This window comes from Sinohyriopsis cumingii, chromosome 19, assembly GCF_028554795.1.
Source record: "Sinohyriopsis cumingii isolate HCF-2022 chromosome 19, ASM2855479v2, whole genome shotgun sequence".
NCBI lineage: Eukaryota > Metazoa > Mollusca > Bivalvia > Unionida > Unionidae > Sinohyriopsis > Sinohyriopsis cumingii.
In genome coordinates, this window is record NC_142979.1 from 17,201,556 (window position 1) to 17,345,734 (window position 144,179).

General features: G+C 35.9%; 3 protein-coding genes across 4 annotated transcripts; 2 read left to right on the forward strand and 1 right to left on the reverse strand.

Moving 5' to 3' along the window:
- Nucleotides 1-771: 771 nt before the first annotated feature.
- LOC149775200 (protein unc-13 homolog D-like) lies at nt 772-86,260 on the forward strand. Of its 2 annotated transcripts, none has more exons than XM_089943937.1 (27): nt 772-1,021; nt 16,090-16,197; nt 20,008-20,067; nt 22,333-22,402; nt 25,568-25,805; nt 27,223-27,324; nt 28,101-28,182; nt 29,962-30,078; nt 30,705-30,794; nt 32,069-32,178; nt 32,641-32,803; nt 36,039-36,160; nt 38,435-38,525; nt 42,603-42,812; nt 51,312-51,472; nt 52,541-52,667; nt 53,114-53,182; nt 57,619-57,693; nt 59,525-59,629; nt 62,628-62,909; nt 64,080-64,220; nt 71,086-71,118; nt 71,578-71,736; nt 72,204-72,291; nt 77,439-77,601; nt 78,021-78,237; nt 80,687-86,260. In XM_089943937.1, the coding sequence occupies exons 1-27, from the start codon at nt 773-775 to the stop codon at nt 80,819-80,821; spliced, it is 3,567 nt and encodes a 1,188-aa protein (XP_089800063.1). In that variant the 5' UTR covers nt 772; the 3' UTR covers nt 80,822-86,260. The 2 variants fall into 2 exon arrangements, with proteins under 2 accessions (XP_089800063.1, XP_089800062.1); XM_089943936.1 differs by lacking the exon at nt 772-1,021 and adding an exon at nt 12,543-13,447.
- Nucleotides 86,261-89,595: 3,335 nt separating this feature from the next.
- LOC149775201 (glutamyl-tRNA(Gln) amidotransferase subunit C, mitochondrial-like) lies at nt 89,596-108,315 on the reverse strand. Its single transcript, XM_089943938.1, has 5 exons — nt 108,187-108,315; nt 105,437-105,487; nt 104,745-104,914; nt 98,675-98,778; nt 89,596-89,697 (listed from the first exon to the last, which is right to left on the reverse strand). The coding sequence occupies exons 1-5, from the start codon at nt 108,268-108,270 to the stop codon at nt 89,654-89,656; spliced, it is 453 nt and encodes a 150-aa protein (XP_089800064.1). The 5' UTR covers nt 108,271-108,315; the 3' UTR covers nt 89,596-89,653.
- A 424-nt stretch (nt 108,316-108,739) lies between these two features.
- On the forward strand, nt 108,740-113,464 carry LOC149775202 (TP53-regulated inhibitor of apoptosis 1-A-like). Its single transcript, XM_089943939.1, has 2 exons — nt 108,740-109,323; nt 112,333-113,464. Exons 1-2 carry the CDS (start codon nt 109,180-109,182, stop codon nt 112,426-112,428), a joined length of 240 nt encoding a protein of 79 aa, XP_089800065.1. The 5' UTR covers nt 108,740-109,179; the 3' UTR covers nt 112,429-113,464.
- The last annotated feature ends 30,715 nt before the right edge of the window (nt 113,465-144,179 follow it).

A 144,179-nucleotide genomic window follows, 5' to 3' on the forward strand; every position in this document is an offset into this window, starting at 1 on the left:
AAAAACCAAAAACCAAAATCATGGTACTGTCATTTTCCATTTCATTGCAGCAGTTTGGTATGTAACTCTATGATTAATACCAAATTATAAAATTTACAAAATTACATTTGAGACTGATAGTTTAGGACATGACTGAAATCCAGATTGAAAGAAAATTTAATTGAAGTAGCCATAACCATCAACTACAGTGATAGTACTTAAGAAAGAAAATAAGATATGTGCAGCTTATTTGTGAATTCAGACACACTCATCCTACGCAACTGTCAGATTTTAGCAACACCCTTTACATTACTTCTGTATCCATGCCACTGGTCACGTCAATAAGTCTTGGAGAATCTCCCTCCACCTGCGTATGTTTGCTTGAGTCATGGCAACCTCAGTGTCATTACAGAATTTATCTCACCCAAAGTGTCTGTTAAGAGGAGTTGATATCAAACTGGGAATATCTTAGTTTACTCAGTAATTGACTCAGAATTATGATGGTACAACCAGGGTATTATACAGGCTGTCAACATAACTGATTCCGTGGTGACAGGAGTGTAGAAACATGTTCTGTCACAGTTATTGTTGGCACTATAATTTTTCATGTAAAAGTACACTTTAGGAAGTCGGCTAAGTTGAGAACAGATGTATAGAAATACAAATTTTCATGATGAAATTAGAACTAATCTTAGCAAATTGGAGTCTTTGCACACCACTGATAGTGTGACATCACAAGCTTAAAAATACATTTTATGGTTTATTAGTACAGTGTTTTGTACAAGTTTATGATATGGCACGCTCGAAATCTGTACCAGGATTATCTTCAGTTTCTCTAAACAGTAATTCAAAGAAATTGTTGAAGTCCCCGTCAGATAGTGTTTTCACAAAGCTTGTTAGAAAGTTTAGCATCAGGAAAAGATTGTCTATTTTTCAAAGTCTGCATCGGAGAAAATCAGATCCAAACTTGCTACAGCCCAGTGACTCATCTGCCGAGTTCGACAGTTCTAATTCATCAAGGGAAAGTTTGCTTGGATTTAAGGTATGTGATCTCTGATGTGAAATGTTGTATGCATTAGCAGTCCCTTCATGTTTTCAAAACATACATACCATATGTACTCAGGGGGCAGTGGCCAGTTTTAGTGTACAAATTTAATGCCGCAATCAGTGGCCTAGTATAAAAAAATTATAAAAAAATCAAATACAGTTGAGGTCAAAAAGGTCCATAATTCTGGATACCTATATTAAAACAAAGCATAAGAATATTATCCACTTGACCAAAGAAGTCAATGGCAGTTCACAACAGAAGACGTGTATGCACCCCAACCCCAATTTTCTACCTGGAATTTTTGGCAGCATGTGATGATCACAGTGCAAACAGAAGCCCTTTTCCTAGGTGACAGTTCTGCAAAACAGTGTGTACTAAACAGGCTGATGCAATTGAAAATAGTTGTCAACCAAGCCGTTTTTGAGATATTCTACTTGCCTCAAACTCATGTGTTTACTGCTATGGAAGGAAAGATCTTCTTCTTAGCTGACTATTGGTATTTCACTATCATCATACTGCAGAGTAACTATGGAAGGTGTACATGCCTGACATCAGTTTCAAGAACAACACAAGCCTGAAACACCTAGTTCACAAATATATCCATATCTTTAAATAGTAAACAATAATAGCTGAAAAAGTCCCACCATAGCCTTAAGTTACGAAATTTGCTGGGGGCCAATTTATGAAACTGTACCCTGTCACCTCAGTTATAAGACGAATCCAACTGCAAACTGCACAAACCCACATCTGCCATTGCATAATCCACTAGTAGATCTAGGTCTGTGCAGTTTGTTCAGAGTAATCAGTAGAATAAACAACAGAGACCCTGATCTGCAGGCACATTTAATACCTCAACACATTTAATGTCTCAACACATTTAATGCCTCGATACATTTAATGCCTCAACACATTTAATGTCTCGATACATTTAATGTCTCGATACATTTAATGTCTCAATACATTTAATGCCTCGATACATTTAATATCTCGATACATTTAATGCCTCGATACATTGAATGCCTCAACACATTTAATGCATCGATACATTTAATGTCTCAATACATTTAATGCCTCGACACATCAGGATCTTTGTTGTTGCAGTTTGACTCGACTTATAAGCAAGTACAGATGGTACGTGTAATTGCTTTTTATAATTCTGGCTTCTCCTTTGCTTATTTACTTAATACTTTTCATACACCTATTTGTAATACAAGTAGTGTTACATTAATTCCCCCTGAATCAGTTCAGCAGCTCTCCATGATTCATGACATAGGAATACCTAAAGCTTTGATACACGTTTGACACAATTTGAAAAAACAACCTGTCCTTACAATAACAGTAGTCTTTATAAATGTGAGAAGTTAAGGAATGAATGGTCATAGGGTTTAATACTTTTACACCTGCTTCATTGATGAAATGCTTTGTCCTCTGGCATTTATTCATTCAGCCACCTTTCTAATAAACTGTAGCCAACGGTGTATGAAAGGCAAAGAACCATCTGACCATTTAATTTTCAGAAGGTGGGGGGGGGTGTTGTTTTGAGCCATATTTTCTCTTTTTGTTTATCTCTAGATAGAGTTTCTGTTCTTAACTAATTGATATTAATTTAGTGTTTTTCTGAGCTAAAATATTTTTTAAAGCAATATGGGGCTGGATTTTTTTCTTTCTTCAAAATCACAGACCTCCTGCAAACAATTTAGTAGGTCAGTCCCAACATGAGCCTCAGGTATAGCCCTTTACACCAGAAATATAGGATGTGTAATTTTGTACTGATAAATTGTCATTTGGGTAATATAACATCTTTCGAAAACACACATCTCAGGCATTTTTGTTTGAATTCATTCATGTACATCGGCCTTCTTTGGGTACAAAGAGCTAGGTCCTATTTCATGGTCAATTATTTTTCTGCCTGGCATAACATTGTAAGAGGTAATATTCTTGTGGTACACTGGCAGGTATTATTTAGAGCATGGAGTTGACAAGTTGGGTGAGTAGATCATTCAGCTAGTGTCAGTTTGGTGTACAGTATTTATGGCACAGCAACACAAATGGGTTATTTAGTGCAGAGGCAGTTGATGTAAAGCGCCTTGCTTAAGAAAACAGCACTATAGCTGAACCAGGATTATCCAGTGGTAGGATGTGAACCTTCACTCTTTTGTTTACAACTCTGACATGCTACCCACTGATCCATTATGGCTTTTCTTGGCAGTGTTTCAAGGGTAGTCTTAGCAGTTGTAGTGAGATAAATGGTTGGCTGAAATCTGATTTTTAAAAACAGAAGTTTCGTAAAAGTTTTGAAAAGTACAATCTGAGTAAAATAAAAATATCTTCTTCAAACTATTCCAATTTGTTGTGCTGTATCAACAGTGGTACAAGAAATAGAAAGAGCGGGATTTGATTTAATCCAGTAGTGAAGACTGGTTTTTCAAATTGAAATTAAGAAAATGAAAATAAAAAAGAGATTGATGAATTATATAATTGGCTGTCACCAGAGATTCAGAGAGGAATTTATGTGAGAAGCATCTTTCATATTTATATGCATAAACATGCACACCTTTATGTGCTCACCTAAAGAGATGATGGTAAAGGGATGATAGAATTGAAAGTGAAGATTGTTTAACACGTTAATCTTATAAAGACAACTTAGCCAATCATGGCAAGACATGCTGACCTTTGAAATTGAATGTTTTCTTTTTTCCATGCCCTATTAACGTCAAGAACATGGTTGCCACTTTACCAATATTGTATTATTTTCTTTTGAATCAGTACTTCTGTAATTGAATCTACAAAAAGTCCTTTGTCCAGCTACACAGTTTAACAAAAACTGACCATATTGGTCATGTTCAGTGTTTGTTCATTGTTAATGTAATGAGATTTAAAATATACTATTATGATTGTTGTATGTCTTTAAGCATTTTTCTCTTTAAAATTGGGGAAAGATTTTGGTCTTCTATGATTGAGAATAATGGGTCTTGTTTTTGAAATTATGGTAATCATACCACCACTTTTCTTGTTCTAGTGATTTATGATTTTGGGGGTTTTACGCCATTGTTAGCACATGATAGGCCACATATGGCAGCCAGTACATTTGTGGAAGAACACCCTGGGAAGAACCACCTACCTTTGGGAAACTACTGTCAAGCTTTCTCACACAGGTCGAGTCAAAACCCTCACAGACAGAGGTGAGATGTGAGTTATCTCAGACCGCTTTGTCACCTGGAACCCCATCTTGTACCTGTGACAGTTTCTGATCCCTCTGTCATAAATATGTACTGATCTCCAAAGCTTATTTGGAATTTTCTGTCAAATCAAAAGACAATGTCAATGTCTATTAATATTTCCAAGTCTGGAATAACAATTGTTCTTTGTAATGTTAAATAAATTTTTATGATGGAGGGTCATGACTTAGTAGTGAACTCTGTATTTTGTTATGCCATCAATCAAAATACCACCCTGATGAATACAATTTCTCGACAGTTGACCTTTTATAGATGTCCCCAACATTGTTCACTTGGAATTTTTTTTATTTTTCCACAGCCTAATTAGTGCTTCATACCAGGGATAGAAAATAAACTCGCACAACTTGAAATAGCAAATTAACATTTTGTGTGTTATGGTTAATTTTCCTGGCACTTGCTCAGTCAGGTGAGTGTTGATTCAGAGCTGACTGGTGTTCCTTTTTAATGAAAAGGATGTTCTGTCAAGAATATTGCCAACTTTTCTTCATTAAAATTTCATATTTTCTACTAAGCTCTATAAATAGTATAGAACAGGGTCCATCTTCATGCATACATGTGTCATGCTGGGTGAAGAAATCTACCCACTGCACTGCATTACCATTATAAGGAAATCATCAACATCATATATATATATATACATCATGTATATTATTCAAAACTCTTAGTCTGAATTTTTCAATTTAAAACTTTATTTAAACCTGTTATTAACAGCTACCTATGGGATAAGGTGAAACTGACCATTGCACACAAGTGACCATTGTAGATAGGTTTACCTTTTAAAATTGGGTTTTGAACAAATACCATGCACCAAATATCATTATTATTATTATTATTATTATTATTATTATTATTATTAAGACAGGGAGAAACCATTGTTTGGTTAGGAAACTCTTGGCCAAAAACCATGGAAAGCAGGTGATTGTTACATACAGGACATTTATATAAAATATTTGCCAGGGAAACTTAGGTTGACCATTGTAAACGGGTTACCTCTGAGCATGGGCCTACGTGTGACAGAAGCAGGACAGCAAACCAGTAGATTTACAAATTTTGATCAGTAGATTGGCTTCTAAACCAGTATAATTTTTTCTCAGCATACATTTTAGGTTCTTTAAATAAATTGCAAACAAGATAGATGAATTATTTTACTGTAATATGTATTCTCTTCATAGTAGAATAAAACAACAAATTTTGAACCTAAATTTGACTTAGATTCTGATGTTACAATAATTATTATGAGTACATGTATATTGTCAATTAAATGAAAAGGAGAAGTTTTGTTTATATTTTTCTTCACTGTAAAGATTTTTAATAGCATCCAATAGCATGTTTAGTTTCCTTCACAAGATTACTGTCTGGTGACCATATTATTCCTTTATTGCACCTCAGAAGAACCCTCGCATTTGACCTTATACTCACTGAACTTTGGTAGTAAGGTAGTCAATTAACAGCTTGTTCTGTACACATGTCAATTATTCTTAAAACAATGGATCCACTATATATCATCACACTGGTAATGTTGTACTGGTGGAACATTTCCTGTCCCCAGTAGACTCATTCTGGCTGGCTTTTCTAATATGATGATGGAAGACGTAAATATATAACATTTTTAATTTTTAAAAAATTTGTAATTTTCAACAGTAGTAGATGCAACTATAAAACGATATGTGTGTCCTTTAAAATGGTATTTTTGACCGAACCACTAGTAAAATCACATGTATATAAAGGCGATGGCTAGGACAGGTCTGACGGTATATATCTGTGACAATGCTCAGTTGTGGAATTTAAATTTTGTCAAAAGTTTTACATCATTTTGTGCTGTTTTTTTATTTTTACTTTACAATGTGTTAAAGAAATGATGTAATATTTACTGACTGGGCTTGGATTTTTCATCCATTTACTTTCAGAAACTGAATTAAAAAATTTGTTTTGGGACAGAAAAAAAGTAATTACTTCTTTGCGATACAAAAAACCCCAGGCAGAATAAACTGCAGAAATTGTAGTGGTGCATGTTATTTATTGCAAACTGTCTGTGTGTCTAACCGTTAGGGTGGCAGTGGATCCTCTTACTAAGACTTACACAAGCTCAGCACAACAGGTATTGATTATGCTACATTTCACACTTTGCTTTTGAGTCATTGGAATTTCAGATAAACCACATGATTGATAGCTGTTACACTAGGTAGGTGGCATTAGGGATTCGTTAATTAGGACCACATTAACAAAGTGCCATTTAAGCAAAAAAGTCCACAAAAGTTGCAAAAATTCATCCTTCTGCAGTCTGTGACAGAAATGACAAATACTAGAAAATCTGTACAAATTGAACTACTCAGTACATTTTACTAGATAAGTGTTTTTTTGAAAATCAAAATGTTTTTTTTCTGTAAATTTTTATAATTACTGGTATATAATTGCTGACAAAGATTTCTCTTTAGGCTGTTCTATATTAGGATACTGTGTGCTTAAAATAAAGCACAAATTAGCCACTTGTAGTTTCACCTCAGGCTCAATATACCATTGTGCATATGAAATGAGGTATTTTAGGTAGTTGATTATATCCCCTCTGCAAAGCATAAGGGTAAAACCTGTAAAAGTTCAAATCCTTTAAAACATTCTACAAAGAAAATTATTGAGAACAATAATTTAATTTTCCTACATAAATTCAAAGCATTATTTTACGAGATTAGAATTTTGAAAAATTCAAACATTAATGCCAGTATTCAGTATTCATGATTATTATGTTTTCTGTTAAAATATCAGTGACATCATATATATATATATATATATATATATATATATATATATATATATATATATATATATATATATATATATATATATATATATTCAGTTATTTAGGATAGATTGCGTTTATCAAATGTGCCTTCCCCTGTGCTAGGAAAGAGTCAAAGTTGACAAGAAATGGCGAGTACCATTCACCAAAAAATCTACAGTTCAGTAGTCTGGTGGTACTGAACAAATTGTTGGATATTTGTTTTCAGAACTGAAATTATTTGCCTTAAAAACTTGTTCTTGTCATCATTACATGTATATGGAAAAAAAATTATTCAAAAGAAAATTGTGCAAGTCCAATAGGTTCTGACCTTGATTGTAAACCGGGGGTCTCAAACATGTGGCCCACAGGCCACATGTGGCCCACCAAGCCGTATCCTGTGGCCTACAAAATGATTGGTGTCACAAGGTGTCATGGAAAAAACAAAGGTTTTGCAGCCCTTGGTCCAGCGAAAATGCCCTTATGTGACCCTCAGGGTGGCTTGAGTATGAGACACCTATTGTCGACCCAGAGTTTGAAAGAAAATTATTACTGTACCCAGTCATGAGATAGTTGCAGACAAGTGAAACCAGTTCATTGGGGATAATTTCATTTCTTAATTTACAAAGCATAAAAAATATACATTGATTCGTTATTATTTTATATTATCTAAACCATAAATGTGCCAATTTTGGTATGCTTTAGTGCTTTACGGTACAGCAACACAGGTTATTTAGTACTGAGGCAATTGGAGTAAATTGCCTTGCCCAATGACACACCATGTTATCTTGCTTAAACCCGCACACATTTGGTCATCAGTCTGGCACACTAACCACTGAGCCAATGTAGCTCCTCATAAATATATTGAAATATGAATATTAAACAGGGTTAGAAGCAAACTTTAAAATCCTCAAGAAAACTAAAATTTCATTTTGACCTTAGATACCTTAATAAAAAAAAATTCAAAAACTGAAGGAAGCTTAAATAAATAAAAATGAAAATCTGATTTTTTTTTATAAAGGTCTGTACCCTGACCCTACAAAGAATGCTATTTTGCACATTGTTTTTTGTTAGGCTGGTCTAGGGGTCAAGAAAGTCTGCAAATTATGTAAATTAAAGACATCCGGTCATTTTATTCTATCATTGATACTTTATCAAATTTTTAATAAATGTTGTGCTCACTTTGTCTTGAACTTAATAAAGAAATTTTTCAGGCGTTGAAAAAACTTCTTGAAAAAGCCCTCAGATTTTAAAATTTTATTTCACTTTTAACCCTGATTAAAGTTTTCTGATTAATGTAATTCAGTCTATTCTGAAGATGCAATACACATCTGTTGTCTGTTTGTGTAGGGAAAGTAAATACCTTTAGTTACGAACAAACTGATCTGAATTACCATTAAGGTAAAAGGTTGGATAATATTTTGCTGGAGTATATACATGTACTATGGTTATGGAAGTAGTCATTGTTGGGGACATTAGTTAACTCATTTCTCAAGCCTTTGTAAATAACGATTTTTGTACAGTAAAACCTGTCTTGAAAGACCACTGCTATGTGAAACTACCTGTCTTGAGAGACCATAGTCTCAATGCAAATAATTATTGATTATATATCATTGTGACCTGTTATGAGAGACCACCTGTCTTGAGAGATCATACTTTTTTTTAGCAAAATTCATGGTCTTTCAGGATAGGTTCTTCTGTATAACTTGTTTATATATTGAGAATTACTAGGGGCAGATAAAAATTGAGATCACGTATTGTAATGTTTTGATCTTTCAAGAATTTTGGTTTTCCTGTTGCAATCATTTCCTGTAAATTTAAAAATGTAAACACTAAAGTTATTTAGAAAGGGCAATTTATAAAAACTTAAAGAATGAAAACAGTAATATTTCTAAGGGCCCAAAATTGATTTGGTGTTATAGTATTATCCCAGAAGAAATAGTTCTCATCCTTCAAGTATTGTAAGGTTTACCAACCTCTGAAGATGAAAAATGGTAGATTTCAGATGTTTACTTAGGTGTTACATTTATATATTCATTTAATAGATTTCTTAAAATGATTTTCAAAATGTGATCTGAAATGTGAATATGTCATGATTTGAGATTGGAAATTTTTGTTTTCTGTTCCAAGTCAGCACTTAAATTAAATTTTGTCCCCATGTTTAATTTCACAGGTGCTCCTGTGACATCAAAATTGGGTACACAATTAAGGTTTCAGATACACTTGAGAGTCTTACAGGGTTACATAATGGCTTCCAATTGTTCACATTGAATTTAGTTGAAATTTGTGCAGTGTAGTCTGTTTTGTTTTGATGAAATTGTATTCACTGGGTTATAATATTAGGAAAAAAATATTTTTGGGCTATTCATTGATATGACTGTGATCATAAACCCTAAAAGATGCCCCATTTTGTTATTGCACTTGAAACTCCAGATTTACTGACTTGTAGTACTTTGTGTGAATCAATGTATACAGGCTCACCTTGTTTATGCAGTTTTGCTTATCTAGAAATGGGTGATACCTTAATTGACACAAGGCTGTATTTACATAGACGATTTATAAGGGGTGATTTCAAATTGTAACCTGTTAGTTGGGATACGGATAGTATCCCAAGAGGGATACTCTTTATTAATTGCAACATGACATCAGATTGTTGCAGATCAAAATTTGTTAGACCAAGAAAAAATGTGTTTCCTGTTTTACTGGTTTTAATAATTGGGTTGGCAGGTGTTCTTTTTAACATTATATATATTTAATGTGATTTTTTGTGATTTTTTTTTTTTATACCATGGGTGCAAAAAATGCTATGGTTTGCAGTGAGAAACAGGGATGGTCAGCCAACCGGAAACACACGTTTTGCTTGTTTGACCGTATCATGAAATTATTGTGAAGCCTGATCTTAATTACAATAAATATTTTCAATTACAGTACATCCAAGGCAAAATAGATTTTATATTATATGGATTTATTATATATATAAAAATTTATCTATAGTTGAAATGTACTAAATGTTATGCTAGTAAACGTTTGATTCACAAGTCTTAACTGTATTTCCATAATTTCTTCAGGGGATAAAATGCACACTCCTGGTTACTTAAACATCAGTATTTTATGCTTTCATTTTATTTTTGGGGTTCTTAACAACCTCCATATGATAAGCACAGCAAAGATCCAAAGACAGCTCACTGACAAGTAACAGTGTTAAATCGATAATGTTGATAATATGATTTGCTAGTAACCTGACAGTTGTTGTTGTTGTTGTAGTGTTTAACACCATTTTTCAGCACAAGATAGGCTATACATGGCGGCCAGCATAACTGGTGGAGGAAGAACCCTGGAAAACCCTGGGAAGAACCACTGACCCACGAGAAGCTACTGGCAGGCTTTCTCACATACCCATGTTAGCCGGGCCTGAGCCTCGAACCCATGCAGAGTAACCTGACAGTATGGTGGACATATAACTGGCATAAACTTTGTTTTCTGTACAATTTGCTGGTCAGTTTTAATGACCATGATGACAATACATGTCCATTTGTGATTAATGGATTGTATGTGTACTCCTTAATTCAATAGATTTTGTAGGTCAAATATGAGATATTAGCTGTGCAGGCAATGAGAAATGAAAACAATGGACCCCCAAATTCTAATTTCTATCTCACTGAAGAAATTCTTTGCAATATTCATAGAAAAATACAGGTTTGTTTTCAAACTCAAATTTATTTTTAAATAATTAGCCCTAATTATAATCTGTTTTAAATGAACTCCAAAATTTTCAGGCCCCCCAGCTTACGGGCCCGGTGTGAGTCACATCTCACTAATGCCGTTACTGGATATAGTGCATACCAGTTTGGTGGGGATGGAGTTGGTGGCCACAGTTGTTGGTCATAATAGGAGTCCTCCATCACAGGGAAATTGGGGAGTCATGGAAATGGAATGTCAGGACATTATTTTAATCAAAGGTAATAATAGGAGTCCTCCATCACAGGGAAATTGGGGAGTCACGGAAATGGAATGTCAGGACATTATATTAATCAAAGGTAATAATAGGAGTCCTCCATCACAGGGAAATTGGGGAGTCACGGAAATGGAATGTCAGGACATTATATTAATCAAAGGTAATAATAGGAGTCCTCCATCACAGGGAAATTGGGGAGTCATGGAAATGGAATGTCAGGACATTATATTAATCAAAGGTCATAATAGGAGTCCTCCATCACAGGGAAATTGGGGAGTCATGGAAATGGAATGTCAGGACATTATATTAATCAAAGGTCATAATAGGAGTCCTCCATCACAGGGAAATTGGGGAGTCATGGAAATGGAATGTCAGGACATTATATTAATCAAAGGTTATATAAGGAGTCCTCCATCACAGGGAAATTGGGGAGTCATGGAAATGGAATGTCAGGACATTATATTAATCAAAGGTGTACCCATATATATTTACAAGTACAGTTGTATTTTTATCATTAATAGCTGAAGTTAAAGTACAATTAAGCTTTTTACAAAACATTGTTATTTTTCTATGGTTTTTTGTTTGCTCCTTTAACCATTTATATCTCTAGGAACAAATCAAAATGAAAGGGGATAAAAGGATGTCCGTCTTTTCATGGCTATTTATGTCATTGTTGTCAATAGATTTCAGTGATAAATTTGTTAAATATAAATTGTCATAGGCAAGGAAAATATTTAGTTTCATAACCAAAAGCTTAAAATCACAAAAGGCATGCACACATGACAAAATATAAACTTGTTAAGTATAGAAAGTCTGTCAGCCCCTATTCTAGTTTGCACTAGAAAAACCCTTGTTAGATGTTTAAAAGCAGATAGGGTTGGGGATGTTAACATTTTGCACTCTTCTTCAAAAGTTTCAATGCAAACTATTGAAAGATTTTTCTAAAGTTGATAGATTTTTAAAGTGATAGATAGGGACTTAAGATATTTATCATGATCAGATAATCAAACCATGTTAAAAACAATAGTCACAAATGAATGCTTGAAATATTTGTAATATGATACAGTGATGTCATTACAAAGGAAAAAAATTGGGCACTGTCATTTTACATCAGTTACTTAGTCTTGGTGGAACAGTCATCATGAGTACCAGTAGACAAGAAGGATAAGTTCAGTTACACAGTACAAATGTTGATAGTGTCACAGTTGGTGAAAATGTTGACATGATATTTACATTAGGGACATTTCTTAATTCATTTACCTTTGTAGCATCTAGTGGATGACATTATATTCCACTGGCCATACCAGAGTGAATTTGACTTTTGTGCTTAATGAGGAAGTGACGTGGACTTTTTTCTTAAATTGTGATTATGGATTCCATATGTGTTTAGTTCTTCTGTGGATACATGCTTCACTCTTGGTAAAAATAAAGGACATGCAGATTGAACTTAAATTTTATTTTCCACTAAGTGGCTAAATGGTTTATTTTATTTATATATTGTTATACTGCAGCAATGAAATTATAATAGGCTACACAAACAAATTTTTTTTTCCTCATTGAGAATAACATCATCAAATAGTGTTAGGAAGAACTTCAAAAAATGTTCAGTCTGTTCATATTGAAGACTGTTTAGTGGAAATTGAATTTAAACTGCCTTCCTAGCTGAGGAATTTTATTTTTACAGATGTCCTTGCCATTGCATCTATGCTTTATATTTATACTTGTCATAATGAGCAATATGAATTTGATATGACTGACATCGTTGTTTGAGTTGTAACTGATTTGCACATTGAGCTCTACATGTTCCTGCAAAAACAGTGAGAAACTTAAGCTTTATTCGCCTTAAGAAATTGAATATGTCTTCGACGAGCTCATTTTCTGTACACACAGATACAGAGCAAGGCTCTGATGCTGAAATGAAACAAGAGAGACCAGTGGCCACAGAGCCAGTGAGGAGGCTTTCTGTCACTCAGAAAAAGAGATCATCTGTCACTAAGCAAGATGACATGCCATATGTCAAGGATCAAGAAATGGGACTATCTTTTTATGAGCAAGAGGGTAAACCATCTGTCAAGGAGCAAGAAAAGAGAATTTCCATAACACAAGAGTGGAGACAATCACTATCTGATACCGACCAAGAAAAGAGACTATCTGTCCCTGAGCTAGACAGATTTTCTGTATCAGCACAAGAGAGGAGACAGTTTCTTTCTAAGCAAGAAAGGATGTCGTCTCTCACTGATTGGGCAAGGACACCATCTCTTACTGAGCAAGCAAGGAATCTATCTGTCAATGTACAGGAGGAAAGTGTATTCATCTTCACAGATCTTCAACCCAAGGAGTCATTGGGTGATCATGACGATGTAATGACTTTCACTCCTCCCTTACACTGGTATTTGGAACTGGATTCAGATACCGAGACACAGGTAGAGAGGAAGCATTACTGTACACGCAAGGTATATATTGATTAATTTTTGTTGGTCTCCAGCATCATTCATGAACAGATCTTTTTTGTAAACATCAGATTTGTTAAGAATATAGGAGTAACTTTTTACCACCTATAACTTTACAAAATATGCAGAATGCAATGGTTAGTGTTTGGCAGTGTTCATTTTGTGTCTCCAGTAACCACAAACCTTGTCAACTTGAATGCACACTTAAATATTGCTTCTATGCATGATTAAAATTAAGTTTACATGTATGCTGTCTTCATAAACAAACTATTTAACAACCTTCTCTAATTACTGTATAATTAGAAATGTCTATACCATTTCAAAATCTTAAGATTGTTCATCAACAGGAATGGAATTTTGGTAAAAACTAGTTAATTTCTGTGGGCCATGTCATTCACTTTTACATGAGATGGTCATTATCCTTTAACTACATGTATTTATATCTAGTAATTTCTGTAACCAGTTGATCACCATTAAAAAGTGGTAGTACAAACTCCAACAGCAACATTAAATTCCTGGTTCAAAGGGCATCTATGAATTCAAGTTTTAGATTGTATCACAGGGATATGGAATGCTAGAGCAGGGGTGGGCAAACTATGGCCCGCAAGCCACATGCGGCCAGCCAAGGGCTTTCATGCGGCCTAGGAACAAGTCATCATTCACACTGACTCTGTTTATGTTACTCTGTTTATCAAATAAATGTGCTTCTTTTGAAGTTTAAGTTTAAGTTTTCAAATATTAACAACATATTAACAACTGAAAATTAATTAGATGTTATTTAAAAAAACTTTTTGTTTTTGCTATTTCAAATATTAATTATTTTACTTAATGAACTATGTGGCCCGCGACAAGGTGTAAATTTGTGTATGCGGCACTTGCACTGGAAAGTTTGCCCACCCCTGTACTAGAGTGTGGCAGTAGTGCTGGTCATTGGTCCATCAGCATGTTTTGGGGCTTGACTGACATATTGATACATTAATTATACCATTTTCTGTTAATACAAATCTAACAAAGAAAAATGCAGAGTTGTGAAATATAATTCCTTAGTACATAAACATGCAAATTCAGCTTGCATATGACAGTAATGGATATCTCATTAAGATGTCTGAACACTGGGGGTGGGGTATCATTCTAAGGTGCATTATATTGGATTTGTTTTAGGTAAAATGTCACCTTTTAATGGGCATGCAAATTATTACAGTGATTATAATTAATTAATTATAAATTATAAATGCAAATTATTGTAGTGATTAGCAAACAGTTATATTTTAGTTATATTTGTTTATATTTTGTGATTTCTGACTATACAAGATACCAATGGAGACTTGTTTGTATTGTCTTCACAGCCTATGTCATTTATCACTTTCCTGAAAGCTGAAAAATCATCCACATTTTCTTTCTTTTCTTTTCCACGTGTTTAAAAGATTCTCCACATTTTTTAGTTTCAAAATTTTGTTGTAGGGTTATCTCAATATGTCGTTAAAAAATCACTTGCGTTGGAAACAAAAATTTCCTGCATTTGCACCATCATCTTATCACATATATGAAAAATTATTTTCCCTTATTGATCTGCTATTTTGCGAGCACTACTATACTGGGGCATTATGGTTTTGAGGTTAATTTGATGTTGGATAGTGTAAAGTCATCATATTTTTCCATATCTGGCAATATATTCTGCAATATAATGATCTGCCCTTTTGAGAAGTTAATATTATATCTTGGTGGATTTGAAGTTCATTTGATGTTGGATAGTGTATTGTCACTGTAAAACCAGATCTGATACGTTTTATAACAGGGGTATCAAACACGAGGGCTGCATGCAGCCTGCCAAGCCATTTCCTGTGGCCCACAAAATGATTGGCATCATGAGGTGTCATGAGAGATAACAAAGGTGGCACTGTCATTGTGCCACAAAATGCCCTCATGTGGCCCTCAGGGTGGTTTGAGTTTGAGACCCCTTTTTTTACAATATGTATGTTGATCACCCCTTTTGAAAGCATAATACCAGGGTTTGGGGGGTTTGAAGTTATTGTTAGATAATGTACTACCATTGCATTACTAGAAAATGTGTTTAACAATATCGTTGCGCTTATTATGGGAAGTATTTCCTTACTTTATAGGATAAGAATCCAGCATGAAAGCAAAATATAGTGTTCTGTTTATACCTAGTTCTTCTCAAAGGTAAATGTACCATAAAATTTGGAGAGCTGGTTCTGATAAAACAGTATTGTACTATAATGATACAGGCATGTTTTGAAACACTTTCAGTTTTCTACACATAGTTACTTCAGCAAATGGTAGCAGTGTAAACAGACAATATTGGACCCTTTTAATTGCAACACCAGTTTGTTGAGAAAAGCTGCAGTAATGTGTTGATAATATTTAGTTATATTTGTATCTATTACAGCTGTTAACTGTACTGTTGACCTCTTACACTGTTTCACTGGGTTGTGTATAATGAACTTGTCAGACCTGTGTGAATGTACTGGTTTATGTTACTGTCTTGAACAGAATTTCCTTGTAAACAAGGTAGAACATGAACAGCAAAACATCATTGGTTCATTATTTTGACAATGATGTAGTCACAACTGTTTTAGGCAGTTGTGTCATTGTGATTTATATTTATTTCCTGGTTATCTTTTTAGCATGAGAATATTTATCGAGGGTTACTACGGTGTCTGCTACATCCCTTGGGATCAACCAAAACCACCCTTGGGCTCCGACCTGGAGACTTGATTGATTATCTAAAGGAGGTAAGCCCATACATCCACATATTGGTTACATTGTATTATGATACATTTTCACTGCCCCGGTGATCTAGCAGAGTGTCTGCCTCGGATGCCCGAGGTCGTAGGTTCAAACCCAGACCAAGTCACACCAAAGACTTATAAAAATAGTGCTAACAGCTGCCTCACTAGGCACTCAGCATTAAGAGGTTAATGTTTAGGACTGGTTGGCTTGGTGTAAGGATAATGCGACTGGGTGGGACATCATATTACATGTCTGCGGCATGATGCCCCAGTGCTAGACATCGCTGTAAACTGCCAAATGCAGACACACACACAAGATACATTTTCATGACCATAGTTTTCTTTTAAAATAGCAGAATTATATAGATTAGGCAAAAAGAGAGAAACATGTACAAACTGTTTTGATTTTGGGGTCAAAAGCTTAAGAGGGAGGGTCACTGTGACTGAAGGAAACAACATTAATGTGTTCTCCTCCATTTACAGTTAACAAACTTTATGGATTGGCTTACATGCAGTGTTAGGAAGAACTCTATGGATTTGGCAGTCAAAAAGGTCAGCGGTCAATGGTAATGACTAAAGGAAGAAAAATAGTATCTGTATTTTAACTCTAGTTCTCCATTGTTTGCTTCAAACAAATTCCAATATTAAATGTGCTGATGCACCAGTAGCCTTGAATAGGTTGATGTACCATCAGTCAAGCTGTATCACCGGGAAATAATTCAGAAAGTCTTTGAATGAATTCACAATAATCCCAAAATAGTGATTTAGTCCAAAAAGACAATGATTAAATAAATGATTCCTATCAAATTTATAATAGCACAACTGAAAATGATTCCACAGACTGATCTTAAGATAGGAATGAATAATTTTGCTTACCACAGCCTTGTATAAAAACAATGGACACAATAAAATGACCAGGATGTGGGACACAAATTTGCTTCCATAACATTCTAGCCTTGTAAATAAGGCTAGACCTTGAACTCAGATATGAGTAAACAACTTATTTATAAATTTCAAACATGAAATGAAAAATGAAAATGATCAGGTGGGTCAAACCTTTACCCTCAGTTATGGACAATGGTCAAACACATGATGCAAATTAAATATACATAACATTCCACAGAATGATGCAAGTTCTCCACCATCTATATTTACTAAACTTTGTGGATGACTTGCACCAGGGGAAGGATATATCCAATTGATTTGGGTGTCAAAAGCTAAAATGTCATAGTCACTGCCTAAAAAAATTGAAAAATGGTTTCTGCATAGTGCCTCGAGTTCTCTGCTACAGTTGACAGACTTTGGGGATGGCTTGTACGATAAGGAAGAACCTTATCTCTTTTGAACTAAAAAGTCAAAGATCAAGATCAATGACAGAAAATTGAATGAAGAACAAGTTTTTGCACAATAGCTTGAGTTTGCCAAGAGCTACAGTAACCACAACTTCCCACATTAACATTAGTTTTACATCAGATATCAAACTTTGTAGATGGTTTGTACCTATTGATTTTGTTAGGTCAAAGTTCAGAGTCACTATGACTGACAGGAAGAGAAATGGTTTCTGCACAATAATATTAGTTTTGCATCACGATCTGGACCAAACTTTGTGGATGTTTTAGATTTGAAGTAAGAAAGAAGCCAATTGATTTTGAGGTCATAAGGCCAAAAGTATTGGTCATTGTGACCAAAAGAAGACGGTTGAACATATGATGGGTATATAAGGTCTACAAAGAGGACTGTTAAACATATGATGGGTATATAATGTACTGTTCACAGTATTAAACATGAAATTATATTACATTCATTCATTGACGATACTTTTAGGGGTTCAGATATTGGAATTGGATGGTTATATGAGGTAGATAAACTAAAGGTTGCAGAACCCGTCAACCAAATCTGGGTAAACTAATGTCCTTGCACATGCCAGGACCTGGGACCCAACACTGTCATGATTGCAGAGACATGAATCAAGCATGGATCACTGTACTATTCTTATGTCCCAGTCGGTGTCATTGTAGGTCAGTCTTTGGGACTACATGCATTTAATGATTAATTTTTAGCAGAATTGTTTAATGGTCTGGCTTTTAGCTCACATGGCTATAAGTACAAGTTAGTATATGGCATGTCATTGTTCCCATTGTGCATCATATATGTGTCAACACCAAACTTCATAAAAAAGATTGACCAATTTTAGCAAGTTTATCTATATCTTGGTGCTAAGGTTTTTCAGATTTTTATGTTGACTCTGGTATCAACATCAGTCATGTATATATAGTTTATAATAATAATAATAATAATAATAATAATAATAACAATAATGCCTTTACTTAAAGAGGGTGACACAGTTACATGGAACTGTTCTTGGCCCACATTTATTTGCATATTTACACATATTACATAGCTGTACATGCAGTGACTACACTATGTTCTTTAATCAAGTACTATCTACACTTGTAAGTTGAGGCCAACTGCGGAAAACAATGATGCCATGGCAAAATGTGCCTGAAGATCAGGGTCTGTGTTGTCTGTTCTACTGATTACTCCTAACAAACTGCACAGACCCAGACCAGCTGGCGCACTCTGCAGTAGTAGATCTGGGTCCATGCAGTTTGTAGTTGGGTTTGACTTATAAGCGAGTATGTACGGTATTGCCCCCATTACTAAGTTAATCAATGCTTTACATAAAAAACCTTTGTCCAAAGCCACTCTATTCTTTCAAACTCGATTGGGGTGGGGTGGGGGTGGGGTCATTGAAGAGCAGCATGTAAAATGTCCTGAGTTGGTTTCACTGATATGACCAATATACAGTTAGTTCTTCTGTGATAGTTTTATTATCAATAATAATTCCCTGTTGCTTCAGAATTTGGGGAATTGAAAATACCCATTGTTAAGGCAAGACATCAAGTGGACAAATCAATAGATTATTAATCAACCATTTATTGGGAAGCAGAAAGTTTTGAATACTAATCAGGAGACTATAGCCAATCGTTAACTTTAAGCAAATCAATACAATGTTAACTTTAAGCAAATCAATACACTGTTAACTTTAAGCAAATCAATACACTGTTAACTTTAAGCAAATCAATACAATGTTAACTTTAAGCAAATCAATACACTGTTAACTTTAAGCAAATCAATACACTGTTAACTTTAAGCAAATCAATACACTGTTAACTTTAAGCAAATCAATACACTGTTAACTTTAAGCAAATCAATACACTGTTAACTTTAAGCAAATCAATACACTGTTAACTTTAAGCAAATCAATACACTGTTAACTTTAAGCAAATCAATACACTGTTACAGAAAATAGGAAAACTGTTCAAATGACTTCTGAAAAACAGTTGCAGCCAAATTTTAAAGAGAGCACTCCAGATCCTTTACATCTATGCAAATAACACTACTATCAAATATGGCCATTATGACAAATGTAAGCAGAAAACCTATGAAGAAAACACTGTACCATTTTGCATTTTGTGCCATTTAACAGGTGATCAGGATGTTTCAGTCTGTGGTAATGAATCTGACCTGCCGTCAAATATGGCCACTATACCTAAATTTAGCGAACATGGCGACTGTACCTAAATTTAGCATAAATTTTTTAATGACCTCTAAAAACTGTTGATCTGTTATGAATCATATTCAGTAGGAAGCATTTCTTGTATTATTGTCTTCCAGCCTGTACTTTAGCCAACTTCATTTATAATACTGCATCATTTATGCTAATATTAGGGGGTTAGTGAAATAGGCCCATTTGTACTTTCTTGTTTCATTTATTAATCATACATATAGTACACATTGTCTGTTTCATAGGTGTTTGATGTAGACAGAGATGATCATGAATATTTCATCAGAGAAGAAGTGCTGAGCAAGGTAAATTCAATATACAGCATGTGAGATCATCCTTGCTCTTTTCCATGCCATACAGTATGTTAATCTTGTGCAGTTTTCACATACTTATCTCAGGATGGAAACTGAATGAATTCAAAACATAATTCAGAGTGATTTTTATGGGGTGAGTATTGCCAGAAGTTTGTATTGTGATATATCAGTACATGTATTGTGATACAGGACAGTATATATCGATACACATTGTAATGTATTGGAAAAATGGGTGGAAAGTGCCCCAAAAAAAACATAGTGAGCAGAAGTCAAAGTTTCATATAACTTTACTTTTTCCAAAAAATTTTTTAAGTGAATAGTGACTGGGAAGCAGTTTTACAGGATGAGTGAAAGCTGCAAAAGATGGGTTACAGTTTAGTTTGCATCCTCTTAGTACTGACCACACTGGGGGCCATGATGAGATATTGTCAACAAACATGGGCAGTCAGGTTTAGTTCATCCGCCTAAGTATGTCCCCATGGTATTATATTCATGATGAATTGCAATGTTATCTGTTAATTTTACATCTATCTTGAACAATTTCTGCTAAAAATGATGAGTGATTATGCCATTTTATTTGACACTGCTCACAGATTGTTGACCATGATGAGATGATGTCAGCAAATGTGGGCAATTAGGTTTAGGTCATCCCACCCAAGAAGTTCCCCTCTGTATTATATTTCTAATCCATTAAATTTACATCATTCTTGGAGAATTTCTGTTAAAAATGCTGCTAGATGAGTGATTGGGCTATTTTATTAGCAACAGCTCATACAAAACTAAAGGTGTGATGGTTAGTATGTTTTGTATGTATCCAGTAGTGAACATATTATGTGTAATTCAATTGTTTTCTCTGCCGATACATCTTTTAGAAATATTTGTCTAGTTTTAAAACTGTTGGAAGAGGCAAAATAATTCAGAAAAATAAATTAAGGCCAAAGTAGACATTTTACTTACATTCAGTAGGAATACTGCAAAATCAAGTTCATTGGCAGTGTACCACAGATTTGGTATGCATACAGGCACGATCTGAACCACAGTATATTGATCTGCCATTTATACCAAACTCCCATGTTGATTTGTAGATTTGTATTGATGAATATATTTTGTAATTAAGGCATATTATTGCCTGAAAGCTTGTAAATGTGTTTCAAATAAATGGAAAAGTCTCCTTGACCGATAAACTGCTCTTTATTTCCATATTATGTGTATTATGTGCATACTTTTCTGACCTAATGATTGTATTATATTCATTAGGGAGATGGGGTATCTAAGATGGGTCAGATATGTAATCCAAGGGTTCCAGGTTCGGTACCCATGACATGATATACCTTATAATAATATGAAAGTGTTGCTAAAAAACCAACCAGATCAAAACAATATTTAATGTAACAATGTATATTTCAGTTTGTAAAGTCAACAGAATAGTATTGCAGAGTCATAATGGAGGGAGTAATGATCCTTTAAAAGAATGAAACAAGCTCCATGAAACATTTTAGCTGACATATTACCTTTAAAATAAAGAAACACGCTCCATGAAGCTATTTTAGCTGACATATTTATTTCCTTTATACATTCTTCTAAATGAGACTTGCTACTGAAAGGGTACCATCAGATCAGCACAGATCAGCTAAAATGATGCATCTTTGGGCAAAGCACTTCTTTTCAATTTTCTCAATACTAAATCAATTTTCTCGGTACTAAATCACCTACAGTACTTGTATTGCTATGCTATCAAATGCCAAGCCATATCTCCAGCATTTGCTGGACTCCAAAGTTTTTCATTGTTTTTCAAACTTATTTTTGACCTTTTTCCAGCAGTTCTGCAGGAGGATGAGATCTCCAGCCTTTTATAAAGGGTAGATTTAAATTTTGTGATACTTGATTTATGAATGATAATTTGTTAAACTTTTTCACTTACAGATGAAGGGGTATGATATTAGAAATATCTCCTGTTTGAAAAGGTTTGATCTGATACAAAAATATTTAAATAGTTTACATATATATATATTCATAAAAGGGTCTTGTCTCTTAAGAGGTTTTTTGGGGGGTGTATTCAATTGTATTTTTTATTCACTCAGTAGTATTTAAAACATGATCTCAAGCCATTTTTACTTCCAAAGTTATAACTTGTGTGCACTTTGTCATATTGAGCACATCATTGACATCGTGCGATGAAAGAAGGCTATTTACTGAGCATGGTATGTATTATTTATTTGCACTGTTTCCACCCACCCCACCCTTTATTTGTTTCAGCCTCATCATCTTCAGGTGAATGTGGGGATTATCGAGGCTTCAGGACTGCCTATCACTGGAACATCAGATGGTTAGTATGTTTTGTATGTATCCTGAGTAGTGAACAGCATCAGATGGTTAGTATGTTTTGTATGTATCCAGTAGCGAACAGCATCAGATGGTTAGTATACTTCGTATGTATCCAGTAGTGAACATATGTTTTGTATGTATCCAGTAGTGAACACCATCAGATGGTTAGTATGTTTTGTATGTATCCAGTAGTGAACAGCATCAGATGGTTAGTATGTTTTGTATGTATCCAGTAGTAGTGAACAGCATCAGATGGTTAGTATGTTTTGTATGTATCCAGTAGTGAACAGCTTCAGATGGTTAGTATGCTTTGTATGTATTCAGTAGTGAACAGCATCATATGGTTAGCATGTTTTGTATGTATCCAGTAGTAGTGAACAGCATCAGATGGTTAATATGTTTTGTATGTATCCAGTAGTGAACAGCATCAGATGGTTAGTATGCTTTGTATGTATCCAGTAGTGAACAGCATGAGGTCTTGGTCTGAAGCTGGGTTGGACATTAACATTTGTCCTGTTGCATGGGACAAGTGTAACTTGAATTCAAACAAGTAAAATATGCATCCTACTTGTCTGATTGTGGAGAGGGTTGGACATTAACATTTGTCCTGTTGCATGGGACAAGTGTAACTTGAATTCAAACAACTAAAATATGCATCCTACTTATCTGATTGGGGAGAGGGTTGAAGGACTAAGTTTTGTATTTATTCAATTTCTTTTCAAGAGTTTTTATGTAAAGCAGTAAACTGAAAATAATGTAGACTTTTAGATTTTCAACCTGGATTTATTTGTTTAATATACTAATATATTTCAAGCTTAAAATCTGATAAAATATATTTGAAATCATGTCTCAAGTGAGAGAGTATTCAGCACTATTGGGGACATTTTAACTGCCCAAAGGACATGTCTCAAGCCAGAGCGTGTTGATATGCTGGTCTTTTTAAATAAGAATATTATTATTTGAACTGCTTTTATGTTACAGAAACTATTAACTAGAAAACTGAGTAAGACACTGAGTAACCTTTGAATCAACTAACTTTAGATTAGCAGCTGTTCTGGATTTGTTTTTTTGTTTTTTTAATGAATATTCATGAATAAATATTCATATCTGTCACCCTGTGTTCGTGATATGTATGCAGCTGAACTTGACTAGTGATTATTGGATTTCAGCCATATTTGGTATGCAGCTAAACTTAACCAGTGGTTGTTTGGATTTCAGCCATATTTGGTATGCAGCTGAACTTAACCAGTGGTTGTTTGGATTTCAGTCATATTTGGTATGCAGCTAAACTTAACCAGTGGTTGTTTGGATTTCAGTCATATTTGGAATGCAGCTCAATATTGATGAGACAATGAATGAGCTGATTTTCATAGTTTCATGACAGCATTTACAGGAGTTATCTTCCCTGGTTATCTAGTCACATTGTTTTTTGGTTTCTGCAGCATAACTTGATGTAAGTTTTGTCAGATTTAAATTGATATTGGCTTTATATTGCTGAGACCTTAAATGATTATGATTTCCTTGACATTTATGATTTATGCCCACAGACTTTTCTGTCCTACTTACTCCTGACTGGTTTCTGCGGCATAACTTTAACAGGGTGGTGTTGGTTTTCAATCAGATTTAGTGTATGTAGGTACTTTCAATGAGTAGTATTAACACAACATCATTTACAGGAATTATTCCCTTCATTGCCCAATCTCCATACTTGGGATTCCATCACATAACTTGACCAAGGTTTATTGGGTTTATTGCTTTATATTAATGAAACCTTAAAGGAGTTTGATTTCCAGTGTGTCATAACATTATTTACAAGAGATATTCAATCTGGATTGTACTGGATGACACCTTTGGATTCGTCTCATCCAGAAATGTCCACGTACTTTAACATTAATTTTGCCCTATGTACTTTTTGGGAATGTAAATAATGACCTTCCAAAGGATGTATGGGGATCCAAATAAAGTGAATAATTGCCATTTAAAGGTATATACAATCAGACTCTAAAAACTTATGCCCATTTCTGAATTACTCATTGTTGGATGCCTACAGTTTTACAGATTATGCTGGTCCATTAAATATGGCTGTTGTGGCTAAAAATAGAAAGACCTTAAATGACATATTCTCAAAAACAGATAAACAGAAGTTAACCAAGCTTGACATAAAGCATTCAGAAGTTCTTTCAAGGTGGAAGAAACGATGATAATTCACCATAAAATATGGAAATCATTGCTAAATATAGAACAACTTTTAAACAACTTTTCAGAACTGCTCAGCAGAATGGGATCAGTTTTCATAGCATCAAGGTGTGATGGATACCTTTCAAGGTTTTTGTAAAAATCAAAATTTTCTGCCATCAAATGTGGATAAATCTATGAAAAACATATAAAAATAGAAACAAGTTTGTCTGTATAACCAATCAACAAATTTTGAAGAAATGTTGACAGATGCATTCTACTAACCAAGATTTCTTGGCCAAATGTTTTTGCCTTTAGCTATTAAGCAAATGAGTGATATCAGACCACTTGGGCCTTTGTTTTATTGAGTGTCTGGGACAAACTGTTATCAGTAATAATCTTGTTTAATATTTATTTGCCTTTCTTTATTCAGTGAACTGGAGTGGATTGTTTGTTTGAATTGCAAGGCAGATATAGCTTGTAATTCTTTTAATGGCACTTTCCATCTGTCGACAAATTGATTTTGCTTGTTCAAGCTGGCTTATGAATTTATTTGACCAGAAATTAAGTGTTCCCATTTTTAGGTTATTTTTTTCAATGTTATTATGTTATGTATAGCTTTGAAAATGATCATCTTAACTTGAATCATTGAATGTTAAATATCAAAAATGTTAATGGTTTCAGTTTAGTTCAACCTGTTTTTAGATGTCACTGTAGGTACCACGAAAACATGAATTTTATAGGTAGGTGTTCTTTACTTATAGGCTGAATTAAAAAAATAAATATTATTGGAATGTCTATTTCATAAGCAAGTGTCCTAAATTAATTGGAGGTGTCAGTTAGGACAAAGTTGACTTTATTCAGTCTAATTAGATAGACAAGTAGATACAGACATACATACACATGGATGAATAGATACATAGACTTTTTTTTATACATAATGCAAGTCCAATTGGTGCGAACCTATTTACTTGGTTCATATTTATTTCAGAAACACCTGAACTGTATTGTCTTTCAAGTGTTATTCATCCATCAAGAAGTACTCTTAAAGCCAACAGGAGTCCATTGAGTAGTCCATGGATTAGTCCCAAAAATAGTCCCAACATTAGTCCATCAACATCCCCCAAGTTGGTATCCACATTCAGACAAAGATCCTCAGTGGATCAGATGATTCATAGGACTCAGTCAATTAGAAGCTTACAGCCCAAGTGGAACGATGAATTTCAGATGTAAGTAGTTGTATGTATTCTATACACATGCATTGTTGTAGGCTGCCAGTTTGAGCATTTCCATTTTGCTATAACTGTATAAGAATGTAATTTTGCAGGCAGAAATGAGTTGTCATATTTACAGCTGTGTAATGCAAATTCAACTTTAGACAGTATAGGCTCTGATCTTTTATGTAATTTTACAAAGCCTGCATTTCATTTGTATTCTGTTTGCACTCGTTGCATACTACAGTGTATTTCACTGTTCTAAACTCTGCAAGGAATTGTGTAGGCCAGAAGCCTGAACCTAATGTAAACTGCAGGTCCTTTATTGGAGCAGTAGGCCCCACCATAAAGCGACAGATAAGAAAAAATATGTAGTAAAAATTTCAGCTTGCCTCTGCTTATTGTAGCCATAGTTTCAATGTCAAGCCTTCTTTTCCTGGAATGTTTTACTTTTGTTTTAACTGAGTGGTTCACAATTAAAGATCTCAACATTTTACATTCATTTTTACTAAAAAGACTATCAGGATTTCAGTTATAAAATTCATATATTGTTTACTTGTTGTTATTGAACACCAGCTGGTAAGATGATGGGGAAAAACATACATTCTGTTGAGCATTATGATTGTGCAATATTTTTTCTATTTTGATGATTTTTAAATTTTGGCCAGTCATTGAGTAAAAACATTTAAAAAACATGGTTTTATCTTGAAATCCTGGAAATTTTTTTCATTTAGTAAAGCATTTTTCCTTTCCAAGGACTATTGTTTACGCACTTTTTGAACATCCCTTCCAAGGACTATTGTTTACACACTTTTTTGAACATCCCTTCCAAGGACTATTGTTACACACTTTTTGAACATCCCTTCCAAGGATTATTGTTACACACTTTTTGAACATCCCTTCCAAGGACTATTGTTACACACTTTTTGAACATTTTAGACATGAAGTCTTTTGACAATATCTTGTTATCACAGAAAAGCAAAAACCACTTTAGGTACACAAATGAAATTTGGTATGAATGTTTGTCTGTAAATAACCAGATTAGTATTTTCATACCACTGCAGCATTTTTTAAAACTTTTTCAACAAAAAGTATTAATTTTTTTATTTGAACTCTTTGTTCTGCAGTGGGGACATGCATATCTTACAAACACAATTATACTGTAGTTTATATTAGTAGATACAATTAAATACATTTTTTCTGGTGGCAATGACAGCAGCAGGATCCCCAATAGTATTGAAGTTTTGAAAGAAGCTTTTGTGTTGAAGTGTTTGTAAGTCATACAGAGGAAGCGTACGTCATAATGTGGCTTGTAAGCAAGACAGAGCATGCCACAGAGCCCTTGTTCTTTGTTGATCTGTATATTATGGTTGTGAAAACCAATATAATTTTTTAGGCCCCAGTCCAATATATCCTTTTCTTTGTCTTCCAGTGAGTTAGAGGACTACCTGATGGATGAGATACATATCTATGTTTGTAACCAAGATCACAATAAACTTGAACCAGAAAGCAAGCATCATCATGGACTCGGAAAGTTGGTTACATTTTCGTTATTTATATAACTTTGTCAAAGCTATAGATCAGTCTTTCAGAGAATTTGAGTGTCTTCATTTTAACATGAGTTGACTGTTTTTGCAAGTTTGAAGTGTCTTCACTCACATATCCTTGCATGCAGTTTTTCCCTTCTTAGCCACGACGTTACCTACTCTCAAAATTAATAGATATGTTGACTTCACACTGATGCTTTGCTCATTGTATTAAGCGAAGTATTTTTAAATAGTGGAGATCCATTAGTCTGAACACAAGGTTCTGAAATGCCTTCTGATTCAAAACAAACCCATTTCCCTTGACTGTCACACTTGGGACTTTAACATGTACATATTCAAATGTCATCCTTTTGGTTTGGATGAATGGACTTAAGTTGGAATTAAATATAACTTACTAAAACATATAGATTAATCACTTATCATCATCATACTTTTTATAAGAGGATGACTTATACTGAAGAAGAAAAAAAAAGCAGATAGACAAAATATATTTTAATTTTGGTTAAATTGTTTTAGAAGAAAATGGTTTTGCTTTATAAGAAGATTTATTTTGGAACCATTTTACCTAAATGCGTATTGCTTTTGCACATGACTATAATTTCACAAGCTGTATATTTGCATGTATGTATTAAGCTGTAACCATATCGCACTGTACAATAAAGAAATTAATTCATCTCCATTTAGGTTTTACATTTTGCTGTAATTTCTGTTTCGTTTGATTTTTTTTAATTGAACTTCAGTATTTCTTGTACTATGATTTTAGTCTGTTTGGACTTCTGCGGCATACAGAACATGATAAGCTTGGAAATGATGTGTGCCTGGGAAGAATAATAATTCCTGTCAAGGTAAGTTAGTCAAAGATCTAGTCAAGGTCACTTGTATCTATGATTCTCCGGTTATATCATGCCAACATTAGGTCATCAGGAGCAAATAATTTGTTACAACTTGTTGTGCAATGCAAGTTGAATAAAGATATGTATTTTTGACTTGATAGATTTCAGCCCCTCCAGGCTTATGTCATAGTGCCCCTTATCTTTTACCCTATACAGTTTGTATTGCTAATAATATTAAAAAGTTTTATGGGGTTACTAAAATTAGTAACAAAGTTTAGATTCAGTGGCCTTTCAGGTCCATTTTATTTCTCATCAGAGGCAGTAAAAATTTAAGTAATTGATTATACCTGATATTAGTTATCTCCCTTGGGTATTATTCCACTTGTGGTAGCATTTCAAACAATAGTAAAAAATGCTTTTCATAAAGGAAATCACTTCAATAAATCAGTTAATTCCTCAAATAATGTTTTAAATGTTAATATGAATTTTATCCAGACATGTAAAAGAAAATTCAGAAGGTAGTTTTCTTAGGAAAGTGTGTTTATGATGGAGAGTCCTTTGATCACGACTAAAAAATTTGATGTCAGAAAGATTGAAATAAACATCGTTAAAATACATTCAAGTGCAACAAGTGGGAAAATTGAATCAGCAGGCATACAGGAATGGCTACAGTGATGTCTGTGCCCAGATTTTAATGACAAGATGGTTTTACACCACAATTAATGATTAACAATAATGTTCTTAAAAATAACCTTGATATTAGTTGTATCACATTAAGACCATAATCTGATAATATTTCTGTGATTTTTAAATGGAAATGTTATAGGTATAAAAAAATTAGTTACACCTTTTGTACTGTATGTGTCAGTATCACTCACGTGTGATCCCCTCTAAAAAGACCACCTTTCTTATAAGGCTACTATGCTGCTGTAGAAGGATGTCCTTGTAAGAGGGGGACCACTGTACCTAATAAACATTTGCCAACATTTAAATGAGATTGGGATTATCATCTACCATGAGCCTGTCATTGGATAAGTGGAATTTTATTTTGCATAATTGTTTGTCAACTGGCATTTTTTTTTTATTGATATATTACTGTTGTCTATACTGCATTCCAGAAGTTTGGAGACAAGAGGGAACTCTTTTACAGTGCTCATTCTTCAGAAAAAATACAAAAAAGTAGAAATTTTAGCTAGAATAAGATATATTCAATGGCCTGAGAATAAAAAGACAGAAGTTGAAAATAGATAAAATCATCTTTGGTTTTTATGTTTTTGTGCCAAGTGACAGGTTATTAGCATAAACCCTGCTTTATAAAGATAATATTGGACAAATATTTCCATATTTGTGACTGTAATGGCTTTGTCCAGAAGAGACGTCCATCATCCCATTGTAAATATAACTGTTGTGTCTAGCTGTACTGAACAGTATATCTCATGGTAAAGGAATCAATGCAAAAACAAATTTTGTTTAATGTTTCAGAGTTATAAACATGATTTTGATGAAGTTAAGGAGCTTTACTTATGATCTTCTGTATGTCATTAAAATAATAGCAAATAAAGATGCCTGAAATCTCAAGTTCTACAATTAACTTACATTTTGCAAGAATGTGAGTATTATCAATTCAGACTTTCACCATAGGTTTTTATGACTTGTTGAATCAAAGATTCTCTAGGTAAAGCTGATACTTTTGGTTTCATTGTTTATTGAAATAAGGTAGCCTTAATGAATTTAAAGGTTACTCCAAACTTTATCCCGAATTGAAATAAGACAAAGTCTCTTCTTTTTCAGGAAATTGCAGCTGAGGGTTCAGATGGATGGTTTGAAGTAACTTCACTAGGAACAACTTTTAACAAGTCAAAAGTTGTTGGGAAATGCCATCTAAAACTTTCTGTATCTTACACACAGGTAACAGTTAACACAGTACTGATTTATTGGTACTTAAAATATTATAGTGTATTATGATGATATAGCTTATGTTTCCCTTGGCCAGGGAAATTAAAAGTACTAAATGCCACATTTTCTGCTCTTATAGAATTTTACCTAGGTGACATGATGCTATTAAAGAAATATAAGTTGTAATGTCATTAATTTATTTTAATGATTTAGTGTTATCAGTTAATGTATTTAAATCATTTAGTGCTATCAGTTGTAATGTCGTTAATGTATTTAAATCATTTAGTGTTATCAGTTGTAATGTCATTAATTATTTAAATCATTTAGTGTTATCAGTTGTAATGTCATGTATTTAAATCATTTAGTGTTATCAGTTGTAATGTCATTAATGTATTTAAATCATTTAATGTTGTCAGTTAATGTATTTATATCATTTAGTGTTATCAGTTAATGTATTTAAATCATTTAGTGTTTTTGGTTGCATACAATCCCACATCAGTTTCTCAGATTAACGTATTTAAATCATTTAGTGTTATCAGTTGAATACAATCCCATGTCGATTTCTCAGACAAATACATTTTTTGACACAATGAAATGAAAGACAATAAATTCCTTTCTTTTCTTGTTTTTGTATACAGGATGAGTATGATGGGGGAACATATTTCTCACATGAAGATTACTGTGTAGCTGTGAAGAAGTTTGTTAGTTATGAATGCAGTAAACTGAAGGTGAGGACAGTTTTAAACAGTTGATGTCATCTGTAACTTTGAATCTGATGGGTTCCTTTTTCAGAACACTAGAGAGATGATGCCAGGGCACAAGAACTCACACAAATTCGTTAAAAGTCAAACATGTAAAAACTTATTCCACACAGTGAAATTTTTTTTATTTAAAATTGTTAACCCTTAAAGTGCTTGTCACATCATAAGTCACACTGCCTGTAGAGGTTTGTAGCACATGTCACAAATACTGCCTTGTTTTCAGGTAGGTAACTACTTGCACATCTGGGTACTTTGGCTTGACATGAATGGTTCTTACACTAAATTTGATTGGCACATTGGACCAAGGAACAAGCATTCTGTTGTTGTTTGATCTTGCATCTAGGATTTGTGTGATTTTGAGTTTTAACGTAGCTTTAACAATTTTATCTTTGTGATCTTGCTTCACAGAGACAAAACTTGAGTTTAGTGAATCTAGTCACTACATTGCAGATGAACACCAGAAAAGTTTGACATCAACACAGACTCATGAGTGCGAGTTAAGTGCTTTTGCAGGATTGGAATGGATTTTTAACTCATTAAGGAAATGTCGCTCTGTTCCACATCTAAGTACCATCATCACAGTTAATGTGACTCAATTATGCTCGTAGCATCTTAGGAAAGTGATTTATTCTTCAGATATGGAATTCAGTCATTATTACCCTTGAAGGGTGGTTGTGGTAAAGATCAGATGCTCATGCATTTTCTCCCCTATTACTTTTCAAGCAATGCTAATGTGATCAGGGAATGTATTAAATGGAGAAAGAAAAATTTGTCAATTATGTTTCTCCAAGAACACTTGTGAGATCATATTACACTTATCCCCCACCCCCATTTATGTAAATGCATGCATGTTCATCAGTCAGCTTAAATCAGTAAACATCAGACAAAGGGGTAGAAGTTTAAAGGTGGCATGCATCTTCATCAGTCAGCTTAAATCAGTAAACATCAGAGATAGAAGTTTAAAGGTGGCATGCATCTTCATCAGTCAGCTTACTTCAGTAAACATCAGGGATAGAAGTTTAAAGGGGTAGGGGTACAAGCTTAAAGGTGGCAAGGGTGAGGTAATGAATAAGAGTTTTGTCTCTTTTTATCTGTTACTTAGATGGTGAAAGATGGAATTTGTTTTTCTGGGCTTGCTGGATTCAGGAGGCAATCGAGTTTATAAAATAATGTTAACATGATATGGTAATTATTTTTGGAGTCATAATTTACTATTAAAAGTTACCTTCTTATTTTAATAGGACAGTTCTTCTGCTTGTCAGAGTGATAGCTTGTTATCCTGTCAGGATCAATGCATACTTGACATGTTTGCTGTGGCACACCGAATCTCAGGCCTCTCCCAGAATTTGGCGTAAGTAGGGTATATCCATTGTTGTGTCAGACGCTAATGTTTCTGGAATGTAAAAAAAAAATTATTCAAGAAGAAGACCACTCAGATATGTAATTTAAATCAAATTTAAATTGATTTTTAAAATATATATATAATTTAAATCAAAATTTAAACAGATTTTTAAAAAAGTATGTTGTTTCGATGTTTGAAATAAGATCCATTCAAAATTCAGAAATTCCAATGGTAAGCATGTTATCAAATTTATTGTAATTACCTCTGATAAGCCCTTGATTTGACCTTGTCAAGCTGTCAGCTGGAGACTAAGACAGTGTTCTGATGAAATCCGACCAGAGACAATCAGACTGAAACAAGCAAAGCAAAGATTGTAAATTGGAGTGATTTCTTTTTCATATGGGTGAGAAATGGTGTTCAGTGGAAGCTTTCAGGCAGATAGAAGATATTTTATTGTGATTTACATTTCAGCCAGGTGATTTGTTTGTTGGAGCAGGCCAGTATTAATCAACAAGGTCACACTCATATAGACATGACCCTGCCCAATGCTCTGGACAAACTTCACATGACCTGGGCAGCCATGCAGCTTAATCAGAAAGACATTTCTCAGAAGATGCCCATTACAGATGCAGAGGTTTGTTGAACAGTCATAATAAAAAAGAAAACCTGTATTCTTAATTGTGATCATTTGTGTTAATCTTAGTGAGGAAACCTTGTATTTTCAAAACTTATTAAATGTTAAATTCAGGCTAAAAGAGACCATCTGAAGTAATTGTTGATGGATTTGTGAAGGGCTGCTACATGGTCATACAGTCATCCAGAGTTATTTCCCTCCAGTCATTACCTTGCTGTCCCTCATTTAAGTAAAACAAACATGCTCTGCCTATCAGTTGATGTACCGGTGTATTCAGGGAGAAGTCACATGATGCTATCAAGTTTATTGTTTTGCGTTATCCAGTGTATTATGTGGTATTGTCAAGTAAATTTCAGGATAACTGGCAGAAAGTCACAAGATTGCAATTACAGTGGAGTATAACCATAAGGCAGCTCACAGTAATATGCCACATATTATGTGGGAATGGACGTGGATCCCATTAAATTGACTGAATTGTTTCACTCAAGATGACCAATTAAAATATGATTTTGCATCATTAAATACCGTGTTTTTTATCAGACCTGCCAACTTTTACAATTTTACCTTAAGTCTTACGAAAATTACTCATAAAATACAGACTTATGACATAAAAGCTAAAATTACAGAAAAATGATCACTGATGAAAAATCCAGAAAATATGTTCATCTGTGTTTAATTTAGATCCGGGTTTCCTATTAGAAGTAGTGAAATTGGTCAGGGAACCAGACTAACTTTATAGCAGCACATCAGATGCTTTAATTTGCACCTATTTGTTCATGTGAAGCGTCTGCATGATCAAACTGTTGATCATATAATTTTTTTTACAAAATGGCATCCAGAAAGCAATGCCTGTTTAAGACGAAAGGGAAAATAAACCTCTTGAAAAGTGTTAATAATCAAAACAGGAAAAATAAAAAGGAATATTCAGATTCTTGTGAATAAAAGCTGGAAGGGACACAGATACGTTTATTGGACATCACATGCCAATTTGGGTATGACTCATGGCGGGAAATATGATTGACATCATCACGTGAAATGGAAAAAGAATTTCAAGGAATTACATCAAGTTGAGAGACAGCAACAAGCCATTGAGCTTCACAGGGTTTGGATCTAAAATGTGTGCACTGTACTATTGGTAAATAAAGTCTACATGTACTTTACAAACTTTTCAGTTGAACATAATGTTTATCGTCACTGCTCATTCCAAATACCAAACTTTTAATTACGTTTTTCAGCTTTACGATAGCAGTTTATGATATTTTATTACACCTTACTGAAAACTGGTCAAACTTATGGAAAATAATCAACTGCCTTACTGATATGGACTCATCAGGGTTGGCAGGTCTGTTTTTTGTTCGTTATTATGAATATCCCTTCATATAAGGCTTCCCACTTGAAATGCTGCTGACTGACTGTTTTGGCTGCCATTAACGGTGTTGTTGATAGGGGGTACAGTGGCTGGCATTATAAGACAAGGGAAGTAAGCAAGAAAAACTAGGGCAGACTACAAGCCATACATATGCTGCTTTTAGGCTAACAGAATGAACTATTTTTTGTCCCTATTAACCCAGAATTTACTTTATTGGAAATTTGCAAAGAATCATGGGTACAAATTTTTGGAAAACGAAATGTTGTCATTTTGTTAATAGGATATGCTACAATAATTCAGTTTCAGAAATTTGTAGCTTACAGATTATATTTAATGTTTTTATACAATAATGATTAATTTTCATTGCAATTGGGCTGTCTTAATCCAGATTCTTATATAAATTGACAGGTAGTAAAATTATTATAATTTTGACTGGCATATTGTTTGTTACACGCACATACCCACACATCAAATGTTTAATCATTTTTGCTATTTTTAGTCAAATGACATGGTCAGATCTTCAGGATCCTAACTATCTCATTATAGCAGGGTTTCCTTGTAATCTGCATCAATTGCTGTGAATCTTTCCAGTCCATTACGTCAGTTTTTGATAGATGTAATAGCAGTTATTATAAGAAATAATATTAGTAATGGTGTTTGTGCACTTCTGTTTGTTTTTATACACATGCAAATGTTACATTGCGAGGGAGGGAGAAAGAGATTTTGTTGTTGTTTTTTTTTTTTTCTCAAAGGATTTAAGTGATTTATCAAAGTATGGTATACAGAGGAAATGGGACTTTAATTTTTAGTATGGTATACAGAGGAAATGGGACTTTAATTTTTAGTATGGTATGCAGAGGAAATGGAACTTTAATTTTTAGTGTGGTATACAGAGGAAATGGGACTTTAATTTTTAGTATGGTATACAGAGGAAATGGGATTTTAATTTTTAGTATGGTATACAGAGGAAATGGGACTTCAATTTTTAGTATGGTATACAGAGGAAATGGGACTTTAATTTTTAGTATGGTATGCAGATAAATGGGACTAATTTTTAGTATGGTATACAGAGGAAATGGGACTTCAATTTTTAGTATGGTATACAGAGGAAATGGGACTTTAATTTTTAGAGTTTTCTAATACAGTAACACAAATCGTTGTTGTTTTTGTATTTGTTTGCTGTTATTTTGATGATGTTAATATTGTAGTTTGTTTGACAGAGTATTTGTCTCACAAATTGTTGCTGTTTTTGTTTAAAAAAATTGTGATGATAATAGTATTGTAGTTGGTACACTTTGTGTTACTGTCAGTTTTGTTGTAAATCAGCTCAGAGCCATGAAACAGCTGTTTGGAAGTTCTGTATCGTTATTATAGTGACACTGGAGTTTTAAACTATTTTGGGATTTTATGAAGTTTTGTTCTTCTATCACGAACAATTTCAGTGATGTAAATGTACTCCAAGAGTACAGTGTTAGGATTTGCAGATGTGGTCTTTGGACAAAATGTCAGTTTCTGAAAAACCAAAAAAAATTAACACCTGCAAAAATAAATGAGTACACAGTAAGTTGTCTCATCAGTACAGGGGTGGAAAGACCCATACCTAGCAACTTAGAAGAGGTTTCATAAATTTTGCTGTGTGATTAAAACTGAACTAACTTTTTTTGAATTTTAAATAGAGTATGAAGACAAAATTTTGTGCTTTGTTGATAAATATTCAAGTCTTTAGACTAGTAAATTGCAAGATTTTTCCAATGCAGATATGAAATGTATTTGTTTTATTGTTATCTTAATGATAATGTTAAATCCTTGACATTATCATTTAAAAACTCATTCCATCTACATTAGTTAAGGCCATTTTTATTTCAGATATACCATTATCGAAAGGCAGTTGGGAATTACATCCACTATAAACTACCTGATATGTCGGAACTTCCTCCCATGTTTCCTCCATGTGTGGAAAGTCTCAGTAAAGTTAAGCTTAAACTAGGGTAGGTCACATTCTTTTCATATCAGTTTCATCTTAGCAAGTTCAATTTCACAGTTTTTGTGTCCTTATCTGCTCCATTATGTCTCCTTTCCATTATCTCCCTTTCCTGAATAAAAGGGAAGCAGACATTGGTTTTGTGTTGTTTGTCCATCCATCACACTTACATTGTAAGGATAGTATCTATAAAGAAATAGTTGAATCAAACCAGAACTTATTGGAGATTTAGATATCTTGAGTGGGTCCCAGGACCTGATTTGGTTCTGGTGACTGTACAGGACAATGCTTTGTGCTAAGTGAAAGACATAATGGGGAAGGAAAAACCAGTTTACTTTTAATGAAAAACAAATGTCTTCTATTTCACAATTACATATGCCATCTTCAGTTTTTGATGGTTTTTATAACCATTTCCTATGACTGATTAGTTTTAATAAATATTTCCTATTGACTGATTGGTTTTAATAACATTTCCTGTTCACTGACAAGTTTTGGTAAGCACTTACAATAGACTGATTAATTTTGATAAACCTTTCCTATCAACTGATTAGTTTTGATAAACTTTTCCTATCAACTGATTAGTTTTGATAAACTTTTCCTATCAGCTGATTAGTTTTGATAAACCTTTCCTATCAACTGATTAGTTTTGATAAACTTTTCCTATCAACTGATTAGTTTTGATAAACCTTTCCTATCAACTGATTAGTTTTGATAAACTTTTCCTATCAACTGATTAGTTTTGATAAACTTTTCCTATCAGCTGATTAGTTTTGATAAACTTTTCATATCAACTGATTAGTTTTGATAAACTTTTCCTATCAACTGATTAGTTTTGATAAACTTTTCCTATCAACTGATTAGTTTTGGTTCATTGCATATTTAAAGAAGACATAAACTTGTCTTATTATTATATTTGCAAAGTCAAGACATTTACTGGATTACAGGTGGATTTGTGCTCAGCATAACTTAAATCAAACCATCTCTGAAAGACCCATTTTTTCTCATCTCCTTGTGTTATAGGAAATAAGAACCAGAAAACATTTTTCATTCACATCCCTCAAGTATGTGGTTTTAAAATTGTCTTGAATTTGAAACTATTCTCTAGCAAAAGTGCTTCCTAGAGGTGAAGAAAATGAAAATGCCTGAGGACATCAACAACTGTGAATGGTCTGCTTTCTGTTTTGTATTCTAAGTCAGAAAAATTTATTTTGAAAATCAGTTCAGTAAGTGACTTTAACACTAAACTTGAAAACATTTTCAAATGGGTGGAAAAATGGAAAGGGAAAATATTGGACAGAGTTTATAAATTTTAAAATTCTGAATAAATAAGCATAAGCTATGTGTCTGAAAATATCCAGGTTAAAGATGCAGGATACTGGACAGTTATGGCATATTACCATCAATCAATAATTGGGAGAATATTCATGTTGTAAATTTATTGCAAGTAGATCTGTATTAGTTCGGGGAGGGGGGCTATGGTATGAAAATGTATTTTACAGACATAAGTGCCTATTTTGGCATTTTATCACAGCAAGGTTACCTTTTGGTCATATACAGTCAATGTTATGGCCATATAAGAGCCAGTTTGGCATTTTGTCAAGGCAAGGTTATCTTTTTTGTCATATAAAGTCATGCCAATGTGATGGCAATATAATTGCCATTTTGTCAAGGTAATATTACCTTTCTGTCATATAAAGTCATGTCAATGTGATGGCCACCATATAAGAGCCAATTTGGCATTTTGTCAAGGCAGTATTACCTTTTTGTCATATAAGGTCTTGCCAATGTGATGGCCACATAAGAGCCATTTTTATGCTGATGTGATAGCCATATACTTTCATTTAACAATGATCAGCTGCCTCAAAACATCAAATCTGGTGATGAAATTCCATTTGAAACCAGGTATCTAATGAGTGCTTTTATTAGGGAATAAATTAATCTGTCACCCAAGTGCCATTTATACTCGCTTATAAATCGAGTCCAACTGCACAGACCCAGATCTGATGTTGCATAATACAAAGAAAAATATAGGTTTGTGCAGTTTGTTAGGAATAATCAGTAAAAGAACCTAGACACTGATTTGCTGGTACATTATGTGATGGCAGATCAGGGTCTATGTTGTTTGTAGTTGTAATCGACTTATAAGCAAGTTTATGCTGTGTGTAGGTAGGAGTAGTATTATACTTAACAGCACATTTAGGATAGAATATTATAGTCACATGGTATGCCCTTAAGTGGATAATGATTGTTTTCTGATTGTTTTCTTTATTCATTTTTACAGGGTTAGTGTTCAGTTACTTAACCTTGACCTTTGGGAACCTAATTGCAGCTCTAGAAAGGGCTTGCATGGCAAAGTAGCCAAGAAGCTGCAGGTCAGTTTTGAGATTTTTAATGCCATGGTTTAAATTTGTTTTCTTTTTATCAAAGATCCATACATTATCACATTATATCATAATACAGATATTGTTTTTATAAAATTGACAGTACTGAGTAATATGGCTCATTTTGCTTGCCTTCAATTTGCAGAGGGCAGAGCATAGGGGGCACATAATAAATTTGGACATTTGGCATCAACATTTTTATTGATATTGTTGAAGATTGTTATCTATATTGTGCGGCCTTAAATTTTTACTAAATTCCTAAAATCTGTCTTTAAATTGAGATTTTGTATTATCTCTTGTATGATGCTAACAAAAGCATTTGTAATTTTCATCAGAGGTACAAATTGTAGAACAGGTGAAAAATAACTTGCCAGTCATTTAAAAAAATTGCATGTGGTAACTCTTTTGATTCTTGCAAATAAAGATATGAGAATTTCCTTAAATATGAGGAGATCCTAATATCTTCAGATAAAACAAGACTGTTTTATAGAATTGTAAAAACTGTGATAGGGTTTATTTGAGTTCTAATTAATAGCACATTATTTAGCATTGGCTACAGATGTACTTAAGAAGTGTTCAGAAATGGAAAAGAGAAATTCAGTTTAAATTTTTTTAATCAAAAACTATTTGTATGCACTTTGCTAATGATGCTCCCCAACTCTGTTGTGACAGTACTTTTATCACAGATGTGGAGATCACATTTTTGGGACTTATTTTTTTTAAAACATAAACTAACTTTCTTTCCACCTATCAGATACTTCAGGGAGAAACGTCATGAAGCCCTGGATTTAATTCTGGTCATGGGAGACACAGATTTGGGAGCAGACTGGAAATTTAAGAATTTTACCTTCAGGTGCTTGATCTGATACACAATGAAGGATTTACAACCTCCGTATCTGAAGGCCTCTATGTTGAGGCTAATGGATCATCACTTTATATTAACTTTCCTATCTAAAGGCCTCTTTGTTGAGGCAAATGAACCATCTCTTTGTCTTAACCTTTCTATCTAAAGGCCTTTATGCTGAGGCAAATGAACCATCACTTTGTCTTAACCTTTCTATCTAAAGGCCTCTTTGTTGAGGCAAATAAACCATCACTTTATCTTAACTTTCCTATCTAAAGGTCTCTATGTTGAGGCAAATGAACCATCACTTTTTCTTAACTTTCCTATCTAAAGGCCTCTTTGTTGAGGCAAATGAACCATCACTTTGTCTTAATCTTTCTATTTAAAGGCCTCTTTGTTGAGGCAAATAAACCATCACTTTATCTTAACTTTCCTATCTAAAGGCCTCTTTGTTGAGGCAAATAAACCATCACTTTGTCTGAGTTGAATTAACATATTTACATATTTATCATATATGTTGGGAAACTGTATTTGTTGGGACACCATAAATTAATTTGTTAAAAAAAAATTGCGCACTGTGTGTTCTGGGATACATTGTTTTTATGAGTTGTAAATTGTGGGACACCTTTTAGATCATTCGAAAATGCACTCCAACTGAAATTTTATTTTTAAAAATATAAAGCTATGTACTTGAGATAAAACTCTTTATTCCACTTCATCATCATCTTGTCAACACAGCCCTTATCCTGCACACATACAATCTAATTTTTTGGTCCATGAGTACTTTTTTTGCTTTCTCATGCCATGAAAAATTATAGTTAGAGGCAACACATCTCCTGAAGCAGAAACTGCAAGGACTAAAGTAATATGTTTTTAATTCTCACCAGTTGTGTTAATTCTCACACTTTTTACCCCCATCTTATTTGTCAGTCCATCCAGGAATGAGATCAAAGTTCACTAGAATTTCATCCATATTAATGATCCTATTGCCGGTGAAATCACTCCTTCTTTTGACCTTCACAAATTTATCTTTTTTTCTCCATATCTTTTGAGCAGTGCTGGGTCATCGATGTCCGTGCATGAAGCACTATATTGTGTCACTTAAAAAATTGTTCCAATGTTTCAATTTATTTTCAAAAAATTCCCATGAATTCAGGTGAAAAGGAACCAGAGGTAGCTTCCATATCTCGGCTGACATTGTATATGTTTTTAAAAAAATGAAATCAGCACAGTTAAAAGAATCCAAAGTTGGCACACGAGGATGGCTTGCTTTGTGATAAAATAACCTTTGTATTGATATCCTTTTTGAAGAAATCAGCTTAAAAGTATTCAAAGTCAGCTCCCAAGGTTGGCTTGCTTTGTAATAAAAATAACCTTGTCTTTGATGTCCTTTTGGTAAGTTCAAACAATAAGTTTATTGCTTGCTGCCAGTTGTGTTTATTCACAACTTGGGTTTCTATCTGCTTGGCATCTATAGTTATAACTAATACAAACGAGGACTGATGCTTGTGGGTAACTAGTTACACAGCAACAATTTGCTTTAATAATACTTTTTGTAACCCATGCTAGCGAAAAGATTGTCACTTGCACTCAAGTGAATGTATTTTCAAATAATGATTTTTATTTGCAAGATACTGTCACAAAGTTGACCAAGATATTATTCAGTGTTGGTTATTTTGCACCTAACACCATGTCATGCATGAATGGCAGTTGTCTTCAAGAAATCAGTTGATTATTTCCCTCTCATTTGCAACTTTGTTGGATCCAGTTTTCACTTGGATAAGATATTCTTACCTTTGAGTATAACCAAACACGCTTTGTTTCATATTAATGAACAATGTGCCTTGTGTTATCGGACATAAGCGATATACACCATAAGTTCTGGGACAGGGAAAAAAATTATTTTATCATGTCCCAAATATGGTAAATTGAATCTGCACCAGTCTGTCCTCATATCTATTTAAGTTTTCCATAACACAGTCCCTTCTTCTTTATCACTTGAACTCTGATGGAGATTAACTGATGAATGTTATGTCCTCATTGCGTCATCAGTAGAAGGTATATCATATGTGATGACCTATCTTTAAGGTCGAGAATGTGGCTCAATATTTAATTTCCTTCTCACTTTCCTTCAACTTTGTAACTTTAGAGCCAGTCCAGATCATGGTTTATAATTTTGTTTACTTGTACATCATCATGTCAAGTATCACACTGTGTTTCTTTCTGGAAGTTTAATGCTGCAGTTTAGCCTATTAATTTTTCCGTCTTTCTTTCCTGTCCATTTCAAGAGCATTTTGAGGTACAGAATTTGGTATACTTTTTTTTATCATCCTTAGATGATGTGTTGTAAGCCTTGGATTTCCTATCTTCACAGTCAAGGTCACAGCTCAGTTATTTTGAGTTACCAGTCACATTTTCTTTCCACTCTCAAACTTTAGAGTTATTTGAGATAATGGAATACATCTTGGCATAACTATGTCACTGTTAGCAAGTGTATTGTGTACCACTTTGAGGAATCCTTTTTTTGAAGGATAGTACTTTACTGTTCTTTTGTCAGATTTTGTCCATTACACTTTTCTCTCCACTCTATAATTAATGAATTTATGAGACTAAAGGATGAAACTTTGTATAACTATATATCATCACTAAAAGGTGTGCCACATACCATACTGGGGTTCCAGTCTTCATGGTCAAAGTTAATGTGCTAGGTTTCAGTCACATTTGCCCTTCTATCAAACTTTAGAGCTTTGTAGATAAATGGTTAAAGCTTGATACACTTATATATTTGCACTCATGAGTCACATTTCATACTCCCAGTCATATCAACAAGATCAGGCTCATAGGTCTTTTGTCTCTGCTTTGTAGTATAAAATCGCTTTGAGATAGAGGAATGAACTGTATGCTATACACTTTGCATGTTATGTATCACAGTCAAGGTTTTATTGTCAAGGTCACAGATCAGTTTTTATTACCCTGTTCTGCACTTTGCCTCTTATACCTTTTGAGATAGAGCAGTGAAACTTAGTTACTTTCTGTGCGAGTTCAGTAATTTTATAGCTCCTTGTTGCAAAGTCTGAGATTTTGTTATAGTGACCTTTTAAAACCTCACCAGAATGGGTGGGTGGAAAAAGTTTACTGAATTTACTTATATTTTCTGTTTGCAGTGAATGGTGAGAAGTTTAGATTGGGCTTACATCACTAAAGAAACATTTTTTTTCTTTAAGGATGATGTCTTAAAATGGATAGATTGCCAGATTAGGTCAGTATCGGACCATGAACTTGTGAAGGACACAGTGATTCTGGAGATACCCAAACTGACTGATGTGATCTCTCTTGCTTCTTCACACTGTAATGTCCTAGGTGTTGTACGACAATTCTTCAACTCCCTGGGCATAAACTATTACAGAGAGGTGGTTTTTGTACTGGAGAGACAGGTTTGTACTAGAATGTTGCAAAAAAAGAGTTTGACTTGATATTATCTTTTTGTTACTACGGTCTGTATGGCAGCTTGACAGATGAAGATAAAGTGTTCAAGTATTTTACCTTTACATATACATTTTTGATAAAATTAAGTTTAAACGTCTGACTTCTGGCTAGGCTTTATTATCCTTGTCAGATTTTTTACTTTCTGTCTTGCTCATAGTGAGAACCTTTGTACATCTTGACAAGTTGCATATTTCTTTGTAAAAATGTTGTATTTATTTTAATTTACAGTGTCAGATTTTATTAAGATAACTACATGAAACTTTCCATCTTATTTGTGCTTCTTTCTGAGAGGCATCATTAATACATAGGGATCACTTTTCATCTTGATGATCTATTTTTCATTCTCCAACAATTAAATTTCATAATTTTTTCAGTTACATTACCTATCATAGTACATTAGGAATACATCGGCTACTTTTTGCTCATCAAATTTAACAACATAAATACTGAAAGTTAATCTGCTTAGCATAGTGAAAGTTATACTAGAGTGGTCTCCCCTTGAAGATATTGTTGCCAAATCCATTCGTTTTCAGTTAATACTTTATCTTGTCATTGGAATTCCACTCCTTGAGGCATCACAAATATTAAATATATGTGCGCCTTTCATTAGCTGAGTGATTTTTTTCTCTTTAGTTTTCTTATCTAGAGAAATATATTCCAGGTGTCTATTTCTCACTAAGACCGATCAGTATTTTGCACTGCTGTGAGGTCTGTAAAGCTCTTGATCAAAGATGTGGTTGCCATCAGACTTATTGGTCATCACAAGCTTCTTATACATCACCATAAACAGGACAGAACTCAGCATTACCTACTAGGCCAGTACTGGTCTTGTACAGTGAGTCATCTCCAGCAATAGTAGATATACCATCAAGACAGACAAACCAAGGGTACTGGCAGTTTTTCTGGTATATCCACAACCAGAGCCTTCCATTACAGTACAGACCGCCAGTCCAGTATTTACATGTCATGGCAACCAAGGTGAACCATTCCTGGACATTCCATCACCTTATCAGATAATGGAAATGGCTGCAGTGCTCATGACTTCAGAAACAATTACTTTATTTAGATACAAGAAATCAGCTATAAATCAGCTAGACCAGGACCAGGATCTTCAATCCAACACAGCGCTATCTACCAGTTGAACTGGGTACACTTGTTAGCTTTCTGATATACAGTGTAACCAGCCCCTATCCCAGAACACAACAAAATAGCAAGTTTGTGTTCATTTGTATATGGAAATGTGACATCAAAGCACCAACATTCATGACTGCTTCAAAACTTAAGGACAGGAATGCCAGCACCTGGGCAGGATATTAATCAGATAGAGAGTCAATAAAAATAAAACATACTTACTCAACAAACAAGAAATAATTACTGGACTTGAGATATTACATAAAATTCCAACAGAAAAGAACTGCCGTCCTAAATATCTTGGAATGATTCACAGTGTTACAAAAGAATAAATGTACTTGACACGTTAACATATGCTACTAAAAACTAAAAAATGACATTTATTGTAAGGATTTTTTTCCAAAAGTTGGATTAGGCCTGAATACCCTTCACAAAATTCCACTTGCATACATGGCACATGTCAGACATGTGATTCAAGGATCATAATTTTTGTTATAATATTCAAATTTAATTTTTGACAAATTGAATTTTTTGGTGTAAAAAATATTTAAAAAAATATGTTGTCATGAAAAATGAAAACACACTGTGAATATCTTTAAATTCATAACAAGATTACTTCGAAATTTCCATACATTCCTTAATGGTGGAAACTACCTAAGTACCAGTACAGTGAACAAGTACCATGGTACATACCACTGGAAAAAGGTAATACCATGTAATTCTAGTATAGGCAAGATGCAATATGATTTTTCAGTTTGTTACTTTTTATGAGCATGTCATCTGTGAAATGTTTACATTTAGCTTAGTTTCTCAGATGCTTTTGTATGAAATTTGACATATGTTCATCATGGACAATACTATGTATTTTTCATGTTTCATTGATAATGTGACAGTGTTGCATATTTTGTGTCAGGTTAGGCAATGCTGAATGTGAGAAACTGTGTAGTATTATCAGAAAGAATAAAAATTAAGCTAGATAAAAAAATCTCAGTAATGCAGTGCTTAGTGCTCTGCTGTTGTGCAAAGTGTTTTGAAATGCAGCATGACAGTCTGTTGCTATCTAAAGCTGAAAGTACTGCATATGAAAACTTATAGCATTGAGTACTGAGAAAAGACAAAAATGAGAGGATTAAATAAATTGTTCTTGTAAAACTGTTTTACATTTGTTATAATGGTACTGATCAATTTAGATTTGTCCATTTTTGTAAGAACTGGAACTGACTGCTGTTTCTGGTTAGTAAAAAAAGAAAGAATGTTCAGTTATCTTAAATTTCTTATTCAGTAGAAATCATGACACTGTTCATCTTTGTCAACCTGGCTTTCTGGTGAAGAACCAGCTTCCTTTAGTAGCTCATCAACCTACTTTGTGCTGCAGTCTCAGTCAGATATCAAGACAGGCTTTTTTGTCAAGTGGGAGCCTTTTTGTCCTGTTTGGCTGCTTCAGAAGAATGAAGAAAGGGGTGGAAGCAAAGCTTCTTGCCTATATAGGGCCCCACTGATAATATTTCAGCATCCACCATTGCAAGGTGGTTTGACCTGTCTATCAAGAGAATTTATCAGCCCCTTTCTGAGAGAGACCTTTCCTTCATGATAATTAAAGCTGATGAAGTGATGGCTATAGGTCTTACTTAAATTATTTTTCGGTGGTGGATGCTATGTGAGTCATTTATGGAAGTCTCACTACATTCTCTTTTTATCAATGTCATTTTTTCATTAAGCCCATTAGCAATGTCACAAAAGGTGTCTCACCCATCTATCAACTTCCAGTGGTGAACACTCCTACCATAAAGGTATGTAAAATATTTGTATACAAGTTATCTAAGGCCATCAGCCTCCCACCTAACTGGCAAATTCAGCAAAGTAACTATGGTAGGTAATGTTTTCTTGCTTTTTAAAATGTTGCTTTTTGTATGTGGGGGTGTAAATCTAATTTTAATTGTGTAATATTTACTTGCCATTATTAGAGGGATTCCCTCCTCCCTCCCTGCTCTGATGTCTGAATAATAATCTAAAGCCAGGTAAAAGGAGGAGTATTCTGTATGGGCTTTTGACAAGGAGTCAGCATGGGTCTATGTTCCTCCTGTTATAGTGTTTTAGAATATTCTATACTAATTGGAGGACAAAATCTATCAGTTTGAATGTAGAGACATGCATACCAGAAAAGGTAAGCAATGCAGTAGAGCCAGGTAAGTGTTATATAATTAAAAAAGTTTATTCTATGCTCACTTAGAGCTTAAGGAAAACATGTGGTAACTTGATCAATGACAAGTTTCTTATAATAATAATAATAATAACAATAATGCTTTATTTATAGAGGGTGACTCATTAGTCAAGGACTATTCTTCCTTGAGGCCCTCTTAAGGAGAGTATAACAATGCACATTATATGAAGATAGCAATAATTACTGTTTATTCTAACATGTTTAGTATTAAAGTACAAAATTCCATTATCTGTTAGAAACACATACATGCTCATGATATCTCTTCTTAAATACTCTAATAGTTTCAGCAGATTTTACACGTAGTGGAAGCTTATTCCACAGAACTGTACCAGAGTATCGGAAACTCTATTTAAATTGCTCTGTTCTTGGTTTTGGTGCTAGAAGGTTTCCATGTGATATTGATCTCAACGAGTATTGTGTTGAAAAAGGCCTGAATAAGTCCTGAAGATACTCTGGTGCTGTTCCATGTAGACATTTATATAAAAGAACTGCCTTGTGAAAATCTATCCTGTCATATATTGTGAACCACTTGAGTTCTGTAAATAATGCTTTTGAGGGATGATCAACAGATGCATCTAAAATTACACGTGCTGCTCATTTCTGAAGTTTATAAATCCTGTCAAGCTCAGATTTAGCACAGTTTCCCCATACATTAGAACAATAATCCATTGTTGGAAGAATATATGACTTGTAGTATAGATTGTGAGATTCCATATGTAAATATTTCTTGATTCTGCTGAGAAGGGCAATTTTGGATGCCAGTGTTTTACAAAGCTTATCAATATGGTCATTCCATAATAAATTTTTATCTATGGACACACCTACAAGCCTTTCATGTTTGACATTTGCAAGAGATAGTTTTGGGTTCCCTGACTTGTGTAGCTTTGTTGATGTCCCCAAAATCATACATTCTGTTTTACCTTCATTAATTACCATCCTATTTTGTTGTGCCCAGTTTTGGACTCTAATAAGGTCTGAGTTTAATCTTGTTTGGATAACTTCAGTATCAGAACTAGATGTATACAAGGTTGCATCATCTGCAGGGGCCCCGAGTGGTCTAAAGTGCTCTCCGTTACAGATCACTGCCATCTCACCTCTGTCTGCGTGGGTTCAAGTCTAGGATTCGTCCAATGTGGGTATGTGAGAAAGCTTGCCAGTAGCTTCACGTAGGTCGGTGGTTCTTCTCGGGGTTTTCCCAGGTTCTTCCTCCACCATTAATACTGACCGCCATGCATAGCCTGTCGTGTGCTGAAAAATGGCGATAAACCCCACAACAACAACAAAGCATCATCTGCAAACAAATCTGTATTTGTGGATTCATTATTTAATGGTAAATCATTGATATAGATAAGGAAAAGGAGAGGGGCCAAAACTGAGCCTTGAGGGAACCCCTGAATGAATAGTGCGAGTTTGAGCTAATATTGCCAATGCTTACTTGTTGAGACCATTGGTTTAGGTATGATCTAAACCAGTTTAAAGAAGGGTTGTCGAACCTGTAACATTTAAACTTTTGCAGCAGAATTTCATGATCAACAAGATCAAAGGCTTTCTTGAAGTCAAGGAAAACCATCCCAGTCATAATGTCCATTATTCATTTCCTTCAGCCAAAGATCAATTAATTTGGTAAGTTCTGTTTGGCACAAGTGGTACTTTCAAAATCCTGATTGTGCTTTATGAAATAGAGAGTATATTTCAAAAAATGTACAGACCTGAATGGCTACATGCTTTTCAAATAGTTTTGACAATACAGGTTGAATTGATATTGGTCTGTAATTTCCTGGATCCTCCTTTTCTCCTTTCTTAAAGATAAGTGTAACCTTTGCACATTTCAGTGTTCCTGGAAAATTACCACTCATTATGCTTAAGTTTATGATATGCATTAGTGGCTTTATTATTACTGGTGCAGCAATTTTAAGAATTCGTGGACCAATACCATCCAATCCAGAGGATTTATTAATATTCACCTTAACTAGCATATCAAAAGCATCAGAGCTTCACTAACATTAGCTATTGAAAAATAATTATCATCAGGAATTTTAGCTCTTATAAATAATAGAAGAGCATCAAGGTCAATTGGGATGTTAGTCTGGTTCTGAATACTGTTACTGGAGATGCTTATGAAGAAATTGTTGAACATTTCCAAAATGTCTTGTACAGATGTTGCTATATCATCATTTTGCTTAAGTCTAGGGGGAAGACAACTGTTCTTGGGTGGGTTCAGCTCTTTTAGATGCTTCCACAATGGTACTCTTACTTTCATCAATAGCCCGTATTCTGGTATTTCTTTTTTGCCTTATCTATCAGGTGCTTAGTCTTATGCCTCTGCTTTCTATAGCTTTCATGTCTTTTTTTCTTGTGGAAATTATCTCTTAGGTGCCTAGCCTCATTGATCTCAGGGGTAATCCACTTGGGTGTAATTTGGTGTTTAACCCTTTTTGTTTTAATTGGGGCATGCTTGTCTAAGGCTGCATTGAACATCTGATACCATTTGTCCAAGGCAGTGTTGACATCAGCTTTATTGCAGACTGATTGGAAGGGTTTGCAAACTAAATCATTTAAGAACATTTCCTCATCAAACTGTTTGAAGTCCCTGTATTGTATTTCAATGTGTCGTCCGTTTTTAGTAGTTTTCGGAACATGTCTAGTTATACAGACTGGGTAGTGGTCACTCAATGCATACGCTGGCACATTAATTTCACTTATATTTTTAGGTTTGTTAGTATAGACATGATCAATGATAGTAGCACTTTAATCCGTTACTCTAGTTGGGATGTTAATTAATTAAGTAAAGTTGTAAGTTTCAAAGCTACTTATCCATGTTAATGGTGGAGTTTTCATGTAGTCAGTGTTAAAATCACCTAATATGATAGTTTCTAAATCTTCCTTTAGTAATGCTTTTTGAATTTGCATCTCAGATCTATCAATCCAATCAGCTGTAGAACTAGGTGGCCTGTAAACTGAACATAAGAGTATTGGCTTTGATTGGGCAAGGGTTACTTCGATCCAGATACTGTCTACCCCAGTAGTCTCTAGATCAACATGTCTGTTATAACTAATGGAACTGTCTACATAGAGAAGAATACCCCCACCCTCATGGATCCTCTATCTTTTCTTTCAAAGTTGAAGCCCTGTATTTGGAGAGCCAAATCATCAGTATCATCCGAAAGAAATGTTTCACATAGACCTAGAATATTGACTGATCTAGTTTGCTGTAATATTAACTTTTTCTCATTCAGTTTAGGGAGGATGTGTTGAATATTTAGGTTGATTACTTGCAGACCTCTTTTGAGGTGCCCAAAGATATGATAATTTTGATCAGAGGATTGACTTTCAGACAAGGTAGTATGCCATGTATTGTTTTTAGACTTGACAGATTTCTTTACATTACCTTGATTATTTACATAAACACATGAAGAAGATAACATACAAGATCCATCTGTTGTACCATAACCACATGTAGTGGACACATGAGAATGTTCAATATGAGACTGATTTACATACCTACAAGAAGACATTGATATATTAGACACTTGGGAGGCCTCAGAGGAAGATGTAACTTGAACAGTATCACATAGTTGTTTACAAGTTAACAAGTTGCACTTTGTACGCAAATCAGATGGTGCCTGAAACCTGTTTATAGAATTATAATTATTACATTGAAAAATGTACATGTATTCTAATGCATTTTGTTGCTGGATATGTGTTGCATAGGCCTGTACATCATAGCCTTCTACCTATTGGTATGTGCACAACGTTTGCTTATATCCTAGTTTGTTACAAAGACGGCAACGAATCTGTTTTCCATGCAGACATCGCAGTGTTACATGACCGTGCTCTCCACAATACAAGCAGTTTTCCGACTCAAGCCCAACCCCTTTTATAAGTCTTATGTACTGGTCTATATTCCTAAAGAGCATGGTAGTACCTCTGTTGGACAAGTGTATTCGGTCTCACTGGTATAATTGTTGGTTCACTCAATTGTCTTTGAAGAAGGTCCTGTATTGCGGAACAAAGAGTATTTGGAAATTTTCACACAACATACTTAGGGTGTCATTTAGTTGAGTCATAAGTACATCCCTTCTTGGCGGTAGACCTGAGATGATTATTTTACACTCTGTGTTTTTGGACCTGATGGCATACAACAAGCTTTCATAATCATCCTCAATACCCTTTAAAGATTGGCCATAACTGTACTTATTCCCACCAATGAGAAGAATTACAGTATGATATGGTGACAAATCCATTTCCAATATTTTTTCCGTAATAGTATTGACAGTTGCACCTCTATGGGTTTTTACGTCAGTTTTATATAATCCTCTTGTTCTTACTCCTTTGATTATTGATGATCCTATGAGAAGAGATCTGTCTTTAATTATGTTGTTGATTTTGACAAGTGGGGAATTCAGATGCATTGCTTGGACTTCTTGATTTCCATGACTAGACTGACTGAGAGTTTGGTGACTGCTGTATTTAGTATTTGTATTTAATTTAGCTTCTTGATTTCCATGACTAGACTGACTGTGGTAAAATCAAGTGTCTTTATGACTTTGTAACTTATTGCCTAATAGCTGGGACATGAGCATAAGCTTATAGACAATGTAGACATTTATGTTTTGTGTACATTGCTTTTCTTTTGCCTAATACTTAGTTTTGCTGAGCTAAAATGTGCCAGGCTGCAGCCTGATGGGTACAGTGAATCATTGGTTTAAATCACAGCCTGATGGGTACAGTGAATCAGTGGTTTAAATCACAGCCTGATGGGTACAGTGAATCAGTGGTTTAAATCACAGCCTGATGGGCACAGTGAATCAGTGGTTTAAATCACAGCCCGATAGGCACAGTGAATCAGTGGTTTAAATCACAGCCTGATGGGCACAGTGAATCAGTGGTTTAAATCACAGCCTGATGGGCACAGTGAATCAGTGGTTTAGATCTAGAGGTTGCATATGTATTTGACATTGAATCATGGTTTGACAGCAATCAAAACACATATTAGCAACTTCTGTAAAATGTTTCAAAGCATTATTGCTTTTATTTTAAATTTAATTGATGAATTTTTTTAAAAATACAGTATCAATGTGTTGAAATTTTGCAGATTGCTGGCAAGGCAAGGGAATTGATGATAGACATGGACAAGTACAACAAAAGATATCACAATTTCCCAGTTAACATTACCCTCAGTAGCCGTCACTCCCTAAAGCTGTTTTTTGCACTCCGCAAATTTTGGTCTGTTGTTAGAGATAATGTGAGTCACAGGTGAGTACAGCTATCAACAATTTCAGTTTTTATGAATTTTTTAATGCCAGTTGAGGATTATAATAACTGAGATGAACAAAAACAGAATGAAACATGAATCAGTTGTATAAACATAGTGATTTCGTTTGTACTTTTCAGGTTGCCAGTGAATTTCCATGGTTTTGCATAATGATTCTGGACAAGATCCTTTAGACTGAAAGAAAAAGTTTGCTTTACATTAAAACCTCAATGCTGTTTTATTAAATGCTGTTTTATTAAAGTACCCTTGTAATGAAGATATTTTTCTCCCATTCACACTTTCAAACGAAACACCTGACTTTGGTAAATGCATTTCAGTTTTTTTCCAACAAACGAAAATGAAGAAAACAATGTAATTTATACAAAATCAGAATGCATTTTTAAATCCATAAATTAAAATTGATGAATTATAGCTGAAATATAAATGCAATTGGAGTCCCAACATTTCAATTACAAATGAATTGCAAGCAAAATGCAGATTTCTTAAAATTTCTCAATTCAGGGTTAATCATTTGGGAGATGTTTTGTGTCCTGTTGGTTAGCAGTACAGGTTCACAATATGGAGTTCATTAGTTCAAAGTCCTAATTCATTGTTACTTTTGTTCCTTTGAGTAAGGGATTTCAGCTTATTTGCTTCACATGACCAATTGTAATAGGCACCAGATTCAACTGAGGAGTCAACTTGCGATGACCTTGTCTCAGGCAAAGTCATGTACTCTGAGAAGTCAACTTGCAATGAACTTGTCTTAGTCAGGCAAAGTCATGTACTCTGAGGAGTCATCTTGCAATGAACTTGTCTTAGGCAAAGTCATGTACTCTGAGGAGTCAGCTTGCAATGAACTTGTCTTAGTCAGGCAAAGTCATGTAATGTGAGGAGTCAACTTGCAATGAACTTGTCAATCAGTGAACATCAAGTACTCTGAGTAATGAACTTGTCTTTCAGTCAGCCAAAGTCATGGACTCTGTTGCTTTCACTCCTGTAAGCTAGAACGAGGTTTAGAAATACCTTAATCATAAACTCTGTACAATTTGACTTTGGTTTTGTTTCAGTGACATGTTCCGATTGTCTATATCCAGTTACCAGTCCTGGTTTAGTGAAGCCCTTATCTTTTGGCTCCAAACGTTTCGCTCAGAGATGGTGTCCCGAATGGAGAAAGCTCTCGTAATTGATAAAGATGTAAGTTTGTATTGCACTGACATTCTAAAAAGTTCAATATATGAATGTAAAGTGCTCAAGTCATTCTCCTCACACACAGTCTGCAAAGATAAGTATGTATTAAAATCAATTCCTTTCTAATTTTGCCTGTTAATATTTGATTCATGATCATAAAGTTTAATTATGATGTCAAGACAATTTGCAAGTAAAACATAATTTGTAGAAGTCAAGTTGAATGATTAGATACATGAAATCTGTATCAGCAAGTAAGCAGCTAAGTTATCATCTGCCATAGGACTTGAACAGTGTAAATGGCAAGATTGTAATCATTGTTCTTGAATTGTTCCTTTAACACTATTGCATACCTTTAAGCCTTCTACCTTAAAATATAATGGAAGACATTTAAATGTTGGCTTGCAATTTAAATTGACCCATTTAATCACACATGACTTTTATCTTTACCTCAGGTAATTGTTGCTACAAGTCTTGTGAAATACTCAAATTCTTCAGTTGATGTTCTCTCCTGTTTTGCAAAGGTAACTATATTTTTTCATAATAATCCTTCATGTATATTTACAATTTATCCTCAATCGGCCAGAATGTTTAAATGTATACTTCTGCTTTGCTTGTAACATAATGCTTGTAAAGTAATTATGATTTGTTATTAATATCAGGAGAAGAATGTAGACTTACTTAAAGTAGATATAACACTAGCTTTCTGAAATATATGGGTAAAAAGAAATGGACCGGAGACATATGAAAAGATTGTTTTAAATGTATGTTATTATATAATGTTATTTATTGTGATGACATGAAGACTATAAAGGTGCAAGATTTGCTGTGGCTGTAACACTGCAAGCAGTTAGACCATCAACAATAAAGAAAGTGTTGCAGAGAGCAATGGTGGTTGTGATGGTGATTATGGTATTTGTCCTGCTTGAAGTAGTAGTGAGACATGCAGTCAAACATGCAATAAAACCAAACATGATATATAGCAGTCACAGGCATTTCCTCCCCAGGAAATGTCCTCTGTAAAAGTCATTAGTTTATGAAATGGTCACTTGCTTTCTATGGTCAATGACCAGGTGTTTCCTAATCAAACAGTGGTTTAGTTTTGCTTAATGTTGTCACTTTAATTCTATTAACCTTGCAAATAAAAATTTGTTTTCCCCATAAATGTCAAGACATATCTGATTACTATACTATACATTCAAAAGTCAAACTCTGTTTAATTTTTGTTCAGGAAAGTAGATTGTAATTATTAGTAAGGCAGAAAAAACCCAAAGAAAACAGCTGGAAAACATGCATATATCTGTATGTACAAAATGCATTTTGGTCTAAGCAAAAAAGAACAGTTACAATGTACCATACCAGAGCTTCATCAAATAGTATCCATTTTTGAAATTAAGATGATTACTCTTTTTAATCTACAGATGGATAATAAACCAACACTACGGTCATTGAATCATTAGATTACTCTTTTACCCTCTGTGACAGCCAGTTTCTCAACAAACTCTTTATTCTTTAACCTCTGTGACAGCCTGTTTCTCAACAAACTCTTTATTCTTTAACCTCTGTGACAGCCAGTTTATCAACAAACTCTTTATTCTTTAACCTCTGTGACAGCCTGTTTCTCAACAAACTCTTTATTCTTTAACCTCTGTGACAGCCAGTTTATCAACAAACTCTTTATTCTTTAACCTCTGTGACAGCCAGTTTATCAACAAACTCTTTATTCTTTAACCTCTGTGACAGCCTGTTTCTCAACAAACTCTTTATTCTTTAACCTCTGTGACAGCCTGTTTCTCAACAAACTCTTTATTCTTTAACCTCTGTGACAGCCAGTTTATCAACAAACTCTTTATTCTTTAACCTCTGTGACAGCCTGTTTCTCAACAAACTCTTTATTCTTTAACCTCTGTGACAGCCAGTTTATCAACAAACTCTTTATTCTTTAACCTCTGTGACAGCCAGTTTCTCAACAAACTCTTTATTCTTTTCATGGTTGAAAGAAATCTTGCACAATCAGAAAAAAGGAACAGAAAATTTTATAATGGATGGAAGAAAAGATAATAAAATAGCTGATTCCGAATTAAGTGAATGACCAAGGACAACTTCAAGAGTGGAGACAATGATGTGTTTTCAGAAAACAGTCACAGTGGCTATAACAGTACTTATTCCTATCCTTTAAGAACAATATATCAGCATATTTATTATGGTTGATGGAGTTGCAACAGCAAATTGAGTTGAGCCTTGGACTGATAATCCAATATTTTGTTAAAAACTGCTCTTAAAAACTGAGAAGCCAAACCATTGTTATTGTTGTTCAGAGTCATAAGACTAAAATATTGCTAAAACAGCTTTTGTGTTTCTGTGTGTGCTGTAGACCCAGTCACTTATTGGTGGAGAAATATTTGAAATATAAATGAAGGAATAATCTAAACCGTCTTCTTTACATGTTTTCAAAACTAGTAAAATTTGAAGACAGACAATGTTCTTGTTCTTGCTTGGATAGAAGATAAAGAGAAATTCCTAGGACAGCACCCACATAAGTTTTGGCCAGACTTTATGGTGTAAATACAAGAGCAGCCATTGCATAAGATGCAGTTTTTATATAAATTTTTTTACTTGCACATGTTTTTGAAGAAAAAAAATAACTAGTACTACTACTGCTGCTACTAGGAATATAAAAACAAAACAAAAGAGTACCCTCTGACCTCCACCCACACCCCACCTCATTTATTGCTAATTAGATCAAAGCAAACAGTTAACAGTATGGAAGATGTTCATCTGATCCAACAAATTTCAACGAGGAATATGAAACCTTCGATTAATGGTTGAATCTTGACTTTCGATTCTTAGGATCTTTTTTTCTTTTATGAAGAAATCCTGCTCTTACAGTCCAAATATCAACATTTTGCTGTTTAACCCAGTCAGCATGTGACTAACTGGACAGTGTTTAACCCGGTCAGCATGTGACTAACTGGACAGTGTTTAACCCGGTCAGCATGTGACTAACTGGACATTGTTTAATCTGGTCAGCATGTGACTAACTGGACAGAGTTTAGCCTTGTCTGTATGTGACTAACTGGACAGTGTTTAGCCTTGTCAGCATGTGACTAACTGGACAGTATTTAGCCTTGTCAGCATGTGACTAACTGGACAGTGTTTAGCCTTGTCAGCATGTGACTAACTGGACAGTATTTAGCCTTGTCAGCATGTGACTAACTGGACAGTGTTTAGCCTTGTCAGCATGTGACTAACTGGACAGTATTTAGCCTTGTCAGCATGTGACTAACTGGACAGTGTTCAGCTTCATCAGCATGTGACTAACTGGACAGTGTTTAGCCTTGTCAGCATTTGACTAACTGGACAGTATGTAGCCTTGTCAGCATGTGACTAACTGGACAGTGTTTAGCCTTGTCAGCATGTGACTAACTGGACAGTATGTAGCCTTGTCAGCATGTGACTAACTGGACAGTATTTAGCCTTGTCAGCATGTGACTAACTGGACAGTGTTTAGCCTTGTCAGCATGTGACTAACTGAACAGTATTTAGCCTTGTCAGCATGTGACTAACTGGACAGTGTTCAGCTTTATCAGCATGTGACTAACTGGACAGTGTTTAGCCTTGTCAGCATGTGACTAACTGGACAGTATGTAGCCTTGTCAGCATGTGACTAACTGGACAGTGTTTAGCCTTGTCAGCATGTGACTAACTGGACAGTATTTAGCCTTGTCAGCATATGACTAACTGGACAGTATTTAGCCTTGTCAGCATGTGACTAACTGGACAGTGTTTAGCCTTGTCAGCATGTGACTAACTGGACATTGTTTAGCCTTGTCAGCATTTGACTAACTGGGCAGTGTTTAGCATTGTCAGCATGTGACTAACTGGGCAGTGTTTAGCTTTGTCAGCATGTGACTAACTGGACAGTGTTTTTAGCCTTGTCAGCATTTGACTAACTGGACATTGTTTAGCCTTGTCAGCATGTGACTAACTGGACATTGTTTAGCCTTGTCAGCATTTGACTAACTGGACAGTGTTTGGCATTGTCAGCATGTGACTAACTGGACAGTGTTTAGCTTTGTCAGCATGTGACTAACTGGACAGTGTTTTTAGCCTTGTCAGCATGTGACTAACTGGACAGTATTTAGCCTTGTCAGCATGTGACTAACTGTCATGGACAGTGTTTAGCCTTGTCAGCATGTGACTAACTGGACATTGTTTAGCCTTGCCAGCATGTGACTAACTGGACAGTGTTTAGCTTTGTCAGCATGTGACTAACTGGACAGTGTTTAGCCTTGTCAGCATGTGACTAACTGGACATTGTTTAGCCTTGCCAGCATGTGACTAACTGGACAGTGTTTAGCTTTGTCAGCATGTGACTAACTGGACAGTGTTTTTAGCCTTGTCAGCATTTGATTAACTGGACAGTTTAGCTTTGTCAGCATGTGACTAACTGGACAGTGTTTAGTTTTGCATTCTTTTTGACCAGTGTTTCCATTTTACCAAAAGAGCACTTAGATATATTAATATCTTCAAAATCCCAAAACAGCTTTACAGATACCCAATTGGTTTTGGGGTAAAAAAAATGCTATAGATTTCTCTCCTTTATTTTCACATTTGTGTGGTAAAGTCATTACATGGTGCATATTGAAGGTACTGGCATCTGCAAAGTTAGGACAAAACTATGTTTCTACTGCTTTACATTTTAAAAATACAAGTTGTATAAATAAAAACCATGCCAGAGTCATTATTTCAGCCAGAATATCAATGAATATATTTTGTGTAGAGGGTGGGAAGGTGGAGAGTTATTTGCCATCAGTTCATGGCGAGGCAAAAAGGCAACTTCACTTTCAGGGTGTTTTGAAGCAAAATTTAACAGACATGAGAGACTTATTTTATAGTCACCCCATAACATGTCTTCTGAACAAACCATTATTTTACACTGTTTTTTACTGCCTTCCAGGTGATAGATGAATGGCAGAAGATTGATTTTGGAGACCCAGATTGTGCCCAAATGGGGGTCACCAAGGTCACAGATGTAAGTAGACATGCATGATTTTTGTGATGTGAAACTTCTTTGCATTGAGAAGATCATGCTTATTTGGTGTAATCACATTCTCTTTGATGCTACCAGGCTGCATGAGTGTAAACGATGCAGTGAACTCAAACAAATAAAAATCTATGAAGCATAAATATTCACAACAGAGTATGTGACTTGCTTTGTGTAATGCTGTCTGCTTTACTCTTTATTACCAAGGTTTTTTGTGTGCATCTTGCAGACTTTTCCACGTGTCTTTGATGCTACCCACCTGCAAATGACTGTAAATCCATTCAGGTGTGCTCAGAATGATGACTGGTCATAAGTTGAATAGGGATCAGATTGACAAACCAGGGGGTGCTCCCCCTCTCCAGCTTAATTTTGACAGCTTCACTGCAGGCTTAAAAATGAAACCCATTTTATAAGTGTGTCAGGTTTTTAAAGATTCACACAATAGTAACATTAATGTAGGTTAATTTTCCAGATGATTACATTAATTCATAGTATTTGTTGATGGTGTGAAACATAAATAATGAAACAAGTTAACTGTCTAATTGTTTAAATTTCTTGGACCAACATTAATTTGGGAGGAAGAATTATCAGGTGAAAGCCATTCAGGTTTTAGGACCAAGACACCTAATCTTGTGCTTAGCCATCTCCTTAAACATGATGGTGCTGTAGCTTAGGTCTTCATTACACCATTTAAAGAATTAAAAGAATTCAATGGTGTTTCGATGCAGATTTTTTTAAAAAAGAAAACAAACTCTAATTGTCTTTAACAAAAACCTAGTTCACCATTTTCATTTATGTCTTGAATTCTAAGCGAACGAAAATATGACCAGAATTTTCTTAAGAAACTACTCCACAATTTTAAAGATATGGCCAAATAATGTTAAACTTTGATATCTTTACTCTGTGAGATGAGAGTTGCCATGATGGATATAGTTGTTAAGTTACTATGCCATGATGGATATAGTTGTTAAGTTACTATGCCATGATGGATATAGTTGTTACGTTACTATGCCATGATGGATATAGTTGTTAAGTTACTATGCCATGATGGGTATAGTTGTTAAGTTACTATGCCATGATGGATATAGTTGTTAAGTTACTAAGTAAAATCAGGTATATTGCTGATACTTTTGTTTACCGATTCGTTGTTGCAGTAAATTGATATGGAATTGTTGAAAACCAAAATCACACTTTACAAAGATGTTAAACTCTATGGCAAATAATGAAGATCAATTCCTACTAGAGATAACACATGGAAAAAAATAGATAACACATGGACAAAAAGAGATAACACAGGAAGAAAAAATTTGCAGCCATGAAATTTGTGTTTCTACTAAGGCAACCTACTGCTTTTCACTATGGCAGTGTAACTAGTGCAGATTAGTTATGTAAAATCAAAATTTTGTCAAGATACTTCAGATCCTGCTAAGACTGGTGTTGTTAGTATGAAATCTAACTATATCCAGATTACAGTAAGACTTGGTAAGATCTACCAAAACTGAGTTACTTTCAACCTACTGAACTTGTCTTATAACTTGTCTCAACTAAAACTTGTCCTGGTATGGACAGTTACTTTCAAAGGCTAGGAGCTTACACAAATTTCACAACATCCTGTGGATTGGGAAAATCATCAACAGTGGAAAAGAAAATGAGAAACTACCTTTACAAGAGTACTAAAATGCAAAACATTAGTAAATATACCCAGTAGAAATTTCTTCATTTTTTACATTCAGTAAAACCAGTTTGTCACAAGTAATTTGTTTTCCAATATGTTATCCAGGAATCCTTCCATTAATAATATTGTTTCCTTGCTGTTTAGTTGATCTGTGATGGTGTACGTCTTTACACTGACAAAATCCACCACATTCTGGAGAAAAATGGGTACTACGATGACCACAGGGCTGAGTTTGATGTTACAGAGAGAGTGAGTATGCTAATTTTGTGAAATATTTAAACCTTTAGTGATTAGTTTATTCAATAGATGCAGATCTGTATTGTTTGGCCATCATTTAGCACCTTGTGATGAATAAACATAACTTTTTCCAGTGGCAGGACTGGTGTTGGTGACATGGTGGCAGCATGATCAACACTCATATTCTGTGTTGAGGGTTTTAGTTTTCATTTTATGAATCATATACAGTGGAGCTTCATCACAGCCTGGTTCTCTGGCAAAATACTGCATTCCATGGAACCCTTATATGAAGTTCCAAGAACGATATAACGGAGAACAGTTGATGGGTTATATTCCAGATGCAGTCTGCTCTCATTAAAACAAAAACACTGTTCCCATTACAATTGTCAGGTTAACCCCATGTTTGATAAACAAGTACCATATACATATATGCCAACCATTACACTTTTGGCATAATTATTAGCGCTTTTTTCCACAAAATTACACATAAACATATTTGGACTATGCATTTTCGGAATTTCACCCTCCCAAAAGAATTAATTTGTTTTCTCAATTTTTATTAACATCCCATTTATCCCACAGACTGTATTCTAGAAAAGAGGGCTTCTACATAACTACAACATAAGAGTACTGTTGTCCGTAGATTTGCATGCACTTTCCTAACAGTATTATGTTCTATTTATAGCAGCTGCCCTATTTCCAAGAAACATGCTGGTTTCTACTTCTAAACTCATGACGTCGGTTTCTATTTATATCAGCTGTATGGCTTAGTTAGGAGAGAACTGACTGGTTTTTTAATTTTTAATCTTTGCTTGCAGATTCTTTGTTCTAATTCATATCTGGTACAGAACCAGTTGGAGGTATTTGGCACTAAAAGTTGTCAGATTTATTATAGTCGATGCGTGTGTTAGAGCAAAAATGTTTTTCAAATAATTTCACAGATGGATTAGAAAAAGACAAAAATCCAATTCAAAGATGAATACATGAATTACACAATACAGCGTTCCATTCTAGGGCAGCTTCACACCCACTCCAGGCTATGTGGAAAGGATTTTAATATTGGTCATAATGGTAAAATGAAGGAACCTTGAATTAGCTCATTTTACTAACTCCAATACTAAGGTAACTTCTTTTTTACAGCAGAACTCAGTTGTGGACAAGAATTTGATAAATGCAGAGGCGTTACTTACCAAGTTCTTAATAGAACATGGACTACCCCTAGCACTTTAGTGGTAGAAGACTACAGTGACCCTTTTTTCAAAAAAATGTTTCTTGATTCCAAAATTGCAGAAAATATGCATGTGCAAGAACAAAATCATCTAATAATGTTTGGTGTTTAGCAGAAAATACTACACTTAAAATTGCAGAAGCCATGAAAATTTGGTCATTTAGTATTGCCACAGACAGGAGTAGTGATTATGATGACAAAAAGTTGTCCTATAGTCTGTAAGAGACTTTGACAGCAGAAAAGGGCAAAGTCAGATGGCTGTTCTTTCATTGCCAGAATTAACAGTTGATTCCACTGGAGAAAACATTTTTACCTTGCTTGATAATGCTTTGAATAAACCTAGTTGGCAGAACTGTATGAGGTTTTCAGCTGATAATGCATCATTGATGACTGGAATTCATAAAGGAGTTGCATTCTATATTTTGAAAAATGTCTCCATCAGTGTACATATCAGGTTGTCCCTGTCAATTAATGCACCTTGCTGCAGGAAAGGCTGCCGATAAATTAGAAGGAGAACTCATGAAGTATCAAGTTGGCATTCTACCTGACAACGTACTTCATGCAGACAGTTGATGAGCAATGGCACCTTATTTCCCAGCTAAAAGACCCAATAACTGGAAGATATAAATTTCCTCAGCTTTGTCAGGTTATGAAAGGAATATTGGTTCTTTACGATTCTAATGCTGACTGTGTGAGATTGTTTAGTATTGTTAAAAAAAATAAAACTGAATTCAGATCCAGGCACAGTAACCCAGCACCTAGTGCTCTACTGGTGTGCAAAACATTCATAGTCTCAGCTGGTACAAAGTATTTTGAGAGTCTGTTGCTTTTTAAAGCTAAAAGTGCTACATATGAAAACTTGAAGCAGTAATTGACGTTAAAAGTCCAGAGGAATAAATAAATCATTTTTGGCATATGCTCATTGAATTTTATCATGTTATATTTAGATTACTCTTTTTCTGCTCAGATTACTCTTTTTGTCCACTTTGTTTACACTTTTTCCTCACCAGGGGTTGGCATATATGCATATATACTCACTTATAAGCCAAGTCCAGCTGCAGACAATATAGATTCTGAAAAGCACCTGCAGATCAGGGTCTATGTTTTTTCTACTGATTACTCCTAGCAAACTGTACTGGGAAGTTTTTAGTTGGACTCTTTTATAAATGTGTATATACGGTAGTATTTTATAGCTTATTAGTCATTAAGGCTCTTAACTGCATGACCTTCAACCTCAGTTTTTGAGTCCTCTAGAGGGAGTACTCGTGATTTACTCAAACCTGCAGTCATTGTGCATGCAGTTCACTTGTAACTAATATGGATTGATTCATTTACATCTGCATTATAGGTGATTTAATGTTCAGTGTTGTATACTATGGGCAAAATGGGACATGGAATGCATCATCTACCAGGCTCTGACTGCCTTTATTTCTCACCTTGTCTTTGTATTTAAATAACATTTTGGTGGAAATTTAAAACTGTGTTTTGAACATGTATGAATGCCTTTTAGGGGTCAGTACTGGGAAAATGTGTATGATAACTTAGCTTGTGATGCATTGGGTGATATAGATTTACTGTACTATCCTATCCCCAGGTGTCTTTGAATTCAGGGACCTGTTGAAATTTACTTATTTAAGCGGAATTTCAGGGAAAATAAGAAAATCAACACAAATTATATAATGATTTGGACTTGAATTATTATCTGGCTGTGTCTGAAAATTAACTAGATCTGACTACTTTAAAATGAGTTTCAACATCTGTATTTATTTTGCCTTGCTTCAGTTGTGCATCACCATTAACAACATAGAACATGTACGCCAGTACCTTGAGGAGCTTCCCAAGTTGCTGTGTTGGGATTCAGTCAACGTCATAATGTCTGCTACCTATGAGAGTGACAAAGTTGGTGATCAGGTACTGACTGTTCTGCAGAGGCTAATCAGCACCACCAATTCCGAGATCCACATGAAATGCAGACTGCTGACTCAGCAGATTGTCGAAAAGATGAGAGTGGAGATGGACAAATGCATTGAAATTTTCACAAGGAAATCTCCAGAGAAGGCTTCAGTATGTATAATACCATTCCAGCAACTATTGTCCCATCATTTATGGAAACTTTGTGGACCATGTGATACAATCTGTTGTATACACGCATGCCTTCATGTGCAATGAAATGCAACAAATTCTTCAACATCATTCAAAATAGAAATGTACGATCTGATTTGGGATGGTCAGTATATGGCACAGCAGTCTGACTTCTGTGACCCACCCCAGGCAGGATATTGGGATATTGGGATTGGGTAGTGTAACCAGGAATTTGGTGGGTGGTGCATAATCCTTACTTTATGAATTTGTGGAGAGAATGTTGGTTTTTTGCAGATTTGAGTAATAGAGTGTCAGCTAAAAATGTAAAAGTATCCTAATATACAATTTTCAGAATTAGCACCTGTTTCATTTTAAAAGAAGAGAATTCAGTGTTGCATAGATGTGATAAGGGTTTTGTCAATCATAGGCACAATCCAGCTGTAATAATTATGCAATGACACTCGCTCTGTCATCAGCAGGCTTATGTTAACATTACAGCCATTGATAAGCACCAAGATTTAGCCCAGAGCTGAATGAGCTACTTATTGATGGTGGTGGTCACTTTGTCCCTTTGTGTTTAATGCCATTTCTCAGCACATAATAAACTATACCTGGCAGCCAGTATATTTGGTGGAGGAAGAACCACTGACCCTTGGCAAGCTGTCTCACATACCCATGTTGGCTGAGTCAAGACTCGAACCCACAAGGACAGAGATGATATGTGAGTGATCTGTAAGACAAGTGCCTTAGATCGCTTGTGCACCTAGGGCCCCTGGGGTGGGACGTATCAGTGTTCAATTACATGATGGTACATATTGTTGTTACATGCAAAATAGCACCTAAAATTACTTTTGCTTTGACAAAGTACTTGTAATACAAATCATGTTGAAAAAATCCCTGATATAAACCAGTCTGCAACAAAGAATTCAGCTTTTTTCAGTCATTATATGTACACACTGAATGGTATATTGTGATGAGACTGGTGGAATATATACGTGCTCTACAAAAAAAAATCTATGAAGTTGATATAATTGTTTTAGAAGCCATTCATGCTTTTGTTTTTGTTTAAAGAGAATTGCCATAAATACAACAATAAATAAACCCTCTTTGAATTAGTTTAAGCAAAATGTAACAGTAAGTGATTTATTTCAGTCCGTGGACAGATTAATAGGATACCTTATTTCCAACATCAAGACTCTTAAGGAACAGCTGATGCCAGGGATCTATCCACTAATAATAGAACAGCTCTGGAAAACCACACTTGTCTCCTTTGACGAACAGCTCATGATAGGTGTAAGTAATCATTATTTAAATGGAACTTTTTAAAATTTACTTTCAAATTTAGGGATTTTTAGACTTAAAAAAAATAAAAGACCAATAGGGATTCTTTTACAGTTGCAACAGATTATTTTGAATTGATTTTTTTTTGTTGAGTTTAAGTTTTTGTGGTTTTGCAGTACTGTGTAATCTTTCTTACAAGTCGAGCCCTACTGCAGACAACATAGACCCTGATCTGTTGCAGCGTAGTGCACCAGCAAATCAGAGTCTAGGTTGTACTGATTACTCCTGACAAACTGTATAGACCGGGATCTGCTGGTGTTTTATGTAATGGCAGATATGGGTCTTTCCTAATGTTTGCAATTGGACTCATAAGTGACCAAGGTTAGGCCTACTTCCATTACTGTGCAGATCCAGCCTTTCACACCTTTAATTGATGTTCACATGGTCATCAGTCTTGTGTTACCAAGAAAAGAGCAAAAAGGTAATATCTTTGCTGAGACAAGTCAGACTAGTGTGTTCTCCCCTTGGATAGAGGGATTAGTGCCAGATCCCATAAATAATCACTACTGCTTAACACTCATTCTTGGTCAGCATGTTCTTGCAAGAAACTTTACAAATACCAAACCACTTTGTGCTTCTTTACCAGCGTAGTCATCTTCCAGAGTTTTCTCACCACAGGGAAGTATACTCCATTTTGTCTTTTTTAACTCACTTTGCTCTGTCACTGTCATGGCTGAACTTTCACTTCATATGTATGTTGTCTGCCCTATGGTGCTATAATGCTTAATAATTGCCACACTCTTTTAAGCTGTATGGAGTGTCATTCAAACCATACTTGTGATATTTGCTTTTCATGGTCATATCTAGATGGACAACAATCACAGCCAAGCACTTTACCAGGGTGAATGAGAGTCAAGAAGTACAAAAGGATATGGATGTCATCAGTATTGCTGCCAATGCCACTTCAGTCACCAACTTCCTCATACCTTGTCACATAAGGCACAAGGATTGCCTGTTTATGAAAGAATTAGGCAGCATGTAACATCTCAGGCCTCCTACACAGTTACACCCTAGATGTTGCCCACATTGTCACTATCTGATCATACCATCATGGCATGAGTACTTACTATCATGGCACAGACTTCTGGGCCAGTACAGACATGCTACATTGGCCCATGCTGACCCCAGTGTTGGCATGGTGATCATTCCTTTGACAGCCATTACTGGACATTGATATGAGACATCAGCTGACCCAGAACACATGCACCTCAACTCTGTCACAGCTTTCTACCACTTGTACTGAGCACAGAGATCTTTCTTCCTGGTATACTCAACAAACAGCAATCTACTCCCAGGCATGTCAGGTGAATCCCTTGATATGTCACAGATGCCCATTATTATAAGTACCAGATAGATTTGGTAAACCAGTGTCCCACAATACCCAGTACACTGGGCCTATGCAAGTATCAATGAAAAGCACTGGACAAGTCAGTCACCATTTGCAGCACTGATGGAGAACCAGTACCAGCTATTTCAGCTATGTATTCCCAAACATCAATAGCCATATCAGACTTTTGATGACACTCAAAGTGAACACTAGATTTTACTATTTCCCAGCATGGACAGACTCTCAGCCTCTTTCATTTTCACTGACAACCTTCTTTACCAGGTCATTGCAACTTTTTCAGGAGGATTGTTGAAAATGTACATATGTATGAACTAAGATCCATTTTGAAGAATAGTTTATATTTTCCTAAAGTTTTATAAGAAGAGTTTTGCTTTTTCTGGAGCCAAACCATGGAATTCCATACCACCTTATATCAAGTCAGCTGACTCATGTCAAGCTTTTTAAAAGCCTCTTAGTCAACATCTACAGAAACAATTGTTTGTATGATTTTTGTCATTAAGTACTACTGTTGTTTGTATGATTTTTGTCATTAAGTACTACAGCTCTTTAAAACTGTGTTACTACATGACTGCAATATTTTACACTGTTCAGTACTAATCTTTGTATGAATCCTGAATGTAGTATTGTACTAAAGGGGGGAATGGGGCAGTTCCCTTGTTCACCAAAACAGTCAATAAAAATTAAATTGCAGGAAATTCATTGGAGGGTCCATCAGTGTCACCCCAGGCACTATTTACCCTTATTATGCCACTGCCTGTTAAGCCTTGTGCATATATATAGTTAGACACACACACACACACGTATTGGAGCAAGCTGGAATACCAGACTTCTGATTTTTGTCTTGCCATGCCCAGATTCAAAGTCAACACCCTTTCATCCAGCTGCATATCCCTTTCCCCTTACACATCTCTTTTCCAAAGAATAACAAGGTAATCTGAGTGCCAGCAAATCCTGATTACATCTCTCAATGGATCAACAACTCAGCCTTTTAGCGGTTTGACAGGACCATGCTGCCTTTTCACTTTCTAAAATAAAATGCGTTCATGTTTCCCATGCAGACCTAGAGATGCTGAAACTACACACCATGCCATGCCAAAAAGCCTTCAAGAAAGAAAATATATCTGAACAATTAGTGGACAGGATTGCTCATAAAAATAAACCCAGTGCTCTGAAATCCTATGAAAGGATATTGAGTTTCATCCCAGTGCTGCAAACAGAGACAAATCTTTTCTTTAAAAGCTTATATACCAAAGATACCATATATAATTACTTGAAAGTCAAGTCAAACTGCAAGCAGCAATGATCCTGATCTGCTGTAGCATAATATGCCTGCAGATCAGGATCCATGTTGTTTATTCTACTGATTACTCCTAACAAACTGCATTGACCCAGATGATCTGTTGCATGGTGCGCTGGCATATCTTGGTCTGTGCAGTTTGCAGTTGGTCTCGACTTATAAGTGAGTACATACTAATGTCTTTGTGTGACTTTTCAAGGAGAATATGTTAACTCCAGTCACTTTCAAGGGCTGCCATTACATAATTTCATACACATTTTACTATTTTGGAATGGAAGACACAGGCAGGCACAAAGACCTCTCCAACTTTCTAGACTGTTTCAACTTGTCTCAAGCAAAGATCTTGACTGTATGTTTAGAATGGAAGTTACTCTAGGTTTTGATATGCTTGAATAAGGCACCCTTCAAGCCATTATCTGGAGTCTCTCAGACTTATCTTTCATACAAGACCTTCCTAGTCATTCTAGCTACAGAAGAAGATTCAATGAGAGTCACACCTTGTTGTTTGACCTTAACTATCGGCAGTTCCATCTTGATGCCTCTTATGATGACTGTTGTCATTGCTAAGAACAGGCATCCACTTGAGAAATCATTATTCCATCTTCAAACCAATGTCTTCTTTGGACCTTTATTCCAAGGGGCATCTACAGGACCCCACCGAGACACTGAAGAGGCAGATTTTGTATGGTTTGCCACCCAGAGAGGTATGGTTTGATATTTCCACCAGGGATTTGTTGTGTTGTAAAGTCAGCCTAGCTTAGAACAGTTGCCACTTGCACAGCAGTTGAGCAAAACAATTCCCTGCCTTATATCATTCAACTCATTGGCTGAAGGGCCAAGATGACATTCGTGAACTTTTGCATCAGAACCTTGCATCACAGAGGGATCAATTCAACATGATGGGACTTACAGAGGCAACACAACAGACTACCTTCACCTTAATAATGATGTCATTTAGCCTACTTCCACTGGATTTGTGGGAACAATACAATAGCCCATATCCTACATGAGACTTTAAGCTGTGCATTGACATGTGATTACAATAGCCGATATCCTACATGAGACTAAACTGTGCATTGGCCATGTGAATATACCAGCCTTTGTCTCACATGAGACTTTAAGCTGTGCATTGTAGATGCGATTATATTAGCCTGTATGTCACATGAGATTTTGAGCTGTACATTAACAATGTGATTACAATAGCCGATATCCCACGAGACTTTAAGCTGTGCATTGACTTGTGATTACACCTGCCTATATCCCACATGAGACTTTAAGCTGTGCATTGACATGTGATTACACTTGCCTATCTCCCACATGAGACTTTAAGCTGTGCATTAACAATGTGATTACAATAGCCAATATCCCACGAGACTTTAAGCTGTGCATTGACATGTGATTACACTTGCCTATATCCCATGAGATTTTAAGCTGTGCATTGACATGTGATTAAACTTGCCTATATCCCATATAAGACTTTAAGCAGTGCATTGACATGTTATTACACTTGCCTATATCCTAGATGAGACTTTAAGCTGTGCATTGACATGTGATTACACTTGCCTATATCCCACATGAGACTTTAAGCTGTGCATTAACAATGTGATTACAATAGCCAATATTCCACGAGACTTTAAGCTGTGCATTGACATGTGATTACACGTGCCCATATCCCACATGAGATTTTAAGCTGTGCATTGACATGTGATTACACTTGCCTATATCTCACATGAGATTTTAAGCTGTGCATTGACATGTTATTACACTTGCCTATATCCTACATGTGACTTTAAGCTGTGCATTGACCATTTGATTACACTTGCTGATATCCTGCATGAGACTTTAAGCTGTGCAGTGACCATGTGATTACACTTGCCTATATCCCACATGAGACTTTAAGTGGTTCATTGAGCATGTGATTTCACTTGCCTATATCCTACATGAGACTTTAAGCTGTGCATTGACCATTTGATTACACTTGCTGATATCCCGCATGAGACTTTAAGCTGTGCATTGACCATGTGATTACAATTACTATATCCCACATGAGACTTTAAGTGGTTCATTGACCATGTGATTACACTTGCCTATATCCCATATAAGACTTTAAGCTGTGCAGTGACCATGTTATTACACTTGCCTATATCCTACATGAGACTTTAAGCTGTGCATTGACCATTTGATTACACTTGCCTATAACCCACATGAGACTTTAAGTGGTGCATTGACTATACGATTACAATTGCCTATATCCCACATGAGACTTTAAGCTGTGCATTGACCATGTGATTACAATTGCCTATATCCCATGTGAGACTTTAAGCTGTGCATTGACCATGTGATTACACTTGCCTATATCCCATATAAGACTTTAAGCTGTGCAGTGACCATGTGATTACACTTGCCCACATCCTACATGAGACTTTAAGCTGTGCATTGACATTGTGAATATACTAGTCCATATCCTACATGAGACTTAATGCTGTGCATTGACCAGGTGATTGCAGTAGCTGATGAGACTTTAAGCTGCTTCACATACATTAGGAGTTTGGAGACAGGGCCAATCCCAGGGTAAGGTGGGGGGGGGGGGAGCCGTCAAAACTCCCTCTGCCTCTTAACTGTTATTCTAACATATTATGATCAAATGACATTATGTTAAGTAAAATGTTTTATTTTGGGGGGGAAGGAGGCAGGGGTTGAGAGTAATCCAAAGCTTTCCCCTTAGTTACATCCCCAGAATAGGCTGCACATCCATTCCAGTAGTAACTTGATTCATGCGATTCCTCTATCCAAGAGAGACCACTCTTCTCTGACTTCTGTCTTGGCAAGCAGATGACTTTTGGGGATTTTTTAGCTTGCGATGGCTTTGATTAGTGACTGTGCTCCTAATCTATTATAACATATTAACTATTTTTACAAGAAAGATATATTGTTTGAAAGATTGGTTAAAAAACAAAATGGATATATGCTGTCACACCTTGTCACCAGTTTGTAGGAAGGATTCGATTTGCTTTTGTTTAAAAGGAATGTGAAGTGGAAATGCCCTTTTACAAACATTTTGGAATTTGTAGTCTCAAAGTGAATCATAAAGGACTGATTATATCCAATTTTATCATTATTACATGCATATATTTTAGAAAACTTGATGATATTTGCCAAAACTTGATGCTTGCTGCTGTTATCTTAGAGACATTTTATTGATGACATAATGCATATTTGTGGATAAGTTTGGTTTTCTTTATTTAATACATGTCAGGGTATAAATTTCTATTTTTTCATTAAAAACCCTTGTATATAGATGCAGATGGTTTATAATTTCTTGATTGATCAAAATTTGATCGTTTTTCCATATGACACCTTGCCAAAATCAGAATGTTTTTTTAAAAGTCCATTCAGAAATGATAATGCATTTTTTTCCCATACAAAAATGGATCAGTAAACATTTTTGAAAATAATTTTTCTGCAGCTGCATAAGCTCAGTTTCTGATAAAACATAAATAAATTAAACTGCAAAAAGTAGTTATAAAACATTCTCAATCATTTACAATTACATGCAAATAAATTTTATACATCTCACTGTATCACAAAAAGACCAGATCAGCGGGAATGAATTTAGCACTAAATTGTGACTGAAATTGATTACAGTTATTTTAAGAGATTAATTGGTTATTTCACTGAAAGTGATTAATCCTCAACCAAACTGACTTATCATAACAGCTCTAACTTACTGTATATGCTCATTTATTAGTCAAGTTCAACTACAAACTGCACAGACCTAGATCCGTGTGTCACAATACATTGGCAGATCTGGCTCTGTTCAGTTTGTTAGGAGTTACAGTAGAACAAACAACATAGACCCTGATCTGCAGACAGATTATACTAGGGTAGGTGAGGATCTTTGTTGTTTTGCAGCTTGACTCGATTTATAAGTGAGCGTATATGGTATAATTTTCTGGGACTCATACTACTACATATGAGAGTTCCAAAAATAATTATCCTTGAATGAAATCTTGTATATACAGTATAGGTTACAATGTTTTAATTGGTCATGAGAAGAGCATACAAAGCTCTTGATTTTAGATTCCCAAGAATTCTTTTAGATTTTGTCTTTGTGTTTTTAGCTTGCTTACCAAATGGGAAAATATATTTATAGAAGGTTTTCAATATTTCAGCAACAGCCAGACTATTATATTCAGATGCAGCAGGTATGTGTTATAGAAATTACCATCTACACAACTACTTTTCTTGTTGGAAAGCAGATTTGTATTTACTTATTTATGGGACTGAATTCATAATGCTGAGATGTGGCACTGGTTTGATATGATATATAAAGTTATCATTTTGTCAGAGTATTTTGGTAGTGTTTTAGAACTGGGTTTAATACTAATTCTTATCAGTATTTAAAGAAACAGTTTAGTTGCATTTATTTGACTTGAAATGCTGTCGTATGAAAAAAAAAATGGATTTGGCCACAAGTCTAGTTTGACAGATTTTAACTTTTACTGATTGTTCCTAGTAACATGTCAAACTAATTAGCAATAGTCAGATAAACCATGGTTCAGTTTGTTCGAAGTATTGGCTTGGCTATTGTGTTAATAAAACTTCAGGTTATAAATATTTTATCATCAAAAAGACATTTCACATTTTCTAATTATTTTTCTCAGCATCTTCGTGCCCTGATGGCATACTTTATGCGCAGTGGTTTGCATGATGACCAGATCAATTCATTCGAAAACAGCAAAGTTAAGGAGCGACTTGACCTGAATTGCATGCAGTCGGAAGATCTGATGCTAGAATATTTCTCAAACTTGGCAGTCAAAATGGTAAGTAAAAATAGAATTCTCTGTTTTTGTACAAGCTGAAAGATGTTTCCTCAGGAATTAAAAGAAGCATAGTGTAGGTATGGATAAAAGAATTGACCTAAAAGATTACCAACAATTCTCATTCTCAAGCTTGGACACAACTCAGTATTCTGATGGCTAGTTGCTCATTGATTGACCACAGGGCATTATAAGCTTGATAATTGAAACCTCTTTACACTTGTTTCAGTTTAACAAGATATCTCATCTTGGTACAGGATATATTTTTGAAGTTTCAGTCATGCTTCGTTTTAGAATCGCTGTTTTCAAATGAAGTGATATTGCAAAGAAAAAAGTATATAGAAAAAATAAGATAAATAAATGCAAAGAAGAAAAGAAAGAAAAAAATATCCTGCTTGTAAACCTATCTTTAAATTTTTTTTCTTTTCTGTGTTTAGAACTTTCAAGGATAGTATTTCAATTTTTTTTAGACGACACCCACAGAATACTATGGGCATCTTGCAATAAAGGCAGCATACATGGAGGAGACAAGGGGAAATGTCACTATATTTATCAAAGGTTAGAATTTGGATCATTGCATTTTGTGTATACTCTCTCTCTATCTTTGTCTGTTTCTCTCTCTGTCCCCTGTGACAATTTAAACAAAACCTAACACAAAAAATGCCAGCATAATAATTTAGATTCTTCCATGATTTAATTGCATAAGCAAAAACAATAAAAACCAACAGCATTACATTTTGCTTCACTTGTAGCCATGTTAATGAAATAATGCCATAATATTTACACAAGATCCTAATTGAAACTTACATGTACAAAAAAATTCATGTCTTTAAAAACCACAACAAGAGAAAGTTGTTAATGCAATTTTGCATAAAAGATTTGATATATACTTAACTCTGCTTCTTAAATAGTGCTGACATTTTATTCACAATATTGAAGCATTGTGAAAATGGAATAGTACCAGCTGTAGATGGTGAAAACAAACTTAGAATGCAGAGCAAATGAACAATTAATGAAAAATGAATGGAAAACAAAGAATGAATGCAAAAAGAATGCAGAATGAAGACAAATGAAATGATGAATGCATTTTGAAGACAATGGATAATGCAATCCAGGCTCAAGGTTTTCACACAATACAATGTGTAAATGCTTGTATCTGTTACATTTTTAGAAACAAAATGCAAAATAAAATTTATTGTGCTATTAAATCTGCAGCAATATTCTTGCATTTATTGTGGCTACATTTTCTTTATTTTAAGTTCATTTCTTTGTTTCTATTTTTTATGCATTGCTATTTTATTAAATAAAACCTTTAAAAAAATGAAAGAAGTAGTTTTCATCTTTCAGCACTCTTGAATACAGAAAACTCAACTTCAGTAAATGAATTTCTGTTTTGTTCCAAACAAACAAATATAAAAAGAGGACGAGTCACAGAAGTGGAAAAATGCAAAGTCAGAATTCATTTCTAAGATTCTAAATGAAAATGGTTATAGTTGAAGTGCAGATGGGAAAGGAATGCGAGGAGAATTAATAAGAAATGCATTTCAGATGAAAAGGGAGCAGATGTACAAGCAAAATGCAAATTTAGAAGCATTACCCTATTCTTGCTGTGCAAATTGTGCCGGTTGATTGAATTACCCTCCTGAATTGCACCCACCTACATTTTATGACCAGACTTCCATGGCACCAATGATTTTGCATTCAGAATTAACAAACCTTAGGACAGTCACCATTCTAATATGGACAGCATATTGGTGCAAAAAATATCAAATTCATCATGCACAAGTGAACACTTAATGAGTTTGATAAAATCCCATTAATATTTGCTGACTCCTGGATTTTACACAATGACAATTGTTCCTAAACCTGATAATGTACCAAATTTTAATCCATACTTAGAGGTGAGTAATCCAATTATCCTTATTCCTGTGTGTTCCTTAGATGTCAGGTTTTGTCACTTTGATATTTATGGGTTATTAGTACTGAACACAATTTAACTTGCTAAAAAGGAAAAGGTTCTAGGATCCTTGCCAAGAAATGTGGTGCTGGAAAGGCTCAGGTAAATAGCATTGTCAAATACCAGGGCAACATGCTGAAGAAGTTGTAAACTGGAACGAAGAAAGAAAGAAGCTTGTAAAATGTTCATTGTCTCAGAAGACAATAAGGGCATATACTTTCTTACACTAAATGTAATTAATCTAAACTTACACAAGTTGATAAAAAGGGACTTGGTCCACTTTTCTGCAGAAACAGTTGAAAGGCAGTTACAAACATTCGAGATAGAAATGCTCGATCGCAAAGTCCTGAGCTTTTATTACAGTTTCCAACATATTATTGGATTCCCCAATACCTCCTCCAAGATTTCTCATAATTTTCCATCGGTAATCATCACTTCCAGATAACTGGAGCAGGAAAGTGTGGACATTTTGAACCTGAACATATTGCCACCTCATTCACAGCATGAATCTCGGATAAGAAAACTGATCCAAGAGATCATGTAACAGACGTTGGCTTCAGTGATTTTCTTTCTCAACTATTATCCTTTTTTTAGAATACTTACATGGTTCTGACTGGAGTTTGTTTTCATGGATTTTATCGGTACTATTAACAAAGTATTGACTATTATCATGCTAAGGAGACACCAAGGCAGTCAACCTCGGCTGGCCTGAGTGGGCATTGAGCCTCAGGCCATTGAGTCACAAGCCTAATGCTCCACCAGCTGTGCTACCATGACTTGTTGGAATATGATTTGAGAACTCGCTTCCTCTCTTTTGGCAGTCTAACACAAGTTCACCAGCATGCTGGAGCAAGCCAGAGTGAGTGTAAGTCGTGGCACCTGGAGTTTTCTGCCAACCTCACCAGAGTTTTCTGCAATCTGAATCTGTACCAGACATTAAATTCATCCACTCTCTCCTGGCTCCTGGACAGTCTGTTCAGATGGCCAGACTGGCTATTGCTAATTTTGATAATAGGTCAGTTGGTACAAGTCTGGTTGCAAACCAGCCAACCATTCAGTTATTTATCGCCTGTTACAGGGATGTGTCCAGTCAGTTAATCCATTTGTTTGTATCACCACAGACTCTACTTGGCTGCCATGATAATCCAAGATCAGTGAGTTGCCCTTTCATCGGACGGTCCAAGATCTGTGAGTTGCCCTTTCATTGGACGGGTCCTCATTTTACTGCTTACACTACCACTTCCCTTCCACCTGATATGATGTACAGAATGTGGAAGGCATGCCAAACAGGAACTAGCCACCAAGTGAGGACAATCTCGATCAGCTTGTGAACCCACTTCCTACGTTGGAGAGGATTGAGATTAGCTTCAGAAATGATCGAAGAGATCTGTTCTGTCTTTGATTGAGTGTGTGCCACCATCAGCTTCAAAATAGGCATACTGGATTAGTGTCTTTTGTGGATGTGGATGATGAAGACAATTATCCCTCCTTTCAACAGTGTTATAAGGTTGTGGAGATTGCTAATTGTCCAACAAGTTTTAGAACCCCTGTAACTTCAGATCCATCTCAGAAAGTTTGCTGTTTGTGTCATTCTTCACCTGCTGGTATAGAATACACTTGGACAGCTACTATATAGAAGTTCTCAGTTTGGACAAAGATGGACCATCATGTGTTTCAGGCAGTGTCAAAGTTGGTGAGAAGTATTGTAGCAGCCTCATTTTTGGTTGACGTGGCTTAGACTTGTAAACAAACCGGACAGCAATCATGCTTGGTAGACTGCCTGATGCAATACAAAACTTAACTGCATGGTTCGCTCCATGGGAACTGCCTCATGCAACCTGGTTATCAATAAACATAAAGGTTCTCCTTGCTTATATTTAATCAAGTTGGTGGTGCTATGATAGCTAACATTATATCTTCCCTTGCTTTCTCCCCTTCCAAGCATATCAGTCATCCTGACATGGCCTTTTTGACCCAGTACAATTTAATTCACCTTCTCCCCTGCTTCTGTTGTTGAATAAACTAAGTTGATCTCACAGAAGACATGGATTTCTGCAGAAGAATTTCTGCAACTACTTGGAAATGAGGATCTTGGCTGACTCATTATGTGCCTTCTGCAAATGTCTATCTTAGATGACTGGTACCACTTTTCCAGGTGTCATATTCCAGGAAGCCCTATTGTCCAAGCCAACTCATTATCAAGAAGAGGTCCAACTCTGTACACTGAGTGGCCTTCCATGCCAATCTTCCATCGGATTTACCTTGGGGGTCATCCAATAGGCAATCTTTCTGCAACCAGTTCCAAGAGTGATTCAGAAAATAAAGGATCAGATCTGCAGTTTGATTGCCCATCTTGGATGAGACAGGCCATGGGTTTGTGATCTACTCATTTGTCACCTCTTTCTGGACAGACTTCATACTCATCTCTTATCAGGAAAATCCCTATATGAATGAAGTTGAGTACTTCGGTCATGGAAAGGATCTTGTATATTGGAAGGCCTTCCACTTTTAAAGGTATGCAAATAGTGTGTGTTTCAGCACTGGTTCAGGATCATTGTGTCCTTCTTGGCCTCAATTCTGCAGCATGCCAGTTTATTTCCATGACTCAGAAATTAGAAGAAATAGCACTGTTTAGAGTTAAACAGTGCAACTCAATGATTAATTATGCCTTCTGACATCATGGAGGATATATATATATATATATATATAGAGAGAGATAGATAGATAGACCATGACAATGATGTCTAACTTTTGAATTGGCCCCAGTCACTTGTATTTTTCTACCAATGAAATTTTGTGTGGTTTCTTAGATGACTCCATTTCTGAAAATGTCTAGCCTTTTACCGCAACATTGCTAAAGCTGCCATTGTACAAGGCATTCTTCCTGATGACCTTGGCCTTGGCTTGGATGTACTGAATGCCCTTTTTGTCCAACCCAAACCCTAATCCATCTTCAGTTCCACTTAAGGTTCATTGATTCCGATGACACAAATAGGCTCAGAAAGTGATCATTTGCTCTGATTCCTTGCTTGACCCTTTGAGAGATGTGGTTCTGCAGAGAAGAGAACTAAGTCTGGTGTGTCCAGTGGCAATTGCCTAGCACAACTTGGTCACTAGCACGGGTTTATGGATCTGACCAGAAATTTCTTTGTTAAGAAAATGTCATAATGTTATCCTTTCTGTTTGTAAGGCTTAATGGTAACCATGTGCCAGTAGTAACTATCCAGTGCTGCCTTTAATTAAGAGAGGTGTGTAAAGGGTGACCAAGGTAGAATGATGCATTTCCTCCTTCTTTTACCTGTTCTCCTAATGTTAATGTGAATACTTAATTTATTCAATGGAGAATGGAAACTTCTGTTGTAAATTATATTTCTCTGGGAACCTTCTCACACCTCTCAACAGGCATGATCATCAGGTTGATTGAGCTTTGTCTTTTAAGGAGGACTAGATTTGGAAGTTAGCAGAAGTTCATTCCTCACATTTGATTGAATAAGTATTGTTAGAATAACGTAATTTACAATCAAAATGTGCATTTTCCAAGACCAGCATTTATACTTTTAATAAATGAAGTACAGATGAAGGCATGCGTGCATGCATCGATATATTAATAGATTTTACTTTGTACTGTACTGTAAGTTGTTACAGAACTTCCTGGATTAAATAAATACTTATTGATTCAGTACAAAATTACTATATAGATATTTAATGATTTTCCAATACCTAAGCAGGCTATCTCTTTGTATTTTAGTTGTCCAGGGCATGGATTTACCAGGTTTAGATCGGTCAGGACTTAGTGACCCATATGTGATTATCAGCCTTCAGCCACAAGTGATATTTAATGCCAGCAAGCCGCAGCAAACTCGTGTGGTGGAGAAAACCTGCAATCCTGTTTATAACACCACCTTTTCCTTGTAAGTTATTGTTTTATCCTTCTATTTGTTGGTTTCCTTTCATTCAGTTTGCTTCCATGAAACTGCAAGATGTCCTACCACCATGAAACTGCAAGATGTCCTACCACCAGGATCCTTATCAGCAATGAGTATCATAATCTGACTTTTATAAATGCAAGCATCTTATATCTGAATATGTGCTGGAAAGCTTTTTTGTCTTCTGATAGCTCCATTTGTTGCTTCAGTATATCATGAAATTGGAAAATTACTTAGATTTCACATCTTAGTCAAGAACAGCCTTTGAATTTAAGATGGAGTTCTGGTATTGAAAATGTTGTCAGAAGTAATTTTATTAAAAATTATGACAAAAATGAACACGTTATGCTCCTCATCTTTAATTCTGCACATATCCACCTGAGTTTTTCTGTTCATCTTTCCAGTCCAAATGCTCCAAAAGAGTTTTTGAAGAAGGAAGGGGCTGTGATTTTATTGACCGTGTTGGACCGTGACCAAATCGGTAGTGATGACTTCGCAGGAGAAATTGTGTTACGTCTGTCATCCATTCCCTGTATCAAGATGCATGAGACAGTTGACAGCACACCTGTTGTAATGATGCCAGTTAAGAGACCTAGCCATCCTCATGAGGGAGCCTTCCAGGTATATTAAGTTATATATTATATTTGGATAAATTTTGTTTATAAATAAATTCTCAGTACACGGTAAATAATAATATATGATAAAAATTTATCAATTGAAAAGGATAATCATGCCTATTTGTGACAACAATTTAAAAACTAAATACAGCTAAATAAGTTTTGTCAAGTGAAATTAGCATTTTAGCTTTATCCTTAATTAGTGTAATCATCATCAATGCATTCAGACATGAATAGTGTCAGTTGACTCTCACAACGATGCATGTAAGCATATCCATGAGAACATAATTAAGTACCAAATTGAGGAGAAAGGAAAACAAAAGGTAAAAGGGTTGCCCTTTTAGCATTCAGCACAAGCTTTCATCTCCGTGTGACACTTTCAGGAAATGGACAAGAAAATGAATGATTGTCACCAGACGAATCACATGGGCAATTCTCAACAATGACACTTTTTTTTCTTGGCCAAGTTTATTACAGGTGGTCATATGCCCTTATTTTCACAGGCAGGCATGGAGTGGAGAGTGAAGTACGTTTTCCCCAAGCTCTCCACCAATCGTCAGAGTCATGCCAGCACTCGCACCTCTCTGGGGACCCACTGGGAGCGCCAGACTAGTTTTTTGTCAGATTTAGAGTTCAGGAATTCTAATGCAAAGATGGCAACATTCCTAAATGACGTATCACAAAAACATTTGGCAAGTTGGTTTTGGTTCACAACATGAACAATCTTACCTCCTGCATATTGTGGTAAATAATATAATCAATGTAGAGAAGTCTGACCTTATCCCTTCTCAACATTTTATCCATCTAGTTAAGGAATCCATAATGCATATCTATTTGGCATCTTCCTTCCTAATGCATTGAAAGAATGGTTCATGGATTAGAGAATGCATCAACCAAAATGTTGATGTTGTACCTTAAAAATTGAACCACATCATATCCCAGTTCAGGACATCTCTGCCAAGATGGTGGCATTCCTGAATGACATGCTTCAAAAACATTTGGGAAGTATGGTTTTGATCAATACACAAACAGTCATACTCCCCTCACTTGCAGTTCAGTGTAGAAAAGCTGGACCTTATCCCTTTATTGACTATAGAAAACAATAATTATAAAATCTGTTGTGCAAACAATATGGAATAGTGTATGAAAAGTGTTGGCGTACATTTTAACTCTTTAACTACTGGTGCCAGTGTATAGCTCACTACTGTGCCAGGTTATACCTAGCTACTGGGGTAACTACTGCAGCCTACCGTATCTGATTTGTGGCCTGGCTATACCTGGCTTCTGGGGTAACTACTGCAACCTACTGTATCTGATTTGTGGGCTGGCTATACCTAGCTGCTGGGGTAACTACTGCAGCCTACTGTATCTGATTTGTGGGCTGGCTATACCTGGCTACTGGGGTAACTACTACAGCCTACTGTATCTGATTTGTGGGCTGACTACCAGAGCTTAATGCTGCTGCAGCCAAATGATAACTTTTTAGCTGATGATGTGGGGTAACTACTGCAGCCTACTGTATCTGATTTGTGGGCTGACTACCAGAGCCTAATGCTGCTGCAGCCAAATGATAACTTTTTAGCTGATGATATGGGGATATGGGCTAATTGTGTTAGTTATTTTCTGTATAATAAACTGATTTATAGACTAAAACCATGCACAAATAAATGTGATAACTACCTTATGTCTGTTTGATTCCTGTATCCTTCTAACATCCACAGTATTGATATAAAATCCATGAATATACAACACAAAACAGTTTGTAAACCCTAAAATTTGTATGTTAGTCTTTTATAGGAAGTTATTGGTCAAATATATACATGTAATTACAAGAAAATGTTTAACTAGTCGCTATGTTCTACTGTTTCCCAAGTATTTCCTCATGGTATCTAATGAAACATTTGTGTTTTATATCAAATTCATCTTCCGAAAACCCTGAAAATTTGGAACCCAAATCACTCTCATAAGCAGACGCCATTGTTACCACTGTAAACTTCAAACATATGTATTAACAAAATGGTGCTATAACATTGCAGAAAATCCCCGGATTTAGTAAGAACAATCATTTGTTAACTCGATTTTGATTAGTTGAATGTTCTTTTCCCTCCAAGTATTGACCAATAAGACCGATTGTAACATGAACATACAGTGCGGACCTATCTGTCATGGGGGTACAGAATACAAAACAACGCCTGTGTACATACTGGTCACTAGGACCAATACTGAATTTCTTAAGCGGCTGATGAATCAGTCACTCTCGAGGCAACTCATATTTATGTGGCAGATATGTCTGGCATCAGTAGTTAAAGAGTTAACAAAACAATATACATTGTTTATAAAAATTAGAACCAAATTTTGCTGTTTTCATATTTTTCTGGAGAAATAAAATTGTACTTTTGATAAATTCATGCAAAATACAAGATATAAGCTGATGATTTCATGATTCTTTTCAGGTGTTACATGAAAGAATTTCATGGGACAAAATGGCAAAGGCATTCGTGAATGAGAGGCTTCGTTTTATTGAACATCAACGAGAGAGAACAGACAAGCCCACCACAAAAACTGGATTTTTCTCATGGTTTTTCTAGGAAACTGGATTTAATTGTTTTATGTACAATGAAAATATGAAATCTTGAGCAAGAAAATAGGTGTAATATATTAAAGTGCTAAAACTGACAAACTGATTTCTGTCATCCAGAGAACCAATTATCTAAACAAAAACTTTGTTCCACATTGTGTCAGTAATGAGTTGGTGGTGGTGATAAAATCAATCAGTTTAATTTTCCTGGAAAGTAGGTAACAAGATACTGGTATACACCACTCTTGCTTCACGCTGCTATTACTTATTCTCAGCATTTCAAATGCTGTTAATAAGTAATTATTTTCACCATGGTAAAAGTATGTATGGAGGGAAGTGAATAAATATTTGTTGTAAAAGAAATTTAATCATGAATTTTCACCAACTGGACAGTTACATCTTAAATTTTACTTTGAATTAAAACTTGATCCCTAGAGGCAGATAAAACTATGTCAAGTTTTGTAAATTACAGTATATACCACAAGTTATTCCTTTGGTGAGACAAGCTCACATGTGATGTGATAGTGATCATCAATTTTAATTTCACCACATCATCAAGAGAAATTCATGTCTTGTGTCAAAATCTAGTTGTTCACAAAATATGGTTTGTGGAGGTTAGAAAAATAATCTTACCCATGTTTGCAGGTAGAATAGGAGAATCCAAACCGTTGTGACTATGACTTTTACTAGGGACTCTGCGAACCTCGTCCTTTGGCACAAATCTTATCCACCTTAGGATTTAGTTTCCTCTCAAGCCTTCTAATGATACAATTCATACTGTGAAGAGTGTGTCATGGTAACTTATGAATGGATGTTCACATTAGCCTATTAGTATTTCTTATTAATCAAAATAATTTTAACTTATTTCAAAGCTAATAAGCTATGTATATTGATATTATATTTCATTTTTGCATCAGTAATTTGATGACCTGACCTTATTGTTTGTAAGTGCAGTAGAGTTATCTCAGTCAGGCCATTGATGAAGGTGACCAATTTGTGGTAGGCTCATACATGTATCTTGTAGCTGTGATTAGTTATTTAGATCTGTTTTAGCTCATATGATTGTGTGATAAAATCAAGTGCCTTAGCCATTACATCATGTATTTGGGTCTAACAAGATAGGAGTACCTAGATTACATTATTTTAATTACAAATACCATCTATATTTGCTTGTAAGTCAGGTCAATCTACAAACAACAAAGAACAAGACCTGCTGTAGCATAGTGCACCTGCAGATCAGGGTCTATTTTGTTTGTTGTACTGATTACTCCTAGCAAGCTGCACATATCCAGATGTCTTGTCATATAAGTGAGTACATATGGTAGGTATAATTAATTTATCAGTTGCCACCAAAACAGTCAATTTGTGGAGTTTTCAAAACTTCACTAAAAATAGATAAAGTCTGAAAGATTCACATTTAGCTTTGAATTAACTTGTAAAAATCGAGTTGTAAATTTGAGGTTACTTGTGGATAACATCAGTGACCCTTATGGTTTTTATAGATGAACACTGTTGTGAAGACACCTATGCATGAGCTCTGATGTACACTTACAGTGGTTGTTTCAAAACAGTTTAATATGTTTTTGACCATCATTTTGCATAAAGTTTTAGAAACTTGAAGAAAAGAAAAAAAAATTGTTTCAGTGGCAATTGGTTAGTTATTTGTATACATTTGTAATTATAATATTGTAATCTAAGTATTCCTATCAGTTAAAAAAATTGGTTACACTGTATTGTTTCAGATGTGCTTATTGAAAATCATTTAGCCATAATACATGGTGTCAATCAAGGTACATAAACCTCAATTCTACAGATTTGAAGAGTTGGCAAATATTTGTGACATTATAGATTGTCAATGTGAAATTTGATATTATTGTAAATACTTGGTAGTCTTTTTTGCTAACTGCATGGAAAAACATACTGTTGTTTTAGTGTTCAAATTAGACATTTCAAATATACAGAGCCCATGCTGGAATAAAATTTATGGGCTAAGTGACTTCTCTCCCTGGCAGGTACTGGATTTCCTTTGACATATGTGTATTTTACCTCGCATATCTTTTGTATGCTTGAGAATTGTTGTGGCCTTATTAAGTTAACCTTCATTAAAAGTCCAGGCATATTGCTTACTGTCCCATTAGATCAGGTGATCTGAATGTATTGTCCCACACCCCATACATTGTTTTTTATTCCAATGCATAATTTTCAACACCTTTAGAACTATCTTGCTAATTGGGATAAAACTTGCTGTGAATGTTCAGGATGATTTAACATCTGTTGACTTCCATATCAGCTGGGCCTTCACTTTTAAAATCTTCTATGGAACCATTTTCACAATAGTGACAAAACTTTGCAATGTTCACACTGAAATAATCTACCAAAGTTTTGAGTCAGAGCTTCTATTTGCAACTAATTTATATTCTGTAGGAAACTATGTATAAAAAATATATATGTAGGACTTTGTGGAAACTGTACTGTGATTGACAATGCTGCTTGAGAAAAATAACCTATTACATGATCCAACAAATGCATCTCCATGTTCTAAATATCACCTACTTTGTTTTCATTGCAGCAGTGTGTACAATTCATTTTCAATAGCTTCTGAACCATTGGGGTTACTCTGCTATTTTGACCTGGGGTTTGTACACTATCTAAAAAAACTTGTACTGGATTTTGGCTTTTTTAAATTCAAGGCCTTGACATCCTTTAAAATTTACATTTTATTTTTTTTAAGTTCTTTAAAATCATTTTTTCTACCTTTAAAATTATTTGGAGCCATTTTTTGTCATACAGTTTTGGTTTTGTATTTGTCATTCTGTATATGATTTTCATTTTTACTGTACATATATCAGGGTATTGCCATATAGTATTGCAAATGGCTGCCATCACTGTTATTTAAATCACCATTTTAAATCATCTATTTTCTGTGAATCAAATTCAATTGCTTGGATTATTGTTGTGAATTAATTAGTGACAAACAGATTGAAAAATTGCATTTCATGGAGAAATGGACTACAGATGCTTGACAACTGACTTGTTCGCGATCAGTTTGCCATCACTAGTGTGGTAGAATTTGCAAAAATCAGGTATGCAGTATCCTTAATTCTGGCATATTTGAGGTCCAGGAATTTGTAATTTGAGGCCCTGGAAAGTCCATGAATTTCATTTGAGTGGAAGAAAACCCTATTGACAAGTCTTGGTACAGCTTGTTTTTAGTTTGTTTACTTCAGTGTATAAAAGAATTATCTCATTTTTTAAAATAAAGTTTAGTGTGACCCATGCATATGGTATATATACTCCCATCCAATTTCAGTTTTTGTTCAGTCTGTTTAAAATCGAGGTCTCTAATGTTACATAGGTCTGACAGGCACCAATATAAGTCGATATTTTGGCAACCAATGCAATTCCTGTTCCACTTATTTTCAGTTGCCTGTCAGATAAAAACATTCCATTTCATGTGAAAGCTGTAATTTGATTAGTGAATCAAAAAGGTCAACAGAACATGGCCTGTCATCAGTACTCATTAGATCTCCAGGATGATCTCATTTTTAATCAGACTGAGTTTCTCGGGTACCTCTTGTGTTGGCTCATCTGCCATATTGCTCAGGTACAGGTCTAGTGGAACTGAGAAAATATTGAATTTTCATATTGTAACATTTATATCCTGTATTTATTTTAAAGCCCACAAACCAAGGAAAAAAGTTAGCCTTGCATCAGTTTAGAAAAGACGTTTTTAAGAGCCCTGAAGAAATGTAACTTTCTGTGTTCTTTGGTATTTTGTATAGTGTTGATGGCACAGATTCCAGTGTTTGCATTTTTATCATCCCTTTCTCATGGAAAAGTCCTTACAAAAAAGTCTACAGCAGAGTCTCTCGAGCAGCTCCATTCATTTGGTCCATGGAAAGGTTTACAATAGTTGGCTAACAATACAGTCAACATTAGGAAAGATCATTTAGTGGTCTGCCAAGACCCTGAGCACTGTTCAAGTGGTCTGCACTGGTCTACAGCATTGATATGTGTAAAACAGATTCCCAGTTTTATAAAGCCTTTCTCATGTTAAAGTCCTAACAAATAAGTCTACAATACTGGCGTGTACAAAACATATTCCCAACACTTTTCTCATCATGTCAAACTCCTTACAAACAAGTTTAACTTTGTAACGCTTTTCACCTGTGAAAGTCCATATGAGTCTACAATACTGGTATACATTAGAGAGTATTCACTACCTTGTGCGTCTTTGATATGAAAGTTCATACAAATGAGTCTACAGTACTGGCATGTGTAAAATGTATTCCCAGCTGTAAAATACAGCCATTTTGTCCAGTTCTGCATGTTCGCTAATCCTGTGCACCAATATTATGCTTATTTTAAAACAGATTTATGGCTTGAACTGAATTCCACATTAAAACAAGTTTAACATGGATGTCATATTATACCTTTATGCACTTCTGGTTAATTACTGCTGAAACATTTTCAGCATTGCAGCAAAACAAAAACTATTTGTGGCAGCCATTTGTACCCCTATGTAACACCTCTTAAACAAAATAGACTTCATTTTTAGAATATGTGAGGTTAAGGTCAATGACCGACACTTTGATTTAGGGTAATATAAATAATCAATACAGTTCAAACAATACAATAATTATCCAGTAAAAGATAGACATTTGAAATCGGAAAACATGACTTACATATGAGTAAGGAAAAGTTTGATTTGGTGCTGAAAACAAAAATCTGAAGAAAATAAAACAGTGCATGACTACGAAATAATTTTCTAAAGCATGAGGAGTATGCCTGTTTCTTAAATTTTCTGAATTTTTTTAGTAAAACTGTATATGAATTGATTTTTTTATTTAAAGTGAAAGTAGATATTTTCAATGCAGTAAGCAAACCATCAGAATTTACTCCAAAGACAAATAATGGCATTATACAGTACTTTGGTGCACAGGATTACCCAACATCATGGCACTCAAATCTGCTTGTGCAGTATGTGATGGATGTAACTTATGTGCAGTTTAAACAGATAGAATCTTGCATGCGAGCTTAGTTCTTCTAACCCTGACGTGCAAAAGACAAATGATTCAACCCATTTTACTGCGGATTTTGCTTAATAGAACTACAGAATAATATCGTGAAAGGACTTTAAAATACATGCCGATTGTTTGTGCATTTTCCTTACCTGATGTCAAGAGGTGTTATTGTGTTACATAATACATGAAGATGTTTGTATACTAGCCTAATTAACACACTAGTCATGTCATATATTTATAAATATGTTACAAATTATTTTTATGCTTTTTTTATGATCATGATATGATGCAGAAATTTTCATTGAAATGAATCATTAAGTGAATTCACAAGTTATGTGCAATATCATTGTCTTTATATTTACCCATTTGTCCAGGAAATCATTTTTGCTTTTATTTATACTTTGCTAATAAAGGTTTTAAAGAGATCTTTTTAATGTAATTAAAAAACTGCATAATTATACTGTAATTCGTTTTATTTACAAATGAACTGATGTGTCCCAAATATGTCCATTATTTTTTTTTTGTTGTAAGTTATTTGTCCTGTTTACAAGTACAATGGAAATTTTACATACACATATCTACCTATTAAGAAGAATTGGAGACTTCATGTATTCTTAGAACTTTCTGACCGAGTCTCGGGCTTGGTCAGTGTGGATAAGTGAGATAGCTTGCCAGTGGTTTCCCCCGGGTCAGTGGTTTTCACAAGGCTTTCCTGTGTGCTCTTCCTCCACTGGTTATACTGGCCACCATGTAAAGCCTATTTTGTGCCGACCGCTCCAGTGGCCTAATGGTTAGAGTGTCCACCTCGGATGCAGGAGGTCGTGGGTTCGATCCCCGGCCAAGTCATGCCAAAGACTTATAAAAGTGGTACTAACAGCTGCCTCACTTGGTGCTCAGCATTAAGAGGTTAGTGTTAGGAATGGTCAGTCTGGTGTCAAGATAATGTGACTAGGTCGGACATCATGCTACGTGTCTGTGCCATAATGTCCCAGTGCTAGACATTACTATTAACTGCCACACTGCAGACATTGTAGCGATAAGACTGAAAAAAAAAAAAAAAACATTCTGATAATACTTTTCAAGCTCAGGTTAGCTGCGTGAATTTTGATATGTCACTGGAATTTAGCATGTTAGGAGATAACTTTATTGGTAATAGTCGTTCAAGATTTTTTTATTGCAATACTCAGTTGTAACTTGTCAGAATTTGGAACTTTATTTGTTTGATGTTTTTTCCCTTGAAAGTTCTAATACCAAGCCAGAGGTGTACAAAAATCGATTAAAGTATTTATACTGTTTAATATTGTGGGCAGTACTAAAGTACTGTGTGCAAGCCCAAGGTTTTTATAAAGAGATCACAATATCCAAGTGTCCAAGTGTGATTTTTAACAATAGCTTTAACAATTTTAGTCATATGACTATGATGTCTGCAGTGTGGCAGTTTATAGTGATATCTAGCACTTGGGGCATCATGCCACACACATGTAGCATGATGTCTCACCCAGTCACATTATCTTGACACCAGGCGAACCAGTCCTAACACTAACCTCTTAATGCTGAGCACAAAGAGAGGCAGCTACAAGTACCATTCTTATAAATCTCTGGGGTTCGAACATGCAACCTCCCACATCTGACCACTTAGGCCACTAGAGTAGTTCAGTATCCAATAGTACAATATACAATGTATACAATACTCTGTGGCTTTAATAACAAACTGTAATAAAACCGTTCTCAGATATAAGGAAATAAAGAAATCTGGTTTTGTTACCTTACCTGGCCAAAGACCAATTGCATATATGGTATGGCATTTTGTTTATCATGCATCAGCCATTGACCCTTTTTTGAATTCCATCAGATTTGGCATGTAAACTTATGTCATCAAGACCACAGAGGAATTTAGTTGTTAGCAACCGCCCTACATATTTATCAAGTGATCTTGCATCAGACTGACTGAGCTGGTGAACACTTGAGGCAATATTTCTGATCAGATTAGAGAAGCTTATGTTGTTGGGTTTACGCCATTTTTCAGCACAAGATAGGCCAGTATAAATGGTGGAGGAAGAACCTGGGAAAACCCCATATATAACCACCGACCCACGAGAAGCTACTGGCAAGCTTTCTCACATACCCACTTTGGCTGAACCCGAGACTCGAACCCATTCAGACAGAGGCGAGATGGCAATGATCTGTAATGATGAGCGCTGTAGCCCACTTGGCCACTCATGGCCCTTTGCATTTCGGTCATATTACGTATGCAGAGCAGAACGTTATCCAACCAGTAACATCCCCTTTGATAACGCATGTGTCTTTGATGAAGGTGCAATGCCAAAAGTAAACTCTATCTCTTTAGAAGCTTATGTAATAAAGATTTTAATTATGAACATACTGAGATGATATTGCAAAATTATGAGCAACATCCACACATACTGAAATACCCCCACATACCGAGATGATATTGCAAAATTACGAGCTACATCCACACATACTGCAATACCCAAACATACTGAGATGATATTGCAAAATTATGAGCCACATCCACACATACTGAGATCATATTGCAACTGACTGGCTGAAATTGTGAACACTGGAGAGGTCATTTCTGATGAGATTTGATTTGATATGCATGCCTATATCATCAAGATCTTTGGCCTGTTCAGTCATAAGCAATATTCATATTAACAAGGTGATCTTGCATCTGATTGACTGAGCTTATAAATACATTAAAGGCCATATTTCCGATCAGATTTGATATGCTAGCTTATATCATGAAGATCTCATCTGAGTTGTGAATAATATACTGGCTACACCCCAAAGGAGGTTCACAAGGGCAAATCTGCCTATCAAACAAAACTGAGATGACAACAACTTGCATCATTCGTGCATCTGAGATGACAACCACCTTATCACAAATGTCCATCTAGTAAAACTTACTGGAAGAGAGAAAACAGATAATAACCAGCAACTCTTTATACCATACAAGTTTATCCCCTTTACTGTGAATGTAAATCATCTACATCAAGTCCTCAGCTACATCAAATTAATTACGAGTAGTGGAGCATGTCAGCTGATTTTATCACTGCCTGTTTGCAACACTTTCAAGGGGCCCTGAGTGGCCGAGTGGTCTAAAGCGCTCTCCGTTACGGAGTCTAGGATTTGACCAATGTAGGTATGTGAGAAAGCTTGCCAGTAGCTTCTGATGGGTCGGTGGTTCTTCCCTGGTTATTCCTCCACCATTAATACTGGTCGCCATACATAGCCTATCGTGTGCTGAAAAATGGCATTAAACCCCACAAGAACAACAACACTTTCAGTTAATATACAAGAAAATATGAATAATCAAAGCAGTTTCAAGCTCTGATAGTCATCTATTAAAGCACCTGTTTTGACTATGGGTAAAACATTCCTTACTTTCCAGTGTCTGAAAGTTTTAATTTTTGTTGTCCTTAAAATAAAGATATTAGGTGTCCCGAAATTTATTATTCTGTTGAACGGGATTGCAAAATTGTCAAAATATGGTGTCTGGAAAATTGGAGGATCAAGGTGTTTAGCTCAGTGGTTGTATACAACATAATCACATTCTTCTCTTATTTTCTATGACTTTCCTTCCACTGGGTCATTCCTCTTGTTGGGGTCTTGCCTTTTCATATGTCAAAAGCTCATCACAGAGACATGTCATGTGTTTCTTGGTTCATTTGTTTTGTTTGATAAGATAGTTTTACGAAATTTTTGTTTACTGTGTAAAAATGGGTAATAAAACTGTTGGTACAAAATACAGAAGATTTATTATACACAAGAAAATAACAATTCTTAGTTCCTGCATTTCATTTTGAACTTTTTTTATCTGTTGGTTTCAGTGGTATGTTACCTGAAAGAATAAAAAAGATGCAGAAACTTAATCTAAAATAATGCATAGGTGGGGAGGGATTAACAAAGTTACAATTTTTATGAATCTGTTGATGGAAAAAACTCTGCTAAAAATAAAAATATTAACAAAACATTGAGTAACATTGAGTAACAAATTCACCTGGACTGTGTCTAGTTAAAGGGTGCGAAGAAGGCACCAATAATAAGATAGATTTCCCTTTAACACATAAGCAATTTCATGATCCTAGTATCAAAAGTGCTTGAGAAAAGAAGAAACACAAATTAAACCCAAGTCAGTGAAGTGTAAAATATGGGACATAATGACCAACTTGTACAATGTGGGAATAAAGCTCAAAATTAACTTTGGCCAAATTTCATGATTATGTATGGATAGTATGTACCATAGCATGCCAAATTTCATGATTATGTGTGGACAGTATGTACCACTGCATGCCAAATTTCATGATTATGTGTGGATAGTATGTACCATAGCATGCCAAATTTCATGATTATGTGTGGATAGTATGTACCATAGCATGCCAAATTTCATGATTATGTATGGACAGTATGTAGCATAGCATGCCAAATTTAATGATTATGTGTGGACAGTATGTACCACAGCATGCCAAATTTCATGATTATGTGTGGATAGTATGTACCATAGCATGCCAAAATTTCATGATTATGTGTGGACAGTATGTACCACTGCATGCCAAATTTCATGATTATGTGTGGATAGTATGTACCATAGCATGCCAAATTTCATGATTATGTGTGGATAGTATGTACCATAGCATGCCAAATTTCATGATTATGTATGGACAGTATGTAGCATAGCATGCCAAATTTAATGATTATGTGTGGACAGTATGTACCACAGCATGCCAAATTTCATGATTATGTGTGGATAGTGTGTACCATAGCATGCCAAATTTCATGATTATGTGTGGATAGTATGTACCTTAGCATGCCAAATTTCATGATTATGTATGGATATTATGTACCATAGCATGCCAAATTTCATGATTATGTATGGACAGTATGTATCATAGCATGCCAAATTTCATGATTATGTATGGACAGTATGTACCACAGCATGCCAAATTTCATGATTATGTATGGACAGTATGTACCACAGCATGCCAAATTTCATAATTATGTATGGACAGTATGTACCATAGCATGCCAAAATTTCATGATTATGTATGGATAGTATGTACCATAGCATGCCAAATTTCATGATTATGTATGGATATTATGTACCATAGCATGCCAAATTTCATGATTGTGTGTGGATAGTATGTACCATAGCATGCCAAAATTTCATGATTATGTGTGGATAGTATGTACCATAGCATGCCAAATTTCATGATTATGTGTGGATAGTATGTACCATAGCATGTCAAATTTCATGATTATGTGTGGATAGTATGTACCATAGCATGCCAAATTTCATGATTATGTGTGGATAGTATGTACCATAGCATGTCAAATTTCATGATTATGTGTGGATAGTATGTGCCATAGCATGCCAAATTTCATGATTATGTGTGGATAGTAGTAACATAGCATGTCCCAGACCTATGATTATGTGTGGATAGTATGTACCATAGCATGCCAAATTTCATGATTATGTGTGGATAGTATGTACCATAGCATGTCAAATTTCATGATTATGTGTGGATAGTATGTACCATAGCATGCCAAATTTCATGATCATGTATGGATATTATGTATCACAGCATGCCAAATTTCATGATTATGTATGGATATTATGTACCATAGCATGCCAAATTTCATGATTATGTATGGATATTATGTATCACAGCATGCCAAATTTCATGATTATGTATGGATATTATGTATCACAGCATGCCAGATTTCATGATTATGTAAGGGTAGTATGTACCATAGCATGCCAAAATTTCATGATTATGTATGGATATTATGTATCACAGCATGCCAAATTTCATGATTATGTATGGATATTATGTATCACAGCATGCCAGATTTCATGATTATGTAAGGGTAGTATGTACCATAGCATGCCAAAATTTCATGATTATATATGGATATTATGTATCACAGCATGCCAGATTTCATGATTATGTATGGATAGTATGTACCATAGCATGCCCCAGACCTATGTGGTCGTGAGCTATATGCAAAATCTTCAGCCAACAAAATGTAGGCAGTGACACCAGTAAATATCTATAATTCAATGCTTTAGTAAAGCTTGAAATGTAGGTTACATTGACCTACTTTATGATGAAGGTACAACACTCATCAAGATGCATCCCCTTACCAAGTTTCATGGTTTCAGGTATACATTATGCATACAGGATACAAAACAAAACCTTGAGGTCATGAAGTAAAACAGTGAAATATAGGTTACTGAGCTGCTTTTGTCATAAGGGTGTGGTAATAACTGAAGTGCATACAATCATCCAATTTGATTCTTTTAGCATGAACATACATAAGGGTGTGGTAATAATTTAAGTGCATACAATCATCCAATTTGATTCTTTTAGCATGAACATAGTTTAAAAAAGTAAACAAAATTTTACCTGTTAAGTCGAACATGAAATATGAGTCACAGTGACTTACTGTGCGATGAGGAAGTAGTGTTTGTTATGAAGCACCCCATCACTAGGTTTCATGATTCCATACATATCCATGGTGCAAACAAACTGAACTTAAACACACAATCGTAACCAAGAATGTATAAAATTGACCCATCTCTTGGGAATAGGTGCTATGAAATCCATTCCAAACTAGTGCCAAGGACCCAGTAAGAAAGGATGGTTGAAATGCATTACATATATACAGACACTGACACCAGGAGTAGAAGTGATGGTTGAAATGCAGTACATAGGTATATGCAAACACTGACACCAGGAGTAGAAAGGATGGTTGAAATGCAGTACATGGGTATATGCAGACACTGACACCAGGGGTAGAAAGAATGGTTGAAATGCAGTACATAGGTATATGCAGACACTGACACCAAGGGTAGAAAGGATGGTTGAAATGCAGTACATAGGTATATGCAGACACTGACACCAGGGATAGAAAGGATGGTCGAAATGCAGTACATAGGTATATGCAGACACTGACACCAGGGGTAGAAAGGATGGTTGAAATGCAGTACATAGGTATATGCAGACACTGACACCAGGGGTAGAAAGGATGGTTGAAATGCAGTACATAGGTATATGCAGACATTGACACCAGGGGTAGAAAGGATGGTTGAAATGCAGTACATAGGTATATGCAGACACTGACACCTGGGGTAGAAAGGATGGTTGAAATGCAGTACATAGGTATATGCAGACACTGACACCAGGGGTAGAAAGGATGGTTGAAATGCAGTACATATGTATATGCAGACACTGACACCTGGGGTAGAAAGGATGATTGAAATGCAGTACATAGGTATATGCAGACACTTACACTTGGAGTAGATTAGGATTAGGATTTTTTTTTAAAATGTAGCTTTAACAATTTTTCAGTCATATCTCTACAATGTCTGCAGTGTGTCCGTTTATAGTGATGTCTAGCACTGGGGCATTATGCCACAGATATGTAGCCTGATGTCCCACCCAGTCACATTATCCTGACACCAGGCCGACCAGTCCTAACACTAACCTCTTAATGCAGAGCACCTAGGGAGGCAGCTGTTAGTACCATTTTTGTAAGTCTCTGGTATGACTCGGCCGGGGATCGAACCCATGAACTCCCGCTTCCGAGGCAGACACTCTAACCACTAGGTCACCAGAGCGGTCAACACCAGGGGTAGAAAGGATGGTTGAAATGCAGTACATACATATATGCAGACACTGACACCAGGGGTATAAACGATGATTAAAATGCCGTACATACATGTATGCAGACACTGACGCCAGGGGTAGAAAGGATGGTTGAACTGTAGTCATAGCTGCCAACACCCTCCAGGTTTGCAAATAGTGAAAATAGGGATAAAAATTAGTGAATTTTGACACGAATTTGTGAAGCGATCTTCGAGTCAGAGAATATTTGTCGGAACAAATGTGTAACTTGGTCTCCAGCCAATAAAGGTAGATTGTATTCAACAAGAAAACTCACAAACAATGCTTCAGCGTTGGTAGCTTGCAGGTCTTCCGCCGATGACTTAAAATATTCAAGAGCTGAAATCTGATGCGAGTTCTCAATTTTCCCAACCTTTATGTGCTTTTTGCTACTAATGAGCTTCCTTACATCATCTCTGCCACCATACCCAAGCTAAAATTTGTGGCACACTGCGTGTAAAAAGCATGATGTATATGGGTGTTTGATGGCTAAATGCATGGCCAATTTTTAGTATATTCCAAACTAAACTTCACATTTTGCGCAATACATTTTTTTTTCCTTGTTGGTGAAGACATTTTCAAGATGCCATGCCAAATGGTAATTCAAATCCGTGTTTGCAGCGCATGCGCAGAGCAAAGTTCTGGTTTCGCCCTAGTTTCTCTCAAAAGCATTTGTAAAACTACTCTTATACATATAGATTAAAATATGCTAAAGTGCTTGCTACCTGGCCAACTGTACCAATCAGCTATAGTTCCATTAATATCACGGCCAGCAGTACCGAACCATTTCGGCAACTGCCAACATCACGACTAGCACTTAATGGGAAATCGGTTATTTTATTAAAGATTTAAAATAATTGAGAATTGGGGAATTCATGATTTTCTTGCATGCGGCATGAATCCATGAATTGCTAAAAAAGTTGTGAAATTCACGCCAAAATCATGAGGGTTGACAGCTATGTGTAGTAAATACGTATATGCAGACACCGACATCAGGGGTAGTACTTTAACTCTCTCTCTAGTTAGTCTGATGTTTTTGATGCAAATAGTTGTACTGATTAACAAGATTGTACTTGGGGGATAGGCGTCTTGTATTCAAGGATGTTAATGACAATCGTACAACCACTATTACAGTTTTCAAATAAAAATCATCACAAGGTTGTACATGTTGAATAAATTGTGCAGAAACATTGCAAAAGGAAAGTTTTCAATTTCAAGTAAATTATCTTCCTCAGAAAATTCTTGCTCAATCACATTAATGGTAGGAATGTAAGCTCTTGCTAATTCCTGAATCCAGCCATCCAAAATGATGAAAAATGACTTTTCCATCTGTCATACAAAGGGCAATCCACTTGCCAATTATCTCCCCTTGATGTCATCAGCTGTCACTTGTTTAAAGGTCTCACTGGATAGTTTCGTATTTTGACACCCCTCTAACTTTTAAGGTAGAAGGCATAAACCTAATTATCACAAGCCTAGCATTTATAAAGTCACACATAAGCTAAATCTGTAATATGGTTGAGATTTACTTTGAGATAGGCTTGGAAATGGGTTGGCTTGTTGATGACTGCCTGTCACAGTTAGATAAGCATTGGAGATCAAATGTGTAACTTGGGCTGCAAATGAGCAGCCAACTTGGCTTATGTATTTACGTGTCTGCTACAGAGGTAAATATCTAAAAATCTGGATGGTTGAGGGGTAATGAAAGTATGCTAATTTGTTATAGTACTAGTGAACTTTATTCATGCATAAGGGATATACTGATTCTTTTAGCTGCCTTCTCACAGGAAAATATTCAAAATAGCTATTTCTTGTCAAAAATGAATGAAAAATTTAGGGGTTGGTGGCAGTGTTGGTTCAGTATAAAAAGCACCAGTTGCATCAGGAATTAACCTGATTGCTGCAGTCAAAATCTAGCATGTATGCTTTCTACAAAAATCATCAGTTTGTTTTTATATGTATCTTCAGTGTAAAATTATTCTCATTTTTCTGCAATAGGTCATTGTTGGATGAAAATTCACCAGAAAAACTGTCCAGTGAGACCTTAAGAACTGGTGTCATTTTTTCAGTCTTGTCAAATGTGATTCACTGTGCCATAAATCATTTCCTTATTACCTCCATATATTGAATCTGACTTAGTTAGGTATTCCAAACATACACTTCATATAGATTTGATAGCACTTAATCACAGTAGAAGAAGGGAGTTAACTCAACAGTTTTAATGTTACCAGCTATTGCTTATGATTCATTCTCCTAATGAACAACAAAAGCCTTATAAGTTTCATGCAAGGTGGTTTATCTGAAGTATTTCACATACTTATTCAGTTTATCAATATTTTCAGTATGTACTTAGTATATTTTCCTAATTTTATGATGATTGCCTTAACTTAATGCTCTTACATACATATCTACTCATGATGTAATATTTCAATACATAGATTTCATCTTATTTACAGAAATTTAAGTTATAAGGACCTATATATAAGAAGTTCAGGGTTTTATTTTCTTGTAGGCCTCAAGGTGTATGGGAGCACACCTGCCAAAGTGATATTGCTAATAGCAGGACAACATAAAATATTTATTGGGAGTTAGACACACCAATTGTTGTGGAGCTTTCACAGGAACAAATATATTTGCACCAGGTTCAAAGGTTTTTTGTACAAGGAAGAGCCTTGAATAGAACCTGGGAGATTGTGGTTTATCTTCACTGCCTACTTGTCGATTAGCAACCAGATCACCTGCTGCAAGGCTTTGACCTTCTCTTGCTGTGACAAGACTTCCATAACTAGCAGAGAGGACAATAAGAGGAGGGGATTGGATAAATGAAATCCGAGAATACTTGGATCACCCACTCATTTTACAGCAATAGGGCAATCCAAGAATTTAAGTGCAGGATTCTGGTGTCTACCAGTAGGCTGTCTGCGGCTGGTCAGTGTAGTATGCCATTGGTAGGAGTTAAGAGGCTTACGGTGCGATAAACATTGTTACCTGCTCCACTAATAAGGCTCCTTTCTAAATTAAGTGAGCTGCTGCCTCCTGACACTGAATTTGGATTGTGACTGGTTCTGTATTTGTCCAGAGAATGATCTGTTTTCTCTTTGATACCAATTGTCTCTAGTTTGGGATTAAGACTGATTGAATCTAATTAGCTGAGATAGCTGTGCTGCAAGCTGGAGGGGCAGTTCTGTTCTGCCTGACTCTTCACTTCCCAATCTTGCCTCCAAAGAGCAGTGGGGACCCCAAAATGTAGCATCCTCAATGTCAGGGCATGGTGTGGTTTGAGAGTTGCTGTACACAAAACAAGCATCTTGTCATATTAGGTCCAGATTGGCTTAAGCAGTCACGTTATCCACCCTGGAATTATGTTCTGCTCTGTAAATGACTCTGGTGATTCAAGCTGTGGACTCCCATCCATGGTTATTACGTGATTTATGTGCAAGCCAGATAATCACTAATGATGCAACATCTGTCATAAATGTATTGGCAACAATGTTCCAAAACAGCATTGATACTGTGTGGAAAACATTTTTTTCTACTGTATTGAAAATAGGAGGAGTTATATTTATGGCTGCAAAATTCTTATCAAGGGCAGAAAGCTCTATCTGAAAAGCAGCTGAGTGTGTTGTAAGCCAGTGAGAAGAAATGGCCAGACATAGCTGGTTGCTGAAAAGAAAGCTTTAGAATTGCCCAGATCACTAATTTTGCTGTTGTTTAGCCAGTGATATCATTGAATTTTACTGTGGTAGAAGATAAATGGAAGGACAATCATCATCCTCTTCTTCCAAGTCCACAGAGGCCTTGACCTTATTGGTCAGCATGGTGATAGGGAGTGGAGGGCATTTTGAGGCCAGCTACACCCAATAATTATCCTCCACCTTGGTCCTGTAGCTAATCTTGATCCTCTCCATAGTTGGGTCAAATTAGGATAGACCAAACAACACCCCACCCCCCGATAGTTAGGTCAAAGTAGGATAGACCCAACAACACCCCCCATAGTTGGGTCAAAGTAGGATAGACCCAAGAACACCCCCAAAAAAGCTCACAACTGATTCAGTTCTAGGATGTATGCTGGTTGTTTTGCATAAAATAGTACACCACATCTTCAGATAAAGTCACATGAACAATGTATGTCCCTGAAGAGATGTACTCAGTGCAAGTGAGGTACGAGTGTTCCTGGTGAGCTATAACTGTCTTGAATATGAGATATTTAGTTAGCAACAAAGACTTTTAATAATCTAAGCACAAAAACATCTTATTGTGATGCCAAAGCAACACCTATTACCAACAGAGTGAGCGAGAATATCTAGAAAGGACAATAAAGGTGAAACACAACATGCAACAACAATGCTTCCCTTGAAGCACAGTCCAAAATAGTGACAACTGCAAATGTAACAAGTTCTCATAAAAATTAGTTTAAAAAATTATGTATAACACCTGCAGTAGATATGTTATTATTTACAAAATATAAAAATTTTATGAAGATGAATGGTTTAAATTTAGGAGTATACTGAAGTGGATTTGGGAAGTCTTGCAGTGTTTAGGGACAAATGGCAAAATCTTAAAAACTAGCAGTGAGAGGAGGAGGAAATGAACTAGGGTTATTGCCCTTTGTTAGATAAACACAGAAAAGTTGGGGTGGTGGTGTCTTTTTTGGAGAGCTGGATTCAGGAGGTAGTAAGCTTATATTCTAAATGTTAATGTGATCAGGGAATATATTTGAAAGAGAAAGTAATTTTGTGTAGCACTGCGTCATAAGGAACATCACAACTTGAGTGGGGCATTTACCTATCTGAAAGTATGCTAATAGTGTACATTATTACATTCTAACAATCAGATAGCTTGCATATGTGACAGAATTCTTGCTTTTATGGATCGTATGCAGCCAGTACGATTTATCATATAACCTGATATGGGTTGTGCTGAACCCACAAAATCCCATATCATGTCAAGACTAAATAAATAATAACTGTGCCATGAGTGGGAACTCATCTTTGCGAGTCATCTAAAATAAATTCCATTCAGTCAAAAGATAAACTAATCAAATAGTTGTTTTTCCATTTTATTGTGTGTGTTTTTTGTTTAATGGGAATGGTTTTATTGAGTAACAAACTACACTGTATATTTCATCTAACAAGGTGGGAAAGTTTATACCTGGAGGTGCCACAAAATAGTCTTCTATAGTTTGGGATGCATTCTGAAGTATGTCTTTTAAACAGTTACCATCTGTCACTTTATCCTCTCTGAGATATACTGACCTGGAAAGCACATTAATAATCGTTACATAAAAAAGAAAAACATCAGGATTCTCATTTCAGACCTAAACCAAGATTAAGGGGGTTTCATACTCTTGCAGTTCCGTGGTTTATGAAAATATTGAGTAAGGACTTTGTAAGGAAACTTTATAAGGAAAAATGTTTGAATGTAAGGATCAAATGTCAAATTAAACGCAACTGTGAATTAATAAGAAAAGGTAAATTCAGTAATACAAAATGGCTTATTAACCTCACAGTAATGAAATATTCAATAGCATTAATTCAAAAACACAAAGTAGTCAATTATTAATATTCAGTGCACTATTCAAACAAGTATTTGCCATAATACACAAATGGTCTTTGAAATTTCAGTGTTTGAGTTGTTGGAGCCTTCTCTAAAGTTCCCTTTCAAGCTCAGTGACAGAAATTTGCTTTTTCTTCTGCACTCCTGAAAAAAACTATTTGCTTTAACAATAAAATCTATCTTTCCATTTTCTGTCAATTGAAAACAAATTATCAATATAAAAATATTTTAAGAATTTTTAATTAATACATCCATAAATTAATTTGAATTGTACAAGCAATAAGCAACCATACATGATGTCATAACCAATACTCTTTCATGTATTTACAACATAAAAAATTATTCCATGAATACATAACAATTTTTTGTGAAACAACTTTCACGCCATGACAATATATTACCTGCAGGAAAAATCAGCTGTACTTAACTTATAATGTTGGTCGTTCAAACAGTGTTAGCCTAAGCTCAGTGCTGTCAGATTACTTCATTGCCAATAATAAAATACCCTATGAATATGATAACATTTTATTTGTCAAATTTTCATAAAGTAAATAAATATGTACATTTTAATTTATAACATATTTTGCTTTATTTGCTAAAACAATTTTACTGGAAAGAAAAAGTCTCAATAGTCTTGTTTTCCCTAAACCTTAGCATATGATAAGGTCTCAACTGGTATACTAACTCCCTTTTCCCATTTCCGGTGAACTATTCATTTAGCGTTCGATAAACAAAAAAAATCTGTTAGTAACTGTCACGATAAAGCTGACATTACCAATGAAAAAAATATAAATATAAAAAGTAAGGACTTTTTTTTAAAAAAATCCTTTATTTTAAAGTAAGCACTTTTGGGGCCTTAGTAAAATTTAATAAAAACTAAGCATATTTCCAATTTGTTTCCATGGGTTTTGATGAAATATTAGGTACAGTACTCATGCAAGTGAAAAGGGTCCAATAAATAGAACACAAGGGAACTTATGGGCCCTTTTTTGGGGAAAAGGAGAAAACACTGCCATTACTAGAAATGTTCCATCTCTGCTAAACATGTCTGCAAATTCTGATAACCATTGTTTATGAAAGCAGAAAATATAGCCGCTTCACAACAGTTTCAACAATTTACCCAAAACCTGGACTTCTGAAATTCTCCTGAAACTTGCTGGTAATAGTTTCCTAAAAAATATATTACTTGTATACTTAAGTGTAAGATGTAGAGACTTGCTGGCAAAACAATTTTTTTTCTCATTCCTACATTTTCTTATATTTTCACATGAAAAATATATCCTTATATTTTCACATGTGAAAATATGTCATGTGATTTGGATTTTTAACGTAGCTTTAACAATCTTCCAGTCATATCGCTACAATGTCTACACTGTGGCAGTTTATAGTGATGTCTAGCACCGGGACATCATGCCGCAGACATGTAGCATGATGTCCCAGCCAGTCACATTATCCTGACACCAGGCCGACCAGTCCAAACACTAACCTCTTAATGCTGAGCACCAAGCAAGGCAGCTGTTAGTACCATTTTTGTAAGTCTTTGGTATGACTCGGCCAGTAATCGAACCCACGACCTCCTGCATCTGAGGCGGACGCTCTAACCACTAGGCCACCGGAGCGGTCCATGTGAAAGTATAAGATTTCTCATCAAGTTATGTGGGAGCACCAAATGGCAGAGTGTTTCCAAAGTGATCTCTGTTATGGATGTGGTTTTTTCCCGGGTTCTTCCTCCACCATTAATACTGGCCGCCATGTATAGCCTATCATGTGCTGAAAAATGGTGTTAAACCCCACAACATCATGTTATGTGATGCTTGATTGTGCATGCCCACAAAGTTTTACCTGTAGCAACAAAAACAAGTACTTTGTGTACTAAAACAAATAAATAGAAACTGCCTTACTTTGCAGACATGAAAATTAAGCACTGATAAATAAATCTGACCAGATGTTCTTCGCATCCCTCTTAAGTTTTCTCCCCTTACTTCACAACAATGATAAACTTGCTGAGATGCATTGCTGAATCTGTTTTCAGATAGGGTCAAATAGTTTACCAAATGACAAAAATGAAAATAAGTGTAACAGGTTATGTCACAAAAATCGTACTACTTTCTTAAGTTATGTCTAATTTATATGTTCAGCCTATGAAAGTGAGGAGAATTTATGAAAAAGGGATGAGAAGGGTGTATTGTGCCGAAGAGTGAGTTTAATCTTTTTTTACTTTGATTCTTAATAAAAAGACAATTTTCTTTTCCTAAGATAATACCAAATACACCGCTCCCTTGATAACTTGCGCCCGGATAACTCGCGATCCCGCTTATAATGCGGTGTCTGTCTTGGCTCCCGATTTTTTCCAGAGAAAATGTATTTAAAATATCTTTAAAATATGCTGAACATGAAAACATTACGATAAGGACTGCTAAATTAAACCTTAATACATCGCTCGTTTTATCGTCGAAAATGGTGATTAAAGCCCGTACAAATATAATCCATATTTTGAAATTTTGCAAGTTCTAAAGAAGAATTAATTTCAGAGATCTCGAAAACACTTAATTATGCGTATTTGGACGCCAATTTTTGATCTGGGACCCAGAGAATCACTGAGGCGGGAGTCCTCCGTACGCATGTAATAGGTGCGTGGGAAAATTCAAAGATTTGCCGGTCCTGTTTCAGCCACCTGCTTTGTGGGAAAATGTGTTGATCTGTTAAATGTGCTGATATTTACAATGACAGAATTCAGCGACTGAAAGACTCTTTGATGTACTGTTGCCATTTTATAAGAGTACATTAAAAAAAAAAAAAAACCATGATGCGACAGCTAGGCGGCTAGTTCAAAGGCTTTGACTAGCGGCCGAGTGAGAAAATGTACTGATATTTAGTGATTGAATTCAGAGGCAGAAAGACCCAGTTTTAAAATCCTAGCGAGACCTCTGTTTAAAGATATCATATATTATGTAAGTTTTTATGATAAATAGTTGTCAGTATACTGTAAATAAACAGTCTGGTGAAATAGCGATCAATGAAAACTTCTGGTAAATGCTAACAGGTGGCAACAGAGAATGAAATAAACACCAATTAAACGTCTTCCTGTGTGAAAGTCACGTTCTAATCCTTTAATTCCGTTTCAGTGTAAACATTATAATCACAACATATTCTGTTCATTGAAAACATGAAAAGAGTCAATCGACCGTCACATTGAAACCCATGAGTACTTCTGTGAGAACCTAATTACATGTACATGACGGCTTTGTTTTGATCAACAACTTGGGGAAGTGTTTGTTGCATTTTAAAAAAAATCGATTACAAGAGACCTCGGGTGCTGGATTAAGGGTTTTGGAGCTGCCTTTGACGTCAAGCAAAGCAGTAACAGAGACAATGATGATAGTGACTTCGAATGTTTCAGTGAAACTGATGTCATTAATGCCGAGGCTGTTTGGGAGAAATTCGTACAGACTCATGGTCCTGAGATGGGCGTTTCTCTTGATGATATGGAGGAGTGGATTTGTGCTGACAATGATTGTCCCACAGCCGAATACATGTCAGATGAAACTATAATTATTTCTATAGCGAACAAATTTGCAGCAGAAGACGATTCTAACTGGAGTAACACAAGTGTTGAAAGTGATGCAGACGCAGATGTTGCACCCCCACCCCTCTGCACAGGAAGCAATCAAATATTTTGATATTGCCATCAGGTGGCTGGAGACCCAAAATGTTGACTACGTAAAGCTCATGCAGTTGAGAAATCTGAGGGATTTTGCTCGGCGGCAGAGAAAACAAGGAGTAACACACACACACACAAATAACTGATGTTTTTTCAAAAAGTGAATTGATATTTGTCAAGCGTGGCACAAACGGCAAGTATTAACTTGTTCTAATTTATGTTGTTTTAAATTTGCAGACAATTAAATATGTCTGTACTGATTAACCCTTGGGGTTTTTTTGTTTTCCATTTTACTTCTATCACATTCAAAAATATTTATCTATCTATCGTTCGATCTACACTGTTTCTCGAAAAGAGTCGATCTTTTGTATATAAAAAAAAAACGTCTAATTTGGATGAAACAATAAAACTAGAATGTATCCAATTCAACATAAAAATTAGTGACGTAGTACACAATGTGTGAAGTGGTACACATGTTAAGCGAACGGAAACCACGTGGAATAATGTTTTCGATGATCGCCTCAATATACTGTAATTTATCCTGAAATTAATGTTGTCCAATGAGGAAATAATAAAGTACACCGTTATGAAGAGATATTTATTAACATTTAATCTCAGAACGATTATAAAGTGAGTATTCAACAATATAATCTGCGTACCCCCCCCCCTTATTTCTCCGTTATGTCGTCAATCACTTTATTGGTTTTGGGCTTATTTTATAGGTCCCTCGATAACTCGCACCTCACTTATAGTGCGGTCGATGTTTCTGGACCCCGATGTGCATGAGTTATCGAGGGAGTGGTGTATATTGCATCTTGTGTTATCAAAAACAATGCTTTAACTCGTGGCTTTGTCACTCAAAATATCACATTTTTGGTACCACTGAATGAAACATATCCAGTATTAACATGGGAGAAAAAATATTCTCTATGTAGTCATTAGATGGTGATGAAATTTATTTTAAATAAGAAAGTGATACCAGCAGTGCTAGGGTTGGCAATGAAATATGGGGACAGTTAGCAGACTGGAAACATATTTTCTTATTGGCCTAATAAAATAACACTAATACTGGGAATGTGTCATATCTTCTAATGTACTTAACATCCAATAGTAAAGCCAACAATTAAAACAATTAAAATTTAGTTTTTATTCTTCAATGTGAGAGTACTGCTAAGTTTATTAGCAGCTGACTTTAACTGCCGTCTCAAATCAAATACAATACAGTGGTTCATATGACATTACAGATTTTTTCTTTACATATCACATATTATTTTGAACAAGTTATAACAATGTGTAACCAGTGTTATAATGAGCATAAATGTTATATCTGTTGTATGTGTAGTCTTGCTTTTAAATATTAACAATGTATACAGTTGTGGAGATCATGTTGTGTAGCATGTATCAGTGGAGTGAGTGAAAGTATATATGTTCACCATGACAACATGTGCAATGCATGTTGGTGTGCATTATTAACCCCGCCCTATCCTCCTTTCTCTCATCACAGTCTATCAGAAGTCTTTAATGGAAGCAGTTGCAGAAATTCTCTCCAGCTGTAATTGCTACCATATGTCAGTAAATAAATCATGACAAGGGAAAGAATCATTGTTATTCAACACCCAGTCTTCATATGAAGGTACAAAACAATTCCTTGAGAGTCCTGAGACTTGAGAAACACATGCATATGCCCACAAAGTCACAATATAATATTTTTTGCAACATTAAATCTTCTATTTTTATCTTCAGTTTTCATAAACTTGTGTCTACTCTTTTGAAAACAAGATCAAAGTAAGTGGAGATAATTAAAGAGTTGTTCCGTATAAGCATACATGATATTCTGAAAAGGCAGATTGAAACACAAAAATGTCACCAGTTTACCTCATTATGAAACTAAATTTTAAAATGCCTTTCATGGGTACTTTATGTGTTTTGATTAAAATATACAGAACATAATTAAACTTCTTTTAAATGTCTATCTTCCAAAACAGATCTTATATGTGGCCATACCTATTCTCTAGCACAGAGTCTAGTGGTTCTACTCCCTCTGTATCCACCATGTGGAGCTGGTTGGCATATTCAACTGCTTTGTAGAGGCGCTCAACCCCAGCCTGGTTGTTGAACTTAACCAGAGACAACCGCTCAAGGTGATTTACCATGGCCTCATCTAGCTCAGGGACCTAAAATTGAAAAGGCAAAACAATAAGCCACAATGAACTTATGGAACCAACACAGTGGTCTAGTTTCCTGTTTCATACCTATGATATCTCACTCATGAGAGGAAAAATCTCCAATAGGTTAAAACCATCTCACAATCTCAGTACTTGAGTTTGGTTTCACATAGAATAATGGACATCAGCAAAGATTTTGTTCCTGGTTATATCAACAATAAAAAAACAATGCCTTCTAAGTGTTTTCACAACAGGCTGAAAAACATACAACATATATCCGTAAAATTAAGATTCATACTTCCTACAGTTGCCTCATTTACCACAAAATCTGACCACTCAAACTCTAAATTCAAGTCAAATATATTCAGATGATTTAAAAGGCAGCATTTTATTTCATTTCTAGATCACTTTCCAAAACAAGAGTTACAATTAACACACAAAATGGCAAGTTAAGTTAAAAAATACAAATGTCTTTGACCCAGCTTAAGATATACCACATTTTTTTTTAAAGTCAAAGAATGAACAAGGTACCTTCGGAAGCTTTTCTTTGTCTATTGGAACCCATGTTGGCTCATCAGGAACCTGTAAAAGGTAAAGTGCAGATATAAAGAAATAAGATCTGTGCCAAAAGGTTTACATAAAATCCTTACTATGTTTTAAAACTGTTTTCTAAGAGATTAGTCACATTGCCTAAACAAATTGCAAAATCAACCAACCAGTGTATTCAATCAATAAATCACTCGGCCAGTTATTCAATTTATCAATAATGTATTCATGACATCAATACTGATCTCCTGGTATCTTTCTTCCTCTCTTTCTTTTATGGCTCAGGGCTTTAAATTAGTGGGATGCTATCAATTTTGGTAGTCATAGTCTTTGATTTACTAGTGTAAAAGGTATACACTAGCTGTCAGTATATTGTTCTAGATACACAGCAAAGCCCTTTCTGCCAAAAAAAACCAGTCTCTCAAGACATGTGGTCTCTCATAACAAGTTTCTGAAAAAGGGCCAGTTTTCTAGGTCTAACTTAGCACTGTTTAAGAGGGAAAAATAACCACAATCCCTTTACATGGACTGTATTTGTTACTCATGATTCCTGTAAAAATATTGCATGCATTCATCTGAAAATAATTTAATTTCGCAATATAGAAACACATATATCATAACACATGAATCATATTTATATATATTGTTATATATTTCAAGATCACATTTACATGTATTAGTGTATGAATTGAAAAATGAACTATGGAAATATTCCTCAAGTATTACAGTTTTTCTCTTTTTCACTGAATGGTCTGTCATTCTTATTAAGGTACTAGTGTTATCAGTCAAATCTAGAAAACAATTCTCACTTACTAGTATTAAAGACCAAGAACACATTCTCCCAAGGCATTACAGATTAACTCAAAGGCAAACAATGTAATCAACCACTACACATAAACCCTTTAAAAATATTTCTTAGTATGACATTGGCAATGTGTGGGATTTCAGAAAAGATAAAGATAATAATACAATCTATGAAATGACTAAGTATGTCCATGATTAATCCTTTGATGAAAAAATATTTATTCACATAATATCATTAGTGACTATAGTCAAGTTTACAGTCTATAACAATATATGCATGACCTGTTAAATTAGGGAAACAGTCTTTAATTTTTAAGTGGCCATGGTCTCAAAGGTTTAAATAGAGGTCAGTGGGATTTGTCTTTGGGTTTTTTATATGAATGTTGATAGCAGTGTTTTTTTTTAGAATAATCTCTACTATGCATGCATGCATATCCTAAGTGGTCATGTTTACAAAGGATTAAATCAAGGTCAGTGGTATTGAGCTGTTTCTGCAGTGTGTCAGTCATAGCAGTGTTGAAATGCATGGTTTGCCAAAAAGGTGTGGTCGCAAGTCACATTCTGCAGGTGATCATTCATGACACTGCATTTATATGATAAAACTGATCCATGCATTACAATTGCGGCCATAAATGACAGGTGGTTACTCGTAGCAAAGATCACTCAAGACAGGTTTTACTGAATTAGCTTCACTGACAATGACTTTGGTGATCTTTCCTTTCATTTTTCATAAAACTGATAAATAGTGTCTGCACCAGTAGCTGCACGATTCTCAACATTTCTTATGAAATTCTGATCCTGATTCTCTGTAGCATTAGATTCAGAGGATAACATTCCTTACCTTGAAGGCTTACATTTCTCTCTGCTACCAACATAAATACTGCACAGAATCAATATGTATAAAACAGCAACTGGTTCAAACCAATTTTTTATAATGTAAAAAGATTATGTTGTAATCTTGCAAACTACAAATGTTCAATTCATACAACTTTACTGATACCAGTGCATTTTCTTCTTCTATTTACAGCACAAGAACTATGTCAACTTTTTGATAATGTGATAATTATTCAATAAATACATTTAAAAAATGGGGATAAAAGAGAGAAGAAAAAAGATGGCTAAGATTGACAATAAAATAAAAAAAAACAAGATAAAGATTTTCTGGACTTAATCAATCTATCAGCTCTATTTGATTCAGTGCACAAGACAAATCCTCCAGTATCTTGAGAACTTAGGGCTTATGTCCCCCTGGATTCTACACCATGTATTTTTTTAAAGCGCACAAAAAACTGTAATTATAATAATTCTAATTCCAATTCTACCAGTATAAATCATACACGAAAATGTTTTCGTTAATATTGTTCATATCAAAATATTCTGAAGCAACGGGGCTCATACTGTTGCTTACACTTTACCTATAATATTAGATGCACTAAATGCTATAATTACATATATTTTTGATTAGTCCGAGTTTCATCTGATCCTGGTCACCCATTTTTTTTATATTTGGACATTTATGCTGGTGTGTACACCTAAACATAATTGTCCAAATATCAAAAATGGGCTGGCAAGGGTCAGAGGAAACTCGGACTAACTCCGTGTTTCCCTTTACCCTCATTTGCGCTTGATAGACCCCCAAATTTTTAATCTGACCCCCAGTTTTGATGCCAAAGTTAGGTTTTTACTCAGTCTGACCCCCAGTTTTGACACCAAGGAGATTTTTGACTCTCAGTCTTGCACCCCTAGGTATCCCCTACATATGTATCCCACTGCTAACTTTTGACTGATAAATTTAAGTTACGGAACGAGCCCTGTGAATACAATAATCCCGATTTGTCGATTTTGGTGGGATAATTCTAATGTGATGATGCACGATTCCTAAAGCCAGTATTAGTTGGTCTTTTTCACTAAGACATGATTAAGTAATGCACCTTAGAAGAAAAGTATTTATTCAACTGCAGCTTTTGTCGAAGATTTCTTGTGCTAGATGTAGCAATTCTTGTCGCCGCAATCATTGCTGATTATTCCATTAGAGTTGTTTCCCTTGTGGTATTAAAGGGAGCGCTCACCAGTTGTTATGTACTTTGGAGAGAGCGACGTGTGTAAGGTGAAGTTGTTTGCATCTAAAACATTCACAGTGGAGAGAATGTTGACATATCTCTATGCTGATTTAATGTAATATGGCTGACATTTCTTTGGATAGTGTATTTTTGGAAATTATACATGATCTAAGCCCACTGCTAACTAAAGTGACTGCTCCCTTGTGCTCAAATGAAATCAGTCTGAATTAGTCTGAAGTACGCTATCCGTAGCAGCTATTAAAATAGGAAAAATAAATTTTGCCAGATTAGACAATACCAACTTCTGAAAGTGCAATGAATGAATTACCAAAATATAGAAAATGTATTTTAAAAAATTTTAAACAAAACTATCGGGGTTTTTTTAATACAATTTACCTGGAGCTAGCACTTTTTTGAAAGATGCGCATCTGGAGTAAGACCAAGCTGTATACTCTATAACCTATATTGTACCCATCAATTATACACCAAAGTAAAGGGAATGAAAGGTTCTTTGATCTATACTTAAGACATACAAGATCTTATTTAAATAACCAGTATAACCAGTGAGGAAAGCCAGGGAAATTATTTTTCTTTAAAACTGTAGAGCGCCACCAAACTATATAGTTTGAGCGTAGATACAGGCGAGCTTGGTGTTGAGGTGAAAACAAAAGATCTCTGACGGATAAACAAAGAGTTGCAGTAATTACATCTGTAACCATGAGACACAAACTGTGATTCATCATTTTGTTAAACAGCATCAGAAATAAATTAAATACGTAACTTGCTTTTGGACTATATCGTAGCGTATCTACTTCCTTTTGCTGAGTTGCCCGGCACTTCCAGGTGTGGTATTCACATGTTATCATGGATAGCGTTGGGAAAGATTGCAAGGAGTTGAAGCATGCTTATGAAAATTGTTTCAACGAATGGTTTTCAGAGGGTTTTCTGAAAGGAAAGAAGGACGATCCTTGTTCTGAGCTATTTAGAACATACCAAGAATGCGTAAAGGTATTTATCTAGTCATACATGTAAGACATATCACATGTCGATTTTGTTTAGGTCGCCCACAACATAAATATCAGCGTCAGGTCTTACATGTAGGACTAGTATTTATGAAGTCTCGTGTAAATGAAGCTAATACGACACATCCTATTATTAGTCCTACAACGTAAGACACATCACCCGATATATTTGTTCTGCATTAAAACAAAACAAATATGTGCTATTATTAGGTTCTTTTGGTAGCATTTTTTTCTTTCTTCTTTTTTTAATTGGAATGAACAACTTTGGGGTGAATGCTTTGATTGTTTAAAGTCTTGTTTGTACTTTGGAACTTGTCTGAAATCCGTTTGCATTTTTTTTTCTCCATAAACTTCTGATACAACTTTCTAATTTGTCATATTTTTTAATTTTATACAACCTGTTATTTTCTTTCCCTCATAATGGCGTCCAGTCAGCTGGATTTCACAGTCGGAAATAAATACACAATAATTATTACAAACTGCAAATTATTAATAGGTTACTCATTCAACACAACTGAGTGTGGATTGGATGTATATGAAGGAGTGTATACTTATACTATAATGCTATAAACACCTGCATCTAGTAACTCATTTTCATTTTGTGATAATTTATATAGAAAAATAACTGGAATAATGCAACATGTCACAGCACAATAGTTAGTATCAGATTATCCATATATTCCCATTCATTTTTTTGAAGAAGACAGGACAAACCATTAAAGGTCATTTGTCACCTATATTGTACAAACGTGTGATATTATTATAGTCATTAAAAGAACGCATTTCTTATGTATGCTTATCATAAAAATGTTTAATTAGACTTTAAAAAAAAATATTTAGCAATCTCATAAACATCAGAAACTGCTCCGGTGGCCTAGTGGTTAGAGCTTCCGTCTCGGATGCGGGAGGTTGTGGGTTTGATCCCCGGCCGAGTCATACCAGAGACTTAAAAAATGGTACTAACAGCTGCCTCGCTTGGCGTTCAGCATTAAGAGGTTAGTGTTTGGACTGGTCGGCCTGGTGTCAGGATAATGTGACTGTGTGGGACATCATGCTACATGTCTGCGGCATGATGCCCCAGTGCTAGACATCACTATAAACTGCCACATTGCAGACATCATCGTGATATGACTCAAAAATTGTTAAAGCTATGTTAAAAATAAAAATCACGTCGCATCAAATCACATAAACATTGGTAGTTTCCGCATGCCCCAAATGGATATGACATACATTTATCACTTCTATTTAACAAAAAAAGTGGATTAAATGTGTGGGATGGAAAAGTCCTAAATCCCATAGAAAGTGTTATGGTGCATATGAGAAGAGGGATATTGCTGTGTATACTATTTACCCTACACAATCAATGAATGTTTGTCTCATTTATGAATATGTAAAGCAAACAAATAGAAGCCCAGGTGATGAATAAACACAAATGGAAGCGAGCAATAAACTCATTGCTTAAACTTAACTCAGGTGTTTAAATTCCCATGTAAATGTCTATGTGATATATCTTACGATCGTGCTATTGCACTGCAAATATGGTACACTGTGTTGTATATGGAGGTAAACAAAAGAGTTATGATGGGACAGAAGGGTTCTTTCTTTTACCAAAAGACCCTGTTTATCACAAAAAAAGTGGATTAAATGTGTGGGATGGAAAAGTCCTAAATCCCATAGAAAGTGTTATGGTGCATATGAGAAGAGGGATATTGCTGTGTATACTATTCACGCTACACAATCAATGAATGTTTGTCTCATTTATGAATATATAAAGCAAACAAATAGAAGCCCAGGTGATGAATAAACACAAATGGAAGCGAGCAATAAACTCATTGCTTAAACTTAACAACAAATACCAGATATAAAGGTTATTTTACAACAAAGCATGCCAACCCCAGAAAATGACTTTGGATTCTTTTAAATGTGTCTATTTATTTTTATGAAGTCCACTGACATAACGAAGCCAACTTTGGTTCATTTGGATTCTTTTAAGTGTGCCAATTTCTTTTTTTTTACATAGTCGTCTGACATATGGAAGCCAGCATTGATTCCATTTTACCTGTATTAACGCAAATTTTGAAAATAAATTGAAACAATGGAACCGTTTTGCAAGCGACCAGTATAGTATGTCGTGCACACATATCGATGTAAGGCTGAACAGTAAATTAGTTTTAAATAGTTTCATCTAAATGTTCCCTATCCATAGTTTATAGTGTTTTATTTATGGACAGCAAGAGACCACTCCAGTAGCCTAGTGGTTAGTGTCCACCTTGGAAGCAGAAGATTGTGGGTTCGAAACCCCGGCTGAGTCATACCAAAGACTTACAAAAATGGAGTGTTGATATCTTACAGAACTAAAAGCAATTGTAAAAATTGGATTAAAAAGCAAAGGACTTATGTTTCAAATATATTTATTAAAATTGAATATATTATATTTGAAAATAATGTATGCAAATAATTGGCATTGAAAAAATAAATGCATACTGTCAGTCATATTTATGTAAGTGAAAATACTTTTAATAAAATGCAAAATTTCAGTCTGTTATAAGTACCTGAGTCTGTACTCTAGAGCAGTTTCATGATAACCTTGATGTTTTTCCTAAATATATGCTGTGAATAATAAAATGTGTCTGACATTCCATTTTGGGACCATGGACTTAGATTCATTTTAATAAACTTCCCGCCCACAAATTCATTGAAACTGAATTATTCTTGCTCAAGAGTTTTAGAAAATAATTGCTAATTATACCCATTATATTAGTTGGAAAAAATTATCTTCAGTTAAACTAAAAAAAATTGTATGCCAGTTTTTAAAAAAAAATTCCAGAAGAAGACCCATGTTCATGATTATTTCTTGGTTCCCATTTGCGAGATGTATGCTATAAATAATAAACACGTACATTTGTATTATGATATTTGATGACCTACCTAATTTACAGAAAGCTTTTATTATTCAATTTTTTATTTTTTATTTTCCTCTTTTCTTCCATCCCAGAAAGCAATTAAAGAGAAGAATCTGAACCTATGGGAATTGCAGAGAGATGTTCTTGGAACAAGTAGTGAGAAGACAGCTCCAACTTCAAAAAGTTAGGAGGTAACAGTGGATTGTCTGTTCCAACAGTATAGGCTAATAAAACTTCAAGAAAGACTTGGATGTCTGTGATACTTAACAAAGAAAATGCTGTGAAAAAAAAGTCATGTAAAACATTATGTATTCATTCATTCTGACACATTTATATATATACTTTTTGCTATGGAGGGATTTCATTCAGATATTGACAGGTTTGTGATGGTGGCTAAACCGTGGTCCATCTAATTCTGTAATGACCTTGTACTCAATACATATTGAACAAGCAAAAAGACATTTCAGAATGACCACTTAAGGTGAGGGCCAGGATGGGGCCTGAACTTTTTAAAATTTATTTCCTGCTTGCAGATAACTTGAACAAAATATTCTTCCTCTGACTTATAGAATAAAAACAACTAAGTATATCCATTATATTAGTTGAAAAGAAAAATTCAGGTGAAGGAAACAATTCATTTTATTCTGGTTTTAAAAAATCCCAGGCCCCCAACCCACCTCCCCCAAATATCTCATGATCAGTCCCTTAGTGTACATATATGCACCATGATTACTTATTTTCTATGAAAGAATTAATACCACTAAGGCTGATAATTGTTCAGTAAACATACAGTACCTTTGCGCTTAAGGGACCATGCCTATAATGTGTAATCCACCACATGAATAATGATTCTAGATGTGATGCCAGCAATGAATCAAAACATATCAAAGCTAAATACAAATAAATGGACCACTGAATTGCCAATTGAAGTTTGTTTTGTTTTGGTGAGATCAATACTTCCAGAAATATTCAACAATACAGGGAACACATTGAGTGTTTGCCAGGAATGATGTTTTGAATATGTTGAGACAGACACTACAGATGGAAATATGAATCTAATTATTTTAGTAACATCTTTGTTGACTGAGAATTAAATTCCTGGTTTCGTTTTTATATACATTTGTAACTGTGTGAAAAGTTTTACATGTATATTCTTCTTGAATCTTACATTAATATGTCTATTATTTAATTTTTATTTAGAATAAAGAATAATCAATTTCTGTATGCGAAATTTCATGTGACTGTTATGTCCATACGTTCAAACTTTTTTTTTTAGGTGATGTTTATGAATAAAGACCACCTGCAATAGAAAAGTTAGTAGGTCTCTTTTACAGTGCAAACTGTATAACCTTTGTAACTACTTTAACCAGGTTCTTATGCAGAAGTTAATTATATTTTTTAGACTGCGACTTTGGCATCTGTGTGCACAACCATTCATACAGCTATCTATAGCCTAGATTAAGCTCAGTTATAAAGTCTTTAACTCGCCTGGCATGTCAGGTTTCCGTGTGTCCATCCATCATCCACGTTTGCTTACCAGTATGGAGGCCATGGTATACTAATATCAAGTTAAATACATGCATATTGATGAGGTGACCTCACGTTTGATTTACTCAGTTTGTTATCATTGTGGAAGCCATGTTTTATATGAGTTTTTATCATCAGGCTCTTGGATACGTTAAGTAATATATGACAACTATGATCTTGCAACTGAAATATAAAGCTCATTAACAGTCAGGAGGTCATATTTCTTAGGAGATTTATTTTATTATCAGATATGGAATATGGGCTTACATAACAAAGATATTGCAATTAGTTCGATAATAAGTAACATATTAATGACCCTACATCTAATTAGCTGAACTTATTACCACTCTTGAGACTGTTTTCTTTGCAAACTTGGGAAATCATCAAGATATCCAATGAATTTTAGATGTGGACAAGATCTGGACATATTAATGAAAAAAAGTGTACAAATCGTATGCAATTCAAACAACTCTTTTAAGTTTAGAAAACCTAATTTTAGAAATTGTGCAAAATCGTATGCATTAGGCACAACTCATTCAACTTTTTAAAAAATCCTGTTAAGGGAAGTAACCTACGGTATTGACTATTGAGACTTAGGTTTGGGATTACATGGTTCTTCAACTTGCAGACATCATGCAGACCATGTCTGTGTAACAAAATTTTACAACATGCTTAAATTTCAGTACAAATTAAGTCAGCAAAATAATATGCCTTATGGATAAAAATGATTTTTTAAAATATTTTATTCTTGAAGAAAAGAGTAACAGAAATATTGGTAGAGGAAAGGTACAATTGCAAGCTAACATAAACTGCATTACTGTAATTAATGATCAGAATTTCTTTAGAGATGATGAGAAATTCATTTTCAAGTAATTGTTGTTTTTTTTTCTCCTGATATTGATTTTGCTACAATAAGAACATATTTCTAAGTTTATAAATTTATTTGCAGAGAATTATTTTTTATTCTGAAATATTTGTGAGCAAGTTTGATATGATTAGTGAAATAGAATGTGAGAGTTGGCATGATTGCCATGTTAAAATGTTAAAACATTTTTATTGATAAATTGTTACATTTTAAGGTATTTTGCATATTCATTGCCATTGCTAGCAATTTATTTATTTAAAGGAAACAAGATCAACTTGTGTTCTTAAGTGACCAATTGAAATGTGTTTTGTTTTGGTGAAAAAGATACCTTTATTCTGTTGATCTTGTATTTCTAACTTTGAATGAAATAATAAAACACACATATAAAGTTTTAACCACCATGAGTAAAAAGAACACATGACCTAAAAAAAAGAGAACTATGACATATAATTCATTTTGTGTGAAAGGTGTGTCTCTAGATCACAAACTAAAGCTGTCTGTAAACTAATCATTATATAGCAGCAATCCATCACTATTACATAGTATATTTTCATGTTGAAAAATCTCATCTGCTCAATGTGAATACATCATCCCAGATAGTTGTTGTTGTTGTTGTAAGGTTTAACGCCATTTTTCAGCACACGATAGGCTATACATGGCGGCCAGTATTAATGGTGGAGGAAGAACCCAGGAAAACCCCGGAAAGAACCACCGACCCACGAGAAGCTACTGGCAAGTTTTCTCACATACCCACGTTGGCTGAATCCGAGACTCGAACCCACGCAGACAGAGGTGAGATGGCAGTGATCCGTAACGGCATCCCAGATAGTGAAAAATTGTCAATAAGACATGGTCCGCTCATGCATGTGCTATGAAATAGTTTATGTAGATTGTATTTTTACAATACATCATAAACCTGCTTAGTGAAGAAATGGTAAGATATGTAAGCCAGGGGAGCAATATGATGCCAACTTGGAACTCTTGTCCAATCATTTTTGCCCTATAGACTCATCTTCATTATGGGTTAAGTGTGGAATGTAGGAGAGGCAGGCATTCATCTGGTTTTTTGCTCTACTTGACCAAAAGAGCTTTTGGGATGACCATCTGTTAACTTAGACCGCTCTGGTGGCCTAGTGGTTAAAGCATCTGCCTCGGATGCAGGAGGTCATGGGTTAGATCCCGGCCGAGTCATACCAAAGACTTACAAAATGGTACTAACAGCTGCTGTCAAAAATCACGAAAAACCAACCCGGGTACCCGTTAGCACATGAATGACATGTACAACTGTAGACCAACTAATTGCTATCCCCATTTCTTTAATATTTTGTATGGCGATAGAGGCTAACCGTGTAATGCACTACTCGGTCTGATGCGTCCGCACCGATGTAGCTGCGAATGATCTGACCGCACGTTATTAATTAATAAATTTATTTAGAATGACCTTTGTACACAGATGGTAGGTATAATCCAACTTTTAATGATCACTGTGATCAGCCGCGTTAAATCCTTTAGAACACTCACCTTTTTTTAAAGTATAAGTCCTTATTAGAACAGACCACGTTTATTCATCGGCTTTTGACCGCAGATTTGAATTACCCACGCATGCGTGTAAAGCAGCTTTACCACATGTCAAGAGTAATGCGTTAAAACCGTCTTTGTGTGTGTGTGTGTGAGTGAGAGAGAGAGAAGACCACAAACTGTATTCACTACACAATAATAATAATTCAAACTAGATAATATAATGTTTGTAAATGTTTTTGTTTTTATGAGAAAAACTCAGAAAGAATTTAGCAAATCTCAATAATGCCAGTCTGTCATAGTCAACAAGTACATGATCATTGTTCGCAACACATTTTCCAGTTTCTGTTCAAAAAAACTAACATATCGACCGTATCTGGTGACAGCGATGCACGTTTCTTGTTTATAACGTGTCCAGCCGTCGAAAATGCACTTTCTGATGGAACCGACGTCGCAGGAATACAGAGATACTTTCGTGCAAGGGCAGCCAGCCTGGGATAGCGTGGTGTATTGTCTCTCCAATACTGAAGAATGTCACCATTAACATTAAGTGGCGTCTCCGACAGATATGTTGACAATTCGTCTACTGATGAAGCGTTGTCAACTGCGGCTTTTGATAAGTTTGGTTTTCTGACCAAGAATGAAGCAATGCTCGGAGTACTATTTGCGCTCTCATTCTTATCAACGTCGATGCGATGTGTTCCAACGAGATGTTTCCGCAAAGTACTTGTGTTTTCCACCTTTTGCAAAAAGCACCAGTTCACACAACTTGCAACGAGCATTATTATCATTTAGTCGTTCAGCATGCGCCCACACTTTAGAACCTTTGCCCATTACTCTTTCTTAAAAATTTATTTAAATACAAAAATAATATTACTAAGAGTCGCTATAATAACTGTTTTGTTCGACACATGAAGCTCTTCTAAAATGGCAATAACAAATAGGGCTATTATGCCCCAGTTATACCACGTGACCACGCAGTCGCAGAAGTGATATTATTTTGGAAGTATAATTCTTAAGATAATTATGACAAAAACGTAGTAGTATCGAAAGTAGAAATATCGGTATATGTATGATGGCTAACTTTCAAAATTAGCAGCGCTAGTCGACTAGAAAAACAACGAGCTGCTCAAAGATTACTTTGAGGCATTACAAAGATTTCAAGGTGTCTAGGTGATAATTGTTCATAATATAAATTGTGGGATTTCTTGGACATGTGTGTTCGGAAATCAAAGGTATCCATCTGGATTTCATTAAAAGAGCACGCAATGTACCGATCATTTAGCACCCACAATCAATAGTTATCGTCTACAAAGAGGTTTATTACCTGTAGAACAATGCTATGTTTTAACCTTGGTATATAATGCCTCGGGGATAACGGTTTGTCCTGTTGCACAATGCCAATGAATTTTATTAATCCAAACAGACTCTCTGATGTATTGTTTATTTATATTAAGCAGGGATCTGGTTTCTAATTAAAGCCATAGCTGTCACACCTGTTTGAAGTGGTTGGCGAGTGTGGCGATTTTTTTTTACGGGTACCCGCGTTTACGTTTCAATACCCGGGTTTTTCAATACGGTCGGGTACCCGGGTACCCAAGTACCCGTTGACAGCCCTACTCTTTTGCCAGGTGAATTATGAAGAATAAAGTTTTCAGTGTATTATGCTACTCTTCAAAACCAATACAAATAATTAAAGTGGTGTACAAAGTTCTAATGACTTTTTGGGTCCAGTCTGCAGCTAAGAGAATCCATAACTGTAATACTGTCTTGACCACAGGTAGATTCTTCATAAAGTTTTGACATGAGGTAAAGTTCACCAGAGTTAAGCATTTCCTTTGCCGATTTAATCTCGGCAGCGAAAAACATGATTACTAGATAATATTACTAGATATAAATTAACAAGTGCCATTTGGAGGATTTTGACTTGAAAGTTTTCATTGAAGAAAAGATGTCTGAAATCTCTTCTCTGCATCAGTACAGACCATTTAATTATCGGGGGTGTTTTTTCTCCAACTGTTTAAATAGATACAAGTTCTTTTTTCTGAAACTCAGAGTAAGGATGTTTTATAAGCTACTTGGGTGCTGGAAATATTTTACAAACAAAACAAACACCTACCTCACTCCGCCTACCTCCCTTTCTATTCAAAAGTTAAAGGGAATTTATGTTTTATGTTGTGTACACACTTTCCTCACATTACAGCGAATTGCAGCAAATAAAATTACATTGCTTCTCGCCGAACCAGATTCAGAACTGTCTGATACACCAGTCCGAAGAAAAGAAGTCGGCCAATATTTTTGTCTGGCCATCTTTCAACAAAAAAACAACAACACTATTATAATGTATACTTCGTACAGAAAGTCGCCCTAAATAGGTTTAAGAGTTCACATTTTGTAGCTTACCTGGCCTGGTTTAAAGGTCTTTTAATTAAACAAAACTATTCGAGAACCATATCTTTTTTCATAACACAATTTGAAAACAATCAGAATGAAAGGGAAAATACAGTTAATTGACTCGTGATATAAGCGAGTACATACGGTATTCATCTTGTACAATATAATTTTCGTTTGAAGACATGACTGCTCCGGTGGCCTAGTGCTAAAAACGTCCGCTTTGGATGCGGAAGGTTGCGGGTCCGAACCCCGGCGGAGTCATACCAAAATCGTATAAAAATGGTACTAACAGTTGCTTCGATAAGCGCTCAGCATTAAGAGGCTAGTGTTTGGATTAGGACTGGTCAGGATAATGTGACTGGGTGGGACATCATGCTACATGTCTGCGGCATGATGTCCCAGTGCTAGACATCACTATAAATTGCCACACTGCATACATCGTAGCGATATGACTGAACATTTTTTTAAAGTTACTTTAAAATTTCAAATCGCACACACGAACACTCTTTTGAAGACACCTGTCACAAACACTGATTCTTGGAATTTTGTAACAGGCGGACGTAAATCAGAGAAATGTGCAGGCGAGATTTAAGCAATCGGCTCTGCGTGCTAGTATACTTTTCAGTAACGGTAATGAAAAACAGCTATTTGTTGTAAACTCTAGCAGTAGGAAATATGCCAAAAAATACATTTTTATGCAGAATTTTTTGTAAAGTTAAATAAAATTTAAAGCGATCGTAGTTACATCCCGTTGTTAATTTTATATTCACCCGAAATTGTGTTGTTGATATTTTCTTTCTTTGTTTTTTTTTTTTTTTGGTAATTTTTTTTTTCCTTTCAAAAAGCGTATGGGCAACAGGAACAAATAAGATCGATTGGGTAAACAGAACTACAATACGGTCTAATTTGATTTAATGGTACTTAATAACAATCCTTACTTTAAAAAAATTGAACAAGCTTCACATTAAAAGCTTAGATAGTTAAAAAAAATAAAAATTCTTTGCTGTTTGTCGGTCAAGTTTAAATAGAGCGTAAATAGGCGCTCAAGTCCTCACGCCAACGCATTGGTTCGATGTCACTATGATCCGCTCATCTGACTGCCAGATGAAAGAGACCATATTTTTCTTTCTTTCATTTGTGTCTAAATTTCACTTGTCGGAGTAGCAACATAACTAAAAACTAAATGCCATTCCCAAAGACATACCGAGACAGCCGACCCGTGTTGGCCTGCGTGGGTTATCAACCAGCGACCCTTGGATTAAAAGACCGACGCACTTACAAAATGTGTGTGTATGTGTGCGCGCGCACACAATAGTTCGGACCTTGTAAAATCAGCAAATATGAGGAAGATATGTTGTTCAGATAAACAGATTATTTAACAAAAAAGGGAATCGTACGTTTAGTTGGTATATAACAATTATTACAGAACTTAAAGTGGTACATGTTGCATTTATCAGACGTTTTAAAATGAATCAAGCAGCAGCAGAGGGACTGGACAGACCAACTTATTTTTTAAAAATAACACTTCCTCGTAATAATAACCAAAATAAACCCTTATTTCGATAAAATAACCCTTATTTTTAGTAAATAGACAATAGAGATGTCTATTTGCTGAATTACGGGGTTTATCTTATAAAACTATAATTGTTTTTGCTTGATTAAAAAAATTAAATGGTGGTGAAAAATCGGTGTTGGAAGCAGTCCCTCTGCTGCTCTGCGAACGGCGGAAACTTTCAGTTTCAAAACTTTCAGTTTCAGAACTTTCAGTTTCAGAACTTTCAGTTTCCGCGACGCTAGCGTCGTCAGAAACGCAAAGCGTTTTCACTCAAGAAGTTCCTGAACTCTTTGAGTTTTGGGAAAAACATTTTTATGTCAACCATACAATGTATCAAGGCCGATACGGTATCGTGTCCGCGGGTCGTGTAAATTTATTGTCACAAATCCGTGTTTGGATTGCTGAGCGCGACTAAAGAAATTTTTAAATTTATTAATATCCATATCGCCGCTACACCAGGTTTGATGAATATTTCTCAGCGTGTGAACATCAACTCCATTAAACACCGCGAGAAGATTACAGTTATCCCTGATTACTTTTGGTATTTGTGTGTAACGTTGAGTAACATAAATCACATCAGTGTTTTTGTGACGACCCCGGGAAAATATTCTTGCAGGATTTTTTTGTTTATCAAGCATCACGTCATCGTACACTACTAAGTTATTTATTTTCCCGTCGAGATCCTCAACTGACGGAGCTTCTTCAATATCAGTTATAAATTCAACAACATCCTCGTCGCCGTCTTCACTCAGCGCTTTTGCACTCTCATTAAAATCTTTTATAACATCATAGCATCGCTGATCATCTACAGATGGTGCTACCAAATACAACTTATCCCACTTCATCCACTTCATTATTAAGTTCAGCAACAGCTGCGTTTTACCCGATCCTGACGGTCCTATAATAATCATCCTAATAGAATTTGGTAGCATTGAATTATGTTTGACTGGTTCTTTCTTTCGCGTCGCAGAAAAATCAGTGATTTCCATTTGTATATAAGGAATAATAATTATGGATCTATATTGTGTGAAGTGTAAGGCGCGAACTCCTACGAATGATTTAACAACTATTACAACAAAAAATAATAGACAAGCACTTTCTGGTACGTGTACGCAATGTGGCACAAAAAAATTTAGATTTCAAAAAAAAAGTTTGACAAAGTTAGCGGAGGTGACATTGCAGCCAAACTTGGAAAGCTCCCGGGAACTCCCTGGGCAAAGTATCCCGGAGAAAAACATCTCCCAGGATACAATTACTGTGGTCCAGGGACTCGACTAGATATTAGACTTGATGAACAATCTAAACCAAAACCGGGAGAGTATCCGATAAACGCTATTGACGCAGCGTGTCACTTGCACGATGTTGCTTATCGAAGTAAAGATCTACAAGATAGGCATATCGCGGATGTGAAATTAATTCACGCATTAAGCGCCATAAAAAATAAATCATTTAAGGAATCACTCGCTAATTGGTTAATAAGATCAGCGATGAAATCTAAATTAGCATTAGGTGCTGGATAATTAAATAAAAATGCAAGCGATTTATTATTCCCCAATCGGATACTGGAGAGGTAACTCAGCAATTAATAAACTCGCCAACGCGGCATCAGTAACACGCGAGGTTGCCAAAAATTAGCTATCAAAACAAGCAATATGGCAAATCTACTTACCACCACCTCGACAAATCAACTTTTCACATTTTAATGTTAGTACTCCCAATGAAGTTCATCAGGCTGACATACTATTCCTGCCTCATGATACTGTCCGCGGAAAAACATACAAATACGCGCTAACAGTAGTTGATGTTGCCAGTCGATACAAGGAAGCAGAACCGTTAGCGACTAAAACAGCGTCCGAAGTCGCCTCTGCGTTTAAACGAATTTATCAACGAGGACTTCTAAGCTGGCCACGATTATTACAAGTTGATCCTGGAAAGGAATTTCAAGGCGCGGTGTCATCGTTAACAAAGCAGCATAACGTTACCGTGCGACGAGGACACACTGAAATTCATCACGATCAGGCAATTGTTGAGCGATTTAATAAAACACTCGCTGAGAGATTATTTGGATACCAGTACGCGAGGGAATTCATTTACGATACGAGATCTCGTGAATGGGTTTCAAGACTGCCAAACGTGATAGCCGCACTGAATAATGAAATTACCAGAGCAATTAATATGAAACCTGTAAATGCAATCACAAAAAAATATATACCCCGCGTTAGTACACGTGGACAACAGCAGCAGAATGTTTTAGTTCAGCCACTGCTGGGTAATGTCATCGTTAGGTATTTGTACGAAACAGGAGAACTAGAAGGAGGAAAAAAAAGAGCAACTGATCCCACGTGGAGTGTTACTACACATAAGATATCCAGCATAACCAGATCAACTGGGAGAAACGCAATCTACAGATTAGATTCGACTGCTCCTCAACGCGGATTTAAACGCGAGCAACTTCAGGTGATTCCCGCGGATACGCAATTACCACCCCGATCACTAAAGTGATCCGCACTAAAGTGATCCGCACTTAAATAACTGCAGCAGCACCTCTGCGTCGGTTACACTCAAGACAGGTCAATATTACATTTTTACGTGTGTGACCACGACTACTATCTATTCTATCTACGGTAAATTGTCTTGAGTTGTTTTTCGGATACTGCCATAATAATAAACAATTACAACTCGCGCAGTGATTATTCTGACGCTCACGTAACGACAACACAAATTCAACATCCAGGTTAAATTCTCTATTATTTTTTTTGTCGCTTTGTCGGTAACTGTCTAATTTTTTTCCTATTTGATCTTTTTGCGTCAACGTAACAACGGCTGACTTCGTTGACGTATCTAATACAATCCTTCGCAACTGAGCCATCTTTCTTACTCTGGACACTGCCAAGTAAACTAAATTTGACCATTCGATGCGGTCATCAACAATCCAAACAGTTGTATCAGAAATAGTTAATCCTTGTGCAGAATGAATCGTCATAGCATATCCTAGTGTCCACGGTGATTTATTCATCGCTAATGCATCTTCGACCGCATCGACGTTAACTGTTACTATATCATTCAATACTAAATTTTGTTTCTCTGGCTGTGACTGAGTCCCGCGTCCTGGAATATTAACGTCGATATTTTGCAATCGTGTATCATCTGGTCTATAACATAACGGCACTTCCAACGTTGGAAATTTCTGCCGATGTAACTGAAATAGTCGCTGCTGAAGTGTATCCCTGACGGATTTTCTACTTGCGACAATTAAATCATCTGGTTTCCACGCCGTTAAAAAGTTATTGAACGAAGTCCTAGGGATTACCTTACGCATTATTTCACACTGGACTTTATTGGTTTGCAGTCTAATCAACTTTTTAAATTTTTTTAATGTGTCATCAATCGCTCTGATGTCATCATACATTTCCTCGTAGTAGTTAACAAATCCTCGTAACCACTCGTGGGGAGATTCACCGACAAATGGTGGTGGTTGACCGTGATCGCCGCACATCACCACTGCGGTATTTTTTGTTAATAACCAATCCAGAAACTGTTTTAATGTATCCAACGGCACAGTGTCTATCTCATCCCAGATGATTTTCTCGGGAATATATTTCGTTCCCATTCTTTCAGGAGTCCACGTACCGCCACTGTATTTGAAAAAGCCGTGGTAAGTACAGGCTTTTACACCGCGTTGTGTCATTTCTCTGGCAAGTCTGTGTGTCGGTGTTAGCACAATCATATCAGAGCCGTGAAATAATTCGATTACACGAGTTGTCTTACCGCAGCCTCCCTGCCCGCTTAAATAAACTGTTCTGTGTCTAGCAATTGGATCGTACAGAGAAGGCAACGACAAAGTTGTCAAAGATGCGGGTAAAGATTTACAATATTCATCCTTAATTTCAATATCAGCTGATTCACAGTACGGGTGCAACTCTTCCTGTTTTACTCGCCAGGCCGCCCATTCATCCGATATTGGTAAATCTAACGCGATTAATTCTTCCTGGGTAATATAAAACGAATCAGTCGCAACCCTCACCGCGTTGGAAACTCTGTTTACCATAGACAATAAATTTATGGAAACATAAGCTAACATAGAAGATCTCAAATGGGTGTACTGGGATGAATCACCGTCGAGATAAGTAACAACTGTGCCTAATCGTTTACCCGACATCTCCGGCGCAGATAGTAGTATATCCTCGCGAAAACAAAACGTACCTTTCGCAGTTGTATCAGCGATAATAAAATTCAATTCTTCTTCGTCCATAATCAAGCGACTATGATGTTGTTTATGATCAAACGCTCCCCCTTGAGTAAATTTACCTATTAATCTTCGGCCGAGATCTTTACAGTTGCGCTCATCGCGTTTCCACGCTAGTGTGTGCAATTCTTCTTCGGACGCATCATCACAGATTAATTTTAAGTCATCGGGAATCGAGCCGCGTTGTGGAGTTGGTAGCCAAACGGAAGTTTGTTTTACGTAGCAAATAATGGCTTCACTGACAACAACGGATATTAAGATTTTTTTGTCAACCATAAACCGCAACAGTGGAAACGGTGCCCATTTCTTTTCAGAAAAATGTCTGCCAAACCAAACGTAATTAATAGGATGTAGCCGTGCTGCAAATTCAAATGATTCCACGCGAGCAAATCCGGTCAAGTCGAAGTCAGGTAATGGTCCGTTAATAACTACCCGTGTCATTAAATTTGTGGGGTGTCCAAATCGCTTAAAGTATTCAGCGCATTCACCACGGCCAAGAAAACTTCCGGGATAACACGCAATCATATCCACTGATACCATATCGTTGACGTTAAACGGCTTATTCCACAAACCGCCGTGTCCATATTCAACGCAACTCTGTCGGATATCTTCACGAAGCGAGCTCGGAGTTGGTTTCCAATTATTTTTTTGTCGTGCTGTGTGTGCGACAACACTTGGAATAGTAAAACAACAAGTTAACAATTTTTTGTCGGCGTCATCAGTTGGATATCTTTCCGCGAGCGCGTTCATCTCCGCGTGTAACTCCGCGGTTCTATATATTTCTCCGTTTGGTTTCACGAACTGGTCATAATTACCAATTTCAGAACTTTTAAATAACCACACAGACACAGGATCGGTTTTACTCATTTGATAAATACAATCGAACATATCCCCGGAATAATACCTTACGACACGATCTCGCGGAAATATTTTAACTGAGTCCGTCCAAGCGTGGCTGTTATGGTCAATAATTGTTATCGAAACTCCACGGGAATTGTATTTACATTTATATAATTCCTCACCGGTTAGTGATAATACCGTTATAGGAAATTTTAATGATTTTTCCAACTCGGCAACGTCATTAATCGTAGCCCCCGTGGATGCTACTCGATTACCCCATTCGGTTATTTTTTTTTGTCTGATCGTTGTTAAACCATTCCCCCGCGTTGCGTTTTTAAAATGTTCCGTTATCCGTTCGGCCACACAATTTAATACCGTTGATGTTCTCATCGGGGGTAGTCTGTTTATATCCCCTGCTATTACGGGATATATTCCGTAAACGACCGCCGACGCCGGGTAAGACCGAGCGTAATACGGTGTATCAATTCCTGTTAACATTCCCGGTCTAGAATTTCCGCTTAGCAAAACAATTTTCCCTTTGGTGTCAAGTATAGGCTCTCTCTTGTCGCGAATAATCCATTGTACTTCACCAGAATCATTAATAATCTTGGTGATAAATTTTATCTGTATGTGATACCGCGTCGCGCCGAGACGTCCAATAATAATTCTCGCGATAACATCTGTCATAACGCCGTTAATAACAGTACCCCGGTCAGAAATAATTCGATGCGTTGACCAAACGTGAGATGCTCCTTCGTCACGAAACTCTCTCTTAGCTGTTCTAATTTTGTCATTCAACACCGGTTTTTTCGGTCTTTGTCGTACACGAATTAGTGTCCGCAACCAATCAAAATCAAAAAGTCGTCGTGCGTTATTCATTCTATATATTTAAGGCCAAAATAGCATCTAATTAAAAATTATCGTAATTGTATAATGCCTGAAAACTATTGTAGTTGGAGAATACTAAAAACAAATCAAATCTGTAATAAAAAGTGCCGAGGAGAGTTTTGTGCGAACCATAATCAAAGCATCAGAAGAGGATCTCCCGGTTGCGTATCCTGCGCGATTTGCGGTATCGCAGTCAGAGGAAAAACGGAATTGTGCTTGAGTCACGACGCGAGAAGTTTTCGAGAACTTGCAAGATATTACTTGCGGAAACACAATCGCGTACTCACAGTACAACAATATATAGCAAACAGACAAATCAATCATTTAGACAAACAAATTACATCATATATAGGATGGAATTCAGAAAACATCCCTTGTACGACAACTACGAATCCTCCGCCGATGGAACAATCAGAAACTGCGTCCGAGGCAAGCCAGTTGGGAATGTGTCCAACACGGGGTATTACAGGATAGGAGTTTACAAGGATGGTAAAAAAATTTTTTATCTCGCACACAGGTTTATTGTTGAGTGTCATCACGGACTAATTCCCGTGGGGAAGGTTGTAGATCATATTAACCGAAATAAAACAGATAACCGTGTGACAAACTTGCGAATTGTTACTCAGCAAGAAAATAGTATTAATAAACCACCATCATCGCGAAACCCTCCTCGACCAGTAATCGCTGTCACCGACGATGATGAAATAGAATTTCCATCGATGAATTCCGCGGCTAAATATTTTGATATAAACCGCGCCTCGGTTCACAGAAATATTACCGGGGTAACAAAAACTGTTTACTCGCCGAAATATCGCACACGAGTAACTTTTCGTGAACCTGAGTCTGAAGACTTCGAGTCCGAATCCGACGAAGACTCAGAATAAGATTTTAAGGATTATACCTCAGTGATATACTCAATTTAAACAAAAAAAAAATACTAATATATAATGAATGATGAACGCGTTGATGAACTTTGCGTCGAACTTGATGCAGTTGCTAAACTTCACTCAAATGAAATTTTCAACTCGGTTTGGTTGCGCGAACAGTACGATGATGTAGTAGATTCCCGCCTACAAGGATTTAAAACTCATAAAAATGAGTACCGAATAATAAAAACACTTGATACTCAGTTGCGATCTGATATTATTATTGGTCGCGACTTAACTTTGTTTATCGCGGTAGCAAAAAAAATTAAATTTATTCTCGCGGAAATAGGAAAAGTGTTTGAAAAAGAAAAGGCTGGAAAGGGTCTCTCATCGCAACTTGATAAACTACTCGAAGAATTAACGTTGTAAATTTGACGTGGGACAATTAATGGTAATTTTCAATTAATGGTAATTTTCAATTACTGGTAATTGTCAGTAATTGTCACCGTAATCGTTATCATAATTACCGAATAATTGTTACCGTAATTGCAATAACAATTTCCGAAATAAAAAAATCTGAGATAAAAATCAAAGATTTTCAATCAAAGATTTTCAATCAAAGATTTTCAATCAAAGATTTTCAAAAATCTATTATTATTTTTTTTTTGCCGGATTTTTTCTGCGGGGTTATTATTATTATGGTAAAAATTACTCTCACTGAGGACCAAATACAAGAAATAAAACTCGCGCGAGAACTAACCCCGATTCGTGATATTGCACGGCAGTATCATATTGGGTACGGTAGAATTTATGATATTTGGCGACGGGACAATCCTGCCTCGGTTCGAAACAAAGTTTCATCGAAGGATCTCATAATTCGCCAACTACAACAACGACTTGATGCGATTCCGAAAGACATCGCCGGAGACAATCAAAGATTGTCAAAAGATAATCAGAAACTTATCGCGGATAATCAGAAACTTACCGTTGACAGTCAGAGACTGCATCAGGACAATCAAAGAATTTCTCAGGATAATCAAAGACTGTCTCAAGACAATCAAAGGATGTCTCAAGATAGTCAAAAATTGTTAAATCGATCAAAGGAGACCTTAGCAAAATGGGAAGCAGCAAAAAAAAAGATTACAGAGAAAAATCAGAAACTCGTTGCGAAAAATCAAAGATTGTACCAAGACAATCAAAAATTTCTTTCTGAAATCCAAAGACTGTCCGACAATCAAAGATTGTCCGACAATCAAAGATTGTTCAGAATCGCGAGTAGTAAAACCGTTAACGAGATACTGTCACACGCGAAGTAAATCGTGTAATTGCGCCGGTGTCAGACACGAGTGAGCGTAATTGAGAATCTGACATCGATCACACACAATACTAGTAATAGGAGTCCGCGACAGTTGCTGTAATTGACTTTCTGTCAGTAAAAAATCTTCATTACCGTGCTTGCCTATTCGGATATTAACGTGAGAAACGCTCTGCGTTTCCAGAGAAGTCAAAGGACTTTCAGCGATGTTTACCGGGTGTTTAAAAGCCTGTCTGATTGCTTGTTTGAGAATCTCCTTATCGTAAATAAATACTCGTTTGTGATAATACATTATATATTTTTTACTTACCAGTAATTGAAAATTACCAGTAATTGGAAGTCAAGGAATTTCTGAAAATCGTTTACGATTTCACTAGTAAATGTACCGAGATTGTTTCACCGCGCAGGTCCAACAAATTTCCTCGTTGGTCGGCAAGTTTAAAATTTATCGTTGACAACCACCGATTATTACACCGCAGATAAACGGGATTGATTGGTTCTTGCACAATCAAAAAACCCGGTGGATCTTTTGGTGTGAACGTATACAAGATAAATCCTTGCGTGGCCGTCGTTGTGTCAGCGTTAACGTTTCCAGCGCTGTAGCTACCGTCGATGACGTCACATACAAGATTAACCGCGATAACATCTGTGATATTTACGATCCCGACGGAGATGTGTCTGCCATCGGATGCTCTGCTGTTATCGTGCTTTAAAATAACAGGTTCTGGTTTTATTTGTGTGTACGCGGCAAGAATATCTTCGAAATATTCCTCGATGAGATCCTGGACTGATTTTCTCAGCGCGGGTGCGTTATATCCGGGAAACTTAAAATCTGAAATATCATTCACGGGGATACCATACTTAATTGCAAAATCTACTGTGACTATCTGTCTGAGACCACCACCGGCATCATCTTTGTAATCCAGTACAAGCTGAATTATTTTTTGATTTATAGTTTCCATCGCGGATGCAAGTTTGTTTAGTTTTTCTACGGTTGCAATAATTTTATCGCTGGAAGTCCTTGGACTTCTTACGCTAACATGAGAAATACTTTGCATTTCCACGCCAGTTAAATCAGAAATATAATCTTGAAAGTGTGCTCGCAACAGTTTTAGCTGTTGGTCATGCGCACGCGCAATCGGAATAAATAATTCAGATTCTATATCATCTAGACGGTAACTGAACTGTTGCCCGGCACGTGGAGCTTCTATACTCCAAGTATTAGGTATTAAGGTACTTTTTCCCGCTAGTAATTGATCTGCAAGGAGTAAATAATAATTGTACTCGAGGTCGTGCAGTTCTTGTTTATCGGTTATGAAATCCGACTTCGATGGTGGAGGTAGAACCGGTCTGACCTCGGGGGGTTTTTGTGGCCATCCTAATACTGTTCGAAGAGAGCTGTTATAAATATCAACGGCGTATCCCGGTGTTGAGATTTCGATGAGGGTAGACATTGTCGGTTCATGCGCGGTTATAGATATTTTGGGGTCCTTACCGGTGATTCGTTTTATTTGGCGTTGTATCTCCGCGTTAATTTCTTCGATCTGATAACTCCCAGTGGGTAGTGTAATTGTATCCCATTCTGGAATATCATTAGGTTTGTTTTTCCACGAAAACACAAACGAATTATTCGGCTGCTGACCGGAAAATGATGCTGACCTGATATTGGGCCAGCTGTGATACACACTGAGCTTCGCCAACGCGATTTCGTTCACGGCAATTGGAGTTCGAAAATTAATACCGAATTCTGGTTTCGTCGACGATACTGAAATCATTGTGGTCCTTACCGGTGTTGTGTTTGTAACTATTTGTTGAAGCAATTCCTGTGGCGTTGTCATTATTTATTTGTTTAGTTTTTAAATAATCATTGTACGCATCTGACATTAGTTGAAATTCAGAATCTGATATTGACGCGGCGTCGCTGGATTGCGCGTTTAACGATGATGATATCATCAACGATAATTTCTGATATGCGGTCGCGGCTGCATTTAATTTTGTCGTGTAATCGTGTAATTTTGTGACCGAACACGAGGATATTTTTTTTGCTATGATGCTGAAAACTCCCGCCGCAGTAGTTGTTGTACAAATCGAGATTGTGACAGCGGCTGCCACCGGAGCAATCGCTGATAGTATTACTCCCGCGGATACAACAACGGCAGATACTGAATAAACCGCGATGTCTAACACTGTTATGCGTCGTTTGTATTTTTTTACCTTGGAACTGGTTATTTCGATGACAGTTTTTAACTCAGATTGCCACTCACGGACTTGATTATATCGATATTGTTGAGCATCTGGAAATGTTGACATTATTATTTAAAATCGCTGGTAATTTTCAATTACGTAACGGAGGCAATGCAGCGACGAATTCCAAACACCACCAGTAATTGACTGTGGCTAATCCTTCCGGATTTTCAGGTTGTAGCGTAAAAGTTTCTTCAGTTGTTTTGTTTATCACCACAGACGCAACTCGGGAAAAACTGTTAGTTAAATCATGCCTGGTAGATATCTTAAATTCTACAGCAGAGATTATTGTCAGTCTATATATTCCAGTAACATCTGCAGTATGTGTAATAGTCTTGTTTTGTTGTGACCAAGTTGCGAATCCCGATGATACCGTGAATACGATGTTGGTGATATACCCGGGAGTAACTTCAGCGGGGACCTTAATCAAACTGGTTTTGTTAACGATCTCAGGAATTCCCGATATTATATTGTTTTGTTTTTGTCTGATATCGTTGATATCGGTTTTGATATCAGCAAGTTTTACATCGACGACTGGAGGAGTCCCAAAGAACTTATCCGCGGATTCACCGATTTTTTGAAAGTTTCTTTGGAGTCTTTTAAACCCGCTCACGTGAACATCATACTCTAACCGCAGCGTATTTAGTTTACCGTTGACGATGTCTACATACTGCTTGTTTGACGCATCTTGGTCGGATTCGGGATCCGCTAACGCAGTTATTTTTTTGCCACCGAGGCTGAGTTCTCCTGTCATTACATCGCCGGTTTTTTTCACACATTTATCAACACCTTTATCAATATTGTCTTTGATATTTGCGATTGATATATTCGAGTCCTTGATGTGACCGTCATCACTAAATGCAACGAAGTTATCCTTGGTAGCTCCAAGAACTCTGCGAATTATGTCATTGACCTTAATGTTGCTCGTTCTCAGTTTCCCTTGCCGGTCCTGAAAAACAGCAACCTCATCTTTGTCAACTCCGGCTAGATCCAAAAGATTATTGATTTCATCTCGGGTCGCATATTTTGAGAGATCAACATCTGTGCTTGATTTACCTCTTCGCGCGAAAGGTCTTCCATAAATATCAACCATTATTCTTATTGCTGTTTTTTAAATGCGAGTCCCTTGACTTTTAAAAATGCTAAGTATTGGAAACGCTGGTGTGAAAATGCTAAGCATTTCTCGATGCGGTGTATTCGTGCACTACTCGATGAGGAGACGTTGCTGGATTTTTTGAGATTGCATCAAGAACACTCAGAACCTCGTTTCCACAAATGGGCGGATCAATTAATGTTTGTGTTGGTAGCGTCGACTGCCACACTGGAATTGAAAATCCTTCGGATTTCTTAGAAAATCTGGAAACATACCTGAGGAATTCAACTGGCGGTGCTAGCCCGTACGAATCGAAATAAATAATTCCGCGTGGATCGATCGCGTAAGCAACCCAGTGAGTCCCCGGACCATCTTTGTTGTCGAGATTAATAATGCCAGTTTCTGGATTCCGCGGCCGCGTCGGTAATTGATCTCGCATAAATACCCCCCGGAAATGTTTTATACGCAATTTTTTAACAGCATCGAGTAAATCAAAATTGGACGCTGGAAGCTTCAACGGGGACACTTTGTGTGAAAACTCTCTGAGTGAAAACACTTTGTGTTTTGGCGTTAGATTTTTTTTGGATACCATGATGCGGGAGTTCCCGGTAGTCTTAGTCCGCTCCCCTTTTTTTTCTTATACCCGTGTCCGGTTGCCTTTTTTAGTGCCATTCCAGCTGCGGTTCCAACTGCACCTAACGCTGCTGCCTTTGCCGCTGCGCCGAGTAATCCTGGAATTGCAGCAGCTAATATTGGGATGAGAGGAAATATTCCACCGGTTTTAGTCATGTCTTTGATAGCTGCAACAGAAAAATCAAGTCGAACACCGGTTTTTGCTGTTAACGCCTTATTAAAATGTTTAAGCTGAGTATTAGTCAATGACAATTTGTTTGGACCACCACCAAGTTGATCTCGTTTTAATGTTATTGATGTCCCACACGTGCTTGCGCGTTTCGATTGCAATTTCTTTGTTTGACCGGAAGTCAAGGTGACATTAACGTGACTGTATGACATTATATTTCAGAAACTAATTTAATTGTTGCATATTTTTGGAAAACATCACATATTTTCTACGGGAGCGTCAATAACTCTCATTCGTCCGCCAACACCTTCAAGCAGTATTGCTTTATCGGAGAGTATGACAGCAATCGCTCTGTAACCACCACCAGGAACACCTACACGAGCTCGGAAATGTAGGTCGACAACAGATTGTTTAACCAGATCAAGATGTTCCAGCGAAAAGTAATAAATCGGATATAAACTCATAAAGTCTCGCTGTGATATTTGCAGGCCAGTGTCTACATTAAGGTCGCGCCCCATAAATGACATCAGACGATGATACGCGCGTGCGACACGATGATGTCCGAAATCTATTAATATATCCTCAGATGGCTCCTGATGCCCATTTATTCTCAACGAAACTTCAGAAACTCCAAGTGTATCAAATACCATTGGATTTCTTTCCTGATTATTTATTCTATCACGGAGTTGAAATGCAATAAAAATATGTCGTGGTGCTGATACTCCCTGTTGCGATGATATATGCCATGTAAACAACCCACCGTGATCACCCTGAATAACGTCTGTGGTTGTTGTTTTCCAGGATAGCAGTGATTTACCGCCCGTGTCCATAAAAGACAACAGTCGTTGTTCTTCGGTGATTGACGGAGACAACACTGGCATCCACAACCACAGTTTAGTTAGTATTACCTGACCAGCGGCAACAGCATTATCTCGCCAGATAGCGTCATTATCATCAGGTTTTCGCACGAGTACAACTGTGTGTTTGGCACCGAATATTACCTTGTTGACATCTCTGCAAAATCCAAAGATGTGAGACAATGGAATCACACCTGAGAACTCTTCATCTCCACTTAACATCGATCTACGTGTTGCAAAACCCAAATTAAAATTTTCATTCATCGCTGCAACTTCGGTACCGGCACCAGTCATCGTTACATTCCTGTTCTCGGGGTGGTCGGTTATATCCTTTGCAAACATCATTGATGGTCCGGCTGATCTGGTGTAATCATCCGAGTATCTCGCCAACCCGAGAATTGTTGTGGCAACATCAACGTTATCATGAATTGTTTCAATTTCTTTTCCATCTATCATATAAATAGCGGATTTAAATAACGCCATAATCCCGTTGTTAACAAATCCAACTCGGTCGCCGATTCCGTAGTTAGTGTTATCATTCTTTAAAAACCTACCTTCAACTTCGATGAAGGCCTCAGCGGGCAAGAAGTATCTGCTTGTATCCTGGACCTGCAATTCAATTCTCCCCCGTTGGTTAGGATTACGTGCTTCATAAGAATAATATTGAAAATCACGTACAGAATCATCTTTAAGTACTGGTTTAGACATATCAAATGCATCATTGGATTTTCGCACAAACATTATTATTATTCGTGATGGTCTAATTAAAATGTTATCGTCACCGGAAACCACTACCAGCTATCAAATTAGCAGTTACACTATCTTGCAACGCTTTGGAGGTAATTCCCGCTGTTGCGATCTCAGCTAATTTCTGATTTACGGCCTTATTTACTACGCTACTAACATTTGCCGGCATAATTTCAGTGGATGGTAGTTTTACTGGCGCGAACCTCTTAACTGGGGTTTTTTTTTGTATCAGCTGTGCTAGTCGATCCTTAATTGATTGAAATGCTTTTCCGGCAAGACTACCAACAGTGCCAATGGCTTTATCCTTGACAACATCAGCGGCTTTCATCGCGAATTGTTTTGCTAACGGTCCAGCTTTCGGAACGATTCTTGTGACTAAATCCCTAACAACATCGCCGACTCCATCTCCGTAAACAACCTCGTATACTGGTAATCGTGAGTTTACTACTCTGACACTTCTTGGTCTGCGAAAAGAATCGTGTAGTATCATTTTATTTAATTATTGTTTCTCTAACTAAATTTACTAGTCGCTGTGGTAACCATCCGCGAGTTCATCAATAAGTCCCCGGTAAACGCCAATATCCATAATACCACGCTGAAATAGTCGCTGACAGATATCTGCGGCTTCATTTATAATTTCCCGAGAGTTGTTTCCGGCACGTCTTCCTCCGATGAGAACTTCTAATCTGGACACATCGTTGACGACGCTATCAGGACAGATATTATAACCGTGACCGATGTATTCCCCTCTCATTTTTTCTAGTTTTCTTTTTATTTTAGCAATTTCAGAAATTACAATATTTCTATTATCAATTTTGTGTGATAAAGCAAATTTAGCACCAGTACCCTTCAATTTTTTTTGTTCTTCTATTTCCTCGTTTAAAAGGTTTAATTCATCATTTAAATTGATTAGTTCCTGCTCTAGTATTTTTCTTTTTTCTGACATGGGTTGCGGAAGAGGAGGTTTATAATCATCTTCTTCATCTTCTTCCTCCAGAGGTGGCAGCGTTGGTTTTTCAAGTTTTCTTTCAGGTTCCTGACGATGTAACGGTGGAGGAAGAGGATAAGGATCTTGCGCTGGTTTAGGTTCCTGGTGCTGTAACGGTGGTTGATTTACAAGTTTATTTATTTTTTTTAAATATTCATTATATTTTTCACCACCAACCCTTTTTCTATTATAGTATACGAGAAAAACATTTTTAACAAAATCAGTGTCTCTCATAGAATGATATTTTTTATCCAAAGCAAGATCCTTGCGTTCCCATCCTCGTACTGCTATTTCGGCTAATTTATCTTCTGGTGTTCCCTTGATCGCCTTAACAAATTCTTGGGTGAATTTTTCAGTGGCGGAAATAATTGTCCTGGGTTTAATCTTTTTAGCGAGAACAGCTGGACCTGCAACTGGACCTGCAACAGCGGGATCTGCAACAGGTGGAAGTCTATCCGAAATAGTTTCCAAAGTTTTTCCGTGCTGTTGTAATACTTCAAGTAATCCCGGTTTTTCCCTATCAGGATCAGTAGGATCAGGTTTTCCTACGATTGCAGTTTTAACAGTTTCAGTAACTGTTGTAACAGGCTTAAATAATTCCTCGGCGGATTCTGTAAAAATCTCCTTTTCCTGCTGTCGTAATTGTAATTTTTGTCTAACACTGTCACGGACAGGAATAAATTTTTTAATCGCGGCCAGTCGTTCTCGTGCTAGTCGAGTTGTAAGCGCTTCTCCGATATTTGCCATTATTTATTTGTCAATGATTTAATTCCGTCGACGTAAATGTTTTTCCCGCGAAAACTCGAAGAGTTTCAGAAACTCATTTCCGGAACTGAAAGTTCTCATGCAAAGAATTTCCCAGAGCAGCAGAGGGACTGCTTCCAACACGGATTTTTCACCACCATTTAATTTTTTTAATCAAGCAAAATGAATTACAGTTCGATAAAATAACCCAGTAATTCAGCAAATAAACATCTCTATTGTCTATTTACTAAAAATAAGGGTTATTTTATCGAAATAAGGGTTTATTTTATTTATTATTACGTGGAAGTGTTATTTTTAAAAAGGGAGTTGGTCTGTCCAGTCCCTCTGCTGCTCAAGGTAATAAAGGATTCTTTTTTTAAATGTCAATAGTTTTATATTTTTAGCTTTGGTTTGATTCCAATAAAATTATCCGCATACTTTGTAAACTTTATTTTCAACTGTTGTCAAATCTGAGCGCAACGACCATCGGTTAAAACAAGCAAGAAAATCTGCAGGAATTGTACAGTAAGCATTATAAGGGACACAATCTTTCTTTAAAAAAACAGGCTTATTTATACGAGTTTTGTCCCTTGGATACGATGTTTGCAATGTCCTTGTTTGTATCGATTTTCTAACCGTCATAATTTGTACGAATTTGGGGTCTTTTGTGTTTGTTTCTTTTTTCTTTTTTTTTTTTTCTTCTTTTGTTTTGCTGTTGTTGTTGTTAAGACAGTAGTATCTAGTTCTCAAGAATGACGCAAGTCTCGCGCATGCAGATCTGGTTGTTATAGAATCCTGAATAATTCGAATTTGAATGTGGGGCTGGTTCTTAAGTTTCATTTTGAAGCATTGTTATTAGGTTATATTTGTTAAACCCCTTTCGGTGTTTTATTCAAGTCGCTTCCTTATCTCATATTTAAAAGGCCTCTTTTTAAGAAAGCGTTGAACAAGATCAATCCAAACCTATTAACTAACTTTGAACATATTTGAGAACGAAACCATATTACCTTAATTGCGCACATTCTTGCAATACAATTTTGCATTTTTAGAAAAGTCCCTCATGCACCTGAAATATTTTAAAATCATTTATGCGTTTAACTTTTAACTATGGGCTAACACGAGTCTATTTAACCTACTAATATAAACCCTGACTATCAAACAAATCTCAGGAATGTCGGTCCCTGTATTCAGTGTCATTTGTTGGTTCTGATTACCGCAAACTATAGGCTCTAGTTCGGGAAAAATTATACAGACTGTTGAAGAAGGAGATTATAAATAAATAAAAATAAAGAATTAAATAAGATATATAAAGAATCTCTGCATATTTTCTGAAGATAAACCCAACTAGGTAGCCGGTCAGAAGTTTGGTTTTCCGACATCGTGGTAATGTCTTTTTTATTTATGGTTTCTTCTTAAGGAGTGTCATATTAAACATCTTTGATTTCGGCAGCTGAGATGGGTCAGTGCCTTCTATACCCAGTATGGCTTAAATTTAATCAATAAAACATAGTTCAAACTCTAAAGCGAAAGATATTACGTAGCAGAATCGGCGATTAACAGAACGATGTGCAGAGTATCAATTCAAAAGTGTTCTCCATGGTATAGCAGTGTTAGGGACCAGCTTCGCGCTGCCAAAAGAGACCGCCGTAAAGCTGAGAGGCTCTGGCTTTCCACCAGACTCACTATTCATAAGCAAGTCTATGAAGGCGTTAAGAAGAATCTCACAAATATAGTCCATGCAGCGAAATCAGCCCACTACACTACTAAGATCATGGAAAGTTCCAGCTGCAAAGAGCTCTTCGAGATTACTAACAAGCTAATGTCAAGGAACAAATCTATACCAATTCCAACTACCTTCTCTCCAGTCGACCTTCCGAGCATGTTTGCAAATTTCTTCCGTGAAAAAGTATAAACCATTAGAGATAAGCCTGACACCACAATTTCAATTGACTCGTCGTCACCATACATTTGGGATACAGAATTTGAGCGGCAACCAGTAGCAGCATTTGAACATGTCTCGATAGATTTCGTACGTACAATCCCGATGAAGAGTGCACCAAACTCATGTCAACTTGATCCAATTCCAACATCACTGCTGCTTGAGTGCTTAGATCCAGTATTGCCTTCACTAACTGATGTTATTAATACCTCTTCTCTCATCCGGGGAATTCCCATCATTTTTCAAAACTGCCATTGTAAAGCCTCTGCTGAAGAAACTAACACTAGACCATAACGATTTAAAGAACTACCGCCCAGATTCGAATCTCCCATTCATATAAAAAAATCTTAGAAAAGGTTGTTCTATCCCAGCTTGTATCTCGTCAGAATTCAAACAGTCTTTTTAGCAATGTACAATCTGCATATCGCCCTTGCCACAGTACTGAAACAACTCTTCTAAAAGTAGTTAATGACATTCTCTGTGCGTTGGATAGCGGAAAGATTACAGTCCTCACCCTCCTTGATTTGTCTGCAGCATTTGACACAATAGACCATGATATATTACTTCACCGTCTCCAGCATGTATTTGGTATTCTTGATACAGCAGTAGTGAATAGGGATAGTATAGCGTCAATGGGAATTAGCATTAAAAACACCCCTGGGAACATATAGCGTCAAGGGAAATTTAACATGGAGAAAAATCGTGGGAACATATAGCGTCAAGGGAAATTAACATGGAGAAAAATCGTGGGACTGTTTAGCGACAAGGGAAATTAAGATGGAGAAAAATCGTGGGACTGTTGAGCGTCAAGGGGAATTGAACATGGGAATAGAGTGTGGGTCTATCTAGGGACTAGGGGAATTTAACATATGGAAATTGAACATGGTGGGTCTGTATAGCGTCAAGGGGAATTGAACATGGTGGGATTGTCTAGGGACAATGATGGTAGAGGGTCAAACACAACAGAGACAGAAACATACATACACTAGTACAAGCGTGAGATTTATATATAAAGCATTACCAAGACCTGAAATCTTGCTGGGGTGTTCAAAAATTTGCATAATTGTAATGATGCTATCAATAGCTATAATCAAGGAAATGCTCAACGACAAAATGGATGTGACTAAAAGTAACGCTAAAATGACGAAATTGTCCCAGAATTTAAAGGAAAATAAACATATCCCCGAAAATTAAGTTACAATGGTTTAGACTAAAATGGATAAAATTAGTAACTACTTACAATATCAACTTCTGTGACGATCGTGGATAAATACCTATGTATCTATAATCAGCTGAAATTCCTATGAAATCCCACTATCTATTTATAGCTCCAACTTGTGGGTTTTTCCTTTGGAAAATCCCACTATCTTTTTATAGCCTCAGCTTGAGTGACGTTCCTGTTTATGAATTCTAGTATATATGTATAGCTACAAAATGTGGAAATCCCCAAGTCGATATTTATAGTCTCAAAATTTCCAGCGTCAGTGACGTCACTGTACTGAACACTAGGGGATAAATGGCAACAGTGTTGTAAGTGGCTGACCTGAATACGCGCTACTGTAGGTAGGTAGGTAGAGTGTATCTGATAGGGATAAAGTGAGTTTTATAGGGACAAACAGAGACCAATACACACACACACACACACAACATACGCGCGCAGACACACTCACACACACACACACAGAGGGAAGAGGAAAAAACAAACCCCAAATATACTATCCACACTCGGGAGGAAGAAAAAAACAACCAAATATACGATCTACACAACGTACGCGAACACATACACACACACACACACTATAAAATGGATAAAATTAGTAACTACTTACAATATCAACTTCTGTGACGATCGTGGATAAATACCTATGTATCTATAATCAGCTGAAATTCCTATGAAATCCCACTATCTATTTATAGCTCCAACTTGTGGGTTTTTCCTTTGGAAAATCCCACTATCTTTTTATAGCCTCAGCTTGAGTGACGTTCCTGTTTATGAATTCTAGTATATATGTATAGCTACAAAATGTGGAAATCCCCAAGTCGATATTTATAGTCTCAAAATTTCCAGCGTCAGTGACGTCACTGTACTGAATACTAGAGGATAAATGGCAACAGTGTTGCAAGTGGCTGACCTGAATACGCGCTACTGTAGGTAGGTAGGTAGAGTGTATCTGATAGGGATAAAGTGAGTTTTATAGGGACAAACAGAGACCAATACACACACACACAACATACGCGCGCAGACACACTCACACACACACACACACACAGAGGGAAGAGGAAAAAACAAACCCCAAATATACTATCAACACAGAAGGGAGATAATGCAAACCCCAAATAAACTATCCACACAAACGTACGCGAACGCATACAAACCCCAAATATACTATCAACACAGAGTGAAGAAGAAAAAGTTTTTTGAAAGCACCTAAGCCCTCACCTGCAATGACCAACTCTGCCAAACACCTACACCCCACCCGTCCCCACCTCCACTTCCAACACTACAAAACCCATTTAACCCGTTATTTTATGGCATCAGTGTGTGATTTAGGAAACATCAAGACACAAAATGATGGATGAATAGACTGACTATTGTTTACCGACTTGCATGCCTAAAGAGCGTGCGTGAAGGAAAGCATCCTTCCATTTCAATTCTAACTAAAACATGATCCAGAGGGATAGAGAGAGGTCAAAGAGCACAATTTCATAAAGTGTGAGTAAAAAACAAAACACGCCATCCTTATTATACAATGTCAAGACCAAGAGACACTTACGTTTTCTTTCTTGTCTATTCTCTTTTAGAAGGTAGTATGAAATTTCACATCAGGGCCAACGCATCGGCTCACATTGTCAATTTTTCCATTTCCATGTTTTTACTGGCACAAGTTCTTCATCATCTTCAATTTCTTCTTCTTCTGAATCCCTCTTCTCTGTTTCGTCTTGTTTTTGTTTCTTCTCTTTTCTCGTAGGGCACTCTGAATTCCAGTGTCCTTTCTCCTGACAACGATATTAGGTATCTTGACTTTTGTCTCTCTTTCTTAGACGAAGCAGGTATTCTGGAGACAAATACCCATTTACCTTTGCAGATATAGCAAACTTCATTAGCACTTACACACTTTCGTTTGACTCTCATCAAATCAACGACCAAAAGAGTAAGTTTTGTTGCCACTTTCGCTTGTGAATTATGCTTTCGTATGACTTTTAGCAAATATTTGACCAGCAGGTCGATCTGTGCTGACTCTTCCATCTTCTTGATCGTTTGAGAGCGGAATGAATACTCTGACGCTAAGACACTCTCCTTATATACAGAGACCTGCCGCGTATGTAACCTAGTCAAATGTAATTTTGCAATAAGATGAAACGATTTCATTGAGGAAGTAAAAGGCAATGATGTACCGTATCGCCTCACACAAAACCTGAAGTGTTAGTTCAAATCCGTGTCAGCGATTTCGAAGACGACATAACTGGGCTTTAATCAATGCTCTCCAATTATGCCACAAAACCACGAGTCCTGATTCACGACAAAAGAAATTTCGTTCGGTCCATAAAAAATAGTATCACATCTGAGAAACGCAAAAACGAACTTCCAGAAAACTGAGAACGACGGCTTACACCTACAACGTAAATGTATGAGTTCAAGTAGTGCGTAAAACTTAGTCAAATTAAATTTTTATAGTCAAGACGAAACGATCTCTTTTCGAAGAAGAAAGCAGACACCAAACGACAATGGCGATCCGTGTCACACAACACTTTTCAAAATGTGTATGATCAGAGGTTTGTTCTAGCGATCTGCACAGTTAAATTAAATGTTGATGTATTTTGCAATAAGACGGACACAATTTCCATGGGATCGCCCATGGTACGATTGTTCGTGCATTAGTTTAATTTTTAAAAATAATTTTTTACATAAATCGCCTATAGGATAGACCCAGTAAAGCATGGCCATTCTCGTCACTGTCTGAATAGCTACTCAAGTCAATTCGAAGCGAACGCGGTAAGAAAATAAGTATAGCCAATGAAATGGCTTACAACGGGTGATGCATTGTTTTGTTCTAGGACTGTGTGGCATAATAATCCCTATGTTCTTGCGTTGTTACCATTACAGTGCAGACACTGAAATATGAACTTACCAGCCCCCTTTGTGTGTGTGTGTTGTACCATTTCCTCTTACCACATCAAAATACTGAGCGTCACAGTATTGGTTCGCGTTTTCAAGCTGGCCATTTTTTTTATATCTCACTTAAACATTTCGACATAAACACTCACACTCACATCGGTAGAGTCAGAACAGACGTGTTACAGTATTGAGGGGCATGTTATCTTTTTTTTTCTTCAAACTAATAAATTTGGGGTTTGTATGAAGTAAAGAACCGAAAGTACAGTGAAACTCAAGGATGATGACCCAATCTGTCTGTCTATTGATGCGTGTATTTACTTAAGAAGAAATATGACCTCTAAAACACAAAGAGATACGGCAAGCATGATTAGATTAAACACAACGATGTTTTTTCCTTCACGCCCGTATAATTTAGAGTTTCAATCGTCTTTGAAGACAAACTTGGTCTCCTTTTGTAGGGCTTGAAATAATAAAAAAAGCTGAAAAATCTTAAACACTTTGCTATAGATAATTTCATCAACAGACTAAACAACATAAATACCGTTACAACAATAGAAAGCCTTAAATCTTCTATCAAAAAGAAATGCATGAAAAAAATTAAAGATTAACGATAACTAACCAATGAAACCGAATTTAACAAAGGCAATGACATGTGAAGAAATGCCTCTCACTTTGGAAAGGTAGGCGAATGTACTCTGCCATGCACCATCAACTTGAAAAAAATTATAAACAGAGAGAAACCTGAATTCAAAATTCAGTTGGTTTTTTTTTCTTCAAAATTATTTCGTTTCTTTTTTTCTTTTTTTTTGGAACAAATCTAAGCACTAATATAGAGTGGAAAAGGGAAAATGCACATACAAGCTTTGATATTTCTGAAAAAATGAGGGGATATTCCTAACGTTCATAACCACCTATATATGCTTGGACTTGTCTGTGACTTATCCACAAAACAAGATGTACATATTTCTGGTCAAGCTGCAAGTGTGTGCGTGTTTTTGAAATGGTAAAACTTGGATATACAATTTTCTCGTGACACTTATAAAGTGAAGAGTCTGTGCAAGTGTCAAAAGCCAAAGTCATATAAGTTTTGTATTTTGTACGGCTTGTAAAGATTTCCACTTAGGAAATGTGAAGTATCACAAGTTATTATCACAAACAGAAGTGGAACATAGGGGCTTGCAAGAAAGAAAATAACCCAGACAGTTGGTGTCATCAAGAGTGCTAGAGACGGTACCCGAACTTGCTTGCTTGCTTACTTGAATTAAAGTGATTTTCGCTCTAATGGAGCATGTATCACTGGTTTAATAACGCACCGCGTGATTTTTAATTACTCCTGGGGAAGGAAAGAGAGCCTCATCCCCCAGGCTTTTGTGTACTCACAGACTATTTTTAAATTTAGCCACTCATGTGTAGGACTAACTAGTCCTTAACAACCTGACTGAAAGGCTTTACACATGAGTGGGAATTATCTCACCACACACTCATTTTTCTGTCCGAGCGTGGTAAAGGGGGAAAAAAGGTGCTCAGCAAGACAGCCATGGATGTTAAGTACTCACCAAAACGCTAGCCCGTACTTATTTCAGATCAAGTCGTGTCACCAAAAAAAGACGACATGTACGACATCAAAGGCATTGTCAAACGCAGAATGCCTCAATGCTAACTGGCTAGGTCTGCATTTCTTGCTCCCGCTGCTGTTGCGTATATTTCTTCCCTCCACACCGAGTTCTGGGCTTAATTCTTTTAATTTCGTTGTACCCGAACTTACATTATCCATATTATCACCAACAAAAAAAAACAAAAAACGCACAGACCTAAAAGAAACACTCACTCACTTTTTTTTACAGAACATTACTATTTGTAAAATTATGATAAGCGACGGAAACGAGCAACTTAGAGTCACACTTTCTAACCAAGATAAAGAAATCATGTGCTGATAGACTCACTTCTTAGTTTTTCTTCTAACTGACTAACATATCATAGGCAATGGAATGTTATTTCTTTTCGAGAGTATGGGGTAGCCCTGAAATTTTTTTTTGGGAACTTGACGCTATGGCGATCGCTTAGGTTATAAGATGGCGGCCTCCTCTGATGACAGGCTTTCTCACAGGATAAGGTCTGCTTCTTCGGAAAAGAGAAGAAGAACTCTTTGGTGTCGATACGACAGTCGACAAAGCCTCTGTCAGGTTCATGCTGCTGCTGTTGCTGCTCTCTCTGCCGTTTATGAAGTCTGTACTTCTCCATCCATTCTTCTTTCTCCTTCTTGAATTCCTCCTTGAAGAGATCTTCTTTCAGGTCTTCAGTGACTTTCAACATTATGATATTGTCTATCTCTTCAGGTCTCGGTATCAGACTTGTCATGACCCTATGCAAATTCACATAGGCTTCGTTCAGCTT

Excerpts from the sequence above, each read along its gene's own strand:
- LOC149775200 (XM_089943936.1), top strand. The coding sequence starts at position 12,851 with ATGTCTTCGACGAGCTCATTTTCTGTACACACAGATACAGAGCAAGGC. Across the intron at positions 22,403-25,567 it reads TATCACTGGAACATCAGATG|AAACACCTGAACTGTATTGT; the intron begins GTTAGTATGTTT and ends TATTTATTTCAG. Across the intron at positions 52,668-53,113 it reads CTCTCGTAATTGATAAAGAT|GTAATTGTTGCTACAAGTCT; the intron begins GTAAGTTTGTAT and ends TCTTTACCTCAG.
- LOC149775201 (XM_089943938.1), bottom strand. The coding sequence starts at position 108,270 with ATGATTGCGGCGACAAGAATTGCTACATCTAGCACAAGAAATCTTCGA. Across the intron at positions 104,915-105,436 it reads ACAAAGAAAAGCTTCCGAAG|GTCCCTGAGCTAGATGAGGC; the intron begins GTACCTTGTTCA and ends TTTCAATTTTAG. Across the intron at positions 89,698-98,674 it reads CTATTTTGTGGCACCTCCAG|GTAACATACCACTGAAACCA; the intron begins GTATAAACTTTC and ends TTATTCTTTCAG.
- LOC149775202 (XM_089943939.1), top strand. The coding sequence starts at position 109,180 with ATGGATAGCGTTGGGAAAGATTGCAAGGAGTTGAAGCATGCTTATGAA. Across the intron at positions 109,324-112,332 it reads CATACCAAGAATGCGTAAAG|AAAGCAATTAAAGAGAAGAA; the intron begins GTATTTATCTAG and ends CTTCCATCCCAG.